At 42.0% G+C, this 119,070-nt stretch overlaps 1 protein-coding gene across 4 annotated transcripts; it reads right to left on the reverse strand.

Annotated features, from left to right (window-relative positions):
* Positions 1-1,645: 1,645 nt before the first annotated feature.
* Positions 1,646-74,766, reverse strand: slc30a2 (solute carrier family 30 member 2). Of its 4 annotated transcripts, none has more exons than XM_078399418.1 (8): positions 74,628-74,766; positions 45,208-45,413; positions 37,348-37,494; positions 23,715-23,868; positions 16,697-16,925; positions 13,423-13,528; positions 10,017-10,151; positions 1,646-7,166 (listed from the first exon to the last, which is right to left on the reverse strand). In XM_078399418.1, exons 2-8 carry the CDS (start codon positions 45,224-45,226, stop codon positions 7,021-7,023), a joined length of 936 nt encoding a protein of 311 aa, XP_078255544.1. In that variant the 5' UTR covers positions 45,227-45,413; positions 74,628-74,766; the 3' UTR covers positions 1,646-7,020. The 4 variants fall into 4 exon arrangements, with proteins under 4 accessions (XP_078255544.1, XP_078255542.1, XP_078255545.1 ...); XM_078399416.1 differs by lacking the exon at positions 74,628-74,766 and adding an exon at positions 73,958-74,263; XM_078399419.1 differs by lacking the exon at positions 74,628-74,766 and adding an exon at positions 73,609-73,726.
* Positions 74,767-119,070: the final 44,304 nt, after the last annotated feature.

A 119,070-nucleotide genomic window follows, 5' to 3' on the forward strand; every position in this document is an offset into this window, starting at 1 on the left:
GGCTTGTATCACTTAGCTGTAATAGTTGATAAGTATTTGATACTGAAACACCAAAATACTTTGATATATCACTGTGATGCGAAGACCCTGGCTTCTGCCAATGCTTTATGACAATATACGTATGTGTGTAGTACAAAACTCCTCTGCATACTGGATTTGGCCATTTGAAATGTACTGATGATTATCCTACCATTACTTGTATGCAGGGAATTAAATCTAAAATTGGTAATTAGCCATGGAATTTATCAACCAATTGTGGGCAGAAATTCAATGATTTTGATTTAACAAGAACTTAATGTGAAAATCTTTACAAGGTAGCTTTGCTTTAATCTAGGGATCATTGAATTTCTACAGCAAAAGTTGCTTTATTTTTTTTTTAAATCACTTGGTAATGTCTCTACAGCAGGAAAGATCTGTTTAAATATTGAAACAGATATCTTCTGATATATTTCTATCATGGATCATCGTGTTTAAGTATATACATGTTGGCTAATGGATTATAATCTGGATTCAGAGCCACAGTTTGCAAAAATTAACATTCTTAGCCACACAGATGTATGGCTTGTGGCTTATAGCAGCAAACCTGTTTCTCACTGCGAAGATAGGGAAAACTGAGTATGCCACTGGTGCGCCCAACAAGTGTTGATAGCAAAGTTGATTTGTTGGGATTAGAATGTGGTCTCAGCTGGAAACAATGAATGTTTCTCAGAAAGGGGAAAATTAGAAAATATTTTTAGAGATTTTATTGTAAATGCACTGCTCCCATTTTAATGTAGTCGACATTACTTTTCCAAAAGTACTTTCTTGCCTGCACATCCTGAGGTTGTGAATGTAGTATATATATCTAAGTGTTTCTTTTCAAACGGTCTCCAATGAATCATTTGAGGCAGGATCCACAAGACATCACTTGTAATTTTTCAACTTTAAGGCCCTCAGCACAGTCATGGCTCTTGTGTGGCTAGAATCCTTCAATTGGAAGTCGTCTGAGCAATGGGGATACACTTTCATCACTTTTTAACTGACACGTGGGGCAGCTGGAAGACATGGCTCAATCACACTCATGCACACATTACAGGCACACTCATCAGAAATAAAGTACTGTGGAAGGGAAAGCTGGTCAAGGAATATAAAGGTGTTTGATAAGCATCTTAAATCACAAACTCTTTTATCGCTTCTTAACCTTTTTTTCATCTTCACAGATTTTTATACATTTAAAAAAATCTATTTTTATAGAATAGTCTACTGAGCACAAATAACTTTTGCAATGGGTTTATCGCCAGGAGGTATATGAAAATCCACAGGTATACAAAGGCACAACAGTACATGCATTATTACAAGGATTCATTTGAAGAGCTGGATTCCAAAAATATATGCAGTACATAGCTAAAGTTTGAGTGACCATCCATTCAAGTAGGAAGTTGCCCAGATCATATTGAAAATTGAGCTGCATAGAGCTTTTTTAGTATAAATATGTTTATATGACTGCTGCAGTTGTTCTGAGACCCATTGATTTCCACTGTGGCTACCCTTAAGGCACTTTTACATTTTGGCACTTCATTTGTTTGGATCATGAAGGAGTTTTGTTCTTGAACCAACCTCTTCTATTCCCCCAAACCCCACCCCCTATCCCCACCCACCGCCCACCCCCATTCTCAATACCAAAGTAATCCATGTGGCTTTATTTCAATAGCAAAGTTGAGACACGTGAGGTTTCATGTGCATTGAGGCTAGGTAATATAAGGTGACATCCCTCAGAGATCTCAAACCATTCATCCTGGATCAGGATTTTATAAATGTTAAACGATCACTTAGGTGTGGCTGCAAACTGGAAAACTCAAAAGTACCAGTATAACTGCTTTCTTCAATTCAACTTCCCTTTAAATAAAACCTAGTGACAAGTTACATCCTTAAATTCTTGTTTTAATAGACAATAGACAATAGGTGCAGGAGTAGGCCATTCAGCCCTTCGAGCCAGCACCGCCATTCAATGCGATCATGGCTGATCACTCTCAATCAGTACCCCGTTCCTGCATTCTCCCCATATCCCCTCACTCCGCTATCCTTAAGAGCTCTATCCAGCTCTCTCTTGAAAGCATCCAACGAACTGGCCTCCACTGCCTTCTGAGGCAGAGAATTCCACAACTTCACCACCCTCTGACTGAAAAAGTTCTTCCTCATCTCCGTTCTAAATGGCCTACCCCTTATTCTTAAACTGTGGCCCCTTGTTCTGGACTCCCCCAACATTGGGAACATGTTTGGTCCACTATTCTCAATTATTATCCACAGAATAATTAGCCTCAGTAAAACAATAGCTGTTGGTAATTTGTCAAAGGTTACTTTACTATATTCAATGTCAGATCATTCTAAACCTAAACTTATCATTTGATCACTAATAAATGTTTAACCATATTCTTTGTGGGCTTGAGATAAAAACAATGTTATCTGTTTATAAATAGACTTCCATACGAGTACAGACTTCTGGCAGTTCATTATTTTAACAAGGAAGTAGTAAAGGGCTTAATACCAACATCAGTGTCAATCACATTTGTGTGATGCAGTGATCCGTTGCCAACAGCTTTGCTGTCAGCACAGGTAAAATTCAGGCTGTTTTGCTCCAATATTTGATGTCAATTTCATGGAGCTTATTTTTAAGTACAGCTTGGATAATTTACTTTCTTGAACCAAGAAATATAATCAACGTAAATTCTATGGTGAATTTGATTTTATAAACCAAGAAAGTCTGTGAATTGTGATATGCAATTTACCCTAGCTATTGCAAATAACTTAGTCGTCCTAGTATGTGCTATACTGTATTTAGGACACAGTTAGTTGAGCTGCTGCCTCGCAGCGCTAGAGACCTAGGTTTGATCCTGATCTTGAGTGCTAGCTGTATGTAATTTGCACATTTTCACTGTGACTGCGTGGGTGTTCCCTAGGTGCACCAGTTTCCTCCCACATCCTAAGGATATGTAAGTTGGTAAGTTAATTGGCTGCTGTAAATTGCCCCTTGTGTGTAGATGTGATAAAATCTGGGGGAAGTTGATGAGCATGTGGGCAGAATAAAAAAAGCAATTAATGTAAATGAATGGTTGATGGTCGTTGAGTCGATGGGTTATATCTATGACTCAATGATCAGACCTCTTTTTTTTTTAAATCCATTTTCCACAGTGACAAATATTGCAGAAGAGGGAAAAAATGCAAAATCACTGTGGAGTGCAAATCAAATCCTTCAGTTTCGGTCAGTTAATGCAAACACAACTGTTTAACTTTTTTCAGGTTATAGATTATTTTCCTGGGTTTGGCTGAAAATAACTTTGAGGTCTGTCATATGTATTGTGCCAAAACTGTGTGCTGGTTATGTGCATTGAAAATCCAAGGTGTACAGGATCATCAAGATATTTCGAGTTTTCATTCCTGTTTGCTGTTTAAATCCACCAGGATGGCACTGGTATGGCAACCAGGTTAAAATCCATAGGCTGGGAAATGGGGCAGGAGACAGAAGTCTAGTATATTTTTCTCCTCAGTGTGTGGATATTAATGGACCAAGGGATCAAACTTAACTGTGATGATTCTTGAGGTACAGAAATATGTTCTGGCATTTATTGCAGGATTATATATTGATAGACACTTGGAAAATATGATAAGATGCCCGTGCTCTTCACACCATGCCCGTGCCATGAAAGAAATGTTTAAAATCCAGAGGAGAATTTGACAAAGAGAAAAAGGAACCATATGGCCAATTTAAGGAAATGTTTCAAACTGCAGCCATCCTGCCAGTCTCAGTTGGCTGTGAAACTTTGAGTGTTGCTCCACTCAGCCTTGTTTATATTTGATCTTTGTTCTACCACTAATCAGGCTTTATGTGGTCCAGCTTCCAAAGGCTGGAAGGTTCAGGTCTCCCATTTAAGTTACTTGAGAGAGCATAAATTAAAAAAACTGTCAGCACTAGTCTGTGTCTTGCAATAACATGTACAGAGCAAATAACACAATGTGCTGCTGTCCAGGTCAGTACCTGCCTGTTCAACATTTGATGCAGTGACAGAGAAACTGAAAAACATTTTCTGCACGGAAAGAGGGACCAGGAACATGCAGATTTTGAGATCATGTCCTTTTCCCTGAAGATGTGTGGAAGTCATGTGATCTGATATTGGGTCACATTATTTCAGCAGTCCTGTTTTGCTGCCTAAAACTGCAGCTCTTGTCTTTTTCAATGGTGGTCAGTAACCTCATTCTTGTTACAGGAATCCTTCCCGATGTTGCAAGAACTAGACTTGCACTCCACAAGGTTTCCTTCCTTGTCTTGATTTCCATCAGTAAAGGATGAACCAACGTCATGTGAAGCCAAGAGATACAGGAATGTTTTTCACTACTCCACCCATTGTTTGCCCAAGAAGACACTATGTAGTCTGGAGACTTCCATATACTTCCTGATCACTCTTATAAGAAATGTCTGTTCTCTGCCCTCATTGTGTACCTACCAGTGAAGCTATATCACAACTTTTTGGGAATCTTGCACAAGAAACATTTAGGATTGCACCAGAAACCTTCACTTCCCCATGATGTAGTCCTTCCAATATATGAAAAAATATTTTTAAAACCTTTGCTTACTAATTTTGCTTACTCTAATTCCTCAGTTGAAAAGAATTAAACGATACTCTTCAAAATAATGTTAAAATATCCTGTATTTAAAATTTCTACAATTACCCATTTTCATTACCCATCATTTCTGTAAGGACTTCTTGTGAACAAAGTAGGGATTCCATATTGGATCCTCTCATGACAAGAGCTTCCTAGAAAGGCATCACAGACAACAATACCTCACCCAATTATTCTCTCAAAACTCAGGAACCAATTCCAATCATTCCCTGCATCCAGTTTGTAGCACCCTAGGGCACAATTAAACTTTCCTATGCCCCCCCCCCCCTCCCATAAAGTGTATTTAAAACTATAACATTTTTTATTTATACCTAACAATACTTGCAAACTACGATGTACACTTTTAAGATGAACAAATCGAATAAGATACTTCAAACCGCATTAAAAAAATAGATTAATCAAGCAAAGATGGAAATCAAATCATAGAAAATAAGTGCAGGAGAAGGCCATTCAGCCCTTCAAGCCAGCACCGCCATTCAATATGATCACGGCTGATCAAACAAAATCAGTACCACATTCCTGTTTTCTCCCCAGATCCCTTGATTCTGATAGCCCTAAGAGCTATATCCAACTCTCTCTTGAATACATCCAGTGAATTGGCCTCCACTGCCTTCTGTGGCAGAGAATTCCACAGATTCACAACTCTCTGGATGAATCATGAATAAAACAAGAAACTTTAAATCCCCTTGTCTTGAATTTGCTGATTTTGTTCAGGTAACCAGTTAAATTTTAACTCCATGATCCCCTAAGTTGTGCACAATAAACTGTGGCCTGGAATTTCTTGGCAGCAGCAGCAAGTTGCTCCATTCCTGTCTTCTGTCTGTGTTTACTGTGAACAGATCTTGAAGCAGCAACTTCCAGATGAAGCTTGCTCCAACCTGCTAAGCAAAGCCCAGTGTAGCACAAGGCAGGATGGTTGCAAACGACATTATGTGGCAAGACGGCACATGTTTTTTTCACAGAAATGCATCAACAGGTGGTTAAGTCATGTCCCCAGGCTTCACTGGCTCTCAAATAAAAAGATGGCTATGTTGCTCATGGGCATTTTACTTTAAAAACTACTTAAAAATTAGTCACATCCCAATTAGTTCAAAAGATATAAAGTGCACGAGATATACTTTTCTCGGTCATAGCTATTCCTCTCCTTTGAAATTGATGGAGTCAGTGAATTGGCATCGGTCTGGGGGCAGCTTACAGAGTCATGCAGCTATTCAGCCCAACTTGTCCTCGCAAACCAAGATGCTCCAAGTTCGACCACATTTGGCCCCTATCCTTTTCAACCTTTTATATTCATCCACCAGTCCAAGTGCCTTTTAAATGATATTATAATATCTACCTCAACTACTTCCTCTAATAACTTGTTCCATGTACCCATCACCCTCTGAGTGAAAAGGTTACACCTCAGGTACATATTAAATCGCACCTTAAACATGTCCTTTTGTTTTTGATTCCCCTATCCTGAGTAAAAGAGTTCAGATTATCTATTCCCCAATAAGATCACCCCTCAGCATCCTGCCCTCCACAGAATAAAGATCAATGTAAAAGAAAATTAAAATGCATCCCTTCTATGTGTTTACATTAAAGTGGATGGGGACATATTTACAATGTCAACTCTCAAGGTCTTGGCATTCTCAATTCCAGAGGCACTTTGGGAGTTAGCCTGCCAAACCTCTCCCTTTAGCTCAGCCCCTCAAGTCCTGGCACCATCCTCATACATCTTCTCTGCACATTTTCCAGCTTAATAACATCCTTCCGAGAGGTGAGTGACAAAAACTGAACACAGAATAACAAGTGTGGCATCACCAATGTCTTCTACAACTGTACAACATAATTGCTGGAAAATTTCAGAAAATTGGCTCTCTGCCACTGGATTCTTTGATCAACCCAACTTCGGAGCTCCTTTGGGAAATTGCTGATGAACATCGTGTGGGGGGTGGGGTGGGAGGAGTTAAGACTGATCTGTGCACACAGGGTTGTAAACAGTGTTTGCAGTTTCCTGACACTGATGGAATAAAACAGAGTAGCACACAGAGCTACCAGTGATTTTCAGGAAAATTCAGGCCAAGTATTGCTTACCAAGAATTACTGAACTCCACTTAATTCTGTATCGCCCAAAATATTAAAACTAAACTACTTTGGTTTCTGGCTGGGAAATTACTACTCAATCAAGAATAATTTGGCCTCTTTTTGATACACTCCCATTGAATTTTTGCTTTGCAGAAAAGCGTTGAGGTCCTTTACCCAAATGATGTAGTTCAATGGCCTTGGAAGCTGTGCTAGATTTTTGGAAATCATGTAAAATACAGAGACAAATGTACAACACAACAACAAATGGCACCTCCTGGGATCTTGATTTTGAAAATCTCAGTCTTTTGGATCTTGACACTGGCTGCAGTCTAACATGTCCTCTGTGAACTTTTCAACTTGAATTGTTGTAGTGTGGAAGGAGAACTTGCTTCGAAGGATTTCAGTGGTTTCCTTAAGCACAGTTTGAGCATCTGCATTCTCCTCTGCAATAGATCATTACCAGAAAAGCATTGCATAGGTGATCCATAGAAAAAGAAATGTATTCAACTATTCATTTATAAAGTAAACTACTTTTGTTCGATGGTGCATTTAGTGATATTGGTGGTACTGTAGATACAAAAGATGGTCTTCTATAGTTTATTTCTAATTCCCCAATCAATTGGGTGTATGTGTGAGTTAGATCACAGCAAACACCCAGAGCCCTGACCTTCCACATTATTCCCAATCTGATTTGGACTTAGAGGCATACAGCGCAGAAACAGACCCATTGCCCCAACTCGTCCATGCCAACCAAGATTCCCTACCTAAGCTAGTCCCATTTGTCCATGTTTGCCCCATATATCCTTCTAAAACTTTCCTATCCATGTACCTTTTAAATGTTGTTATAGTACCTGCCTCAACTCCCTCCTCTGACAATTCGTTCCATATACCCACCACCTTCTGCATGATTTTTTATTTTTATTTTGAGGGACCTCAGGGGCAAGTTTTCCACTTAGAAACTTCCAGCCAACATCCTGCCCCCCGTTGATCTGAATTTGCATCTTCTCACAAGCTCAATTCATTAAAAAAATGTATAACATAATTAACAAAAATAATGAACACTGATAGGATCACAATAGACAATAGACAATAGGTGCAGGAGTAGGCCATTCAGCCCTTCGAGCCAGCACCACCATTCAATGCGATCATGGCTGATCACTCTCAATCAGTACCCCGTTCTTGCCTTCTCCCCATACCCCCTCACTCCGCTATCCTTAAGAGCTCTATCCAGCTCTCTCTTGAAAGCATCCAACGAACTGGCCTCCACTGCCTTCTGAGGCAGAGAATTCCACACCTTCACCACTCTCTGACTGAAAAAGTTCTTCCTCATCTCCATTCTAAATGGCCTACCCCTTATTCTTAAACTGTGGCCCCTTGTTCTGGACTCCCCCAACATTGGGAACATGTTTCCTGCCTCTAATGTGTCCAATCCCCTAATTATCTTGTATGTTTCAATAAGATCCCCCCCTCATCCTTCTAAATTCCAGTGTATACAAGCCTAATTGCTCCAGCCTTTCAACATACGACAGTCCCGCCATTCCGGGAATCAACCTAGTGAACCTACGCTGCACGCCCTCAATAGCAAGAATATCCTTCCTCAAATTTGGAGACCAAAACTGCACACAGTACTCCAGGTGCGGTCTCACCAGGGCCCGGTAAAACTGTAGAAGGACCTCTTTGCTCCTATACTCAACTCCTCTTCTTACGAAAGCCAACATTCCATTGGCTTTCTTCACTGCCTGCTGTACCTGCATGCTTCCTTTCAGTGACTGATGCACTAGGACATCCAGATCTCGTTGAACATCCCCTCTTCCTAACTTGATACCATTCAGATAATAATCTGCCTTTCTATTCTTACTTCCAAAGTGAATAACCTCACACTTATCTACATTAAACTGCATCTGCCATGTATCCGCCCACTCACACAACCTGTCCAAGTCACCCTGCAGCCTTATTGCATCTTCCTCACAATTCACACTACCCCCCAGCTTAGTATCATCTGTAAATTTGCTAATGGTACTTTTAATCCCTTCATCTAAGTCATTAATGTATATCGTAAATAGCTGGGGTCCCAGCACCGAACCTTGCAGTACCCCACTGGTCACTGCCTGCCATTCCGAAAGGGACCCATTTATCCCCACTCTTTGCTTTCTGTCTGTCAACCAATTTTCTATCCATGTCAGTACCCTACCCCCAATACCATGTGCTCTAATTTTGCCCACTAATCTCCTATGTGGGACCTTGTCGAAGGCTTTCTGAAAGTCAAGGTACACCACATCCACTGAGTCTCCCCTGTCAATTTTCCTAGTTACATCCTCAAAAAATTCCAGTAGATTTGTCAAGCATGATTTCCCCTTCGTAAATCCATGCTGACTCGGAATGATCCTGTTACTGCTATCCAAATGCTCAGCAATTTCATCTTTTATAATTGACTCCAGCATCTTCCCCACCACTGATGTCAGACTAACGGGTCTATAATTACCCGTTTTCTCTCTCCCTCCTTTCTTAAAAAGTGGGATAACATTTGCTATCCTCCAATCCACAGGAACTGATCCCGAATCTATAGAACATTGAAAAATGATCTCCAATGCTTCCACTATTTCTAGAGCCACCTCCTTAAGTACCCTGGGATGCAGACCATCAGGCCCTGGGGATTTATCAGCCTTCAGTCCCATCAGTCTACCCAAAACCATTTCCTGCCTAATGTGGATTTCCTTCAGTTCCTCCATCACCCTAGGTTCTCCGGCCCCTAGAACATTTGGGAGATTGTGTGTATCCTCCTCAGTAAACACAGATCCAAAGTAACGGTTTAACTCGTCTGCCATTTCTTTGTTCCCCATAATAAATTCCCCTGCTTCTGTCTTCAAGGGACCCACATTTGCCTTGACTATTTTTTTCCTCTTCACGTACCTAAAAAAACTTTTGCTATCCTCCTTTATATTATTGGCTAGTTTACCCTCGTACCTCATCTTTTCTCCCCGTATTGCCTTTTTAGTTAACTTTTGTTGCTCTTTAAAAGAGTCCCAATCCTCTGTCTTCCCACTCTTCTTTGCTATGTTATACTTCCTCTCCTTAATTTTTATGCTGTCCTTGACTTCCCTCGTCAGCCACAGGTGTCTCTTACTCCCCTTAGAGTCTTTCCGCTTCTTTGGGATAAATTGATTCTGCAACCTCTGCATTATTCCCAGGAATACCTGCCATTGCTGTATCACACACTGAAAAAAATATTTCAGATCTAAATAGAAAGATATAATTAAATGATATCTAGATAATATGATTATAGCATTACTCACCTATGGCAATATGAACAGATAGCAGAGGCTGGTTCAATGTCAAAGCCCAGAGTTGGAGATTGTGAACAGCTTTCACTCCTCTCACAGAAAGAAGTACTTCTTTCACTGAATTAAACGTCAAGCCTTTAGGAGTACCTACGCATAAACAGTAGGTTTTGTTTTATTACATGATTTTAAAGCATAAGAACAAAGTTTATTCAGATTGGAAGCAATGAAAGGAAAATTTGTAGTTATTTTTTTCATGAGGAGAATAAATCACTAAAGTCCCTATTCTTCCGAAACCACTGCAGAGAAAATGCAATTACTGCCTGCAGCTTGTTGCTCACTTTGGCACAATAGCAGTCTCACTGTATGCAAGCATTGGGTTTAAAATTAGAATCCTATTGTTCTTCACAATTTTGACAGCACCTACACTTTGAGGATATAGTGGGAGACATTCCTTTATTTCAGCTGTCAGTATTTTAGATCTCTGAATCTAAATCCTGGATTTCCCTACCCAGCAGCACTGTGGCAGTAACTTCACCGGAAGGATATTAGCAGTCCAAGAAAACAGTTCATTATCACATTGTCAAGGACAATCAGCGATGGACAGTGTGTCTGTAAGTCCAGAGGTTTAGATTTGTTTTGGTACAAGAGTTCAAAAGATACTTTATCTAGTAATTACCTATTTCTAATGTAGATTCTCTTGGCACAATTTAATTAATTTCCCAGAATATGGGCATTGCTACTAAGGCCAGCATTTATTGCCCAAACCCAATTGCCCTTGGCAAGGTGATGGTGAGCTGTCTTCTTTAATCATGATTGTCCTTTAGGTACAGTAACTCCCACAGTGTTATGTCTCCTGCGGTTGGAGGGGAAAGCACCTGGGAGATGAGTGATAAGGGTGGGAAGGGATGAGCGAACCAAGGAGTTGCAGAGCGAGCAGTCTCTGTGGAAGGCAAAATGAAGATGTGACTGGTGGTGGGATCACGTTGAATATGGCAGAACAAGCTGGAGCTTCAATTCAGTCAACCGGATGCCAGACGACTGTTCGGTCCTGAATACCATCACGAGCTACAAGTTGAAATTGGGGGTGATCTTTGGCAACAGTACATCTCTACTTGATGAGCTCAGTGCATTTTATGCCTCTTTTGAATAGACAAGCAAAGCTCCAGTTAGGCATGACACCCATCCCTCAATAGCTCTGTCCCATACATCTTGGTGGCAGAAGTCAAAACTAGTTTCACAAGGGTAAACTCTCAAAAAACTCCAACCTGAATGGCATCCCTGGACAGGTTTTGAAGTGAGGCGCTAATTTATTGGCCACAGTCTTCACCGATGTCTTCTTTCTCTCACCTCAACTGTCCCCATAGGCTCCAAAGAAACCTCATTATTCCGGTGTCATTATTCCACACGCCAACAGTCTGAAGAAGGACACCGACAAGAAATGTCGTCTGTCCATCATTATCTGTAATTCATCCAACAACGGTGGTGCCATCAGCAAATTTAAAGATGGAGTTGGAACTGTGAGCAGTTACAGTCATGGGGGGGGGGGGGGGGGGGGGTATAGAGTTATAGAGCAGGGAGCCGAGTACAGTTTTGAGGTGCGCCTGTGCTGATGGTTATCGAGGAGGAAGTGTTGTTGCCAATTTGTACCGATCATGTTATATTTTCATGAGGATATCCAGACTTGAGAACAGCTATTTTGCCATTGCTATCCAACTGCTGGACCAGTCATCTCATGCACATCCCATTCCCAGAGATACTGCCTTGTAGTCTTATTTTTAACTCTAACTCAATTATTTTACTTTAATATTATTTTGTAATTTTTGGTTTGGCACTAAAATCTTCCACCATTCTGTTGCTTTGCACTCGTCAGTATATTTGTCATATGTATTATTGTTGTAGGTAATTCATTGCCACAGAAGGCTGTGGAGGCCGTCAATGGATGTTTGAGGATAGACTTTTGATTAGGTCAGGGGTTATGGGGAGAAGACATGAGAATGGGGTTAGTAGGGAGAGATAGATCAGCCATGATTGAATGGCGGAGTAGATGATGAGCCGAATGGCCTAATTCTGCTCCTATCACTGTGAACAAGGATTTCATTGCACCATGGTATATATGACAATGGTATATATGACAATAATCTGTAAGCTGTGGTCAAACATACTTAGCTAAGGCCTAAATGGCCTCCTTGTGCTCTGGCACAGCAGACCTCTCTTTGTATGTATCTTCTTCACTAACATTTCTAGATTTCTTTCAGTTAATTGGGAGTCAAGTCGGCAAAGTGAGTTTATTATCTTGATCGAAAGTATGGTGATGTGGAGGTAGCAATGAAAATCTTGTTTGCAGCAGCATCATAAGGTACATACACTCAAACATCACACTAAAGTACATAGAATGTACAAAGCAGTGCTAAGAAAAAGACTGCGAAAAGCAAGACATTCGTGCAGAACACGATTAGAAAATAACTCCATGGTAGTGCAAGAGGCTTTCCGTTGCAAAGGTAGGATTAGGGTTGTGAGGTCAGTTCAAAACCCAATGGTTGTAGGAAAGTAGTTGTTCCTGAACCTGGTGGCATGGCAGGTTCTTCACTGGAATCTTCACTTTTCTGCCCCGTCTTCCATTTTTAGGGATCACCACAAGTTGCTGCAATGATGCTGAATAAGTTGTGTTTTAAGGCCCGAGGCCTCTTCATCATTGCCGTGCATCTAAATGTTCACAGTTGGACATTTTCTTTAAGGTGTGCTACATTCAGGATAAGGTAGTGTTTGGGAAAAGATGCATCTGCACTTTTTTTCTGTGATCATTGTTTACTCGCATTGTGTATTGTGTACAATTGCATTGCTTATAAATTATCAGAATAATAAGCAAAGTGAAGCCTGGAGCAGTGACCTGGAAATACAAGTTCAAATACACAAATGACAACTGGAGAATTTAAATTAAAATAATTACATAAACCTGAATAAAACGTTAATGTCAATTACGATAACCATAAAAATACTAGATTGTCACAAAAAATCATGCAGTTGACGAATCTCTTGGTTAAAGAAAAACCGTGTTCTTCACTCCATTTACCCTGTATGTGGCCTAGATGTACAAAACTGTGGTTATCTTTTATCTGTCAAGTAAGCCATTTAATTCAGGGCATTAAAGGATAGGCGATGAATGCTGGCCAAGCCAGAGATCCTAACAGCACACAAATAATGCTACAATTTGTAAGCAAATGAATCTGTGTGCTAGTACTCAATTAGCATAATACTTTATACTCCTATTATTCAATGAAGTAAACACAAATGACTGTTATATTTCAAATGTAATCAGACAATTGATGGTATATTTAATGCCTCATTTTCATGGAAGATCTGACGTAGCTAATATCAAAATTATCCATTTTTAGGCAAATTGCATTGAAATAAGTCCTACCTTCCATTAACACACGGAAGACATCTCTTAAAATAGTAATAGTGGTGCACAGAACAAAAATGGAGAAGAAAAATGTAGAGATAGGATCCGCAATTTTATACGCAGGCTGCAATTGAAAAACAAAGAATGAACAAAGTGCATATATAAAAAAATGTTAAATCATTTTTAAAATTTAATCTGCTCCATCCTTAAGAGTTTGTTAGATTTGCAAAACATTATTTCCTGCTTTAAGTGCCCAACAGCCCCTTCCTAAGTAATGGGTTCTGGCAGTCTGATTAGTTTGTTTCCCTATTTGTCCAGACTCTTGTTTATTCCAAATTGTTGTTATATTTGTCCATAACCATCCATAAGCACCATTCTAAAATCAGGACAATTTTTGATAAATATCACGTGCATTCACTATCTCTCCAACAGTCTGAGCTATCAGGGAATTTAGAGCCATAGAGTTGTAAAGCACAGAAAAAGGCCTATGGGCCCAACATCAATTTCAACCAATATGCCAACCTGACCTAGTCCCATTTGCCTGCATTTGGCTCAGAACCCTCTAAACCATTCCTTCCCATGTAGTTGTCCAAATGTCTTTTACATATTGTAATTGACCAATCTCTACCATTTCCTCTGGCAACTCGTTCCGCATACTACCACCTACTTGTGGGGGAACCTTGCCCCTCAAATTCCAGTTAAACCTTTCCCTTCTCATCTTAAACTCTGCCTTCTGGTTTAGACTCCTCTACCCAGTAAAAAGACTGTAACCAATCACCTTATCTAAGTCCCTCCTAATTTTATGTACTTCTAAAAGGTCACCCTTCAGCTTCCTTTGGTCCATGGAGTAAAGTGCCAACATATCAAGTCTTTCCTTATAACAGAAGCACTCCAGTACTAATAACATCCTTGTGAATCTTTTTGGCACTGCTTCCAACAATGATTGCTTCTTATAGTTAGGCGACCAGAATAGCACACAGCACTCCAAGTATTGCCTCACCAATATTTTGTACAGCTCTAACATGATGTCCCAACTCTTGTACTGATGAAGACAAGCTTGACAAACTGCTTCTTTATCACCCTGTCTATCCGTGCTATCACTTCCAGCGAATTATGCACTCGTACTATTAGGTTTCTATGTCCTACAACATTCTCTAGAGCTCTGCCATTTACAGTGTAAGTCCTGCACTGATTTAACTTCCCACTTCGCATTTGTCCAAGTTAAATTCAATCTGCCAATCCTTGGCCCACATTCCTAGTTGATCTACACCCTGCTGCAATTTCAGATAATCACTTTTAAAGTCTTGTAGATCACCAATTTTGATTCTGTCTACAAACTTACTAACTGTCCAAACTTCAGATAGTTCCTCTGTCCCTCTTTCCCCTCCCCCTTTCCCAGTTCTCCCACTGTCTTCCTGTCTCCTACTACATCCTATCTTTGTCCCGCCCCCTCCCCTGACATCAGTCTGAAGAAAGGTCCCGACCCGAAACGTCGCCCATTCCTTCTCTCCTGAGATGCTGCCTGACCCGCTGAGTTACTCCAGCATTGTGTATATCTTCAACTGTCCTAACTACATTGTTTATATTAATGATTTAGATGACAATGAACAGCAGTGGTCCCAGCACCAATCCGTGGTCACAGGCCTCCAAAATAAAATAAAAAACTTTCCACTACCAGTCTCTGACTTCTACCACCAAGCAAATTTTGTAACCAATTAGCTAGTTCATCCAAGATCCCATGAGATCCAACCATATGGACCAGCTGACAATATGGCTCCCTGTAAAAAGTCTTGCTAAAGTCTACGTAGACAACATCTATCCTATCAATCCTCTTGGTCACCTCTTCCGAAAGCTCAATCAAATTCGTGAGACATAATATCTTACTCTCAAGTCATGCTGACTATCCAAAATCAGACCTTGCCTTCCAATTTGCCTTAATTCCTTCCCTTCCAGTTTACTTGGTGGAGTAATCAAATCTGAAGTTCAGTTCAGCCTCAGACTAATTCCATTGCATTTCTTCCCCTGTTCCTGTGTATGATGCAATTTTTTTATAGATTGCTAAATCACTTGCATAGCAAGAAACATCATGATTCTATTTTCCAAAAGGGCTAACTCTGATTTTAACTTTCTTCCCTTTTGTTCTAGATGCTCCAACAATGGAAGGAGTTATTCTGTATTTGTCATATGGTATCACATTTACATTCCAACCTCCTTCAGATGAAGTCTGCCATTTCACTGATTCTTTTGATAACTTTGTTTTTAGGACCTGTTCTCTAACTTTGAGTGATATATTTAAAGGTGATCATATCAGGACGCTCATCACTAAACAAATACAAAGATATAAATGCTATTTTCCAGAAGGATTTAGGGCTGAGAGTATTACAAATTCTTTGTTCTCGTTTAACATGATCACTGAAGATTTACAGATAACATCAAATTGTAGAGGTGGGGAGGAGATCAGCACTGAGGAGAATTGCCATAAATTAAGAAAACTTGTACCGTTTATATCCCGAGGTTTAGAACTGAAATAGTTGAGAGATTACACTATAGTTATCTCCGTTAGAGGACACTATTTACACTATTAGTTGTTACATTATAAAAAAGCACAAAGAGAGGAAACAAAATAAAATTACACAGCCATTACTGGAAGATGATATTGCAACTTTTAACAGGAAAAAAACAGGCTACATCAGACATGCTGGCAGGCAAGTATTCAGCTGAGGTTTTTAAAGTTCCCAAATGTTTAGATAAGAATGGAGGGAGTTTATTTCTGCTTGTAGAGAAAAGCACATGGTGAAGCCAAAATTAGTGACCAAGAAATCAAAATTGGAAATGAGAGGTAAATTGTTGACTAAAACAATTGTTAAATCGTGAAATGTACCACTTGAACAGTTGAGGCAAAAAGCATAGACTTACTGAAGAGAAGACTGGATATGCAGATGGGAGAGAAAGCAACAGAGACTACACAGATGGTTAGATGAGCAAGGACCTGATGGAGCAAAAAGGTCTGTGTGACAGGTTACACTGAATATAGCATAATTCTTTGCAAATTCTTCTGAGTGCCAGTTTAAGAAAAGCATTAATGGTTAAAATGAATCAGTTATTGACCACTAAAATAGCACAGACAGCCTTGGAGTGGATCCAATTACCATTACATTATCTCTGACTACTGAACTAAGTTTACCATCAAAAAATTGTGCCATTTATCATAATGCACATTTGATTTATTGCAGTGGAATAAGCTCATAGAAATAATGCACAATATCAAAATAATATTTATAAAAGCAGAAACCTTAAAGAAGATGATAATGGCTGCCACAAACACTCCAATACTCTGGAACAAATCTCCAATGACATGTATGAAGGCAGCCCTCACACTGGTGTTTCCTAGATGGTTTGGGTGAGAAGAGTGTTCATCAACTCTGCTGTTTTCTAACTCCTCGTAGCCAGCTGCATAGTGATGGCTGTGGCTGTGGCTGTGGCTGTGGAAAGGATTTGATTGATGGAGTATAACAGCCATTCTGAAACAGAAGTGATTGGAAGAAACCTATCAGATTCATTTTATTTTCAAGGACTGTGGTGGATTAAAGTTTGAGTTATTTCAGTTCTTGACGCTTTTACAGCCCACAAATAATGCCAATGGTGTGACACATTCAAAGGCTTTTGCGTTGTGTATACACTAGCCTATTGAATGACATTGTTTGTGATTTTGAGCCACTTTAAGCTACTGATCATGTCAGCTCAGCATTTGTACCAAGTCAGAAGGTTAAGGGGTGAGTCATATGCCAGTACATAAAAGTCTAGGTTCACACAACCTTTTATAATGGAGTGCTCACATTTTTCTCATGAAATGTTAAGCCAAGGCCTCATCTGTTCTTTCAGATGGACATAAAAAAATTTGCAGTACCATTTTGAAGAAGAACAAGTAAATTATTGGCCATCATCACCCTAATATTTTGCGCATTCTCAATATCATCAAGACACATCATCTGGTTATGATTGTGTTGATGTTCGTAGGATTCAGCTATGTTCAAGTTAGTGACCATATTTCATACATCAAAGGTCAATGTTGTAATATATCTCATTGCTTATAAGGTGCGTTTGAAAATACCATACATACTATAGATGAAATATGTTCAAAATGTAAGTAGTCTTTTTTCTGTTAGAAACATTGAATATTAAAACAAAGAATAATTTAAATAGATCAATCTATGAAATGAAATAAAGTAATATCTTCTGGCTAACATTTTAAGACACTTATCTGCATTTAATTTGTTATTAATAGATTTCATATAATTAAATATTACAATAATTTATGAAAGCTAAATTCACCAATTTAAATCTAACTTTTGGAATGAAGAATCATTTTGTGAGCACATATCAGCCATGCTTTCCAGATAAGGAAAAAAAGTGTCGTTTTTTTCTTTGAATTGATTGCATGACAGATGCAAATTATAAAACATGAATTATTCTTAGATTCATCTGTCTGAAACTAGACTATTGGTAGCTTCAATGTCACGTTTGACTGAGGGAATATTACTGTTAATCTTTTCTGAACACTCTTAATCGCATCCCTTCTGCAGCGTGATGAATGCATACCCCAAGTGCAGCCTAACCAATCATGATTTCTTCAACGTGTCCAAAATTGATCAATCCATTATCACTATGAATGGCAGTGCTCTCAGGATTATTGAGGAACAGAAGACCTTGGTATACATCATGAATCCTTGAATATTGACTTTCATTTGCAGGCGCAAACCCTATAAGAACGGTGGGGGTTGTGGAACAACTGTACAAAACATTGGTTAGGAATATTGTGTACAGCTCTGGTTGCAACACTGTAGAAGGGCAGTAACTGCGCTGGGGAAGGTGCAGGGAAGGTTCACGAAGATGGTGCCTGGAATGAAGCAAGGCAGGTTTGACTGGGCAAAAAGAAAACTGCTGGAGGAACTCAGTGGGGCAGGCAGCATCTGTGGAAGGAAATGGACAGAAGATGTTTTGGATCGGGACTGGTCCTGTCCAAGTTACCCTGCAACCTCCTAACATCCACTTCGCAGTTCACATTGCCACCCAGCTATGTGTCATCTGCAAACTTGCTAGTGTTACTTCTAATTCCATCATCCAAATCATTAATATATATTGCAAATAGTTGCGGACCCAGCACCGAGCCTTGCGGCCCTCCAATCGCCACTGCCTGCCATTCTGAAAAGAACCAGTTTCTTCCTACTCTTTGCTTCCCGTCTGCCAACCAATTCTCTATCCATGTCAATATCCTACCCCCAATACCATGTGCTCTAATTTTGCTCACCAACCTCCCGTGTGGGACCTTATCAAAGGCTTTCTGAAAGTCTGGATACACTATATCCACTGGCTCTCCATTATCCATTTTACTTGTCACACCCTCAAAAAATTCCAAAAGATTAGTCAAGCAGGATTTCCCCTCATAAATCCATGCTGACTTGGACCAATCCTTTTACTGCTATCCAAATGTGCCGTTATTACCTCTTTAATAATTGACTCCAGCTTTTTCCCCACCACCGATGTCAGGCCAACTGGTCTATAATTCCCCGTTTTCTCTCTCGCTCCTTTCTTGAAAAGCGGGATAACATTAGCTACCCTCCAATCCACAGGAACTGATCCTAAATCTATTGAACATTGGAAAAAGATCACCAATGCATCCACGATTTCTTGAGCCACCTCCTTGAGTACCCTGGAATGCAGATCATCAGGCCCTGGGGATTTATCAGCCTTCAGTCCCATCAGATTACCCAATACTATTTCTCGCCTAATGTAAATTTCTTTCAGTTCCTCTGTCTCCCTTGATCCTCTGTCCTCTAGTACATCTGGGAGATTGTCTGTGTCTTCCTTAGTGAAGACAGATCCGAAATACCTGTTCAACTCTTCTGCCATTTCCTTGTTATCCATAATAATTTCACCCGTTTCTGCCTTCAAGACACCTACATTTGTCTTTACTAATCTTTTTCTGTTAACATACCTAAAGAAGCTGTTACTGTCTTTGTTTAAATTCTTGGCCAGCTTCGCTTCACACCTCACCTTTTCAGCCCGTATTGCCCTTTTAGCTACCTTCTGTTGTCCTTTGAAAGTTGCCCAATCCTCTGGCTTCCCGCTACTCTTTGCTATCTTATACATCTTTTCTTTTAGTTTTATTCTCTCTCTAACTTCCCTTGTCAGCCACGGTTGCCTCTTACTCCCATTAGAATCTTTCTTCCTCTTTGGAATTAAATGATCCTGCATCTTCTGGATTATGCCCAGAGATTCCTGCCATTGCTGTTTCACCGTCATTCCTGCTAGGATCCTTTTCCATTCGACCTTGGCCAGATCCTCTCTCATGCCTTCATAGTCCCCTTTGTTCAACAGCAACATTGACATTCCTGGTTTAACCTTCTCCCTCTCAAATTGCAGATTAAAACTAATCATATTGTGGTCACTACCTCCAAGCAGTTCCTTTACCTTGAGTTCCCTTATTAAATCTGATTCATTGAACAACACTAAATCCAGAATTGCCTCTCTGGTAGGCTCGAGCACAAGCTGCTCTAAGAAGCCATCTCAGAGGCAATCTACAAACTCCCTTTCTTGGGGTCCAGAACCAACCTGATTTTCCCAGTCTACCTGCATATTGAAATCCCCCATAACCACAGTGGCATTACCTTTGTTACATGCCAGTATTAACTCCTGCTGCACCTTACACCCTATATCTGGGCTACTGTTTGCGGTCCTGTAGATAACTCCCATTAGTGTCTTCTTACCTTTACAATTCCTCAACTCTATCCACAGTGACTCTAAATCATCAGTCCCAATGTCAACCCTCTCAAATGACTGAATTTCATCCCTCACCAACAGAGCTACCCCACCTCCTCTGCCCACCTGCCTGTCCTTTCTGAATATTCTGAATATTCAGTTCCCAGTCCTGATCCTTCTGCAGCCACGTCTCTGTAATCCCCACAATGTCATATCTACCAATCTCTAACTGAGCCTCAAGCTCATCCACTTTACTTCTTATACTTCACGCATTCACATATAGTACTTATAATCCTTTGCTCATCTCACCTTGCACATCGATTCCTATTACACTTGGCCATACTCTCCTATTCCTTCGTGCGCTTTCTGTCCCATTAATTCTGGGGTCTTTCTTAACTATTCCTATACTCTCTTTTCCTTTAACTCCATCCTTGTCTATCCCATTTGAACCCCCCCCCCCCCTCACTATTTAGTTTTAAACCACCCATGTAGCAGTGGCAAACCTGCCTGCCAGAATGCTGGTCCCCCACCTGCTGAGGTGCAACCCGTCCCTTTTGTAAAATTCACCCTTACCCCAAAACAGATCCCAGTGGTCTAAGAATCTAAATCCCTGCCCCCTGCACCAGCTCTTCAGCCACACATTCAGATCCCGTATCTCCCTGTTCCTGCCCTCACCAGCACGAGGAACTGGAAGTAAACTGGAGATAACCGCCCTGGAGGTCCTGCTTTTCAGCCTTCTTCCGAGCTGTCTAAAGTCACGCTGCAGAATATCTTTCCTCTTCTTCCCCACATTGTATGTGCCGACATGCACTACCACTTCCAGCTGCTCACCCATGAGGATGCTCTGCTCTCGGCCCGTGACGTCCTGGATCCTGGCACCAGGGAGGCAACACACCATCCTTGAATCCCACCTGTTGCCGCAGAACCCCTGTCCGTACCTCTCACGATGGAGTCCTCTACTACCACGGCTCTGCCTGACATCGGTCTCTTCGGCTTTAGCTCAGCACCGCTTTTTGCCTCACAGACCTGTTAGCCGCTCAGACTGGCAGTGTTTTCTGTCCCGACAGCTTCCAAGCGGGTGAACCTGTTATCAAGAGGTACAACCCCTGGGGTCTCTTGTACTCCAAGCTTCCTTCCCTTCCTCACCGTCACCCACCTTCAGTCTTCAGGTACCTTCAGTGTAACAATCTCACTCAAGGTCTTGTCCAGGAACGTCTCATTTTCTCGGATGATCCTGAGGTCATCCAGTTGGCTCTCCAGTTGCCCAACACAGTCCTTCAGGAGCTGAACCTGGACACACTTACCACATTTGTAGCAGCCAGAGGCACCAACAGTGTCCCTGATCTCCCACATCCTGCAAACATCACACTGAATCAGCTTACCTGTCATTTCCTTCTATCATCTCACCCTCTCCAACTTTTGGCGTGGCCTCCCCCCTCAGCCTCCTCGCCAAAGGCTCACACTTTTCTCGACAAGGCATTTCCCTCAACAAGGTTGCTCCCTGAGCGCAAGCCTTGCTTATTTGAGCTGTTAAATTGGCTAATTGATTAATTAGCTAACTTAGCAATTTCCTAATTTAATTGCTCAGCCAATCCCTGCCTCCTACAGCTGCAGCTCCTCTGACCAACTAGACAGTAATACTAGTGGGAGAACTGGGAAGGGGATGGAGAGAGAGGGAAAGCAAGGGCTATTTGAAGTTAGAGAGGTCAATGTTCATACCACTGGGGTGTAAGCTACCCAAGCGAAATATGAGGTGCTGGTCCTCTAATTTGTACTGGGCCTCACTCTGACAATGGAGGAGGCCCAGGACAGAATGGTCAGATTGGGATTGGGAGGGGGGGTTAAAATGCTGAGCAACAGGGAGATCAGGTAGATTAAGGCGGACTGAGCGGAGGTGTTCAGCGAAATGATCGCCAAGGCTGCACTTGGTCTCGCCGATGTACAGTTGACACCTGGAACTGCAAGTGAACCTCTGCCTCACCTGAAAAGACTATTGGGGTCCTTGGATGGAGTCAAGGGGGGAGGTAAAGGGACAGGTGTTGCATCTCCTGCGGTTGCAGGGGGAAGTACCTGGGGAGGGGGTGGGAAGGGTGGGAAGGGACGAGTTGACCAGGGAGTAGCGGAGGGAATGGTCTCTGTGGAAAGCAAAAAGGGATGGAGATGGGAAGATGTGGCCAGTAGTGGAATCCTGTTAGAGGTGGTGAAAATGTTGGAGGATTATATGCTGTATGCGATGGCTGATGGGGTGGAGGGTGAGGACAAGGGGGACTCCATCCTTGTTACAAATGGGGGGGAAGGGGAGCAAGAGCAGAGCTGCGGGATATCGAGGAGACCCTAGTGAGAGCCTCATCTATAATGGAAGAGGGGAACCCCCATTTCCTAAAGAATGATAAACCTAAAGAATTATAAACCTATTGGTGTAAGATTTGAGTAGAAGGTTTAAATGGGATCAGAAGAATTTCCTTTACTGAGAGTGTGGTCGGTATCTGGAACTCACAACCAGAGGAAGTGCTGAGAGTCTCACAATATTTAAGAATATTTGAATTAGCGAGGTTTAGAAGGCTACAGATTAGGCGCTAGTAAATGAGATTGTATCGTTTGATACTTGATGTAAGGTATGGATGTGGTGGGCCAAAGGGCCTATTTCTGTGCCCTATGGCTCTATGCTTTATAGACTGCTATTCCAATCCTGAACTTTTCTGCTTCTACAAATATCTTTTATAGAATCATAGAAGTTCAGAGTTGGAATTCTAGACCTCAAATTGAAGCCTTTGTCATTCTTTAATATTATCTTTAAACCTACCTCTCTGTCCAAACCTTTGGTCATCTTCCTTAATACCTCCTTTTCGAGCAGGCAAAGGTTCTGGCTGCATTTGGTTTGCTGAACTCCATAAACATTCTAAGATTAGTCATAGCCCTTCAGTCTAGAGAGGAAAAGAAAATAAACTAGTGTTCTATTTTCTGATTGCTACCCTGAGGCTTCTGCAGCAACATGGATGACAGCTCAGAAACGAACAAACTTGACTAAGAAAACACTATTAAAAAATACTATTAGCGCTGTTTTGTTTCATCTGAATATCATGAGATATCAGAAGTCTCAAGTACCTTTGCAACAGTGCCCCAATGTGCAAGTAAACTGTTATATTTGTCACCTGAGACATAAACAGGAAATATTCTGATGAAGGGTCTTAAAACATTAATTCTCTTTCTCTTTTCACAGATGATGCCGGACCTGCTGAATGTTTCCAGCACTTTCTGTTTCTCTTTCTGATTTCCAGCATTTCCAGCTTTTTGTTTGTTAACTGACTCATTTTGTTACAGTTTTCATTAAGAGCTATTTTCTTGATGTGTAAATTTTGAAAAATGGAAAAAGGGACAATTGAATGTAAAGGCAGGCAGAAAAACCATTAAATTTAACCGATTTAGTCAGTTTTATTATTTTATATTATAGTCTACATTTCCAATTATCAACCGTTTTTGCCATGTTTGTTGGAACAGAAATCAAATATTGTGTGATTAAAATGTTCAAATAAAACATTAACATTACTTACATGATATTGACTCCTACAGCACACCCAGATGTAATGAGCATTACATGGCTCTCAATTTCAAAGTCTTTGTTGATCACTCGCTGGATAGCAAGGTAGACCAACACTGCTGTCACTGCCCAGATTGACAGTACAGAGAGAAAAGCTCCCAGAATCTCTGTGACACAAAACAAAAAAAAGCACAAACATTAGAACAAGGCAGTCTGTTTGTATTTTGCTGATCCCTGGTGTTTTTACTTCTGGATTTGCTGTCAAAATGCAGAATAATATTCATCGTGACAATCAAATGACCTGTCTGTTCCCCCAAATATTTATAGTGAAATATCTCGCTACCATTAGGCAAATTATTTGAGCAGAGATATTACCTTTAAAATTTTCAAAATAAGAGCAGAGAATTTCATACAAGCAAGATAACATGTTTACATGGTTACAATGCAACAATTTCACCCACCTGAGATTCCATTTATCAGAATAGCCCAATTTTACTAGAATCCCCAAACAAAGTTTAAGGTCCTAATGGATAGAATTTTGTGTAATTTGGATTTCAGGATATCAATCTAAGGGAGGACAATGGCATTGTTTTCCCCATCCTGCCTGTTCATTTGAAGGATATTTTGGAGAGACATTTGCTGGTAACTGTCCAGGGCTTTCAGGTGCCTGACAATGCGATGCCAGGGCATTTATTTCTTCATGACAACACTGCATATGAAAATAGTGCCTCTCCTGTTTGCACTTACTTTGAGCTGGCCATCTCCTACCAGTTGTGTCTCGCAGTGGCTTTGTCAATGTCAAAGCATCCAGCTTTCTGCTGCAAATGGGAGAGTGACATTAATGTCTGTCACAGTTGGAACAATCCGAAAAGGTCATGGTGTTCCATGCACTAAACCTCAAATGGAAGAGTGCTAGTTGCTTATGTATAACCTGTTTTAAAGGTGGATGATCCTTGCACACAAGCTACCACACAGACTTGACAACGTGATAGTTTGATCCAGTGAAAATGGGTTCCAATTGGACTTTGATGACAGATTATTAATAGTCATGGTGAAATGTGATTGACTTGAAACATCAACTCAATTTCTCACTCCACAACTCCTGAATTACCTTCTGGGTATTTCCAGCATTGTCTGTTCTTAATTTCAGATTTTCAGCACCTAGAGTTTTTTTCTGTTACAAATATTAGAAATATTGTACTTGATTTTCACATCCACCTAATTGACATAGATTGTAAATAGCCAGGCCCCCAGCATCAATTCTTGTGGCACGCCATGCGCCATAGCCTCCCAGCCTGAAACTGACCAATTTATTTCAAGTTTCTGTTGTTTGCTAATTATGGAATCTTTAAACCACACCAGTAAATTACCCCCATGGTTGTGAGCTTGCATTTTGTTTAATTAATCTTTCATGTGGCGTCCTAACAAAGGCTTTTTGATAGTCCAAACACACAGCAGATCATTTGGTTTGTCCTTGGTATCACAAAATGCTGGAGTAACTCAGCAGGTCAAGCAACATCTCTGGAGAGAAGGAATGGGTGACATTTCGGGTCAAGACCCTTCTTCAGACTGATCTGATCTGATTTGGTTTGTCCTTATCTATTTTGCTTCTAACGGTCTTCAAAAGTTCCAATGTCCTTGTTAAACCCGATTTCCCTTCCATGAATCCGTGCCAATGCCCAGACCTTTTGTTATTTGAGTAACTCGTTATTCTTCGATAATAGATTCCAGCATATTCCACGTCACTGACTTCAGGCTAGTCTGCAGATCCCTATTTTCTTTTGCCTTTCTTTCTGAAATAGGACGGCTAACACATTTAGATTTACAGTAATATTGTTGTTACATGTTCACTTGATGAAAATGAGCATGCATGTACCTCCATTGCTCAGCAGGAGATATTTAGCTGCTGGCGAGTGCCTCGTTGATACATTGTTGTAACAATTGCCTCATTAGTTAAATTCCAGCTGTGAATGAACTAAAATGAACAGAGGAATTTGTGAAGAAACTGGCAGATTTCTCTGTCCCTTCTTCAAACTACAGCTTTTCAAAATACAATCTTAGTTTAGTGGGTTGAAGAAAAGAATTAACTTTCTCCCTATGACTTGGTCAGTCCATTGTGCCACTACCTGGATATAAAGGGACCAGGATCTCTCCTGCCTTGCATGTGTGCTGTCTAGAACCCTTTGTTGAATACATCAGGCAGAATGAGAGCGTAAGAGGGGTGATATTGGCAGGCAGTGAGAGCACTCAGATCAAAGCCTCCCTGTACATGGACAGTGGTGCTTCCTTCTGCTCAGATCCATGGTCGGTTTGCAGATTGATCAGCATCTGCGACCAGTTTGACCATCTGTGACCACTGTGACGACAAGGTGATGGGGATTTGGTTCGGGCGGGGGGGGGAGGGGTTGCAACAAAATTGGCTGGAGTGGATAGCAGGGTCAAACAACAGTTAGGGTGGTGGGAGCACCGCTTCCTCTTGATAACCGATAAAAAGTGATCATCAAATCTGAGGCCTTCTCAGGGCTGCTGTACAATGCAGGTGTGGCCCATCCCCCACTCCTCCATTCTGGAAATCACCTGGGCTGTCTTCCAGTTCATCTGGGAATCAAAGATAGAGCAGGTCTGATGGAATGATGCATAAGACAACAGGAGCAAAAGCATTTCCAACGTCATCCTGATGGCCAACTTTGTTGTGTTATTGCACCAGGCTGTGCGTAGAGCCAAAGCCTGTGGGCAGCATGTATCATTACCTGCTGGCGTTCTACCTATCCGTGGTGTGAAAAAGGATGAGCCTGGCACCGCTGCTGTGCATTGTGCTAGTCAACTAGATATTGACGCACCACCTATCCTTCATGGAAAAGTTTTTCCAGACCAACATCTTAGACACAAGACCATTGGACAGTGAGTGGTCAGCACAGAACATCCTGCAGGCATTGAGGGCCAAGGATGGATCCTGTGGGGTGGGTCTCTAAGCAGACTGCCCCATTCGTCTGGCAGAATATCTCATCGCCAATACCTCATCACCAACAGGCACCAAGACCTAATTGGGCTGGCAGTGAGAGGGGCCCTCCCAGACAGATCCTTCCTGCATCACCGGACTCTAACTCCCAATCCAGCTCCAATTGGCTGTTATGGAGAGGAGAAATGCACCTCTTTGCAGAGTGTGCATTTACCAAGCAGGTCTGGAGAAAGATGCAAGGGTTCACGTCACGGTTCACCTCGAGCAGCTGCGTAACAGAGGACTCTCTGATCTATGGTCTCTTCCAGGGAAACACTCAGAGATGGACGTCAAGTGCTGCTGAAAGACCATCAATTCTTTTCTCTGTCTTAAACTAATTGGTCTTCGAATCCCACAAAATGTCCGTAAAGACAGTTTCATTGGAACAAGCCCGTTTCTCCTCTCTTGCCTTGAAATAGGAGAAAATAATTCTGATTGCTGAGATATCCATTGCAATTTCACAAGCAGTACATGGAAAAATCTTGGAGCAGCATTACTAAACACAGGAGGGAGAGGAATGAAAGGCCAACACACTTTACAATGCTTCTCGTGTGGAATGTAATCAAGACAGAAACCATTACTGTCCTAAATTCTATCTCTCACAGTGAGTATCGCACCAATTTTCCATCCTCTGTCCCTCAGAATACTTTACCTCATATTTTAATTGTGTTATGGTTCATTGACAGAACTAGGAGTGATTCTGGGTTACTCAGTGAAAATATTCCCTTTTGACTTGGCAGAGATTCAGTATGACTGGATTCTCTTGGTTCAATTTTGATCACTTTTAATGTTTCTTTAGTTTGCCTTCCAGTTTTCTTGTACCAAAACATAGAAAGGGACCTATATTAATGCAGGTGCTACAACATTGCAAGTTATTAACATTGCAGAATACATATTCAGATCTCAATTTTTTTAAAGTTGTAAACCCAATAGTGTAATATTGTAAATCATGAAGCAGAACAATAATTCAAAAATATTTAGGAGGTGAGGCATTTTTAATAGATAGGTTTTTTTTAAAGAAAGTTAAGCATTTCATATCAATGATTGTTTGAAAGATACAGCATAGAAATAGGTCCTTTAGCCCACAGGATCCACGTTAACCATTGATCAATCGTTGATACAAGTTCCATGTCATCCCACTTTCATATCCCGCGTACACTCTAGAAGCAATTTACTGAGGCCAATTAACCAACAGACCCGCACATCTTTGGGATGTGGAAATAAATCGTAGCACCCAGACAAAACCCACACAGTCACAGAGAGAACGTGCAAGCTCCACACAGACATCACCCAACAACAGGATATAACTAGGGCGCTGTAAAACAGCAGCTCTTTCAGTTGCACCAATATGCCAGTCTATATGTATCAACACCTTTGCTATTGATATTGCAGTGAGGCCAACATTAATGACTGTTGTCAGAAATGAAAACATTGAAGTAGTAAAGTCTGCCTTTCCAAGGCAAGGCTCCAAACAGACTGCCTGAAACCCAGAAACAAATCTTAAATGGGCGTTAAGGCCCAATAAGCATAAGCAAGTAATCTACTCATTGTTTTGGATAGATCTCTCTCAGACAAAAATGTCCAAATCTAGTATGGCAGTGGACACAGAAAAGGTCTTTTTGGCCTCAAAGTGGTGAGAACGTCAGTATTTTCAACAATACAAAAATCATGGTGTGAAAATGGTATAAGCATCTCTGACACAGGAATGTTTCAGTGCTGTGCATTGAGAATATATTTTACTATCATCTGACCTTTTAGTAGAGGCTCTTACAAAAACTATGGTGTAGATTTTCAGGTTCCTAATCTGTAAAAAATCTAGTTCATGACTCCATAAGAAAGGCAATCTTTATTGTTCCTGCATTTTCATTCTGTACCAGTTATCCTGAAGTCTGTCTGAATGACAGAGCCAATTAGTGTACAATATCTAGTCTCTGTGGGTGACAACTTGAAAAGGCAGCCCTTATATAATGATTATGTAAATTGTTCTTCAAAATTTTGTACTTTTTGCCAACTTCAAATAATAATCAAAATACTTACCATTAACCTCCATTTTTTTGATGAGCTGACAGTCATTTCAAATCAAAATGCATTAGAAACTAAATTTAAACCTCCCGTGTTAATTAGTTTTCTGTATAACAAAATAACTGAACAAAAAAAATCCATTAATTCAGTTTTAAAATGTGGTTCAGGTTGAAGACATTGTGATTTTATGTGATCCTTTTTATTTTACCACAGGTTAACAAAAAAACTGGATTGTTTTTCCTTTTGCAATAATTAATTTAAGTGTTCAAATGTTTGCTGAATAAAATACTAATGTGTGTTGTTACACTATTGACAAACACTGCTGTGACTCTGAGTGTGGTGATCTGGATAAATTAAAATCTCTTTAGTTGTCTTTGTTTGGGGTGAATGCAGAGCTTGCTTTCAAGAGATGAGGCACAAATCAAGATTCATACAGCAACTAAAAATTACAATTCAGAAACATACTTCACGTGGTCTGCTCAATCAGTAATTCAGGAATATAATCTAAATGAAAATCAACAAAACTCTAGAAGAAATATTTTATACAAATGAGTGATTGCCTCCAGATGAACGGTGAGCGGTGGCATTAAGTTAATTGAGCCGAAAATCTACTGATTTCAGCTGAAGTAATTTCATAACAACATGGCCTTGGGTAACACCTATTAAATCTTGCACAATCGATGACCATTAGTACTTACTGGAGTCTATTTTTCTCCCAGCCACTCCAGAGACAACTATTATTAAAATTCTGCAAGAATACTTTGTGAACGTGAATTAACTGACTGACATTTATAAAATTTAAATGGTGAACAAAGAAGTGGGATTTAATAGTAATAATATTGTGTAATAATAGGAATTAAACTTCTGATATCTATTGATTGACTGGTTGAAAGGTACTGTATAGAAACAGGCCATTCGGCCAACTGAGTCCATGCTGGCCATTGATCACCTGTTCACGCTAGTTCTATGTTATCATATTTTCACATTCACTCACTACACATTAGGGGCAATTTATAAAGGCTAAGTGACCTACAAACCCGCATGTCTTTGAGATGTGGGAGAAAACTAGCACACCCGGAGGAAACCCATGGTCACAGGGAGAACATGCAAACTCCACACAGAGAGCTCCTGTGGTCAGGATCAAACCCAAGACTTTGGCGTTATGAGGCAGTGGCTCTACCAGCTGCACCATTGTGCCAATCTTGTGTGGAAGGACAAGGACAGTAGGTGCGTGGAAATTACCACCTTCAAAGTCTCCTCATTCTGAATTGGGAATACATCACTGTTACTACATTATCATTGGATCAAAGCCCTGAAATTCCCCTACCTAACAATACCATGTGAGACCCCTAGACCACACAGGATTGTAACATCAAGATGGCACATCGCCACCCTCTAAAAGCATTTATGAGTGAAATAGAAGTTATTTTGGGATCCCAATAAAACCCATGTGTTTTGTACAGTTAAATTCATATTTTAAAATTATCTTAAGGTCATTCTTGAAAATGCCTCCTCAAAGGCATATTGGTACTAATCTGGAAATGATTGATCCAACAGTTAGCTACGATATAAGGCACATTACAATATCAGCATTACTCTCACTGATACTTCCTCCATCAATATCTTGGAGTAACCATTGATCAGATACCCATATACATTGGCTATAAGAGCGGGTTGCTCACCTTCTGATCACCCAAATAGTTTCTGATGTCTACAAGGCACAACTCAGAAGTGTAATGGAATACTCTTTAGGTACCCAGATGGGTGTAGCTCCAGCAACCCTCAAGAAATGTGGCACCATCTAGCTATCTAGCTCTACCACTGCACCACCGTGCGGAGGCACAGTAATGTAAAGGTAGAGCGGCTGCCTTACAGCACTGGAGTACCAGGAACGATTTTGACCATGGGTGCTGACTGTATGGAGTTTGCATGTTCTCCCTGTGATAGCATGGGTTTTCTCGGGGTCCTCCAGTTTCCTCCTACATTCCAGAGGCGTGCAGGTTTGTAGGTTAATTGGCTTTTGTAAATTGTCCCTAGTGTATAGGATAGTACTAATGTACAGGTGATTGATGGTCAGCTTGGACTCGATGGGGCAAAGGGCCTGCTTCTATGCTGTATCTCTAAACTAAACTATAAACTAAACAAAGCAACCTGCGTGACTGCTACCCTGACACACACATTCCTCCCATCACCAGCACACTGTGGCTGCAGTGATTCTCTTCTACAAAACCTACCCCTTTTATTTGCCCAGCTTGACAGAATCTCCCAAACTAGCAACCTTTGTCACTTGGAAGAGGGACATCAGTGAAGGCACAGACACACCATGATCTGCATATTCCCCTCCAAATCACACACCGTACAAACTTGGGGAAATGTTTCACTAGTCCTTCATCATCTCGGCATCTAAATTATTGATCTCTCTGCTCAAGAGTGTGAAAGGAAGTACCTTTGCCAGGATTCTAATGGATGGAGAAGACACCTCACTGCACCTTCTCAAGGCCAGTTGCCAATGGACAATAAAGGCTGACCTTGTTAGTGAAGGCCATATCCCATCAAAAAATTATATGTTGTTTAAAGTGATGTTTTTTAAACAGATGCAACAGTATTGACTGACTTTGATATTGATAAGCAGGTAGAAACTGATGTATGGTCTATAATTTAATGTTCTAGACATAGGAAAAGATTTTGAGGCATGATCAGAATGTTGGAGTTGGAGGAGGGGGGGGGGGGGGAAGGGGGAGGGCATCTAATGGTATGGTCAGACATCAGTTCTTTTAGCTGGAGAAAGGAACTTTAGGCCTTGATCAATGGAAATTGACAAGTCCAGGATTAAGGGATGGAGAGTGGGGGGAGAATTGACTTGTTCAGTCAATTCCCCAATCTTTGTTCTAGATTGGGGAATCCAAATCTGGGCCTATTGTGAATGATAGGGGAGGAGAGGGATGTTGGTTCCAATATCAAGTGAGAGATATCTGAAGGTAAGTGTTGGTAATTATCTGAATATCAATCCCAGCTGAGCGGACCGTTGTTAAAACTAAGTGCACCTTAGTAGAAGTGTATTATTTTCTCCTATTACTCGATCAGGAAATTACATTGTCTGAAATAGAATTAAAATTGCTGAAGACATTCAGCAGATAAGGCAGCATCTGTAGAGAGAGAAACAACATTAACTCCAGGTCAAAGGCCTTTTGTCAGAAGCATGAGTCAGTCTTTACTGGGTGCCCACTTGATTGAGAATGATCAGCCATGATCACATTGAATGGCGGTGCTGGCTCGAAGGGCCGAACGGCCTCCTCCTGCACCTATTGTCTATTGAACCTCTGGTATGGATTGATTAGATGTGGAAATTCTCATTCCACACTGAAAAAGAAGATTTTCAGACATCTGAGGTCATCAGAGTTAAGTGCCTGAATTACTCGATGTACATTCTGCAATTGACTGTGGTCAGGGTCTCTTTGTGGATGCACTATTTTGCACATAACTCAACATTAGTCCTGATTTACCAGCACCTTCCCCCCACACCTTTTGCACAACACCCCCCTCCCCACCCCCATCCCTTTTTTTTCATGATCTGGTAGTTCAGTTATTTGCTTTATCTCTTTACACAATTTGACACTGTACTGTATTGATCTTTAGAATTGTTGGAATGAATTGTGAATTCTGTATAGATACGCAAAATGCAACTTGAGATCGAGATGCATGCTTTACTATATGGAAGTTGAAAACCAATACCATCACTTGGAAACCACCCATGCTATAGCCAGACAGCAATCTTTGACATTGTGCAAACTTTGCTTTATGTTTATGTAGTACATAAAAGCAGATCTGTTTTTTTGTAATTATGCATCATGGAATATGTCACAGTTTAGATTTAGGTTCATTATTGTTACGAGTACCAATGTACAGTGAAAAGCTTTGTTTTGCATGCTATCCAATTAAATCAGATAATACCATACATAAATACAATCAGGAAAACTCAAATACAATAGGCAAAGAGAAGGGAAGGATGCAGAGTGTGCAATATATTTCTCAGCATTATAGTGCAATAGTTCCAGGGACAAAGTCCAATGTCTGCAATATTTTACAGGAGAATTGGCCTGCACCCAATTGGAAGCACCATTGGAGAATTGGAAGCACCATTCAGAAGCCTGATAACAGAAGGGAAGAAGCTGTTTCCGAACTTTCACACTTCTGTATCTTCTGCCCAACAGGAGCGGGGAGAAAAGGGAATTATGAAGTTATCAGACATCTTCACTTGAGTAAATCTCTCACTTTGGGTTGTAACAGTGTCAGAAGGCCACAATTGCACAATCTGTACCGACCGCTACTTGTGGACAGCTCGAAGGTATTTATTCACAAAGTGCTGGAGTAACCTATCCTATCTTTGTCCCGCCCCCTCCCCGACATCAATCTGAAGAAGGGTCTCGACCTGAAACGTCACCCATTCCTTCTCTCCCGAGATGCTGCCTGACCCGCTGAGTTACTCCAGCATTTTGTGCCTACCTCCCAATTCACATTCCTTCAATTTACTACATGAATTTGAATAGGTACCGCCAGCGTGTTTATGTTTTAGCTGGGTTAGACACTTGTTACAGCGCTTGCTATGATGCACTAGAATCCATCGTACCAGTCTTTCTCAGCTGTAGACGCAGCCCAGACCATCACACACACCAACCCCCCTTCTATTGACTCCATTTACACCTCACGCTGCCTTGGAAAGGCCAACAGCATAGTCAAGGACAAGTCGCACCCTGGCCACTCCCTCTTCTCCCCTCTCCCATCAGGCAAAAGTATTGAAGTGTGAAAAAGCATACCACCAGATTCAGGGACAGTTTCTTCCCACCTGTTATCAGGCAATTGAATCATCCTACCACAGCCAGAGAACAGTGCTGAACTACTATTTACCTCTTTGGTGACACTCGGACGATCTTTGATCGGACTTTGCCCGCTTTACCTTGCACTAAACATTATTCCCTTATCATGGATCTATACACTGTAAATGGATCGATTGTAATCATGTATTGTCTTTCTGCTGACTGGTTCGCACGCAACAAAAGCTTTTCACTGTACCTCGGTACATGTGAGAATAAACTAAACTGAAACTAAACTGAACTCAGCTCATCTTGGGAAAAAGCTAGAGACAAAAAAATAAATAAAAAATAAGGAATTACTTAAAATAATTATCAGTTCATAAGACAAGTTGTGCACCACATAGTTATTTAACACTTTAGCCTTATAGGAAATACTGGGAGAGTATGGAGATGTAAATAATAAATGGATGATATCACCCCATCCAACTATCTTTACCAATCTCTGTGATGAATTGTCAGCAAAAGAATTGAGGACCATCTCCTCATACACAGTGAACAGCTTTAAACACAACTGATCTGCTGTCTGGTCAACAGCCTCCCTATGTATTAACATGCAGCTTTGGTCTTTAAGTAGAATACATTATATCAGAATGCTCCCAACCTGCACAAACATGCTCAATCTTCCTCTTATCAAAGCCAGGCATTTGCAAATTAATCAGTGCTGTGTTTTCCTGACAGTAATAATTGTATGTTGAATCTTGAAGTGCTATTTACCCTTTATTATTCAGCTCTGCCACATGTGCCTCCCACCTACGGCTATTGAATGAGCCTTGTTGAGATGTAGCATTGAGCACTCCATCATTGCCAAACTCTCCATGTATGCTTTTGTATGGTTGCACTCCAGCTTTAGAGTCAGAAGTCCCACTTCAGGCTTCCGAATGCAAAGGCATTAAACCATGGCCCAGTCTGATGTCCCAATTTGATGGAAAAGCTGGCTTTATTTTTTAAAAGCGCAGCATTCCGGTTAATTTTTATATATCACCATAGAGCCATGATTGCATTAGTCATAGAGTCGTACAGCACGGAAACAGGTCCTATGCGGCAACTTCTCCATGCCGACCAAATACCCAAGCTACACTAGTCCCACGTGTCCATGTTTGGGCTATATCCCTTTAAACCTTTCCTATTCATATACCTGTCCAAAAGTCTTTTAAATGTTGTTATAGTACCAACCTCAACTACCTCCTCTGGCAACTCATTCCATATACCCACCACCCTGTGTGTGAAAATGTTGCCTCTCGGGTTCCTATTAAATCCTTCCCTTCTCACCATAAACCTATGTTCTCTGGTTCAGATTCCCCAACTCTAGGTAAAAGACCCTGTGCATTCACCCTATCTATTCCCCTCATGATTTTAAACACCTCTATAAGATCACCCCTCAGCTTCCTGTGTTCCAAGGAACAAAGTCCTAGCCTGCTCACCTATCCCCATAGCTCAGGCCCTCGAGTCTTGGCCACATCCTCGTATATCTTCTCTGCCCCCTTTCTAACTTAACAACATCTTTCCTATAGCAGACCAAAACTGAACACAATACTCCAAATGTGGCTTTACCAATGGGTTGCACAACAGTAACATAACATCCCAACTTCTATACTCAATACCCTAACTGATGAAGGCCTTCTTGATCACCCTGACATCACTTTCAAGGAACTATTTACCTGCACTCCTAGATCTCTCTGCTTTACAACAATTACCAAGTCCCTGCCATTCACTGTGAAGGCCCTGCCTTGGTTTGACTTCCAAAATGCAACACCTCACACTTATCGATATTAAACTCCATTAGCCATTCCTCAGCCCACTTGCCAATCTGATCAATATCCTGCTGCAATTTTTGACATCCATCTTTATTATCTACAATACCACCCACTTTAGTATCATCTGCAAATTTACTAATCATGCCTTGTACATTCTCATCCAAATCATTGATATAAACCACAAACAACAATGGACAATAAAAACACTACTCTTCTGTACATATTGAGAAAGAACAATTCTCTGCTATGAAATATCACTTCAAAAATTGACCTCCCGTGAACAGTACTATTATGGTTTCATATACTGATTAAATTTAAATTTACATTTTATGTTACATTATGTAGTCATTTAATTATCTATATGACCCATAAACAATTCAGATGTGACAACTAAAAACAAAAGATGTCATAATGTCTACAAATTGGCTTCATGGAAGGAAGCAGAGGGTACAAGTGGACAGTTATTTTTCAGACTAGAGGACTGCGACAAGGGGTAGGCCTCAAGAATTGGTGCTGGGCCCATTGCTGTTGTGGTTTATGTCAATGATTTGGGTGAGAATGTACAAGGCAGGATTAGTAAGTTTGCAGAGGACACTAAAGTGGGTGGTATGGTAGATAGCGAAGATGGTTATCAAAGTTTGCAGATGAATCTTGATCAGTTGGGCAAGTGAGCGGAGGCATGGTTAATGGAGTTTAATGCAGATAAATGCAAGGTTTACAGGGATATGTGCTAAACACAGGCAGATAGACTAGTACAAATGGGCACCTTGGTTGGCATGGGCAAGCTGGGCCAAAGGGCCTGTCTCCATGCTGTGTGACTGTATGACTCCATCACCCAGTAAAGAGCACTCACAGTCTTTAATAGAAAGCATTCTATCCAAATGGATTACAGCTTGGCATGGCAACTGCTCTGCCCAAGATGCTAGAAATTACAAAGTTGTGAACATAGCCCAGTCCATCACACAAACCAGCCTCCCACCTCATCAACATCTATACTTCACGCTGCCGCAGGATAGCAACCAACATAATTATAGGGCGTTTATTCCCCAATCAATCTCTCATTTCACCTCTCCCACCAGGCAGAAGATACAAAAGCTTTAAACCATGGACTACCAAATTCAAGAATGCTTTCCCTCTCACTGATATCAGTTTTTTAATGGACCACTCATATACTAGAGATGAATACCTGTTCTTCCAATCTACCTTTTTGTTGCACTTGCACTTTTAAAAAATATTGGATATCCGCTGTAGCTGTAACACTATATTCTGCACACACATTTTCTCTTTTGCACTACCTGATCTATACATGTATAATATGATTTGACCAGATAGCACACAAAGATTTTCACTGTATCGTGGTGTACACAATAATAATAAACAAGTGCCAATACTAATACCAATGAAAATTTAAATCAGAAATGCTTGGCAAGGATGATCTTCCATTGGACTGGAAGAGCTGCAATTTCTCCACATAAATAAATATAAAATTCTTGAATATGATGGGTGCCCTTCACTGCACACTGGAATATCTGTCCACAAAACTTAGGCCAGCTTAGACCCTCACATGCACGGAGAGGAGTGATTGTAAGGGAATAAGTTAAGCCTTGGGCAATTTAAATATTATGAAATTAATTGAGTTTACTCAACCAATTTTAATTGTTCGGAAGTATTTTTCCTAGATCTAGCAGCCAGCTATTTCTTCAAGAATTTCTATCTGCTTTCTGACGTACAAGTATCAGTGCAAAATATAATCATAAATATTACATTAATGTTTTTCAGCATAGAATAAATGATTTCAGTAAAATCTGCCAATGTAGATAGCATAGTTTAGGGGAATGCATAAAGAAAATCAACTCAATTATGAAACCAATTATTAAACTAAATAGAAATGAGAATTATCAAACCTTTGTTCTTTGTTCTTCTATTACATTTCTTATCTAGTTAAAGACTTTGTAAATATCTACCAAATTATAAGTGTATAGTGAAGCAAAATTCTCCTACCTGACCGATGCCAACCAAAGTTCATAGCTTTTGTTGCTGGTCGTGTGGAAATCCAAAGAGAGAAAAGGCTAACTAGCATACTGCCAAAATCCGTCAATAAGTGAGCTGCATCCGTCATGATGGCCAAACTGTGAGCAAAGTAGCCACCTGAAAAATAAATAACCAAGGCAAACCCGTTATGCATGATCATTTTGGAAGCCACATATAAGCCGATTGTTGTGTGGCACATTCATTAGATAGGGTTCCAGCACTATTACATGATGGCCTTGGAGAGATAAATTATTCTAAGTAGAAACATCGCAACCTGAAAATAGGTTAAAACAAAATATCAACGGTGCTAATTGCCGCAAGGCAAGAATAATGTGTTTGCTGGGAAAAATATACACAAGTTTCATCCAGAAGCAAAATACTGCAGATGCTGGAAAGCTGAAATAAAATGCACAACACTTGAATTCTGTCTGCCGAGGACAGCTGGAGCTCCCAGTTGCTCGCCTTTTTTTATCTCTTGTTCTTCTTAGTCCCATATCAAACTTTCTGTCCTAGGCATCCTCCACTGCCACACACAAACTGGAAGAACAGGGGATATGGGGAGAAGACAGGAACAGGGTACTGATTGAGATTGATCAGCCATGATCACATTGAATGGCGGTGTTGGCTCGAAGGGCCGAATGGCCTACTCCTGCACCTATTGTCTATTGTCTATTGTCTAACAGCATCTCAAATTCTGCTTGGGTTGCCTACAACCCAATAGCATGAGCATTGGATTTAGGAAACCAACTCCCACTCATCTACCTTGTTTTGGTAACCTACCATGCGCATACATTTCTCCCACTGCCCCTGTCACCCAGTTTTTTCCCCTTCTCCTTCCGCTCATTTCCCATCCCTCCCAATAAATTCTCCATTTTCCTTTTATTTCCCCTCTTCCCCTCCATCCCCTTATACTCTCCCTCTAGTTTTACATTTCATCCTTTCTTCCTTATCTTCATCCTTAGCACCTCAGTCTCCATTTCACCTCTAGCCTTTGTTGCTATCAATTATTTGCCAATCACCCCCCCCCCCCCACCCCCTTACCATCCCTCATTTCTCTTTTCCACCTTTCTCCCCTCTACCCCATCAGTCCCGACCTGAAATCTTGTTTGTGTCCAATTCCCTCCACCGATGCAGCTTTGCCTGCTGAGTTCCTCCAGAACTTTGTTTTTTTGCTCAATAAACAATTCTGAAAATACTCAGCTGGTCAGATAGTATATGTAGGGGGAGAAATTGAGTAAATTTTTCAGATCTCAAATATTAATTCTATTTCTTCCCCCCACAGTCACTGCCTGACCTGAAAGAGATTCATGGCATTTTCTGTACCTGCAGACTAAATGTGCACTTTTGTCATTTAATGTAAACCTCCAGCAATAGGTTTCAAGATTTAAAAGCTCTTCATATCAAATTATTGTACATGATACAGAATAGCTCACAATAGATCATTTTCCAGACGCTGTCTTTTCCAATCTGCTGAGTATTTATCGCAGAATGTCCCAGTTAAGAAAAATCATACATTTAACATATTTACTTTTAGTTGACTGAACAAAGAATGTTCTTTAAGAATATTAAACTAATATGTAGTAATGGCAAGATTCAACATGATTCATAAAAATGAGGACATAAATAAGAAATATGAGCAAAGTAGGCCACTGGCTGCCACAAACCTGCTCTGCCATTCAACAATGTCAGAGCAGATTTTCCACCTCAACATTTTCATGCCCAATTCCCACATATGAACACATGAAATAGAAGGTGTTGGTTATTCAGTCCCTCATGCCTGCTCTGCCATTCAATAAGAGCGTGGTATTTCATATTTTCATATTTTTCATATTTCAGATACAGCGCGGAAACAGGCCTTTTCGGCCCACCAAGTCCGCACCGCCCAGCAATCCCCACACATTAACACTATCCTACACACACTAGGGACAATCTTTTTTTTTTTACATTTACCCAGTCAATTAACCTACATACCTGTACGTCTTTGGAGTGTGGGAGGAAACCGAAGATCTCAGAGAAAACCCACGCAGGTCACGGGGAGAACGTACAAACTCCTTACAGTACAGCACCCGTAGTCAGGATCGAACCTGAGTCTCCGGCGCTGCATTCGCTGTAAGGCAGCAACTCTACCGTTGCGCCACCGTGCCGCCCTACAGCAGACCTGCTTTAATCTCAACTCTGTATTTATGCTTATCCACAATAACCGTTTACCAAGGATTTAACAATCCCTACCATTACATAAAACATTGAACAGTAATCAGCCCTTCATCTCACAATGTCTGTGTCAAACATGAGACCAAATCAAACTAATCTCCTCTGCCTGCTAAGATTTCTTTAAACATCACTATTGTAGCCCTGGCAGTAAGTTCCAGGCACCCACCACTCTGTGTAAAAACGTTCCATATATCTCTTCAAAATTTCCTCCTCTGACCTTAAAGCTATGCCCTCTAGTCTTTGACATTTCCAATTGGGGAAAAGGTTTTGACTGTCTACCCTATTTATGCCTCTCAAAATGTTATACCTCTATCAGGTCACTCTTCAGCGTCTGACACTCCAGGGAAAGCAATCGTAGTTTGTCCAACCTCTTTTTAAAGCTAATGTTCTCTAATCCAGGCAACATCCTTGTAAACCACTTCTGCACCCTCTTCAAACCCTCCACATCCTTCCTGTAAAAAATATTCAAAGAGTCTGCTCCCTTTGAACAAGAGTTCCAAACGAATCATGACCATCTTTGTGTATGATGAGCAAGCTCTATATTTTAAATGGTGACCTCAGGTTCTACATTCTCCCACAAGGGAACACATGATCTCTACACCCATTCTGTCAAGACCCCCCCCCCATGATTTTATATGCGTCAATCAAGATCCATCTCAAGCTTTTAAATTTCAGTGGATATAAACCCAGCTGCCTAACATTCTCTGCCCACTCAAAGAAATAGAGAATCTTTTTCTGAACTGCTTTGAAAAAACTTCCTTCTTTCCTTAAATAGGGAGACCAATACTGTATTCCTGTTCCCGTACATAACTAATGTACAACCACCTTACTGTTGAATTAAATTCCCTGGCAACAAACAATAATATTCCATTAGCTTTCCCAATTACTTAATGCACCTACTTACTACGTTTCAGCGAATAATGCACTAGACTTCACCACAACTTGTGTCTCAATGCTTTGCTATCTCTCGTTTTGATTGGTTACTTTTTTTAATTTTTTCCTGCTAAAATTGACTATTTCACGCTTGCTCACATTATCCTCCATTTAACAGCACACTCACTTAACCCACTCAAATCCTGTTATTTCCTCCCTATTCCTCTTCATGACTTACTTTCCTACCTATATTTACACCACCAGCAAATTGAACAACTATACCTATAGTCCCTTCATCCAATTCATATATATAAATTGTGAAATACTAAGGGCCTAGTATTAATGCCCTTGGCACATCACTTGTTATGAAAAGATCCTGACCTGGAACTTCATCAATCTATGTTGCCCCTACCCCTCTCCTCATCCCCTCCCCCTCTCCTTCCCCCTCTCCTCCCCCTCCCCACCCATCCTCTCTCCCCTCCACCCCCCTCCTTCCACCCCATTCCCCTCCCCCCTTCCCCCCAACTCACCCACTCCATCCCCCTCAACACCCCTTATCCCCCCTCCCTCCCTTCCCCCCTCCTTCCCACCCCTGACGGAGGTTGCATTGCATCCGCCTCCCAGCCCGGACGACCGCCGTTGGGGGGGGGGGGGGGGAACGTTCAGTGCAGTGGGTAGACGGCGGCGGTTCTCCCACTGTTGCTGCGCTGATGCCGCTGGACTCTGGGCGGCATGGGGAAGGTGCTGAGCCGAGGAGGGGGGACGGGGTAGCTGAGGGCTGGCCCAGCACCAGGCCTCGGCCTCCACCTCCACCAACGCCCATTTGGCCCATTTTTATCAATTCTTTTTCAGTTAGCCAACCAATTTTTTATCCATATCAATAGGTTACCTTTCGTACAATGGGCTTTTCTTTCTGCAGTGGCCTTTGACATGGCTCCTTTGTCAAATAGTTCCTGGAAATTTAAATATAGTAAATCTGCTGGTTCCTGTTTTACAGATAGTACATGTTAGCTTCTTCAAACAAGAATAAATTAGTCAGACATGGTTTGCCTTTTGCAAAAACATGGTGAATTTGCTTGACTACCTTGCATTTTCCTGTCCCTTGCTGTATTTAATAATTATTTCTAACAAATTCTTTCTGACAGATATTAACCTTGTGTTTTACATATTACTCCATGCTGACCTATCCATCTGTGGCCTCCAGAACCATTTTAATGTTTAATATCATAAACTTGAGGAACACGTCATCGTCTGTCTGGGCAAGTTGAAGCATCTGGGGCACAATACTTTAGTTTTGTTTAGAGATATAGCACAGAAGCAGGCCCAGATGCTTGCATTTCACAGCTTTGACATATCTTCGTTTGAACTGTCTTCATTAACCTATCAACTGGGTTGCTCTCTGATGCATGGGAATCACTTTGGCAACCATGGCCTCACATATCAAGGACACTCCCTTTGTGACCTCCATTCCGCAACCCCCCCCCCCCCCCCCCCACCCAACTCCATAACGTAAAACTATTCGTACTTTCTCATTTTCCCTATCTTAAAGAAGGGTTTTTAACCTTAAGCATTAATGCTGCTTTTCTTTCCACAGATGCTGCCTTAACCCGTTAAGTGTTATGAACATTTTCTGGGTTTTGTTCAGATTCCCAACATCTGCAGTTCTTCTTTATTCACCTGCGTTAGTTTAACTTAATTTAATTACATTTTTTCCAATCCAATAACATGTTCCTCAAATCTAGATAAATGTTGAAAGTAAAACCAAAGTATCAACTGTCTCATGACCCACTTCATTTAAGACCTCAGGAAGACACCTGTGGACTTGTCAATCCACAGCTCCAACAACTTGTTCAGTACAACTTCCCTTGTGTCATTTCCTCAAGTTGCTCCCATTGCTCAGAAGTAGCTAAAAACCTGGATGTTACATACTTTTCATAGCGAAGGTTGGTGCCAAATATGTATTTAATTCATCTGCAATCTCTCTATTAATTTCCAGGCTCACTTTTTACATAACCCATACTTAATGTTTTTCTTTAAATTATCTACAGAAACTCTTTGCTATCTGCTTTTACATTTCTTGCTATTTTAATTTTTATTTCATGAAGTTTTTAGTCATTAGTTTTATTTTATATCCAGTCCCCCTCTCCTCCCCCTCCCCACCCATCCTCTCTCCCCTCCACCCCCCTCCTTCCACCCCATTCCCCTCCCCCCTTCCCCCCAACTCACCCACTCCATCCCCCTCAACACCCCTTTGCAGAATTGTATGCTTCTCCTTTAAGTTTTATATTGTCTTTACCTTTTTAGTTAGCCACATTGGTGCGTGTACATTCTTTGTATTCTGAAAGATTCTCCAAAGTATCTGCCACTGCAACTCACCTGATCGTAAGTTAATTTACCTCTTCACTTTAGCTGGTGCTGCTCTCATTCCTCATAATTGCCCTTATCTGTTTAAAATACTAGTCATTCTTCTGTCTTTCATAATGCATATAAAATTAAATCATATTATGATTGCTCCTACCTTGGAGAGCCTTTCATATGAGGTCATTAATTAATCCTGTCTCATTGAATCATACAGGTCTGGTATTACCTGCCCTCTAGTTAGCTCCAGAATGTTATGCTCTAAGAAACTACTGCAAGAATACTCTATAAACTCCTCATCTCAGCCACATGTGGCTGTCAGATTTTTCTGGTCTATCTGTAGATTAAATCCCCCCATGATAATCAGTAAAAATTTCTAATGAGTGCCCATTATTTTATACTTTATCCGACCATATGAGTACTGATAGAGGACTCATGCACCACTTCTACAAATGTAACGTTGCCTTTATTTTTTCTGATCTCAATATTCAGGTCCTCTCCACATCCTGAAGTATTGACTTGGAATAGTTATCAGATCAAACTTATTTATTTTTACTTGTGATCACAATTCATCTATTTTGTTTCGAAGGCTTTATGTATTCAGGTGCAGAATCTTTAGTTTTTTCCTTCTATTATCTTTGTAACATCTCACCTTATCTAATGATTTATTCTTGGATTTGTGCTCTCTATCCCTTCCTGTCACAGTCTGTTTACCATTTCTCCTTTTCCATTTACCACACATTCGCAACTTTGATCTTTTGCCCCATTATCCAGTTTATTTTGATTCCTTTAACGTCCAGACCTCTATTGATCTTTGTTTCAAACACCATCAATAACAAAAACCTCCAAAGCTTTTGAGGATAAATAATTCCAAAGATTTGCCAACACATGAGTCAAGAAATGTTGTCTCATTTCAGTCACAAATGACCTCCCTATTAGAGTCATAGAGTCATACAGCACGGAAACAGGCCCTACAGCCCAACTTATCAACGCCAACCAAAAATGCCCCATCTACACTTGTCCTATCTGCCTGTGTTTGCCCCATCCTTTCCTATCCATGTACCAGTCCAAATGTCTTATAAATGTTGTAATAGTAACTACCTCAACTACCTCCTCTGGCAGCTCGTTTCATATTTGTGTGAAAAACTTGCCCTTCAGGTTCTTATTTAAATTTTTCCCTCTCAGCTTAAACCTATATCCTCTGGTTCTTGATTCACCTACTCTGGGTAAAAGTCTCTGTGCATTTACCCTATCTATTCCCCTCTTATGATCTTGCATACCTCTATGAGATAACCCATTATCCTCCTGCGCTCTAAGGAATAAAGTCCTAGGCTGCTCAATCACTCCCTACAGCTCTGGCACTCTTCTCTGCATCCTTTCCATCTTAACAACATCTTTACTATAATAGAGCGACCTAAACTGAACAAAATACTCCAAATGTGGCGTCACCAATGCCTTGTAACAACTGCAACATAACATCCCAAATTCTATACTCAGCTCTCTGACTGATGAAGGCCAATGTGTCAAAAGCCTTTTGACCAACCTATCTACCCATGACATAACTTTCAAAGAACTATGTAACAGCACTCCTCGATCCCTCTGCTCAACAACACTCCCAGGTCCTGCCATCCATAGTGGTGGTCTGCCCTGGTTTGACTTCCCAAAATGCAACATTTCACACTTATCTGTATTGAACTCCATTAAACATTCCTCAGCCCGCCTACCCAAATGATCAAGATCCTCCTGCAATTTTTCATAACCATCTTCGCTATCTACAATGCCACCCACTTTTGTGTCATCTGCAAACTTACTAATCATGCCTTGTACATTCTCATCCAATCATTGATATAAACCACAAACAGCAAAGGGACCAGCACATATCCTCGAGGCATACAAGTCTCAGGCCTCCAGACTGATAAACAAACTTCCGCCATCACCCTCTGCTTACTTTCATGAAGTCAATTCTCTATCCAGTCTGCTAGCTCACCCTTGTTTTGAGGCTATATTACGGAGTTCAAAACTCCTTAACGAGGGGAATCATCCATCCTCTACAGCTCTATAAGAATTTTGTACATTTCATTCTTTCAAGCACTACAGAACATAGGCCTCGCATACTCAATCTCTCCTCGACTGAATTCTGATTTTGTTAATATTAGAAGCATCTAAGATGAAGCTTTTGTCCAAAATTATATAAACTACCCAATCTTTACCATTAGTAGTGACTTGAACAAGCCAATAGAGCCAATGTCAGTTATTTCATAAATGATTGAAAAAGGGTTTAAGTGGGATGATTTTCCTTATAACATTGTGAAGCAAGTTCTTTACCATTGTATATCAACATAATACACAAGAACAATATGTACATTGCAATAATGCCATCACACTTACCTACAACTTCTCCAACCATAAATACAAGACAAATAATGGCAGCAATGTAGAGTTTCCTTCTTGCTTGTAGTTTTTCCTTATTTTCAGTGTCCGATGCAGATCTGTGGCAATGCTGACTTACATATCTTTCCAATTCAATAGAATTGGCATTATTTCCATTGTCAAGTGGGTAATTTGGGGGGGCTTCTTTTGAACTGGAAAAAGGGCTGCAACACAAAGAAAGCAACCTGATTAACTAAGATACAGTCATATTGTGCAAATCATTTATATTTTGTATTATGTCATGCAAATTCTTTAAATTTTACACCCGATAATCAATTTAAATTTTCAAAGTAGTTTCAAAGATATCTAGATTGATATATTATTTCCATAAAATACTTAATCATTCCATACCACCAACACACATGAAATTATATTGTGTCTAATCTACAAACTCACAAAAAAGAACAATTTAAAAGGTGATTGGTATGCTGAAAGATAACCTTCTTATGATGTCTATCTTAAGAGTAGAATTTCTTTACTCCAGGATTTCAATGGAGAAAATTCACCAAGATCTTTGGTCTTGATCACTTTCCAATTAACTCCAGTGGAAGTGCAAGTGCTGACAGGGTAAGGGACAGATTATTATGTTATGCCCTGGGTGTCGTGGTACACCAGTGATTGAAAATAGGTGCAGCAGGCAGTGAAGAAAGCAAATGGTATGTTGGCATTCATAGCGAGGGGATTTGAGTATAGGAGCAGGGAGGTTCTGCTGCAGTTGTACAGGGCGTTGGTGAGATCACACCTGGAGTATTGAGTACAGTTTTGGTCTCCTAATCTGAGGAAAGACGTTCTTGCCATAGAGGGAGTTCAGAGAAGGTTCACCAGATTGATTCCTGGGATGGCAGGACTTTAATATGAAGAAAGACTGGATAGACTCGGCTTGTACTCGCTGGAATTTAGAAGATTGAGGGGGGATCTTATAGAAACTTACAAAATTCTTAAGGGGTTGGACAGGCTAGATGCAGGAAGATTGTTCCCGATGTTGGGGAAGTCCAGAACAAGGGGTCTATGGCGAGTCCGAAAACTTGTTGGTTGTAGAAGAAGTTTATTGCAGCCGCAATATTCGAATACAAAGTTAAACAACAAGGTAAAGGACAACCATCAAAAACTTACTGTCTTCTTCGAAGACTTCGCCGAACTGAACATTTCGGGCGCCAAAAGCGCACATGACAACGCTGGCCAATCAGCGCTGTCGCTCTCTGGACCAATCCCTACGGTCGCGCGCACACGTGACCTTGCTGGCCAATCTGAGGGTTCGACGACCCGGACCATTCTCTATGGTCGCTACATGACCCCCCCCAGAACCCGAGGTACCGAACCTAGCAGGGAGCCGGATTTCGCGACCATAACGAGTAAGGAGAGGGGCAGCCTGAACCACAGGAGCAGGGGATTCCGGACTTGGAGGAACTGCCGGAACGGGGGGTCCTGGAGGAACTGCCGGAACGGGGGGTCCTGGACTGAGCGGAACTGACGGAGGTCGGCCTCTCCTAGGGGTTTGGCCGACCAGGACTGGTTGATCCGGATCCAAGTGTGCAGGTTTGAGCCGGGACACCGAGACGAGCTCACTCCTGCCGCACATGTCTAAGGTGAAGGTAGCCGTTCCCTTACGCAAAACCCGGAACGGCCCTTGATAGACCCTCTGCAACGGGGCACGATGGGAATCTTTTCGCAGAAACACAAACTCACAGTCCTTCAGGGAAGGCGGTTCATGTACCATGGGACACCCATGACGTGAAGTCGGAACTGGAGCCAGGGAACCCACCCGTGCCCGGAGAGATGCTAAGACTGATGGGACTGGAGGCAGCTGGGCTGAGGGTTCCGGAAACAAATCTCCGGGTACTCGAAGTGTCGAGCCATATACTAGCTCCGCGGACGACGCACCGAGATCTTGCTTAGGAGCAGTCCGGATGCCCAGAAGAACCCAGGGGAGTTGGTCTACCCAGTCCGGGCCTTCAAGCCTTGCACTGAGGGACGCCTTAAGTTGACGGTGGAACCTTTCTACAAGTCCATTTGCCTGGGGGTGGTATGCAGTAGTGGGTTGTAACTTGGAACCGTACAGTTCTGCGAGCGCGGCCCAGAGGGACGAAGTGAACTGCGGCCCCCTGTCAGTGGTAATAACTGCCGGGACCCCGAAACGAGCTACCCAATGGAGGGCCAAAGTCCTGGCACAAGAGGCTGCCGAGATATCAGACAATGGGAAAGCCTCTGGCCACCGGGTGAACCGATCCACCACCGTGAGGAGGTGGGTGTAGCCCCGGGAGGAAGGCAAAGGCCCGACCAAATCCACGTGGATGTGGAAAAAACGAACTGCTGGGACCTCGAACCCCTGTACGGGAGGCTGGACATGGCGCTGGACTTTAGCGGTCTGACAGGGAACGCAGGAACGCGCCCAACCCGCTACCTGTTTCCGTAGGCCATGCCAGACAAACCGAGCTGCTACTAAAGCAGAGGTGGAGCGGATGGACGGGTGCGCCAGCCCATGAATGGCATCAAAAACCCGGCGCTGAAGGGAGGGCGGTACTACCGGCCTGGGACGGGGAAGGGAAACATCACACCAGACTTTTGTGCCTTCCGACCCGCAGGCTACCTGAGCCAACTTCAATCCCGAAGTGGTGGACTGGTATGCCGAGGCGGTATCCGCTAGAAGCTGTGCCTCCGCAAGCTCCTGGGGATCCACCTCGCAGTCCACCGCCGAAATAGGGGAAAAAGCAGGTCTAGACAGGGCGTCAGCAACGGCATTAAGCTTACCCGCGACATGACGGACATCGGTGGTAAATTCGGAGATAGCAGTCAGGTGCCGCTGCTGGCGGGCCGACCATGGGTCAGACAATTTGAAAAATGCAAATGTTAATGGTTTGTGGTCCGTAAAGGCTACAAATGGGCGGCCCTCAAGGAAATACCTGAAATGACGAACAGCTAAATAGAGGGCCAGAAGCTCTCGGTCAAATGCGCTATACTTCAGCTCAGCCGAATTTAGTTGCCGGCTGAAAAACGCCAAGGGCTGCCAACGGCCACCGACCTGCTGCTCCAAGACCCCGCCCACCGCCACGTCAGAGGCGTCAACCGTCAGGGCCGTGGGGGCGGAGGGGCTCGGGTGGACCAACATGGTGGCGTCTGCTAATGCTGCCTTAGCTGCTGTAAAAGCCGACTCTGCGGCCGGGGACCATATCAACTCTACCGGTTTTCCTGCAAGGCACTGGAAGAGCGGGCGCATGACCCGCGCAGCTGCCGGAACGAACCTATGGTAGAAGTTAACCATACCTACGAACTCCTGTAGTCCTTTTACTGTGGTGGGCCTGGGAAATGCCCGGATAGCCTCCACCTTCTCGGGCAAAGGGGAGGCGCCGGCAGGGGTAATTCTGTGCCCTAAAAAATCAAGAGAAGGGAGGCCGAATTGACACTTGGAGGGTTGGATAACGAGCCCGTGGTCTTGGAGCCGCTGGAACACAGTCCGCAAGTGGACCTGGTGTTCCTGCACTGAGGGGCTGGCGATCAGGATGTCGTCTAAATAAATAAACAAAAAGGGTAAACCCCGACCCACACGGTCCATCAGTCGTTGGAAAGCCTGTGCCGCGTTCTTTAAACCGAAAGGCATACGCAACCATTCAAACAACCTGAACGGAGTAATCGTGGCAGTTTTCTGTATGTCCTCCGGCCGCACCGGAATCTGGTGGTATCCTCGCACCAAATCGATTTTGGAGAACACCACCGCTCCTTCCAGCCCAGACGAAAAGTCCTGTAGGTGCGGTATGGGGTAGCGATCAGCCGTGGTGACAGCATTGAGACGCCGATAATCGCCACATGGTCTCCACCCCCCAGATGCCTTGGAGACCATATGCAACGGCGAGGCCCACGGGCTGTCGGACTGACGGACAATGCCCATTTCCTCCATCTTCCTAAATTCCGCCCGTGCCACCACCAGTTTGTCTGGCGGTAGTCTCCTGGCCCGAGCGAAAACGGGAGGGCCCTCGGTGCGGATGTGATGGACCACGCCGTGCTTGGCCGAAGGCGTGTCAAAACGTTGGATGAGCAGCTCTGGAAACTCCGCCAGGCTCTCAGCATACGAGTCAGGGGCCGCGACGACGGCCTGGACAGTAGGGCTGGGCGGGGAGGCGATTGTCGGAGCGACGGGCTCCTCGCTGGCGGAGGGTCGGAGGTCGTTACCGCGGACATCAGGGACCAGTGAAAAAGCCCAGAGAAAATCTGCGCCTAGGATCGCTTGTCTGACGTCTGCTATGATGAATGGCCATTCGTACGTGCGGAGGCCTAACACAAGGGACATCTTCTGTATACCGAAAGTGCGAATGGGGCTGCCATTAACCGCGATGAGGGTGGGACCTGTCTTACCCGTTCTGGTTTCGAGGTCGGTCGGCGGCACTATACTGACGATGGCTCCCGTGTCTACCAAAAATTCTGTGTCCGTGAATCGATCGTGGACGTAGAGGCGTCGGTTCTGGCCAATCGCAACTGCCCCTATGTACGATCGGCCGAGGCATTTCCCGCGAAGGTACAAGGTGAGCGGCAGTTGCGGGATTCTCTACCCCATCGTAGGTGATAATAGCACCAGCCGCGCTTGTGCGGATCTTTTTGGCGGGCTTTCGGAGAACTGGCGGGAGACGCGGCGCCATCTTGATGTCGCTGTGGCGTGGTCACTGATGTCGAGACCTTGTTGATCGAACCGCTTGCCTTGTTTTTAGCCGCTATGAGCGCGTCCGCTTTCGCTGCATATGCTTCGGGGTCCTTAAAAGAACAATCCGTGAGCAGCAGTCGGACATCCTCAGGAAACTTCTCTCGGAATGCCTGTTCGAACATGAGGCAATCCGTATGCTCACCGGCTAGCATCATCATCTCGGCCATGAGAACGGACGGCCGTCGATCTCCGAGGTCCGGTAGGTGCAGAAGTCTTTCAGCGCAATCATGCCTATTAAACCTGAAGGTTCGCAGTAACAATTTCTTCATTGCCTCGTACTTGCTTTCCGCAGGCGGATTAACGATGAACCGCATCACGCGTGTGGTTGTCTCCGGTGATAGAGCGCTGACGAGATAGTAATACTTCGTCGAGTCGGCCGATATGTTCTTTATATGAAATCGGGCTTCGGTGTGGACAAACCAAGATTGCGGTGAATGTGTCCAAAACAACGGAAGGTGAACGCTTACCGCGCTTAACTCCGGTGTGCCAGGCGCGGCATTCAACAACGAGGCGTCGTGTTCCTGCATAGTCGGTGATCGTCCAGATCACGTCGGGGTCACCAATATGGCGAGTCCGAAAACTTGTTGGTTGTAGAAGAAGTTTATTGCAGCCGCAATATTCGAATACAAAGTTAAACAACAAGGTAAAGGACAACCATCAAAAACTTACTGTCTTCTTCGAAGACTTCGCCGAACTGAACATTTCGAGCGCCAAAAGCGCACATGACAACGCTGGCCAATCAGCGCTGTCGCTCTCTGGACCAATCCCTACGGTCGCGCTCACATGTGACCTTGCTGGCCAATCTGAGGGTTCGACGACCCGGACCATTCTCTATGGTCGCTACAGGTCACAGTTTAAGGATAAGGGGGAAGTCTTTTAGGACCGAGATGAGAAAGTGTTTTTTGCACACAGAGAGTGGTGAATCTGTGGAATTCTCTGCCACAGAAGGTAGTTGAGGCCAGTTCATTGGCTATATTTAAGAGGGAGTTAGATGTGGCCCTTATGGCTAAAGGGATCAGGGGGTATGGAGAGAAGGCAGGTATGGGATACTGAGTTGGATGATCAGCCATGATCATATTGAATGGCGGTGCAGGCTCGAAGGGCCGAATGGCCTACTCCTGCACCTATTTTCTATGTTTCTATCTCTATGTTTCTATAATCATAAAACTTATCAAAAGTTTGTGTGAACAATGAAAACTGCAATGAAGGGCTGCTAAGCTGAAAGTCTGATTCAATCAAATTTCCTTTCAAGTGGAAAGTGCTAAAATTAACTTGCTAAATGTTAAAATTTTGTGCATTGGACCATAACAAATGGGAATAGGTTGAAAGCATCCTTAACTCATTTAAATAGAAAAACATCATGTGTATGAAGGAACTGCAGATGCTGGTTTAAACCGAAGATTGATACAAAAAGCTGGAGTAACTCAGCGGGACAGGCAGCATCTCTGGAGAGAAGGAATGGGTGACGTTTCAGGTCAAGACCCTTCTTCAGACGGATGTCAGGGGGGAGGGAGATAGATAGATAAGGAAGTGTGAAGGTGTGAGAACAGGGCAAAGAGAATGGAGATCAAGGAAAATGTAGAATAGATCATTGTTAGCTAGGAGAAGGTAACGACGAAGCAAACAGAGATAAAATGGAGTCGGAGGCAGTAAGACTGGTTGGAGAACTGGGAAGGGGGGTAGTTGTCAGAGTGATTGTCAGAGTGAGGCCCAGCACAAATTGGAGGAACAGCACCTAATATTTCGCTTGGGCAGCTTACACCCCAGCAGTATGAACATTGACTTCTCTAATTTCAAGTAACCCTTGATTTCCGTCTCTCTCCATCCCTCCCCCTTCCCAGTTCTCCGACCAATCTTACTCTCCTGGCACAAGATTCTTAAGACAATTATCTTAAACTGTCATCTGGTTTAATTTCCCTTTGTTGTAATGCATCTGAGCTCTCTGACCTTTAGTTGTATATGAATTGTGCAATTACTTGTGGTTGGTTATGCCATCAAAGACTTCAAGGATACTTCCAACTACCTCTATTACTATTAAACAATAAAAAGGTATTTAGTGATGCATATGGAGAGAATAGGTTTAGATTGGCACAAAATGGTCAGCATGGACAGGTTGGGCCGAAGGGCTGATATCTGTACTTGATAACTGACTAATGATTTTATCTCTATTTATTTAATTCTCATGGACTTTGAGTATGAATGAATGAATGAATGAATGAATGAATGAATGAATGAATAAGTTTATTGGCCAAGTATGCATATACAAGGAATGTGCCTTGGTGCTCCGCTCACAAATGACAACACAAACATACAGTTAACAATTAAGGATAAAGCATAACACATCAAAACAATAAAGATATACCATTATGGTCTAAACATGTAGGTGAAAATGTATGGTGTCTTTGTAAAAAAATGACAAATTTTGGACCTTCTTGCGGTGAACTCCATACAACAAATAATGCCTGAAAAGACAGGTCTGAAACTGTTAATTTTCAGGCTTCATGTTCACTGAGTTACCAATGCCTAATGGGTGGTGCCAGATAGTGAACCAGATGTAAAATGCAGGCCAGTCCAAAGCTGCTAGTGGCCCTGAGTAAGTCCACAAAAGGAGACAAGGGGAGTTGATATTGATCGACATGCTCTGAAAGGGTCTTGGAGCCAGGAGTAGCATACCCACATCCTTTGGTCTCACAGAAAGATAAGTGGTTGGTATCAGTATTGGTTTATTATTGCCACATCACTGAGATAGAATGAAGAACTTTGTTTATGTGCTATTCGGGCAAATCATATCATACACGAGTACAATCTAATCATACACAGGTAGTGAAAAGGCAAAGGAAACAGTGTAAAGATTATAATGTTACAGCTGCAGAGAAAAGCCACATCAAAGTAGATTGTGAGATTAGGAATACATCCTTGACTTATGAGATGTCCGTTCAATAGTCTGATAACAGCAGTGAAGAAGTTGTTCTTGATTCAGGTGATATGTGCTTTCAAGCTTGCCAGGATGGGAAAGGGGAGAAGAGGATATGGCTGGCATGTAAGTGGTTCTTGTCCATGTTAATTGCTTTCAAGAGGCAGCATGAAGTGTAAATGGAGTCGATGGGGCATGAGAGGGAAGGCTGCTCTCCCTGGTAGAATGGTCTGCTTCCACAACACTGCGATTTCCTTATGGGCTTGGGCAGAGCAGTTGCCAAACCAAGTTATGATGCATCACGATAGAATGCTTTTTTTTTTTTAAGATGCATCTGCCAAAATTGGTAGGAATTAATGGAAACATGCCAAATTTCCTTGGCCTTCTGCAGAAAATGAGGCTTTCTTGGCACTAACGTAAATGTGGTTGGACTAGGACAAATTTATGTCCTAGTGATATTTATGTCAAGGAATGTAAAACTCCTGACCATCTCCACCTCAGCACCATTGTTGCAGACTGGGAATGTACTTCACCCCACCTCTTGAAGTCAATGGCTAGCTTCTTTGTTTTGCTGGTGGCTGTCTCCAATGCTTCTTTCAAAGAACTTAGTCACTTGTAAAACCAGATGACTACAGAGAGCAGCCTAACTTCCACTTCACTCGCACCAGGAAATTTCCAAGAAGGGTTTTAAGGGTTTCATTATCATAGTAATTGACCCATTGCATCTGCCAAAGATCCATGGAAAGCCTCCATTAATAACTCGCAACTCCTGCAAAACAGACTGAGATGTACACTGAGATTCATTCCTTTGCTTTCAATTTCTGTCAGGAAAACTGAAACAACAGGCCTACTTCCAATTTTTTGAGTCTAACTCTAAATTTGAAACCAAATCAAATGTTTCTTCTTGCTCATGTCAATTTGAAAATGTTTCACTTTTCTGAATAATTATATTAACTGTAATTAAGAAAAAGAGTGAATATATTAAGTATCAATAAATTTCCCAGGAAAGTGCAGGATCAGATCACAGAACAAAAAGTCTCCAGGGATGCTGCCTGACCCGCTGAGTAACTCCAGAATTTTATGTCCTTCTTTGGTATAAACCAGCGTCTGCAGTTCCTTGTATTACAAAAAAAGTCTATTGCATTTTGAATCTTATTGTGAAAAAGACATTGAAAAACATTAGACTCAGTGCTAGGCCTCAAATGATTTTTTTAACAGGAGAATAATGATATAGTCAAATTCTCCTTATTATGCAGTGTTGTTTTGTGTTTTGGGAAGGAAGTAGAGAGAGGAGAAAATGTGATTAGCAGCATATGATTTCATTTCTATTGAAATTATAATGCGTTAAAACTTCACCTGGTTTTGTAGCAGAAGTATTTGAATATATTGTCTAATGTTAATTTTTACTGACTCTTAGGGATGATGCTGACCGACATCAGTTTGTGCTGCCAATTATAGACTCTTCACAAGACTATATGCAAAGTATCACAGAAATGATCAAAAATATTTAAATAGCAACTTATACATTGAATAATGACTTATTTTGGAATATTATGATGAAATAAATATTACCGCCTGCTAAAAATGTGATTGCTGAATTTCAACCTTTCTTTAGTCGCAGCTTTGTTGGCTCTATTAAATACAACCCAATTTGCATGCAGTTTAGATTAAGCTGCAGCCAAGTTCTTTATTATGGCTATTTCAACCATACAAAGCATTAAGTCTGTTTCTCCTTCACTGATGCTTCCTGAGTTGCTTGGTATTTTCAGCGGTTTCTGTATTTATTTGAAGAGTCCCAGCATCCACAGCATTTCACTTTCATTTCTGTGACTTCTGTGAAACTGCTTACTGCTGCATGGATGAAATAACTCTCGTACTTGAACAACTGCAGCTTCACAGACAATGGTATAATAATGAGGAATGAAGAGCAATATGTGTGATCTGTTTGCCCAAGGCACTTCTTTTCACATCTGGACATTGATAGGCTCTGCTTGCTGGCATATGCTTCAATTGGAACTACTGCAGGTAATTAATGCTTTTGGAAAAAGCCATAAACCTCAATGACGTCTTATCACGGCCCCCTCACAAATCTTGTAAAAATCTGGATTAATTTTTTTCCACAGAGAAAATATCCTTTTCCCCTCTTGGCACTCACATAGATATGAATAAATAAGATAATTTAAAAGAAAGCATCTTCAGACCAAGAGAAAGTAAGAACTCGGGGATATGAGACTTGGCTGTCAAGGTTAGCGAGAATAACAGAATGTTAGTGTTTGTGTCAGATATCCAGCTGAGTAAAATATAAATGCCTGATGAACATCTTATCTGTTTTTCCACTGTTACACAGTCATTGGTTTATCAGTGGTTTATCAGTGGTTCATTCATGCTTTTACATCCACAGCAGTTATTCATCAATCAATCTGACAGCTTGTTGAACCATATTTATGGATGCACACTTCCATTCAATTGCTTTTTCATAAATACCAAAGCATAAGTCAAACCTTAATGCTACAGATTATCAAACTTTATTGTAATGCTTACCATAACTTATTCATAAATAGTCTCCTTACAGTGTTGGAATTTTCATAAGGTCATAAAGAAAAGGAGTAGAATTCGGCCCATCAAGTCTACTCCAACATTCAATTATGGCTGATCTATCTCTCCCTCCTAACCCCATTCTCCTGCCTTCCCATAACCTCCGACACCTGTACTAATCAAGAATCTATCTATCTCTGCCTTAAAAATATCCACTGACTTGGCCTCCACAGCCATCCGTGGCAAAGAATTCCACAGATTCGCCACTCTAGCCAAGATTACTAGTTCCAAACATAAACCAAAGAGTTAAATTCCAAAAGGTAGTGAGAGTTGCCACCCTTGACACCAAGGCCCTTTGACATTGTGTGACATCAAATGCCTTGGAAAAACAAACATCATTGAGAATCATAAAAAACTTCACTGGCTGGAATCATACCTTATAAAAGAAGACAGTGTGGTTGCTAGTTGTGGTCATTGCAGCCCTAGGACATCACTGAAGGAGTTCCTCAGGTCAGAGTCTTAGGTCCAAACATCTTCAATCACCACCAAATAAGGGGGGATGTTCACAATGCTAAATTCAATTTCTAATTACACACCATATAATTACGTACCTCCATGCAGCAAGTCCTTAACAACATTCAGGCATTGCCTAGTAAGTGGCAAACAACACTTGTGACACAAAATGCAATGACCATCTTCCACCAAAGAGTCTAGCATCCATCTATGACATTCACCATGACCATGTTCTTCACTATCAAGGGTTTCAAGGTCAGTTTATTGTCACATTGTCACATGTCAATTAAGGTACAGTGAAATTCGAATTAACATATAGCCATACCAAAAAAAAGCAACAAGCCACACAACTACATAAAAATGAAAATAAACATCCACCACAGCGGATTCCCCATGTTCCTCATTGTGATGGAAGGCAATAAAGTCTAATCCTCTTCCTCTTTATTCTCCCGCGGTCAGGGCAGTCGAACCATCTGCAGTCTGGGCGATCGAAGCTCCCGCAGCCACCGATCGAAGCCCCTGCATCGGGGCAGTCGAAGCTCCTGTGGCTTGCAGCTCCACGATGTTAAAGTCCGCAGGCTCCCGCAGATGGGGCTCCGAGGTCAATCCCTGGCAAAGGGATCACAGGCTCCATGATGGTAAGTTCACAGGCTCCTGCGGAGGAGCTCCCAAAGTCAGTCTGCAGCAAAGGCCGCCGACTCCTCGATGTTAGGCTGCAGTGCGGATGGAGATACAATATGGAACAAAATCGCATCTTCGTCGAGGTAAGAGATTAGAAAAAGTTTCCCCCAATCCCCCAATCCCCTTCTCCCACCCCCCACATAAAACAAGTTAAAGAACTAAAACATACATTTAACACATACAAACAAACAACAAAAGAAGGAAAGGACAGACAGACTGTTGGCAAGGTCCTTGAACCGATTCCCTTATAACACATACTTGCCTTTAATTTTATTTTTTTTCCGGGGATATTTTATGTTTGAAATAGGGCTGCCACAAGGCTCGGTGCTGGGACCCCAGTTATTTACCATACATATTAACAATTTGGTTGAGGGAATTAAATGTGGCATCTCCAAGCTTGCGGATGACACAAAGCTGGGTGGCAGTGTGAGCTGCAATGAGGATGCTATGAGGCTACAGGATGACTTAGAAACATAGAAACATAGAAAATAGGTGCAGAAGGAGGCCATTTGGCCCTTCGAGCCAGCACCACTATTCATTGTGATCATGGCTGATCATCTACAATCGGTAACCTGTACCTGCCTTCTCCCCTTCTTCAAGCTCTATCTAATTCTCTTTTCATCTAGTGAATTGGCCTCCACTGCCTTCTCTGGCAGAAAATTCCACAAATTCACAACTCTCTGGGTGAAAAAGTTTCTTCTCACAGTTTTAAATGGCCTCCCCTTTATTCTTAGACTGTATCCCCTGGTTCTGGATTCCCCAACATTGGGAACATTTTTCCTGCATCTAGCTTGTCTAGTCCTTTTATAATGTTATACGTCTCTATAAGATCCCCTCTCATCCTTCTAAACTCCAGTGAATACAAGCCCAGCCTTTCCAATCTTTCCTCATATGACAGTCCCTCCATCCCAAGGATTAACCTCGTGAACCTATGCTGCACTGCCTCAATAGCAAGGACATCCTTCCTCAAATTATGAGACCAAAACCGCACACAATACTCCAGATGTGGTATCACCAGGGTCCTACACAACTGCAGTAAGACTTATTTGCTCCTGCACTCAAATCCTCTCATTATAAACACCAACATGCCATTAGCTTTCTTCACTGACTGCTGTACCTGCATGCTTACTTTCAGTGACTGGTGTACAAAGACATCAAGGTCTCGTTGCACTTCCCCTTTACCTAATCTGACACCATTGAGATAATAATCTGCCTCCTTGTTCTTGCCGCCAAAGTGGATAACCTCACATTTATCTACATTATATTACATCTGCCATGCATCAGCCCACTCACACAACCTGTCCAAGTCACCCTGCAACCTCCTAACATCCTCTTCGCAGTTTACACTGCCACCCAGCTTTGTGTCATCTGCAAACTTGCTAGTGTTACTTCTAATTCCATCATCCAAATCATTAATATATATTGCAAATAGTTGCGGCCCCAGTACCGAGCCTTGCGGCACTCCACTCGCCACTGCCTGCCATTCTGAAAAAGACCCGTTTCTTTCTACTCTTTGCTTCCTGACTGCCAACCAATACTCTATCCATGTCAATGCCCTACCTCCAATACCATGTGTTCTAATTATGCTCACCAACATCCTGTGTGGGACCTTATCAAAAGCTTTCTGAAAGTCTAGATCCACTACATCTAGTGGCTCTCCTTTATCCATTTTACTTGTCACATCCTCATCTTTTCAGCCCGTATTGCCCTTTTAGCTACCTTCTGTTGTCCTTTGAAAGATGCCCAATCCTCTGGCTTCCCGCTACTCTTTGCTATCTTATACATCTTTTCTTTTAGTTTTATTCCCTCCCTAACTTCCCTTGTCAGCCACGGTTGCCTCTTACTCCTATTAGAATCTTTCTTCCTCTTTGAAATTAAATGATCCTGCATCTTCTGGATTATGCCCAGAAATTCCTGCCATTGCTGTTTCACCGTCATTCCTGCTAGGATCCTTTTCCATTCGACCTTGGCCAGATCCTCTCTCATGCCTTCATAGTCCCCTTTGTTCAACAGCAACATTGACATTCCTGGTTTAACCTTCTCCCTCTCAAATTGCAGATTAAATCTAATCATATTATGGTCACTACCTCCAAGCGGTTCCTTTCCCTTGAGTTCCCTTATTAAATCTGGTTCATTGGACAACACGAAATCCAGAATTGCCCTCTCTCTGGTCGGCTCGAGTACAAGCTGCTCTAAGAATCCATCTCGGAGGCACTCTACAAACTCCCTTTCTTGGGTTCCAGAACCAACCTGATTTTCCCAATCTACCTGCATACTGAAATCCCCCATAATCACAGTGGCATTACCTTTGTTACATGTCAATTTTAACTCCTGCTGCAACTTACACCCTATATCCAGGCTACTGTTTGGGGGTCTGTAGATAACTCCCATTAATGTCTTCTTACCTTTACAATTCCACAACTCTATCCACAGTGACTAAATTGTCAGTCCCAATGTCACCCCTCGCAAGGAACTGAATTCCATCCCTCACCAACAGAGCTACCCCACCTCCTCTGCCCACCTGCCTGTCCTTTCTATAGGACATACAACCCTGAATATTCTGCAGCCACCTCTCTGTAATCCCCACAATGTCATACCTACCAATCACTAACTGAGCCTCAAGTTCATCCACTTTACTTCTTATACTTTGCACATTCATATATAGTACTTTTAATCCTTTGCTCATCTCAGCTTCCACATCGATTCCTATTACACTTGGCCATTCTCTCCTATTGCTTCGTGAGCATTCTGTCCCGTTAATTCTGGGGTGTTTCTTAATTTTTCCTATACTCTCTTTCCCTTTAACTCCATCCTTGTCTATTCCATTTGAACCCCCACGCCCCCACTATTTAGTTTTAAACCACCTGTGTGACAGTGGCAAATCTTTGCTCATGTGGATATGTTGGGTGAGTGGGCAGATGCATGACAGATGCAGTATAATGTGGATAAATGTGAGGTTATCTACTTTGGTGGCAAGAACAGGAAGCCAGATTATTAGCTGAATTAAGTCAGATTATGAAAAGGGGAGGTGCAACAAGACCTGGGTGTGCTTGTACATCAGTGACTGAAAGTAAGCATGCAGGTACAGCAGGCAGTGAAGAAAGCTAATGGCATATTGGCCTTCATTGCGAGAGGATTTGATTTTTGAGCAAGGAGGTCCTACTGCAGTTGTACGGGGCCCTGGTGAGACTGCACCTGGAGTAATACGTGCAATTTTGGTCTTCTAATTTGAGAAAGGACATTCTTGCTATTGAGGGAGTGCAGCATAGGTTCACCAGGTTAATTCCCGGGATGGTGGGAATTTAGAAGGTTGAGAGGAGATCTTATCGAAACGTATAAGATTATTAAGGGGTTGGACACGTTAGAGGCAGGAAACATGTTCCCAATGTTGGGGGAGTCCAGAACAAGGGGCCACAGTTTAAGAATAAGGGGTAGGCCATATAGAACTGAGATGAGGAAAAACTTTTTCAGTCAGAGAGTTGTGAATCTGTGGAATTCTCTGCCTCAGAAGGCAGTGGGAGCCAATTCTCAGAATGCATTCAAGAGAGAGGTAGATAGAGCTCTTAAGGATAGCGGAGTCAGGGGGTATGGGAGAAGGGAGGAACGGGGTACTGATTGAGAATGATCAGCCATGATCACATTGAATGGCGGTGCTGGCTCGAAGGGCCGAATGGCCTCCTACTGCACCTATTGTTTATTGTCTATTGACTGACATATGATGAAAGAATGGGTCGACTGGCTTGTATTCACTGGAATTTAGAAGGATGAGAGGGGATCTTACAGAAACATAAAAAATAAGAATTTTTAAAGATTGGACAGGCTAGATGCAGGAAAAATGTTCCCGATGTTGGGGGAGTCCTGACCCAGGGGTCACAGTTTAAGAACAAGAAGTAGGCCATTTAGGACTGAGATGAGGAAAAACTCCTTCACCCAGAAAGTTGTGAATCTGTGGAATTCTCTGCCACTGAAGGCAGTGGAGGCCAATTCACTGGATGTTTTCAAGAGAGTTAGATTTAGCTCTTCGGGCTAAAGGAATCAAGGGATATGGGGAAAAAGCAGGAATGGGTTACTGATTTTAGATGATCAGCCATGATCATATTGAATGGCGGTGCTGGCTCAAAGGGCCAAATGGTCTACTCCTGCACCTAGTTTTCTATTTTTCTGTTTCTATGTATCCAATTTAATTTTGTATAACATCTAAGGCCCCCTCGGTCATGGCTGACCATGGGTGATGTACCCTGGTTGTTGGCTGCTTGCTCCAAACCTCGGCTAGAGCAGCGTCGATGTGTGGTCGGATGCAAGCCTGGGCGACGTCATATGAAGGACAGGCTGTTGCCCATACTGCACGTTCCCCCTCTCCACATCGCTGATTGATCCAAAGGAACAGCAGAGCCGTTACAGTTTGGCACCAGTGCCGTCGCAGGAGCTGCCAGAACAAGGTTGTAGACAACGATGAACTGCCTTCGGGACTCCGACTCCAGATTTTTCTGGAGGATTACTCCTGGAGCCTTTTCCATGACTGGATATGGCCCTAAGGCAGTGGAGGTTTTAGATCAAAGTTTTCCCTCTCCCCAGGCTGACGAGCCTCATTTGCCCGAGACTCGTGGGGGCGAGAGCGTCTACCTTCCCGTTTATAGCACCTGCCCACTGCAGCCCTCATCCGCCTACCCAGCCGTTGTGATGCTCCACTAAAGTCGACCATCACCCTCCGCTTGTTTCACCGTTGAGGTCTTGGTTGGATTGTTCTTTGTCAGGGACCTCCTGCTCGACCTTACCCCCATGAATGACCTTACCAGGAGCATAGCTCCAGACAGCATTGCTCTCAGGATCTCAGGACCACACAAGCTTCTTCACCACGACAAGGTGACAATCCACGGAGAAGATATTATAACAATTGGTTATAATATCCCACAAATCATGATATACGTGATGCACTTCTATGCAGCGGGATGTTAATTTGCTTCAATTAAATGGATCAAATTGTTGGTGGCCAGCTCCATGTTCAATTTGATCTGCTCAGAATTCCTCATCCAACTCAAATACATTGTTCTCCGAATGTGAATTAGAAAGCCCCAGGTTAGAGCTGCAAATAGGAAATATTCAGCTCATCAAATCTCAGCCAACAGATTCAACGATCTACAAAACAGCTGAACTACCAGCAGCGCTTGATGGATGTCATATAAAGTACTCCTCATTTTCTACACAAAGCTCTTTGCCCAATATAAGCAGAGAGTCTATTTGCATTGAATTGTCAAACTGCATTTTCTGAATGGATAATTAAGAAGCCTTTGGAATTATATATAATTGCCATAGTGCAGACGCATTAATGGTTACAAGACTCAGAATATAATAGAATACCTCTTGTGGAGGAATATCGAAAGAGTATAAGAATTCACCTAAAAACAAAAAAGGGTCCATATTACAGACTTTAATTTGTATGTCAAATTTGACTTAAAACTGGCATGAGTGCAAAAATAAAACAGCGGAGATAATTAATTTTACAAAAATCAAATGGAAACACACACAAACAATATTTGACATTATCTTTCAAATAATAAAATAATCATAAGAACTGATTTTCCTCTTAGGTTACATCGAAAAAACCCTACATAACCTAACTTTTGCTACTTTAACATTACACTAGCACAATGATCAGGTTATTTGATGAGTAAGGCAGAGACCTGGACAAATGATGGAGACATGCAAGTTCAAATCCTTTCACAGCAGCTGGGAAATTTAAATTCAGTTAATTAAATAAATCAGTAATGTGGCAAGCTACCAAATTGACATAAAAACCCATCTGTTCCACTAATATCCTTTGGGGAAGAAAATCTGTTGTCTTGCCTAGCCTTTTGTGTGACTTCTGACCCAGGGCATTATTGTTGAGTCTTGATTCTACTCTGAAAGGGTGGTAGTGTGAACTGTGAGGAAGATGCTATGAGGTTGCAGGGTGACTTGGACAGGTTGTGTGAGTGGGCGGATGCATGGCAGATGCAGTTTAATGTGGATAAGTGTGAGGTTATCCACTTTGGTGGTAAGAATAGGAAGGCAGAGTATTATCTGAATGGTGTCAAGTTAGGAAAAGGGGACATACAACGAGATCTGGGTGTCCTAGTGCATCAGTCACTGAAAGGAAGCATGCAGGTACAGCAGGCAGTGAAGAAAGCCAATGGAATGTTGGCCTTCATCACAAGGGGAGTTGAGTATAGGAGCAAAGAGGTCCTTCTGCAGTTGTACAGGGCCCTAGTGAGACCGCACCTGGAGTACTGTGTGCAGTTTCGGTCTCCAAATTTGAGGAAGGATATTCTTGCTATTGAGGGCATGCAGTGTAGGTTTACTAGGTTAATTCCCGGAATGGCGGGACTGTCATATGTTGAAAGACTGGAGTGACTAGGCTTGTATGGATAAGTGTGAGGTTATCCACTTTGGTGGTAAGAATAGGAAGGCAGATTATTATTTGAATGGTGTCAAGTTAGGAAAAGGGGACGTACAACGTGATCTGGGTGTCTTAGTGCATCAGTCACTGAAAGGAAGCATGCAGGTACAGCAGGCAGTGAAGAAAGCCAATGGAATGTTGGCATTCATAACGAGAGGAGTTGAGTATAGGAGCAAAGAGGTCCTTCTGCAGTTGTACAGGGCCCTAGTGAGACCGCACCTGGAGTACTGTCTATACACTGGAATTTAGAAGGATGAGAGGGGATCTTATCGAAACGTATAAAATTATTAAGGGGTTGGACACGTTAGAGGCAGGAAACATGTTCCCAATGTTGGGGGAATCCAGAACAAGGGGCCACAGTTTAAGAATAAGGGGTAGGCCATTTACAACTGAGATGAGGAAAAACTTTTTCAGTCAGAGAGTTGTGAATCTGTGGAATTCTCTGCCTCAGAAGGCAGTGGAGGCTAATTCTCTGAATGCATTCAAGAGAGAGCTAGATAGAGCTCTTAAGGATAGCGGAGTCAGGGGGTATGGGGAGAAGGCAGGAACGGGATACTGATTGAGAATGATCAGCCATGATCACATTGAATGGCGGTGCTGGCTCGAAGGGCCGAATGGCCTCCTCCTGCACCTATTGTCTATTGTCTATTGAAATTACTGTGATAAAATGCAAGAAAATGTAATGGTCATGCCAGTGATACATCATTTCACAAGTGAATAACATTTTAAATAATTAAGTAAAACCTGTCCTTCAATAGGTTATTCAACTTTGAGCTCTGCCAATATGTTAGTTTTATAAGCAGTCCACCAGTATTTTGTTAATCTTCCAAATTATGTTCACAATTCTTATTTGCCACCATTGATTATATTACTTTACTTGCAGTTGGAGCTGGGGAGGAGGAGGGTGGAATTCGATGGTGAGGAGAAATTAATATTTCTCTGATGCTTCTCAACATGCTATCTTATTTATGTTTAAAGAAGCTCATGAAAACCCAAATATAGATAGAGTCATAGACTCATAGAGTGATACAGTGTGGAAACAGGCCCTTCAGCTCAACACACCCACACCGACCAAAATGTCCCAGCTACACTAGTCCCACCTGCCTGCACTTGGTCCATATCCCTCCAAACCTGTCCTGTCCATGTACCTGTCTAACTGCTTCTTAAAGCAGATAGTCCCTGCCTCAACTACCTCATCTGGCAGCTTGTTCCATACATCCACCACCCTTTGTGTGAAAAAGTTTCCCCTCAGATTCCTATTAAATCCTTCCCCTTCACCTTAAACCTATGTCCTCTGGTCCTCGATTCACCTACTCTGGGCAGGAGACTCTGTGCATCTACCCAATCTAGTCTCATGATTTTTTACACTTCTATAAGATCACCCCTCATCCTCCTAAGCTCCAAGGAATAGAGACCCAGCATACTCAACCTTTCCCTATAGCTCACACCCTCGAGTCCTGGCAACATCCTCGTAAATCTTCGCTGAAGTCTTTCAAGCTTGAGAATATATTTGTTATAACACGGGAACCAGAATGGAACACAATATTCTAAATACAGTCTCACCAACGTCTTATACAACTGCAACATGACCTCCCAACTTCTATACTCAATACTCTGAAAGATGAAGGCCAATGTGCCAAAAAATGGAAGAACATGTGTGCGCGCACATCATTATTCAGGTCCCTGCATTAAAAAAACATCTCCAGAATTGTTTGGGCGCAGCTTCACTTCATTGCATTTATGTCACTAAGGCAATTTCCATCTCCAGACGATATCCGGAATAGGTGCAAGGATGCTACTGTAGTGGGCCACGTCGGGGTCACCAGTGTAGTGGGCCAAGTAGGCCAAAAGAACGACAAGTAGGCAAGGTTAACAAAAGCGTGTTTACTGTATCTCTGGAACTCCAAAAGGGAATGAGAGTCATGCGGTCCTTGACCTTTATACTCCCGGCCGAAGTCCGCCTCCTTGGCTCGACCCATTCCCGTGCCGAGGGGTCGTGAGTGGTATGGCCCGACCCTCGGGAGCCGCCACACTACGCCTTTTCCACCAAATTTTCTTTAACCTTATTTTCCGAGACACTTTAGCTAATGCTGCTTCCATACCTTAGTAATTGCTTTTATTTCATGTTAAGACACCAGTTTCAGATCTACATTTCCCATTCTCAAATTGAATGTGAAATGTTATCAAGTTATGAGCACTCTTCTCCAGAGGATCCTTTGTCATGAAAACGTTAATTACTTTTATTTTCATTTAATATGAGCAAATTAAAAATAATCTGTTCTGTTGGTTTCACTATGTTTTGTTTAAGGAACTACACTAAACAGAGCCAATGAACATCATCAATGCTATCTTAATCTATTGGATTTGTCCAAAGATTAGAGTCAACCAAAGATTACTAGAGTACCTTTCCTACAATTCCTCATTATTTCTTAAATTATGCTCTGCCCTAATACATAGATGTTAGGAGGCCCTTTGACCACTCCCAGCATTAAATAATCATTTTTTCTAGTTCTTATCTCTATCCAAACTGATTTTTAAGATTTATGATAATTTTTCTTTTTGCCCATCCACCTGAAATCTCTAGTAACATTCAATTTCCACCCAGGGTCTTTGTGCAACTGTATCTTTGAAATGACTAATAAACAGTTTTATATCTATTTGTGTCATCAATCCAGTAACCCAGAGGTCTCGACTAACAATCTAGAGATCCGAGTTCAAATCCCCACTTGGAAGCTGTCAAATTTAATTTCAGTTAATAACCTAGAAAAATGTCGGTAATGACCATGAAATATCTATATTATCATAAAATATCCTGTGGTTCACTCAGGTCCTGCAAGGCATGAGATCATCCATCCTTTTAATCAAATATACCAACCTTTATAATTATATACTTGCCTAAGTTCAAGGCATTAGTTTCAAACTGCTGTAAGATGAATTCAGACATTCACCAAAATGACTAACTCTTAAATGCCTTCTGAAATAGTCTGGCAAACCATCACATCATAATTGACATAGTAAAGCTAAAAAAGGACATGATCACATGGACCACCCAAAAGACAACTTTAGCAACAGTGATGCTCAACACACATCAAACTGCTTGATCACAAGCCCTGGTGGGTGCTGCCACACAGGCAGGACAAAATCACCTGAGGGGATATATATTAGGACACACAGGTGGGAAGGACTAACCCTGGGAGTCCTCGAAATTGATTCCAGATCTCATGAACTCTCATTGTATCATGTCAGACATAGATCAGGAAATCTCTTCCTGGTTACTGCCGACTGTCCTCCTCAGCTGGTGAATCAATTATAAAGAGCTGAAAGTAGTAAGGTACAAAGTATACTCTGGGTAGTGGACTTCAAAGTATACTTTGGGTAGTGGACAACAAAGTGGATGAACTGCAACTCCTGCACCATACAAACAAGGACTTCTCTCGTGCCGCTGCCCTGTGCTTCACCGAGATCTGGCTGTGTGAGTCGACCCTGGACAACGCACTGCAACTGGCTGGCTTCCAACTACACAGAGTGGACCGTGAGACAGAGGCAGCGGGAAAAACAAGAGGAGGTGGAATATGCCTCTATACTAACAAGGACTGGTGCAGCGACATCACTTTACTGTCTAACTTCTGTTCCCCCAATCTAGAATCTTTCTTTATCAACTGCAAACCCTTTTATTCTCCAAGGGAATTTACCTCTTTTATCATCGCTGGAGTTTACATCCCTTCCCCCCAAGCCTGCATACGTGAGGCGTAAACGCAACTCACTGACCAACTTGAGGGTAGAGAGTGACTTCCCGGACTCCATGGTCATTGTTTTGGGAGACTTTAACAAGGCTAACCTCAGTCGTGAGTTCCCAAAGTACAGACTTCATGTTACCTGCCCCACCAGAGGGGAGAGAACACTTGATCACTGCTACATTTCAATCAAGAACGCATATCGCTCTGTTCCCCGGGCGGCTCTGGATCTCTCTGATCATTGTTTAGTTCACCTTATTCCGACCTACAGGCAGAAACTAAAATCTGCTAAGCCTGTGGTCAGAACAATGAAAAGGTGGACAAGCGAGGGCATTGAAAAATTACAGTCCTGCTTTGACTGCACTGATTGGAATGTGTTCAGGGAAGCAACCACAAGCCTCAATGAGTACACAGACACTGTGAGCTCCTATGTCAGCTTTTGCGAGGACAGTTGCATTCCCACGAAGACCCGGATATGGTTCAACAACGACAAGCCCTGGTTCACAGCAGAACTCAGACAGCTCTGCCAGTCAAAAGATGAGGCCGACAGGAGCGGGGATGCAGACCTCTACAGGCAGGCCAAGTACAAGCAGGGAAGAGGAATCAAAGTTGCCAAGGAAAGGTACTCTGAGGAGCTGAGGATCAAGTTCCCAGCTAATGATTCTTTTTCAGTTTGGAAGGGCTTGCAAGAAATCACCAGCAACAAGAGGAAAATGGACAATCGCCAGCCGACCAACGACCTGAACGAGTTCTACTGCAGGTCCAAGAAACAGAAACATAACCCTGGAACTCCCCCCCCTTCCCTCCCTTCCCTCCCTTCCCCCCCCTTCCCCCCCCTTCCCCCCCCCTTCCCCCCCCTTCCCCCCCCTTCCCCCCCTCTTTCCCCCTTTCCCCCCCCTTCCCTCCCCCCCTTCCCTTTCTCCCCCCCTTTCCCTTCCCCCCTTCCCCTTCCCCCCCTTCCCCTCCCCTTCCCCTTCTCCTCCCTTCTCCCCCCCTCCCCCCCTCCCCCCCTTCCCCCTTTCCCTCCCCCCCCCTCCTTCCCCCTTTCCCCCCCCCTTCTTCAATCAGCTGAGAAGGATGTTGGCTGCAACCTTCCCCCCATTGACGAACTGCACACTGTAAGGGCCAGGAAGTGAGCGGGCAAGATCATCTCTGACCCCTCTCACCCTGGCCACAAACTCTGAAGTACTTCCCTCTGGAAGGCGACTCCAGAGTGTCAAAGCTGCCACAGCCAGACATAAAAACAGCTTTTTTCCCGCGAGTAGTAGCTCTACTCAATAAGCAAAAGTCTATAGTCTCTTTTTGCTCTGTTTATTTCACTCACATGTTTAAACTGTAATGTTGTATTCTTAATGTTTTCATGTTTTATGCTTTATTCTTAATTATTTACTGTGTTGCTTGCTTGCGGAGCACCAAGGCACGTTCCTTGTATGTGTACATACTTAGCCAATAAACTTATTCATTCATTCGTCCATTCATGAGTGGCCTGGTGACACCACCACTGTCTGAGCTAACCAAGACCTGAAGAACATAGCTGCCAAAACTGAATCTGCAATAGGTAACTAGCAACCCACATGAGGGATAAACCTACTTGACCATGTCGATATAATCTAGGTGTGGCATCATTAAATGAATGGCTTGATTGTAATGTGTAGGAAGAAACTGCAGATGCTGGTTTAAACCAAAGATAGACACAAAAATCTGGAGTAACTCAGCGAGTCAGACAGCATTTCTGGAGAAAAGGATTAGGTGACGTTTTGGGTCGGGACCCATTTGCTGAAACAGCAAAATTGACATGCAGTGGACAGGGATACGTAATCCCACAGTCAATGAATCTGATTAAAGTTTGATGATTGATGAGGCACAATCCAACAGCTAACAGGAGCTGGGGGGTTCCAAGAATATCCCATCTTCAATCAGGCACATGCTGAAGGCAAGGCTGAAGATTTGTGACCATCATCAGTTTATGATCCATTTTGGCTTCCTTTGTCACAGAAGTCAGTCTTCAACAATGGTATGGTAGCTAGAGGTCAATCATCTCAACAACATTTCTGCAGGGCTGTACTCTGGGCCAACCATTTCCAATTGTTTGATCAATGACATTCCATTCATCTCTAGGTCAGAATAGGGATTTTCACAGAGACTCTGCATTGCTCTGCTCCAGTTGTTACTCCTCGACAACTCAAGCAGCCAGTTTCTGCAAGCAGCATGACCAAGACATAATACATACTACAGAAAAATAGAAAATGCTGAAAACACTCAGCAAATCAAGCAGCATTGAACCGAAATGCTAATTCTGTTTCTCTTTCCCCTGATGCTGCCTGATCTGTTGAGTTTTTTCTGACATTTTCTATTTATATTTTGGATTGGACAGGTTCAAAGATTGGGCCTCCTCCTGGACTAACTTCTGAATCCACTTGGCTGCCCAACTTGTAGGCATGTTCCAGTCCACTGTTCAAATCCACAATGTTTAAACTCAAGGGCATGGTTATTGAAGATAACTTCCTCCTTAATGCGTCATTCTATGAGGCAAGAATCATCTCGTCAACTCTGAATTTTCCTTAGTAGCAGACATTTGCTGTAGACATGGCTGCTCTGAATCACATCTGTATCCTCCAGATCCCATAAGCTACAGTCACAATAATATTACTTGCCCTGTCATGTCTGTCATAATTTAAATTATTTAATTAGTAATTAAGTTTGTCAACCAGTATTTAAAAGATTCAATAACATTTGAGTCTAGTTAAAAACAACAGACGCTCATACCAGTTTTGGTTTCACTGTTCTACTATTTTCCTACTGCATTATAGTTTAGACGAAGCCCCTTTAAAATAGATGAAAAATAAACTGTAATACTCATTAACCAATTATCTTCCTGTGATATCACACCGATTATTTCTCCAATTTTTTGTGTTCTTGACACTGCCACAGATGATGCTTAATAGTTCAATTCTTGTGTTCTTTAAATATAGACATGACACCGTTTTGCCTTGTTTCAACTAATTTCCCCAACTCATCAAATTCCACATTTAATCATCTGTGGGAGCATTAATCTGCAGAACTAGATGTCGTGCCACTCACCAAACTTGATCATTTATTGCCAATATAGAGGAAAGGTTAACGATATTATCTATCATGTTCAAATAATTTGAATCCTAAGTATGGTGAAATGCACAGGTTTATCCTATGTATATTGTGAAGATAGAACTCTAGTTTGAGAAGAAACATATTGTATTCCACAAGATTCATTAAATACTTGAGATGCTTGCTTTTGGCCCTTATTCTTTTTTATTCCATAATATCAATAATTCAAAAGGTATGGAACATCTGGAACAAAATGTTACAGATTTGTATTTTGATTAATGGTGGACAAATTTTACTTGAATTGTTAATTTTATCATTTAAATTATTCTCTGTTCTGTACACATCTTGAAATGTTCAATATTTTTTAAATGGATAACCAGACGAGTGTGTTGATTTCTGAGTAGAGTGGACACCAACTTTACTTGTTTGCCAAAATGAAAAGTTATTAATTGTCTCTAAATGTAAAGATCAAAGCCTCTAGATAATTTAGTATTAAAAATATTTAAGACTCAACCCACAGCCTTACACAGGTCTTTAATATCATATTATTTGTATGGCTGTTACAAATGAAATAGAGTAATAATAAAAGTGACCAAAACATGGTCTCCTTGGTTTTGTGGCCTACCTTCACAACTGCATATCAGTCAGTCAATATTGCCACAACTTAACTGTTGCAGTTCACACTGATCATAAACCCATTGCAAATTCAGGGAGGTCAGCATTTTGGTCGGATTGTGTTCTCAATGTGATTTTCATAATTTCATATTTTTTTTAATAGTTTGTTTTAGAAATAAACCTGCAAAACTAAAGCATTATATATATAAATCTGTTACAGAGAATTTAAAATCATGTTCCTGTAATCAATACATTTTCTTCAAAACTATTGTATTCTAACAAAAATTGCCCCATTGAACATTCAACATTCTTTGAAAGACACTTTCTGGGAAAAGATTGTTTATAAACAATAAAATGGGCTATATACAATTTTTTCTATTGCAGTTATATTGTATCTCCTCGTGTCCGGACATGCTTTCCAACCTCTTATGTATTGAGTAAGAAGGCCACAGATGCTGGTTTAAACCGAAGATAGACACTAAAGGAATAGGTCTGAAGAAGGGTCTCGACCCCGAAAGGTTACCTATTCCTTTTCTCCAGAGATGCTGTCTGACCCGCTGAGTTACTCCAGCTTTTTGTGACTATCTTCTCTTATGTATTGATGTGTTATCTCTTCCTTAAGGCAAAGATCTTTTGGAAAATTGTATTTTTTGCCATTGTGTTCCTGTTCTTTATCAAGAAATATCATCTGGAAAATGATGATCTTTTTAAAAGAATTTTAGATGAAGTAAACATGAGAAATTGTAATCCTGAAATCCTATTAATCAGCCAACTTTCTAAGGTTTAGAAAATAGGTTATTTTATGCAGAATCATTTATAGAAGGGGATAAAACGTTATACTCTGCAATTGACAGGCAAATGAAAGATGGCATTTGATTTTGTTCCTTTAGTGGCAAATTGATCTATCTTTAAAATGTACCATAGATCTACAACTTTGCCCCTCGGCAATAAAGTTGGTCATTTGGCAACTTTCGTTAGAGCCAACACCGACTGAAATCTGAAATAGGATGTCATTTCTATGCGTGTTTTTGTGTGATAAAGAGTGATTGTAGGGAGGAGAAGAGAAACGAGACAATCAAATTATAATAGAACAGAAAGTAATTCCCGCACAATTAGGCCGCATTCAAATAATTTAACTGAGGGGAGGGGGAGGGGGAGGGGGTGGGGGGAGGAGTTGAGGTGTTGGGGGTGGGTGTTTGAGAGACACAACAAAATTGGTGTACGTACACATTTTGATCCTTTTCTTGATAGTAGTTAAAACGACGTGCAGTGGTTCCATTTTCGGTGTTTTTAATTGAACTCAAACCAATAAAGGTCGTTTCTTAATTTCTTGCATTGTGTTTGTTTACAGCATAAAGATGGTCTCAGGACCACAATGCCAGTCGTAAATAAATTGGCTATTGATTTGTCCCAACCCTGAAGCGGCTGGCTTCATTCTACTGCTTCGCTCTATTTCGCAGTTGTGGCACAACCCCCTCCTCTGAGTTCGTTACAAGTCTATAAGAGGTATATATTTTCATTAGAGAATCACCCTTAATAGCCCAATCTGAATTAAGCCAATGTCGCTGTCTGATGAGATGATCAAAGAAAACTATAGATTTGAAATGCCCAGACTACCAACATCCTTAAATTTTATCAGTGAACTGAAATCCAGGTGAAAGCCAACGTGTTTGTGATGCAATTTGTTTTTATGATCTTTGGTTGATATTTAGGGCCCAGAAAGTATTTCTGTAGTTTTTACACACACAGAATGTTAATTGCGAATTATGCGGGATGGCAGGGCAATTTAGTAAGTCCAAAAATAAATCATTGACCGCTGCCCCTGGAATCTCATCAACCAGTGTAGTTGATCTCATCGGGTGTTGCAATATGACTTCGACCACCTTTTCAATGAAGTAAATAAAATATTTTTCTTCAATTTAAATGATATTTTAGTCTCAAACCATGGCGTAAGATTTCCTGATTTCATTGCCCCTCTGTCGCTAAATTATAAACCACTCTAAGTTTGGCAAATTGCAAGGCAAATTTTACAATTTTAAACCATGAGGCCAATTCAACAGAGTAAATGGTTCCCGTGTAAACTGCCATGTTCATGATTTTTTTGGAACTCATCACAATGACATCTGGTGTAGTGAATACGTGTCAAAATCATTGATCAAAACTGAGTCTCTCAGATAATGCTATAGTAAAACACCGGTCCTTTCATCTGCACTCGGAGAGAAATAAAGACCAGCAAGTGAGTACACGGCAGAGCCGGTGTCCTGTTCTTTAATTTGTATGACTTCTGCCTGTACCATGTTCGGCGTGTCTCGCTTTTCCTCAGTCACACGCAACTGAAATTGTGATCAACGTTTTCAACCCTTCTTTTCAGTAAAGGTGATTCATTTATTTTGAATAGATTTTAAAACGTGAACGTCTCGAAACTGACGACTTATCTGTACATTTGGAAGATTCTAATTCAATATTTTTCCATCAAAAGTTATCAATTAAGCCACATCGTCAGGCAGGCTTAATGAATGCAAACAATTGGCGATTAAACTACACGACATCGTGGACGTGAACGTGAAACGATTTTTAAAAATGTCCTTATAAAATAGCATCAATCATTAATATTGCCTTTTATATTATCTACTAAATGATCAGTTCGCGAAGCTATTAATCACAGATTGTCTGAAATGAAACCAGGCGTGAAAATGAATTTCTTCACACAAACTGCTCTCGCGGCTGTGTTCTGACGCTGGGTTTTAGCCATAAATTACAAACCCGCTGGGGGAAAAAAAAGCCAAATTTCACATTTGCGTTCATCCCTTTGATCAAAGTGTGCACACAAGTTAGCTAGGCATTATTTGGCAGACTAATTAGATCAAACGATAATGACTGATATACACGGATTACAATGCCTATTCTACCGTAAATAATTGCCCTTTAAAACCCCAACAGTCGAACTGGCCATGTCCTCCCGCTAGCGCACTATTCTAGACTGCAGAGTGTGAAAGCGCTGCTCGGGAGATGCATCAACTGGTTCTAAAATCTTCCCAACATGTTTCCTTTCAAACTACATTTAATCCAACAATGTCAAAAGTAGGCGAAGCAAGGGGATGGAAATTGAGAACGGCATCGATTTAAGCGACCGTCGTCTTTGAAACGTGATGATTACCTGTGTAGTAGCTTTGTGTGTCGGTTTATATTTACCCAATTTTACTGAATAACGGGTAGTCACATTCACACAACCTTCTGTAGTAGCACCATCTCAACGTAATGCTCGTCCATTTAGAGTACATAGATTTTAAAATGAAAAACAAAATCGCGGAATGACTGGTAACATATAAAAAACACATTCCACATTCTTATACTTGGTTACAGTACTTAGATAGCCCGCAGGGTGCAATTTTATTTGCATTAATTAATTTACTATTAACTATTTAAAAATGCATAGATTGAAGGCAACCTTCAATGCCAGCGCATTACTATAACGTAGCAATTGACGACCTGTTTTATTATTTTACCTTTTCAGGCGCAGCGAGTACATCCTTGCCTTGTTTTCAGTTATCAGATTAGCTCGTTCTGAATCAACAAACAGATCCATATTTCCAAATGATACTCTCGAACTTGGAAAGCACTAAACAGATATCCTTCCTATTAACTCAAATCACTTTAGCGAATGTGCTACTTGTTTAAAGATCATCTCAAACCTAACGTTTTTCACGGAGACGATCTGCATGGGTCGCTTCCGACCACCCAAAGTTTCTGCTGCTGGGCTGAAGCTGCTTTGACTGGGGGATTCGTTCGCGCTGTGCTATTTGTTAATAGGAGAGAGTCGTGTGCAAAGGGCAATCGGAGCTGCTTTGACTGAAAGAAGCTCTGCTTCCAGCTCACTGTGCGACGTGTGTCGACACCGCTGTCACATCTTTCAAACCTAGTTTGTTTCGCCGTAGGAACTGTGGCTTGAGCTCTGCCGCCTTCTGAACACCAAGTCGATTCTTGGAATACATGCACATTTTAAAAATAACAATGTGAGCTCGGGTGTCTTTGTAACACGAGTAACGCTTTGTAACGGTTCAGTTCTGGGCATTTCTGCAGCCCAGGTGCAAACTTGTTCAGTGCGTTAAGGGATAACAAATGGCACACGAAGTCTTTTCGGCAAAGGTGTGTGTTTATCACTTCAATGATTTTTACCAGAGCGTGCGAGGATTTCAACAGGTTTCAGAGGATCCATTTACAGATGGAAAATCGATTTCAAATGCACGGTTCAGTCCAACTTATATTCAGTTTTTGTACCGACACTTCTTCGGATCGTGTCTTAACTCATTCAGACGGTCTCTGCAATAACCGTTCTCTTGTTGATCTTCAATTCAGGTTTCCCAGTGATGCATCTCATCACCCCAGATTTCGGGTCGTCCCATGACCTCTTCCAGTTCATTCACTCCTCATCCCATTATTCGTTTAACATAAACTTGTTACTAAAGATTCTACATTGGGTTTTTTTGCATGACCCAAACTGGTTGGTGACTGTCCTCACTCAGACCTGCAGTTTTCCCAATATGCCATATTGCTCTCCAAGTCTTTATACCTGTCAGTGTCACGAAAAAGTGTCCGTTGTCACTAGTGTCATGCGCCATCTTCTTCACCGAGTGGTTTCTCTATACTGACAATAATTCTTCCAGTTAAAGCAATTTAACTCTTTAAAGGCCATGACCAGTGATGAATCTCTCTCCTATTAGGCAAGAAGTACAGAAGTTTAAAAAGGCATACTCCTGATTCAGGAACAGTTTCTTCCCAGCTATTATCAGGCAACTGAACTGTCTTCTCACCAACTAAAGAGCGGTCCTGACCTCCTATCTACCTTATTGGGGACCTTCAAACAATCTTTAATTGGACATTAACTTCCACAAAACGTTACACCTTTTATCCTGTATCTTTTACACACTGTGGATGGATTGGTGGTAATCATATATAGTCTTTTGCTGACTGGGTACCATGCAACTAAAAAAGCTTTTCGCTGTACCTTGGTACACGTGACTATTATAAACTAAACATAGGAGCAGAATGAGGCCATTCGGCCCATTAAATCCACTCTACCATTCGATCGTGGCTGATCTATTTTTCCCTTTCCACCACATTCTCCTGCCTTCTCCCCATAACCTTTGGCACCCTTACTAATAACGAACCAATCAATCCCCACTTTAAAATACCCAATATCATGACCCACCTTTTATACAGTGCAAAACCTGGCAATTCGCAAAATATCTTCCTCCTTATATTCCAGTTATGTTTGCACATTAGCACACATGATGCTAATGTGCAAACAGATAATAACAGATAAGAGAATTGAACAAACTTGTCTTGAAGGATACAATCATCAATCTGCAAGTATGGAGTTCTTATTTATGGAGAGGGATAGTTTTGCACAAGGCAGAAGCAAAAATAATAATGTGACCATGAGTGAAACCTATTCAAAACTGTTAAACTAATTTTCAGTTTTTCCAAATTTCAAGTTGGTCTTCAGCAACAAAAGCAGGGCTACCGCAAACATTCCTGCATAAGTTTCTTTCCTTGGTTGTGCTCACGTCACTTAAATTTATTATCTCTTCTCTTTTTTCCAAAACCTCCCTTCCTTTAGTCAGATAAAATTATATTTTTATTTTCCTTCACTTCCACAGTGGCTTTGTAATTCAACATCAAAACAACCCCAAAATATCTGCATGGAATCAAGGCATCTGGTGCACCAAAACATGACAAGTAAAGTCCTTGATCAATTGTATGATTCATCTTTATGCATAAGCACCTTTACTGATGAAGCAGAAAGCTATTACTGGGTTAGGTAGCAAGAAGTGAAAATTAAATATATTTAAAGTTTTCAGTCTTGGAGGAAGGCAATAACATAGAATAACACAAGGTCTTAACAGATAATATTCAGGATGTGGATGTTGCTAGGAGGGTCAGCATTTACTAATCGCTAATTACTCTCAAGTGTCAGTGGGGCTTTTGAACCGGGGCATAAGGATAATCCACTATTTAGACTCAATTATAGTTGGTTTGACTCAACTGCTTTCTCGATCACTTCAGCATCGATCAGCATTGTTGTGGAGGAGCACCACACACATGAAGCAGGTTTTCTGTTGAGAATCATTTTTTAAGGACCTTTTTCTACCACATTTCTTCCCACAGAGAGTGGTGAGTCTGTGGAATTCTCTGCCACAGAAGGTAGTTGAGGTAGTTCAGTCTGAAGAAGGGTCTCGACCCGAAACGTCACCCATTCCTTCTCTCCTGAGATGCTGCCTGACCTGCTGAGTTACTCCAGCATTTTGTGAATAAATACCTTTATTCACCAGCATCTGTAGTTATTTAGTACCAGCATCTGCAGTTATTTTCTTATAATAGTAGTTGAAGCCAGTTCATTGGCTATATTTAAGAGGGAGTTAGATGTGGCTCTTGTGGCTAAAGGGATCAGGAGGTATGGAGAGAAGGCAGGTACAGGTTCCTGAGCTGGATGATCAGCCATGATCATATTGAATGGCGGTGCAGGCTCGAAGGGCCGAATGGCCTACTCCTGCACCTATTTTCTATGTTTCTATGTTTAAAAAAATCAAGTATTGGCTTTTTAATTCCCAGATTTTCTTTAACTTCCAAAGTGGGATTTAATTTCTTGTTCTTTGGAGTACTAAAAGAGACCTCTGTATACCAGCTTAGTAACATTATCACTGTTGGTATCATTAACATAATGGAATTATTCATTTATACCCCCAAGATATTTTATATGCCACGCTTCATTGTAGCCATGTTACAGAAGTTCTGAAAAGAACCGAAGAGGGGGCTAGATTTGAAGGTCCTGAACACTGGCAGGTATATTGAGGTATGTGATAAATCTACATTTCTACCTTTTTCCATAAAAGAGGCATCCAGTCAGCACTAACCATGCTAATTATTACCTGTATGCACCAGGAGGGGAACAACATTGTGAGTCATAAGTTCCAGTTAAAGCTTACACCACTTAAAAGGGAGATGTATGATGGCTGGTGCAGTACCTGGTAGTTGCACTTCCTTTGAATTTTACTTGGGAAACCTAAAATAAGTGGACAACATTAGGGAGAGTATTCTATGAGTTGCTGGAGGAGATGGAGTGATTTCCTATAGACGCTGAGAATTTAGTGACTTTTTGCAATGAAGAAGTTGCGGCAACAGATAGCAATGGAGATCAATCGCAAGAGTGTAGCTTTAAGAATCTGGATGCATTGACAAATTTCAATAACTTCACAAGAGAAGGCAAGATCAGGGGATGCATATTCCTATTCCACATTCCACTAACTACTCTACTGATTTCAAACAGTATTAACTGGTTCTATTACTTGTATATCAATAGTTTCTACCAAATCAGGAGTCGTACCTAATGATCATATGCTCCACTTATCAACATAACACTTTTGCAAGCCTCAGATCTACCTCCCAGTGTTTGCACACGCCACCTACTATTTGCCCAAGATTGCCATATCACTCAAATATGTTATATTACACTGGCACACTCAGTTTCTCTTGTTGGACAAGAAGATGCATAACAGGAGACAGTGGGAATTAACCCGAAAGCCCTGCATGTACTAAATGAATGGTTCTCGTCGAATGAATGGTTCTAGTCACTATTATAGGGAATGGAGTTATTGAAGCCATGATCAACGATGAGGCGGAAGTCATTTAAAAAAAATGGTATTCCCTCATCTAAATCCTCTTTCTCACATTTTATCTGATAAGATCCACTCGTAGCACTCGTGATAAAAGTCTGCAACAAATGACCTGCAGCCAGGTTGAGATCACATGTGTTTTAATGAGGAGGAATTGGTTGAGGAATTCATAGAACTAAATACAGAAGAATACTGGAAGGACAAAAAAAAAATCATCACCATGGAAGCTTTGAAAGTCGCTAGCAATGTAATCATCCGCCTACTCTACAGTTGCAGTTGTACCTGCAGCAGGTGATAGCATCGACAGCGGTGAGACCTTGGCAGCGGTGAAGCGGGCAGCAGTGAAGCCTCGTGACGATGGGGCTTCGGCGGTGACGATTTATCTTTATGCATAAGCACCTGTGGTCAACGATCGATGAGAGGTTGGAGGACCGCCGTGAGGAGGGAGGGGAAGAACAACGGGGACCCGGCTTGGGGGGACCACTGTGGGGGGGCCGGGGACAAAAATGGGGAGCCGGCGTGCTTTGTAACTTTGTCAGCGCCGTAGGTGGCTGCTATTTGTATAGATTGTGTACACAAGCAAAGAATTTCACTGTGCCTAGTCACATGTGATAATAAAGTATTCCTATTCCTTCTGAAATTTCAGTGAGACGGTACTTAGAGAAGCATCCATGTCCCAAACATTGTTCATCACCAAGGTTAAAGTGGGTTGAATTGTTTCAAGAACACTCACAAGATATGCCAAAGGAGTGCCATAAGGGACCATGAAATGCATCTGGCAAGTTGAATTAAAAGGAATCCCAAGGCATACATTAAAAACAAGAGAGTAATTAGGGAGACCAGTAGAACCACTCAAGATTAAAGGAGGGAATTTATGCTTGGAGTCAGAGTTTCTAAACGAATATTTTGCACATGTATTCATCAAGGAAAAGGACATGAAGGACAGTAAATCAGATAGACAGAAAATGCTGCATTAACGCATTTTGAGATTAAGTCGAAGGTTGTGGTGAGTCTCTTGAAGAGCATTTGGTTGATAAGTCCCTAGGGTCTTATGGAATTTATCCCATTATTGAGAGAAGCAAGAGAGAAGTTGCTGGGGTCTTGAGGAAGATCTGCACATCTTCTCTAGCCACATGCAAGGTTCTGAAGGACGAGGGAGTAGCCAGTGTTGTTCCTTTGTTTAAGAACAGAAATAGGGAGATTCCAGAATAATATACGCCAGTCATCACATCAGTGATAGGGGAGCTATTGAAGGGGATTCTAAGAGATAGGACGTAGTCGCATTTGGAAGAGAATTGGCTAATTAGGGACAGACAGCATGGCTTTGTGCAGGACAGGTCATGTTTTAAAATCCTGATTGACTTTTTGTGGAGGTGACAAAGATGATTGATGAGGTTAGGTCAGTGGATGTTGGCTACAAGGATTGTTGGCTATAAGGCATTTGACAAGTTACCTCATGGTAGACGAATTCACAGTGAACTTGGGTGTTTGGGTTCACAACTGCCTTACCAATTGAAGACAGAAGGATGGTTGTTATTTTGGCTGGAGGTCTGTGACCAGTAGTGTTTCACAGGAATCTGTGGAGTTTGCAATATATATAAAGGACTTGGACAAAAATAAATTAGACAAAAAATGGAAAAATATATAGATACAGTGGTTAGTAAATTTGCATATGATACAAAAATTGTTGGAGTTGCGTACAGTATAGAAGGCTGTCAAATAATACAGCAGGATATAGATCAGTTACATATATGGGTGGAGAAATGGCAGATGGAGTTTAATCCAAGAAAGTTGGGTGTCGCACGTTCGGACTCAAATGCAAGGGGAAATTATACAGTTCATAGCAGGAGCCTTATCAGCATTGATATACAGAGGGATCTTATGGTCCTGGACATACAGTATCTCCCTGAAAGTAGCAAAGCAAGTAGAAAGGGTGGGACAGAAGCAGATGGTATGCTTGTCTTCACTTGTCAAGATATTTGAGTATAAGTCAAGAAGTCATGCTGCAACTTTGTAAAATTTTGGTCAGACCACATTTGGTGCATTGTGTGCATTCTGATCATCCCACTACATAAATGCTGTTGAAGCATTGGAGAGCGTGCAGGAGAGGATTACCAGGATGCTGCCTGGATTTGAATGTATTAGCTCTAGTGAAAGACTGGACAAACCTGGATTGTTTTCTCTGGAAGGTTGACTGAGGGCCGACCTGATAAAAGTTTCTAAATTTATGGGAGATATAGATAGGGTAAACAAAATCTTTTTTCAAGGGTGGAAATGTCAAATGCAGATATGCATAGCTTTTAGGTTAGAGAACAAACATTTAAAGTAGATGTGTGGGCGTTTTTTTTATATAAAGTGTGGTAGTTGCCTAGATCTTGCTGCCAGAGGTGTGAGTAGTAGCATAACAATGGTGTTTTAAGAGTCTTTAGATATAGGAATATGTAGGGTCAGGAGAGATATGGATCATTTGCAGGCAGAAGGAATTGGATAATTTGGCATCATGGGTCCAAAGGCATGTTCCTATTTGTTCCATGTGCAATATGCAAAATGATTTTAAATGCAATTAGACTTGGAAATCTCAGCATTTTAATTTTAAAATATGACCAATTTATGTAACTTACAGGTTAAAAATAGATACAGATGCATGTGTTTCTTTGGGGTCATTAATGATGCTTTTGTTAGTTGTAATTATTATGTGTACGCTTTCTCTGTTGCTGATTACTTTGATCACAAAATGTCATAGTTGCTTCTGAGGACTCAGTGTCTTACTCATTAACTGACTTTCTTAACTAAATGATAATAACAATTTATAGAAAATGATTGATCAGTAGTAGATGACTGATAATAAAATACATATATCTTATGCAAAGATCCATAAGAATGACTCTCGACCCCCGATCTAACATTTCCACTGTTTAAGCTTCAGTGCATGTGGGGTTGGTTGACCGAATAGCTCAAGCATGGTACATTTTGCATGATTTGATGATAAAATCTTGCAAAAGGGGAGATAAGAAGAGGGTGACGGAAAATGTTAAATCTCCTGCAGCATACTAGCTAATGGCACAGTTATAAAAGATGCCACCAATTATTTCCTTCGTTTTGAGACAAAGATAAAATTCATATCTATGAATACAAATTAAATACTTTTAATTATTATGTACAGAATTATACATTATTATTTCACAAAAAGTAATGATTGCCATGTTTATTACTGTGTTTATGAGTGTAAAATGAAGTCTCATGACAGTATTTGGTTAAAATTGTATTAGCTGTTGACCATAACATCTCGCAGACCAATATAAAATTTTGCAAGTTCGTCAGAAATAGGCTATTCTCTTCCAGCTGCGGTAGAGTCAACCATGAGGTTTTGTCAATTTAAAATTGTCATTAAGTGAGTGAATAAAGATATTTGGCGAAATTTCATTAAATACATTTATTGGATTATGTTATGATTTGATGCAGAATAATGCACTTTAAAAAAGTGGATAAATACTAGTTACATAGTTGTGCTGCACAGAAAAATACTTATGTTCAATAAGTCTATATCAGTATTTATATTCAACAGAAGCCTCTTCCTATCCTACTTCATAATTCACCTCTTACTCACACACCTGTTCTCTCCAGTAAATGTAGTTTTCTTCCTGCTGTTAGAGATGGATCCCTCACCCACATCTCTGACAGACTTTGGAGATACAGCCCTTCAATCCACCGAGTCCATGGTGACCAGCGATCTCCCCGTATACTAACATTGTCGTACACACTAGGAACAATTTACAATATTTTACCAAAGCCAAACATACAAACCTGTACGTCTTTGGAGTATGGGAGGAAATTGGAGGACCCGGAGAAAACACACGTGGCCACAGAGAAAACATACAAACTTCACACAGACAAACACCCATAATCAGGATCGAATCTTGGTCTCTGGTGGTGCAAGGCAGCAACTGAACCACTGTGCTACTGTGCTGCCCCAAAAGTTTAAAATGTAAAAGTCTCCTCCATGTCCTCAGTTCTGTTCTTGCTCCCTTCCCCAGACGGAACAAGGATAGAGTTCCCTTGTTCTTACCTTTCACCCCATCAGCCTCCGCATCCAACACATCATGCTCCGCCATTTCCGCCACCTTCAACGTGATCCCACCACTAGTCAAATCTTCCATCCTCTACAAATCCTTGGTTCACTCATCCCTTCCTACCCAAACCACCCAAACACTAGGTACTTTCCCCTGAAACTGCAGGCGATGTAACACCTATCTCTATACCTCCTCTCTCACATCCAATCAGGGACCCCAGCAGCCCTACCCAGTGAGATGGAGGTTCTGTACACCTTCTCTAACCTCATCTACTGCATTCAGTGTTCCCGATGTGGCCTCCTTTACATTGGTGGAACTAGGTGATTGTTTCACCAAACACTTGCGTTCAGTCCTCCAAGGACTGCTGGATCTTCCGGTAACCATTTTAACTCCCCTTCACATTCCCATCCTGACCTTTTGTCCTGCACCTCTTTTATTGTCAGAGTGAGGCCACATGCAAACTAGAGGAACAGCACCTCATATTCCGCTCAGGTAGCTCACAACCTAATGGTATGAACATTGAATTCTCCAATTTTAGGTAACTACCCTACAAACAGCCCTCCCTTCATCTTCTCCCCTATCTTTTTTGCCCCCTCTCTTCCGTGTGCCCACCTGGATTTGCACACATTCCTCCTCTGGCTTCACAATTCACACCTCTTCTATCCTTATCTCACACTTTTTGTCTTTTTATCACTGGCCTTTGTCCAACCATCGACCAGACAAAAACCCATCTAACCTGTATCGACCTGTCACCTGCCAGGCTCTGTTCTGCCCTACTTCTCTTCCCACTTCCTTACCTCACACGACAATCAGTCTGAAGGAGGGTCCAAACTTCAAACGTCACCTATTCATCATCCACAAAGATTATGCCTGATTTAAGGGCCTGTCCCACTTAGGCGTTTTTTAGGCGACTACAGGTGACTAGGCTGTCGCCACACAGTCGCCAGGGTGTCGCCTGTATGGTCGTGAGTAGTCTCCAAAGAGTCATAGCGTTTTTCTGGTCGCCACTGGATTTTGAGATGTTAAAAATTTTTTGGCGACTGTTAGTTTGACGCCAATGAGCGTAGCTTGATGTCTCCTGATGTAGGTGCTGTTGTAGGTTGTCGCCAGGTTGTCGCCGGTGTTGACTTCGGTGAATTCCATTGGCGACTACTTACATCAACCTACATCAACCAGCGCCAGGTACTGGCGTCAAAGCCGGAGGCCAAAATGACGTGAATTGTCTTCAGTTGTCGCCGACAGGGTCGTAGCTTGTCGTAGCTTGTCGCGGGTAGACGTAGGTTGTCGCCTGTGTGGTCGTAGGTTGTCGTAGGTGCGGTCGTAGGTGGATGTCCTAAGTCGTGACAATTGGGTTGCTGGTTATCTGTAGCTTGCCATAGCTTGACGTCGACTAGGTGGTAGGTTGTTGTAGTTTGTCGTAGACATTGTCGTAGAGGGGGTCCAGTCGTCCGTTTTTCGGTGACCTGCCACGACTATGACAGTCGCCTAAAAAATTACCCAAGTGGGACATGTCCTTTACTCCAGCACTTTGTGTCTTTTTTGGTAAGATAGCATCTGCAGTTCCTTATGGCCCCACATACCTACTTTGTTCACCTTAAGTACATCTGAACCCTATTTACCTCAATTACTTTAGCAGCAATTTGTATTTTTATAACTACGCCATTCACAACAGTCTCTCCATCAGGAAGTTACTCCTGAATTTGTTACTGGACTTGTTCATTAAATGTTCGCATTATAGCATTCCATCAGAGATGCCTATCGCTCCATCCCTCGCCCTCACTTCGGGAAATCTGACCATTCAGCGGTGCTGCTTCTTCCTGCCTTCAGGCAACAACTGAAAAGCGCACCCCCAGCAGTGAGGACTGCACAACTGGTCAGGGGAGGCAGAGGAGCAACTACAGGACTGCTTGGAGTCAGTTGACTGGGCAATGTTCAAGAACTCGGCATGACAGTCGTTATAGACTTCATAAGGAAATGTGTAGAGGACTGTGTTCCTACAAAAACCATCGGAGTGTTTCCTAACCTGAAGCCTTGGATGAACCAAGAGATCCACATTCTTCTGAGGACCAGATCCCAGGTATCCAGGTCTGGTGATGCAGAGGTCTATAAGTCCAGATATGACCTTGACAAGGCCATCAAAAAACCTAAAAGCGACTTCCGCTCAAAGCTGGAGGATGAGGCGGATGTTTGGCAACTTGAACACCATCACTTCCTACAAGGCAGGGCTTGAATGCCATCACTTCCTACAAGGCAGGGCTTGAATGCCATCACTTCCTACAAGGCAGGGCTTGAATGCCATCACTTCCTACAAGGCAAAATCAGGAGGCAGCTTAATCGACAGCGAAGCATCACTCCCTGTCAAGTTCAATGCGTTCTACGCACGCTTTGATAGGGAGAACACTGACGTGCCTTCCCGAGCCCCCATACGCCCTGATGGTATTACAGTCACGATTACAGAGGCCGACGTTAGAAGATCCTTCAGGGGGGTGAACCATCAGAAAACACCTGGACCTGATGGTTTACCCAGTCGAGTTATCAAAACCTATGCAGACCAACTGGCTGGAGTTTTTGCGGATATTTAAAAACTCTGATTACTGAGGTCTGTGGTTCCACCTGTTTTAAGAGGGCATCATTAATACCAGTGCATAAGAAGAGTAAGGTCACGTGCTATGTGATAAGAAGAGTAAGGTCAATGACTATCGACCAGTGGTACTAACGCCCATGGTGATGAAGTGCTTTGAGAGGTTAGTTATGGTGTATATCAACTCCTACCTCAACATGAACTTTGACCCACTACAATTCATCTACCATCACAAGTCAACGGAGAATGCAATCTCACTGGCTCTCCACTCCGCACTGGACCACTTGGACAATAAAAATACTTACGTCAGGCTGTTGTTTATAGACTACAGCTCAACATTCAACACCATTATCCCCTCCAAGTGGTTACCAAGCTCACAGAACTGGATCTCTGCGCATCCCTTTGCAATTGGATCCACGACTTCCTCACCCACAGACCACAGTCTGTTCGAATTGGCAGAAACACTTCTTCCTCAATAACAATCAGTACGGGAACACCTCAAGGCAGCGTGCTCAGCCCCCTGCTCTACTCACTCTATACTCATGACTGTGCAGCCAGACACAGTGCGAACTCCATCTTCAAGTTCGCTGATGACACCACCGTTGTTGGACAAAGTACAGATGGTGATGAGTCAGTATAGAAGTGACCGATTGACCAAATGGTGCCAGCACAACAACCTGGCTCTCTATATCAGTAAAACCAATGAACAGATTGTGGGCTTTGGAAGAGGGAGGACGAGGACCCACAATCCTGTTTATATGGTGGAGAGAGTCAAAAACTTTAAATTCCTGGGTGTGCATATTTCCGAAGATCTTTCCTGGACCTAGCACACCGATGCAATTATAAAGAAAGCGCATCAACACCTCTACTTCCTGAGAAGATTATGGGAATTTGGTATGTCAAAGAGGATTCTCTTGAACTTCTACAGGTGTACAGTAGAGAGCATATTGACTGGTTGCATTACGGCCTGGTTCGGCAACTTGAACGTCCAGGAGCGGAAAAGACTGCAAAAAGTTGTGAACACTGCCCAGTCCATCACCGGCTCTGACCTCCCCACTATCAAAGGGATTTACCGGAGTCGCTGCCTCTTATAGGATTTATTACTTTAATTTCTTACATTTTTTGTTGCCTCAAAATGTTTTATTTTATAGTTCTCTACATTAAGTCACACCTTCAGGTGTTTGTAAATTGGTCCACTACTTCCTTTGTTTTGATCGCCTTACTCTCTAATTTGGTATTATCAATTAAATTATTTATCTGTCATATTCAAACCACTGTAATTTAGTTTAGTTTAAAGATACAGTGCGAAAACAGGCCCTTCGGCCCACCGAGTCCGCACCGACTAGCAATCCCCGCACATTAACACTATCCTGCACACACTAGGGACAATTTACACTTATACCAAGCCAATTAATCTGCAAACCTGTGCGTCTTTGGAGTGTGGGAGGAAACCGAAGATCTCAGAGAAAACCCACGAGAACCCACGTGCAGGTCATGAGAACGTACAAACTCCATACAGACAGCACCCGTAGTCGGGATCGAATCTGGGTCTCTGGCACTGCAAGCTCCGTAAGGCAGCAACTCCACCGCTGCGCAACTGTGCCGCCCGTTAATCTATATATATATTACTAAAACTCTCATCTTGTTGGTTTGTTGGTTTGTCAGTTTGTTTGATCCCGAAATACATCCAAAACGGTACACGATAGCGTTACAATTTTAGGCCCACCTTACTCACCATTGTCCTGGAGTGGGCTGGAGGAAGTTTCATTCAAATTGGTGTTATATTTTTAAAGTTATTGACATTTAAAGTTTAAAAATCACCTTTTCCTTTTATCCTGGCAATCAGCCGCATTCGACGTCACAATGGGAACCCAACAGTCGCTCGGCCAATGAGGGTCGAGGGCGAGATGTGATCTGACCAGTGGGAGTTCAGAGGGAGGGGGGACCCGCCCGAGTTATCCTCCAGCGCCTGCTTCAACCCATGGCGTCGTCGAGTCCCCGCTCCCGCCCGGCCCCAGCACCCGTGATGACCATCACCAGACTACAACCCCCAGCGGACAGGTTCTTCTCCTCCTCCTCCTGCATTTCCTCCAGTGCCCACTTTAAACAACAATGGCAGCCGCTCTCCTTCTTCTCCTCCGCCTCCCGCTCCACAATCTTGTGCATGCCTCCCGCCGCCGTGCTGCCCGACGGGAGGTGTAGTCCACGCTCCCGCCCGGCCTCAGCGCCACAGACTATCACCGGACTACAAAAAAACCCCCAAAAAACCCACACACACACACACACACACACACACACACACACCTCCAGGGTAAGGATAAAAATAATAATGATATCATATAATAATAATAATAATAATAATAATAATATTATTAATAATTAAAATATAATTATGTAAGAATATGAAATGTTATAACTATTAATATATATTAATCTCTTGCAGGGGAGGGGGATGTGGGGGGTCTGACTAATGCCCGGGTTGGCGCACAAGATGGCGGAGCGGGAGGAGGAGGAGGAGAAGAAGAAGAGGGGATGGAGTGGGTGAGGGGGGTGGGGAGGAGGGGGGGATAAGGGGCGTTGAAGGGGAATGGAGTGGGTGAGTGGAGGGCGGGAGGGGAAAGGAGGGGTGGGGGATGGGGGGAGTGGGGGTGAGGAGCGTGCTAGACCAATGCAGGAGAGCTTTGGGCCCAATGGGTCCACCCTGTTTTAGTAATATTTTTAAAAGGAAAAGCACGACTTGCAATTATCAACCTATCTCTTTACATTTACTCTAATGTTTCTCCCCAGTCATCTATTTGTGGAACTGAGTTATATTTTATAATATTGTTCAAATCTTTACAAAAACCTTTTTATGTAGCATTTTATCAAATGTCAAAATACATAAGATAAATATTTTACAGTTAAGATCCACATACTGAAGAACTATATTTGAAGAGGTTTTTAAAAAAGCACCAAAATCTGCCATTGATGTATCTTCGCATATTTTTATTCATCAATATGATAATCGGAATGTGCAAAAGGAGTTATGATATTTATCCAAAAATTGACTGCAATAAAAACATGTTATGTATGAGCAGTATTATCTGTAATTGGAGCAATTATTGCTAAAGTCAACAGTTTTCAAAAAAGAATTTCTTCTGGAAAAAAATAGACAAATAATTGATTAGGTGGAATTTACATGGACAGGGTTTGGGAATAGGTGATTATTTTTTATTACTCTGGTGCAAAAACAATATATATATATATATGATGGGTTAAAAGGACTCCTGCACTATAAATGTCCATGGTTCGACTGTTCCATTACTCTGTGTAGGAAAGAACTGCAGATGCTGGTTTAAATCGAAGGTAGACACAAAATTAGCGGGTCAGGCAGCAACTTTGGAGAGAAGGAATGAGTGACATTTCTGGGCCAAGAGACCCTTCTTAAGGAGGGTCTCAAACCGAAACATCACCCATTCCTTCTATTCCTTCTCTCCAAAGATGCGTCCGGTCCCGCTGAGTTACTCCAGCATTTTGTGTCTGTTCCATTATTCTGTTCTATTTGTGTGTAATGATAGGAAACAATCCTTATCAGATAGTAAGCCTGACTCATTTTACCCCATGCAATAATTCGGAAATATGCTTATTACTTCTGTTTGAGATTCTGTTTTAAGATCTTGACTAAATTCCGCATTACTGTACTCTTGCTAGGCTATTCCCTATTCTTATGGCTGAGATACGAAAATCCTGTGATAGAGATTTCAATCAGTATTAGAAACATGTCCCCTAAAAGGAGTGTAAAATAATTAACATTGAGTCTTACTGCTTACCTTGCCACTTTTCTACAAATCAGGCATCTTCTATATGCCATTTTAAATGGTGCAGGTTTTTAAGGTTGACATGCTTTGGTATGTAATTAACTTCCACAAATCTTTTTTGTCGCATGCTATACACAATAATCTTCATTAAAACAGGTTTGTATTCCTTCGACAATGCCTAATAAAGGGGTCAACAAGTAATTTTCCAATTGATTGCTCAGTTCTGCATCATTAAAATGCAAAGCTAAAAAAATGCAGTGTATCTGTGAAATTATGTGATGTAGCGACCATAGGGATTGGTCCTGAGAGTCAAACCCTCGGATTGGCCAGCAAGGTCACGTGGTGGTTTTGGCGCCCAAAACCAGTCAGTGGGAAGAGGACTTCGATGTGAATAGTTTGAGTTAATGGTCGTCTGCGATCTCGGTTGTTATCCTTTGTAATTGAATATTGCTACCGCAATAAACTTCTTTAACAAAGTACAAGCCTTCAGACTCGCCATATTGGTGACCCCGACGTGATCGAGCCGATCACCTACCATGCAGGGACAAGACGCCCCTGCTCCAGTTCCAACGCCCGGCGTACCGCAGCTAAACATGGTCAGCGTTCATCTTCTTCCGTTTTGGGCGCATCAACCACACCTTTAGTTTGCGCATGCTGAAGCGCAGTTCCATCTGAGAGGCATCTCGGTGGATGAGACGAAATATTATTACCTGGTCAGTGCCCTACCGCCTGAGACGTCCGCGCGGGTGATGCAGTTCATCACCTCCCCTCCTGCAGATGGCAAGTACGAGGCGCTGAAGGTACTCATGCTTCGAACCTTCGGATTTAGCAAGCATGATCGAGCCGAGAGGCTTATGCATCTACCAGATCTCGGAGATCGGCTGCCGTCCGTCCTCATGGCCGAAATGTTGGCGCTGGCAGGCGGGCATAAGGATTGCCTCATGTTCGAGCAGGCATTCCGGGAGCAACTTCCAGAAAACGTTAGGCTTATGCTCACGGATTGTTCTTTCGAGGACCCCGTGGCATACGCGGAGAAAGCCGATGCGCTCATGGCGTCTAAATCACGAAAGTACAGTTCCATCAACAGGGTCTCGGCACCATTAGGCAGCCCGCCGCGACACCAAGATGGCGCCGCGACTCCCGCCATTTCTCCGAAACCCCGCCAAAAGGATCCGCACAAGCGCGGCTGGTGTTATTATCATCTGAGATGGGGTGGAGAAGCCCGCAACTGCCGCTCACCTTGCGCTTTCTCGGGAAATGCCTCGGCCGATCGTACATAGAGGCAATTGCGATTGGTCAGAACCGACGCCTCTACGTCGTGGATCGATTCACAGACACAGAGTTCTTAGTCGATACAGGAGCCATAGTAAGCATCGAAGCCCGATCGGGTAAGAGAGGGCCTACCCTCATCGCGGTCAACGGTAGCACCATCCGCACGTATGGTACACGGGCAATGTCTCTGTCTTTCGGTACCTGCACGTACGAATGGTCGTTTATCATCGCGGAAGTCGGTCAGGCGATCCTGGGCGCAGATTTTCTCTGGGCCTTTTTCTCTGGCCCTAGTAGCCGATGTCCGAGGTAAAGGCCTTCGATCCTCCGCTAGCAGCGATGAGCCCGCTGCTCCACCGCCTGCCACCCCGCCCAGCCCGACTGTCCAGGCCGTAGTCGCGGCCTCCGACCCGTATGCTGCGGTCCTGAACGAGTTTCCGGAGCTGCTCATTCAGCGTTTTGATGCTCCATCTGCAAAGCACGGCGTTGTCCATTATATTTCCACCGAGGGGCCCCCCGTTTTCGCTCGGGCCCGGAGATTGCCGCCGGCAAACTAATGGTGGCGCGTGAAGAATTTCAGAAGATGGAACAAATGGGCATTGTCCGTCGTTCCGACAGCCCGTGGGCCTCTCCATTGCATATGGTCTCCAAAGCATCTGGGGGGTGGAGACCATGTGCAGATTACCGGCGTCTTAACGCCGTCACCACTGCAGACCGCTACCCCATACCGCACATCTAGGACTTCTCGTCTAGTCTGGAAGGTGCTACGGTGTTCTCCAAAATTGATTTGGTGCGGTGGTTCCACCAGATTCCTGTGCATCTGGAAGACGTACCAAAGACTGCCACGATCACTCCTTTCGGGTTGTTCGAATGGTTGCGTATGCCTTTCGGGTTGAAAAACGCGGCGCAGGCTTTCCAGAGGCTTATGGACCATGTCGGTCGGGAATTGTCATTTGTTTTTATTTATTTGGATGATATCCTGGTCGCCAGTCGCTCGGAGCAAGAACATCTGGTCCATTTACGGACCGTGTTCCAGCGGCTTCAAGACCACGGGCTAATCATTCACCCCTCAAGGTGTCAATTTGGTTTCGCCTCTATTGATTTCCTAGGTCACCGGATCACCTCGGCCGGTGCCACCCCTTTGCCGGACAAAGTGGAAGCAGTCGTGCCTTTCCGCGGCCCACCACGGTGAAGGGGTTGCAGGAGTTTGTAGGGATGGTGAATTTCTACCACAGGTTCGTGCCGGCAGCAGCACGGATCATGCGTCCGCTCTTCCAGTGTCTCGCGGGCAAGCCTGTCGATTTAGAGTGGTCCGCTGCGGCCGAGACGGCCTTTGAGGCAGCTAAAGTGGCTCTGGCAGATGCCACCATGCTCGTCCACCCGAGCTCCTCCGCCCCCACGGCCCTGACGGTCGATGCGTCGGACGTGGCGGTGGGAGGGGTCTTGGAACAGCATGTTGGTGGCAGTTGGCAGCCCTTGGCATTTTTCAGCCAACAGCTTAATCAGGCTGAGCTGAAATATAGCGCCTTTGACCGGGAGCTTCTGGCTCTCTATTTAGCTGTCCGCCACTTTAGGTATTTTTTAGAAGGCCGCCCGTTCGTGGCCTTTACTGATCACAAAACGCTGACTTTCGCTTTTTCAAAAGTGTCAGACCCATGGTCGGCCCGCCAGCAGCGGCTCCTGACTTCCATCTCAGAGTTTACCACGGATGTCCGCCACGTCGCGGGTAAGCTTAATGCCGTTGCTGATGCCCTGTCCAGGCCAGCCGTTTCCCCAATTTCAGCGATGGAATGTGAAGTAGATTTCCAGGAGCTTGCGGAGGCACAGCGCCTGGCAGACACTGCCTCAGCATATCAATCCACCACTTCGGGGTTGAAGTTGGCCCAAGTGGCTTGTGGGCCTGCGGGTACAAAAGTCTGGTGTGATGTTTCCCTCCCCCGCCCCAGGCCGGTGGTGCCGGCCACCCTTCAGCGCCGGGTGTTTGATGCCATTCATGGGGTGGCGCAACCGTCCATTCGCTCCACCTCTGCCTTAGTAGCCGCCAGATTTGTGTGGAATGACCTGCGGAAGCAAGTAGCCGCTTGGGCCCGATCCTGTGTTCCCTGCCAGACCTCTAAAGTTCACGGGCATGTCCAACCTCCTGTACAGGAGTTTGTGGTTCCTGAGGTCCGTTTTTTCCACATTCATGTTGATTTAGTTGGGCCTTTACCTTCCTCTAGGGGCTACACTCACCTACTCACGGTGGTTGACAGATTTACCCGTTGGCCGGAGGCCTTCCCGTTGTTCGACACCTCCGCCGCCTCTTGTGCCCGGGCCCTGGCCCTGCATTGGGTGGCCCGTTTCGGTGTTCCGTCCGTCATTACCACCGACCGGGGGTCCCAGTTCACCTCTACCCTTTGGGCTACGCTAGCGGAGCTGTACGGTTCTAGGTTGTAGCAGACCACGGCGTATCACCCACAGGCTAATGGGCTCGTGGAGAGGTTTCACCGACAACTTAAGTCTGCCCTCAGTGCGCGGCTGGACGGCCCTGATTGGATGGATCAGCTGCCCTGGGTCCTTTTGGGCATTCGCACTGCTCCTAAGCAGGATCTCGGAACTTCGTCTGCGGAGCTGGTATATGGCTCGCCACTCAGAGTGCCCGGGGATTTCCTTCCGGAGTCCTCTGGTCAGCAGCCCTCGGTTCCGTCGGTTTTAGCATCACTCCGGGCGCGAGTGGGTTCCCTAGCTCCGGTTCTCATCATGGGTGTTCCATGGTGCATGAACCGCCTGCCTTGAAGGACTGTGAATTTGTGTTTCTGCGTAGGGATGCCCATCGTTCCCCGTTGCAGAGGGTCTATGAAGGACCGTTCCGCGTGTTGCGTAAAGGAACGGTCACTTTCACCTTAGATGTAGGGGGCAGGAGTGAGCTCGTCTCTGTGTCCAGACTTAAACCTGCCCACTTGGATCAGGACCACCTTATCCTGGTCAGTCAACCGCCTCGACGGGGCCGTCCTCCTGCAATTCCCCCCGACCCGGGACCTCCTGCTCCGGTGGTTCCTGCAGCCCCTCTCCTTACTCGTTCTGGTAGCGAAATCCGGCTCCCTGCTAGATTCCGTACCTCGGGTTTTGGGGGGGGTCATGTAGCGACCATAGGGATTGGTCCTGAGAGTCGAACCCTCGGATTGGCCAGCAAGGTCACATGGTGGTTTTGGCGCCCAAAACCAGTCAGTGGGAAGAGGAATTCGATGTGAATAGTTTGAGTTAATGGTCGTCTGCGATCTCGGTTGTTATCCTTTGTAATTGAATATTGCTACCGCAATAAACTTCTTTAACAAAGTACAAGCCTTCAGACTCGCCATAGTGAACACATTAAAATAAAAGGTAAGAAAAAACCAATTCATTTAACACAATCTTCATTACAGCAGTCCATGAAGCAGCATGACGCAGAGTACAGGAATAGCTGGGCATTTGAAATTACAACAGAGGTTTCTGGAGAGATCAGGTAGGTCGGGCAATGCCTTGGAAATAATATAATGAGGGTGTTTCAAGTCATTGGCCTTTCATCAGAATTAGAAGATGTTATAATTGAAGAGCTTAATGAGAGAAAATGAGAGAAATTAGAGAAAATGAATGGAAAGTAAAAGTGATTGTATTCACTTCTATTGTTTCTTCTAGCAACTCATTCCCGATATGAACTACCCTCTTCTACGCGATCTAACCTTCCAGATAAGCCTACCATGCGGGACCTTATCAAAGGCCTTGCTAAAGTCCATATTGATAGCACTCATTACCCTGCCTTCATCAGTCTTTTTAGTGACCCCTCCAAAAATGCTATCACATTTGTGAGACACAATTTCCCATGTACAAAACCATGATGATTATCCCTAATCAGTCCGTTCCTCTCCAAATGTTGGTAGATCCTGTCCCTAAGAGTCCTCTCCAGCAACATAGCCACTACTGACGTCATGCTCACAAACTAGTAGTTTTCTGGCTTGTCCTTGCTGCCCTTCTTAAATAATAATACAACATTATCCCTCGTAAAGTCTTCCGGAATTTCCCTGGTGGCTAATTATGATGAAAATACCTCTGCACTGGCCTCCGCCATTTCCTCCCTAGCTTCCCACAAGGTCTGAGGATGTATCGGATCAGGCCCTGGGGTTTTATCCACATTAACTTGCTCCAACAATTCCTCTTTGGTAATTCGTGCATGATCTAAGCCATTACAATTCCTACGCCTCATTTCCTTAGCTTCTATGATTTTCTCGTTAGTAAAACAGATGAGAAGTATTCATTAAATATATCCTGTATCTCTTGTGGTTCTACTCAAAGACAGCCATGCTAATCTTTCAGACCTATTCTTTCCTAAGCCACCCTTGTACTCCTAATATACCTGTAGAATCTCTTGAGATTTTTCTTTACCTTGCCTGCCAGAACCATTTCATGTCCTCTTTTTGCACTCTTGGTTGCTTCTTAGGTGTACTCCTACACATCTTATACTCGTATAGAGATTTATTTGATCCCGACTGCCTAACTCTGACATATGACTCCTGCTTTATCCTGACCAGTGCCTCAATATTTCTCATCAACCAGGGTTCCCTAAACTCGTCCTTCACCATAACAGGAACATGCTGCCGCTATACTCTTGGTATCTTACTTTTGAAAGCCTCCCACTTGCCAGCCATCCTCTTACCTGCAATCAGACTCTTCCAACCATCTTCCATAAGTTCCTACCTAATGCCTCCAAAATCAGCTTTGCCCTAATTTAGGACTTTAACTTTTTGGCTAGTCCTATCTTTCTCATAACTACTTTGAATTGAAATGAAATGCTCGGAGAAGGAGAAAGAGGTGCAGTGCACAGGCCTTGAACCTGGTGAGACGCAGGAGGAGCCCAGTCAGGACTCCCCCACAGAGCCCAGTCCCTCCACGCACCAGAGTCTCCCAACCCCTGCAGAGTAGTTATTAAGAGGGCTGATCCGTGGGCGGTTGCTGCTGGGACGCAAGTCGGGGCCTGATCAACCCCGGCTGGGTCGCTGGGCGAGGGTGTCTGATGTTGTGAGACCCGAAACATCCCTTGACTGAGGATGCATCCCAGCACATCCAGAAGATGTATCTTTCACATAAACAAATAGAATTATGGTCACCGGTCCCAAAGTGCTCCTCCACGACACTTCAGTCACATCCTACTTTGTTTCCTAAGAGGAGGTCTAATATTACACCTTCTCTCATAGGGCCCTCTATACATTGATTAAGTAAGCTTTCTTGAACACATTTAACAAATTCCATCCATCCAAAACCTTTAAGTATGGGAGACCCAATCAATATAAGGGAAGTTAAGATCTCCCACTAACACTATCCTATTATTTTTACAATTATCTGCAATCTCCCTACACAACTGCTTCTCTAATGCAGGCTGACAATTGGTGGGTCTTATCATAGAGTCCCATCAAAGTGAATATTCCCTTCCTATTTCAAAGTTCTATGCACGTAGCTCGCCTCATTGGATAGTCCCCAAAGAATGTTGTCTCAGTTATGTCCTCCCTGATCAAAAAGGCAAACCCCCCTCCTCTCTTACCTGCATCTCTATCACACCCATGACATCTATTCCCTAGAATATTTAGTTGTCAGTCCTGTCCTCCTCACTGCCAAGTTTCTGTTTTGGCTATAATATCCACATCCTTGAGCCAACTCGCACCCTGAGTTTGTCCACCTTACCTATTAACTTGCAGGCATTGGAATAAACACAGTTCAATCACAGGTCTCTCTTTACAATGCACCTGCCTGTCCCGTCTGCTAATCATACTCTCTTTGACTATAGTATTTGTTTCCAACCTCTACCTCCTTTCTGCTCTGGGGCCCTGCTCCCTGACAATCTAATGTACATGCTCACGAATAACACAAGCAAATCTCTCTTCCAGGATATTTGTTCTCCTTCAGTTCAGGTGCAATCCATCCTTCTTGTGCAGGTTCCACCTGCCCCACTAAATATTCCAATGATCCTGTAACCCAGATCCCTGTCCCCTGGACCAGTTCCATATTCATCTAGCCTATCCTACTCCTGCCCTCATAAGCATGTGGCACCGAGAGTAAACCAGAGAATACCATCTTCGAGGTCCTGCTCTTTACCTTTTGCCTAACTCCCTGTATTCACTTTGCAAGATCTCATCCTTTTTCCAACCTATGTCGTTTGTGCCAAGGAAGAGATAAGACTTTTTTACCTTCCATCACAGTGAGGAAGTGCCTGGAGGAGAGTCACTGTGATGGGTGTTTATGTTAAATTTATGTAATTGTGTGTTTTGTTTGCTTTTTATGACTGTATGGTAATGATATTTCATTCAAATTTTTTTTGAATGACAAATAAATTCAATTCAATTCAATGTGCTCAACTTCTAGCTGCTCACCTTCCCCCTTGAGAATGTTTTTCAGTCACTCTGAGACATCCTGGATCCTGGCACCAGGGAGGCAACACACCATCCTGGAGACCCGTTTGCTGCCACAAAATTACTTGTTTGTCCCGCTGATTATTGTGTTTCCTATCACCATAACCCTCCAATGGTATCCCTCCAATATTAGAGCTGCCCATCGCATAAAAAGTAAAATTCACTCCTATTACAATAACCATTAATTTTATAGATACATTATGCTATCTTTTAATTTGCAGGTTATATGTGGAATTTGAAAGCCTACCTTAGACATTTATGCAAACGTCTTCCTATTTGCCTGAATGTCAATTGTTGCAGAAGAGTCTAGGAGATTCAGCAGAATTGCAGAATTGAGGCAGGTAAGCAAGGTCCCTTGGCAACGGCACATCCAACTTTTATTTAATCTGGGCACACACAATTGTTTCAGGGTGAAATTAAATGAACTCATCTGATGTCTTCACATGTTCCCTGATTCTCATGTGAATGACCCATACCCTTAAGGTCATGAATACTGCAGTCCGAAGGCATAACAGGAATAACATAGGTACAATCTATATATTTTGAAAGAAACACAATTGATGAAGTAACTGTATTTTTTCTTTTAATGTCATTGCTATTTTGAAAGAGATTGGATTGTGTTAAAAAAATCCAGTATCTGTCACATCCTTGATTGCATTACAAATTAAAGTAGATATATCCCCGAGGGACACTGGAATGGCTTTGCTGCGTAGAAATTCAGTATTGTTATTCTAACTGCCAGTAGAACAGGAATACCAATTATTGAATGCATCTGCAGGTATTATTTTAGTTGGAAGCATATGTCACTGACAGCCTTCGTTCTGAGCCTGAGCTTTCTCTGGCACTGATTCTTTGTATGTCCAGTTTAATCAACCATGGACCATACAATGTACATTCTGTCTGTCCTTCAAATTCCTCCTCTTTCAAACACTTAACTGGGGTTTGCTGTCCTCTCTATGTTGATATCCCCAAGAAAGAAGCTAACCCAAAACAGAACGGCTGAAGGCTCCATTTAAACTTAATTTGTGAAATACAAAGATGCAAAATCAACTCCTATTTGGAAAAAACACAGCATTAACACGTCCAGGGTAGAACTGCTAAACTAAACTAGATTTCAACAATTTGTACCAGATGGGTGCAGTAAATACATTAAAAAGGCATGCAAATTAAAATGATTTTCTATCTGTATCCTTACTGGATAAATATCCCCAGGTGCAGGAACACAAAGTATAACCCATGATATCAAAGCTTTGGTGATCAACTCAAATATAAACCATGAAAAAAATGTGTGCAGTTTTTAAATGCAGGAAATGTATACATTTGTATCCATATATTATTATTACACAAATGTATCCTTATGTTATTATTTTACAAATTCCAGCATAACAGTAAAGTGTGAAATAATAAAATGGGGATAAGAAATAGAATGAAAAGGTCCTCTGGGTCACTATGCCTGTTCTCTCATTCAGTAAGGCTATTGGTGATTTTTTCTGCTTTGGCAGTATCTTCCTGCAAACAACCTCAATACCCTTAATTTCCATAAATCTATTGCTCTGGCTTGAACAAACACATTGACTGACTTCATGGTTCTCTTGGGTAAAAAATTCCAAAGATTCACTACCCTTTGGGGAAAGAAATTCCTTCTCACCTCAATAGGCTGAATGGCCAACCCATTGTTTTAAGGCTGTGGTCCTGGATTTTAGATAGCCCAACCAGGATAAACAACGTCTATGCATCTCCTCTGCCAAGTCTCGGAAGAATTTTTGATGTTTCAATGAGACCATATGTCATTCTTTTAAGGAATAAAGGTCGAGCCTACATAATGCTTTCTCAAAATGTCACTTCTCCCAACCCAAGAATCAATCTGGTAAACTTTCATTGCACCCCATTGCAAGTATTTGCAACAAACTGATCGCCTTCGTAATTGCTTGCTGTTCTTGCACATCAGCTTTCAATGATTTGTGTACATGGACACATCTGAACATCAATATTTTTCATTGTATAAAACCAATGATACCATTATTTTTCTATCGACCTTGGACCATGTTTGCTGAATTCTGAAATTCTTCCTTTTCAAAATTTATTGCTCTTCCGGATGCCATTTTATGCCTATTTTTGTAATATTATCTTGAACTTCTGTCAGTGATAGGAGGAACACTTTGCTTGCTGGATTTTTGTTCTTAATGGAGATATATATTTATTGTAAGCTATATAATAATTCTGCAAATTGCCTTCAGTGTGTAGGTGAGTGGTAGAATTTGGGGAAGTTGAAAAAATTGTAGAAAGAATGAAACAGGATTTGTGATGGATTCATGTAATTGAACACACGCTTGTTGGGTTGAAGGGCTTATTTTACTGCTATCATACCCTGTTTCGATTGTTTTAGGCTTCTTACACTGTTACAACTAAGGTCAATGTAATCGGAATTAACTGCATACTCTAAAAGGCATATCAATGCTTTTAGGGTGATTTCAAACAATCAGCAATGTGACCATTTATTTCAGACATGCACTCCACTTTTCATGGGTAATTTCAGTTAATTGTACTGCTTTTTTCTTTCATACCTCCTCCAATCAAGCCTTATTTATCACATTATCATTCACTGTTACCTTGCACTGTGAAACATTTTCTCTTTTAATCTCTTTTGCTGCGAAGCTGATGTTAGGAGGTTGCAGGATTACTTGAACAGGTTGAGTGAGTGGGCAGATGCATGGCTGATGCAGTATAATGTAGATAAATGTGAGGTTATCCACTTTGGCAGCAAAAATAAGGAGGCAGATTATTATCTCAATGGTGTCCGATTAGGTAAAGGGGAAGTGCAACAAGACCTTGGTGTCCTTGTATACCAGTCACAAAGTAAGTGTGCAGGCACAGCAGGTAGTGAAGAAAGCTAATGGCATGTTGGCCTTCATAACGAGAGGATTTGAGTACAGGAGCAAAGAAGTCCTTCTGCAGTTGTATAAGGCCCTGGTGAGAGTTGGTCTCCTAATTTGAGGAAGGACATCCTTGCTATTGAGGCAATGCAGCGTAGGTTCACAAGGTTAATCCCTGGGATGGAGGTACTGTCATATGAGGAAAGATTGGAAAGACTGGGCTTGTATTCACTGGAATTTAGAAGGATGAGAGGGAATTTTATAGAGACATATAAAATCATAAACGGACTAGACAAGCTAGATGCAGGAAAAATGTTCCCAATGTTGGGGGAGTCCAGAACCAGGGGACACAGTCTAAGAATAAAGTGGAGGCCATTTAAAACTGAGATGAGAAGAAACCTTTTCACCCAGAGAGTTGTGAATTTGTGAAATTCTCTGCCACAGAAGGCAGTGGAAGCCAATTCACTGGATGAATTTAAAAGAGAGTTTGATAAGAGCTCTAGGAGCTAGTAGAATCAATGGGTATGGGGAGAAGGCAGGCACAAGTTACTGATTGTAGATGATCAGCCATGATCACAATGAATGTCGGTACCGGCTCGAAGGGCCAAATGGCCTCCTCCTGCACCTATTTTCTATGTTCCTATCTTTCTATGTTTCTATGCTTTCCATTCTTTCAGAAACTTCCCTTTATGATCTCCAATCCCATTTACATTTTCTCTGTAATTTATGTTATAGGTTGGCATGCGATTGTTTACCAGGGATCTTAGGAGTGGATTCATTTTATGTGCTTACTCTATTATCATCATGTCCTTTGACTTGCGTGTCCAAGATTATTTATCACTGTTGCATTGCCATTCCAAAGATCTGGCCTGCATATTAAATCGAATTAGTGCAAATCACATGCAGTGCATTGCTGATTCAATTTCTCCCTTTGCTTAAATATTTATTTCCCTCTGAGGCTTTTCTCACGTTACATTTGGCAGCAGTTTCAAAATAACTGCAAATAAAAATCGAGAAAATAAGGAACTGCAGATACTAGTTTACAAAAAAAAGACACAAAGTGCTGGAGTAACACAGCGGGCCAGGCAGCTTCTCTGGAGAACATGTGTATTGCAAAGAGCAAGATTTTCAGCACCAATCCTTGTCAGACACAAGTCATAGGCATCCAATCACAAAAATAAACTCTACCATCACCCTCCAAATTCTCTTGCCAAATTTGGATCTTGCCAATTTGGATCCCATTGGCTCTAATCTTTTGAACTAGTCTCCCATATGAGACCTTTCCAAAGACTTTACTAAAGTCCATGTAAAACCACATCTATTACCCTGCCCTCATCAATACATTTCAATCAAATTGATCAGACAGTTTGCCTTGCATCAGACATGATTTGCCCTGTCCTTCCAAGTGATCATTAAACCTCTCTTGCAGATTTTTTCCCCAGTATCTTTCCATCCACTGATGTTAGGCTCACATTGGAGTCATTGGAGATGTGAGGGATTGACACCACTACCCTGTTCCACTTCTTCCTTCACAGCCTCAAACCAACTCACCATGAAAACTTTCTTGAATTATATAGGTTTGGATCTCCCAATGCACTGCATGCTGGCTTTTTTCCTGCAAGGCAAACTGTTGAACACAAACTCGCTAATATTATTGTACTCGTAACGTCAATAGAAAGTCAATCACATCGCAGAATTGAGTGTCAAGTAGACATTGACAACACAGTACAAAGGCCATGTCGATACTCTTCTCACCCTTATCTGCATTTCTCCACTTCACAGTGACTGTCATGGAAATGTTTGGTGAATTTTCTTGGCTTTGGTTTTCTTGGGCATTGGGGGTTGGATACGACCCAGGTTCTATAGCCCCTTCAGTACAACACCCCACCCCAGTAGAGCAAGAAGACACAAGGTGCAGTCGAAAGGTCACTGCACTTGATTGGGAGGAAGGGGAAATATAAAGGATGAACAAAAATTAGACAAAGGAGAGGCTGAAAGTAATATCTGCTCACAAACAAAGCAGGTCTTTTAAATGATTAGAAAGGAACTGCAGAGAACTTTGGCAAAGTCTGAATCGCTTATCCCACTTCACACCTCCTGCAATCGCAGATTGAGCCAGAGACCTCAATCCTTCTAGAGGACGCAGTTGCCAAGAGGCCTTAAACCATCTCATGAATGTCAGTGAAAGATCTCGACTGCCTCTATCTCTGCTAGTGAAAGTTATCTCTGTGCAAAAGCTGAGAGATTTCCAGCCCGGCTGAAGCCTAGCGGCACACCAAGGAACCAGCTGAAAGAGATTGGAAGGTCAGGGGTTCAACAATCCATGCTCACATCTGCCGAATCATCTTGGTCCCAAGAGGTAATTTGCAACAGTAACTCCAGGCACTGCTCGTTAGATAATGTGATCTGCTGCTTTTCTCCTCCTAATTATGGTGTTTTTTGCTTTGTTTTCCCCACTTTACATCTTAGGGAATAAAGACGATAACACATCATTTCTTCATGAATTAAACCCCTGAATTGTGCTGCGGTGAGGTCTCTTGTTTCTCTCAATAGACGTTTCCTTAATATCTTATGTTTTGTCCATGAGTTCAAATTCAATATTTGGAGCCTCTATTTTGCATTAAGTGCAATTGCAAGTTGATTTTTCATTCTTAATAATTTATTGGGGATAATCTTCCCGAATTAACAGTAATCTTGGAATGGGAGGAAGGAATTTGTAGTTCCCAACATGCACACCAGCATACCTTGTTCCTTGTATGAAGCATGATTCTGTTAACTCGTATTTTTTGTGACTGACAGTATGGTTAACAAATGATTTAACCACATTATTCGAGGTTTTTCTAATTTTCTGCTTGTTAATTAAGAGCCTTTCTGATTAAATTGGTTTCCTGTCAAAATGCTCTAAAAATAGGAGGAAATTTAACTCTGCTTTATCACTTAATTGGAGCATTAAGTAAAATAACTCCCCAAGGTATTTTTAAAAATCTCCTGCAACGTAGGAGGAATTTCATTATAAAACTTATTAACACTACCTTCTGGAGATTTGCTATTCTATATCTCAAACTTGGCAAAAACATTTCTTTGCAAATACCACTTTTGAATTAATTCAATATGCATTTTGCAGATTGCATGAGCAAATCTATCCTTTTAGCCCAGAATTTTCATTGGAAGGCTTTGCACAGTAAAATTTCAGGGTAGCAGAGTGGTGCACCTGGTACAGATGCTTCATATCTCCAGTGATCGGTGTTAATTCCTGACATCTGGTGCTGTCTGTGTGGAAGTTGCACAATCTCCCTCTAACTGTGTGGGATTCCCCTGGGAGCTTCAGTTTCCTCCCTCATCCTGTAAACATAGAGGTGATAGGTTAATTGGTCACTGTAAATTGTCCCCTGTGTGTGAATGATTGGTAGAATATGAAAGGGAGGAGGGAGAGTTAATGGAATTTGGGGAGAACTAAATAGCTTTAGTGCATAAGGGTGATGTGGATTCAGTGGGTCAAAGGGTCTGTTTCCATGCTGCATATCTCTCTATGCTGGCATTTTGGTAGGAGTCAGAGGGTGGTAGTGGAGGATTGTTTTCCATATAGGAGGCATCTGTCAAAGATTTCGGTGATGGGTCCACTGTTGTTTGCCATGTATATTAATGATTTGATTGAGAATGTAGTTGGCATGTGAGTAGGTTTGTAGGTAACATCAAAGTTGTAGATATAATGGACAATGAATAAGGTTATTTAAGATTGCAAGGTCTAGAACAGCTGGGAAAGTCAGTCAAGAAATGACAGATGGAATTTAACTCAAATTGATGCGAGGTGCTATATTTTGGTAATTTAAACCAGGGCAGGAGTAACACAGGTAACAGGGAAATGAAGGAGGCATTCGTCACACATGCCTTCATTTGTAAAGGCATTAAATATAAGATTTGGGGCGTCATGTTGCAACTATACAAGACATTAGCGAGGCTGCACAGATTATTGTGTGCAGTTTTGGTCAGCAAATTTTAGGAAAGATGTTATTCAACTGGAAAAGGCACAGAAAAGTTTCACAAGGAGGTTACTGGGACTGGAGAACTTAGAGTCATAGTCATATAGCACAAAAACAGGCCCTTTAGCCTAACACAGCCATGACCAAGGTGCCCCATCTAAGCTAGTCCCATTTGCCTGCATTTGACCCTCTAAATCGTACCTGTCCAAGTGATTTTTAAATGTTGTTATACCTTCATTCCATATACCCACCACCCTCTGAGTGAAAACGTTGACCCTCAGATTCCTATTAAATCTTTCCCCTCTCACCTACGTCCTCTGGTACTTGGTTTCCCTATCCTGGGTAAAAGACTGTGCATTCACCCTATCAATTCTTCTCATGATTCTGTACACCTCTACAAGTTCACCCCTTAGCTTCCTGCTCTCCAAGGAATAAAATATAGCTTGCTCAGTGTCTCCTCGTGTCCTGGCAACATCTTCACAAATTTTCTCTGCACTCTTTCCAGATTAACAACATCTCCTATAGCAGGGTGTTCAAAACTGAACACAATAATCCAAATGTGGCCTCACCAACATCTTGTTCAACTGTAACATAACATTCCAACTTCTATACTCAATGTCCCAACTGACGAAGCCCAATGTACCAAAAGCCTTCATTACCATTCCATCTATCTGTGACGTCACTCACAGGGAACTGTGTATCTGTGTTCCTAGATCCCTCTGCTCTATAACACTTCCCATGGTCCTACCATTCCCCTGAGTTATAAAGTGAGACTAGACAGGCAAGGGCTTTTTTACCTAGAGCATAGTAGACGTAGACGTAGACCTTGTAGTGGTATAAAAGGTCATTAGGGGCAGTCCTAAGGTGAGACCTTGTAGAGGTATAAAAGGTCATTAGGGGCAGTCCTAAGGTGAATGGTCACCATTTATTCCCAGGTAAAGAAGCCAAAAACTAAAGGGCACAGATTTAAGGTGAGAGGAGAAAAATTTAGAGGGAATCTGAGGGGTATGTTTTTCACACAGACGAACAAGTTGCCAGAGGTTAGTGGAGGTTGGTACAATTACAATGTTTAAAAGCATTTAGACAGGTACATGACTAGAAAGGGTTCAGGTGGATATGGGCAAATGGAACTAGCTCAGGTTGATGACTTAGTTGGCAAGGATATGTTGGGCTGAAGGGACTGTTTAACACTGTGACTTTTGGTGCTGCATAACACAATCACTTTATGACTCTAATATAAGCAGATGGTCTATATAAGAAGTATTCTTGAAAGAATGAGAAGGATTGTTTCATTCCCCTCATGAACTCCAAGCCTATGTAACTAAATCCACCATAAAATAGTTTTTATCTCATATAATTAACCTCCTTTCTCAATGCAAAGCATCATGTTAGGTTGATATTCTCTAGAGCTATCATTCAGGAACGGTTGGAATTGATGCAGGGGCAGGGATTCAGATTTTTAGACTATTGGGATCTCTTCTGGGGCAGTGGTGACCTGTACAAGAGAGACAGATTGTACCAGAACTGGAGCGGAACCAATATCCTGGCAGGCAGTTTTGCTAGTGTTACTCGGGTGGGTTTAAACTAGATTGGCAGGTTTAAGGTCAGAGAGGAACGATTTAATATGAACCTGAGGGGCAACATTTTCACTCAGAAAGAGCTGCAAGAGGAGGTAGTTGAGGCAGGTACTGTAACAACATTTAAAAGACATTTGGACAGGTACATGGACAAGAAAGCTTTAGAGGGATATGGGTCAAACATGGGCAGGTAGGACTAGGATAGACAAGGTCGGCATGGACAAATTGGGCAGAAGGGCCTGTTTCTGTGCTGTATGACTTTATGACCATCTGGACGGGTATTTGAATGAGCAAGGCATACAGGAATATGAAATACAATCAAGCAAGTGGGATTAATATGTATATACATGATGGTTGGCATAGACGTGATGAACTGAGTCTTGTTTCCATGAGTACAACTCTATGACTCTATCCCTGTTGGCTATTTTAAATAGAGGAAAAAGAAATAACATTAGCTATCGTGGAACAGGGATTCTCAGGAGTCAGTAGGGATGTTGCTTTTTTTAATTCTCCAAGGGGGTTTTGAGAACATCCTTGAAATTTTTTTCCACCCTCATTCAAACCATAGATTTATTCTGAAGACCAGTGAAGAATTTTGCCAAGAATTATAGATGTCACCTTGAATTTACAAATATCGTTTGATAAAATGTTACCAGTTTGGCTGACATCAAAGGTTAAGGTATATGGAATGAAGCAGAATGGATCGCTATTTACCTTAAAATGAAAGTAGAGAGTAGAGATAAAAGGGAGACACAAGGAACTGCAGATGCTAATTTTCAAAAAAAAAGCACAGAATGCTGGAATAACTCAGCAGGCCAGGTAGCAGCTCTGGAGGACATGGATAGGAGACTTTTCGGTTCGAGAACCTTCTTCAGACTAACTGTAACATGGGGCAGAAAGCTGGAAAAGCTGTGGGGTGGGACATAGCCTGGCCAATGATAGATGGATACAGGTGAGAGGGGTTTGATGGGCTGTGGGGTGAACAAAGGCTAGAGATGAAAACAAGACAGAAAGGTGTAAGATAAGGAGAGAAAATGAATGAAATGTGAAGCCAGAAAGGAGGGGGTAGGGGAAAGTGGGGTGTGGGGGCAGGGCCGTTTTTACAGCATTATGGGCCCCCGGGCAAAGCAGTGTACTGGGGCCCCTACCGTTACTCTCCCCCACCCCCCTTTCCCTACCAGCCCCCCCCTGTCGTGCCGGCGAAAAGCACTTACCGAAAAGCACTTAGCGATGGACTTAGGGTGCTACATTGTTGCGAAAAGCACTTACAGATCGCTGTGAGAAGCACTTAGTGACCGAAAATGTTGCGGTGGTTATACAAATGGAAGAAAAGTAAAGAACAATGTTCCACAAGGATCTGATCTTGTTATTGAAAATTTAAATTTATGATTTTAAATAAGAAACATTTATTCACAAAATGCTGGAGTAACTCAGCAGGTCAGGCAGCATCTCAGGAGAGAAGGAATGGGTGACGTTTCGGGTCGAGACCCTTCTTCAGACTGATGTCAGGGGGGCGGGACAAAGGAAGGATATAAACATAGCACAAAAAGTAAGGAAATTTGTGTTTGGTAGATTATTTCTTTGTTGTAACAATGCTTCATGGCAATAAATCTTATACCGTTGGAAAGCCTGTTTATTTCCCTTTTAAATGGTGCCATATTTGTAAGGAACATGCATTTGTGGGATGAGCAGCAGAGCTGAGTATGTGGGTTGCTCCCATGAAAAATCTGCCAAATCTTCTCTGCCAATGCCAAACAGCTTATTCTGCCATTGACTCTTGTTCGGTGTTGTTTGGTGGATTGGATGATTGAAGTCTGAAGAAACAAGACATATTGGCAATTTAACAATTTATTCATTTAATAAACAGGAGCCTCAGTAGCGTGTGGAAGAACCATACACAGCCACAACAGCCTGGCACCTCCTCCTCATGCTATGTAGGTGGAGACTGGAAGATAGAGGGAGATCTGGGAAGGAGGAGGGGAAGAGAGGGACAGAGGAACTATCAAAAGTTGGAGAAGTCGATGTTCATACCACTGACCTGAAACGTCACCTGAATCTCTCCTGAGATGCTGCCTGACCTGCTGAGTTACTCCAGCATTTTGTGAATAAATACCTTCGATTTGTACCAGCATCTGCAGTTATTTTCTTAAATAAGAAACAAGTAGCTCAATGTGGAGATGATTCCAAACAGGAGAAGATTGTACAGAAATACTTGCTAGTGTCTACCAGAGGTGGAGGCCTCTTAGTAGGAAAAATAGAAATATGATTTACATCTTAAAACAAGATATAAAAAGAATATTGAATGTTGGCATGGTAATTGAAACTGTGGGCCATACAGGGATACTTATAACCGGCCATATTAAACATTGACGGAACAGTTGTGGTGTGGTGCATGTTACAGGGCAAGAATAAAAATAATGAATGCAGAGAATCACCAGAGAGCTGGCTTTGCAAAAAACAGCAATGGCATATCAGACAATGAACATTTGCAAGGGGATTTTGCAATAAGTATTCACAATTATTTTAGGAAGTCATAAATATTTATTCATCATATCACCGTTTTTTCTGTTATCTCATTTTGTTTATGCACCATTCATTATTCCCCTTGTTAAGAATGAATACCTGACAGGTTGTATGACTTATTTAGTTGATTAGCCTGGTGTCTTATAAAGAACTCTTTCAAGGCCTCCAGTAAGTTTGATGTTATATAAATTATGTTTCAGTTTCATAAATGCTGAAAATAACATTTTAAAGTTCCTTTATCCAAATTCTGCTATTTTTAACGGGTAATTGGATTTTTGGTTCACTGGTAAATTATTTTACAAGATTATTGTCTGATTAATTATTTACTGGTGCATTAATTGTAATGAATCCAATCCGGAAGATAGTGTCACTTCCAAACGCCATCTGTTAGTTCACTTTGGATAGAATTCTGGCTTGTTGACCAGTTAACGAACAGGGACTGATAATGTGATTTTTGGTGTCAGAAACATTTCTGTGCACTGGGTTCTGTTATGGATAGTTGCCTATTATCCACATTCTGTGCAGACTGTCAGTTTATTTTTTGAATTGCTGCCTGGAAGCCAGAGCTGGCTGCCATTAATTAACTTATTTCATAACCCTAACATCATAGAATAAATTCCGAAACCTGCATTTCAATGTCAGTGAATTTTAAGTGTGAATAAAAATATTTTAGCAAACTTTGGAAATTCAAAATTATTTATGATGCTTTTCTATTGTAGGACCTTCAGATTTAGCACACAAGCATTTGGAACTCTAAACTTTATTTTTAAATTGAATTCTGGTGATACCTAACCAATGTAGTTGAAATTGTGGACACACAAGAACAAAAGTGTTTTAACTTGTGTTGCTTCATAGTGATGGAGTGAATCAATCAAGTAATTCTTGTCTTTTGTGTAACACATTATTGAATTGGAGAGTAAAAAATATCTTGGTAAATGTTTGAAGAGCATGATCTCTTCTATCCCTTTGCCTGTTATGTCTGAAAATTTCTATTCGTGCCCTTTTAGAGTAATCAGTAGTTCAGCACTGGTGCTGAATAATGTGTTTCCAATCATCCTGCGTTTTCAATAAAAACGAATTGAGGCCTTTTTTCTTAATGATCTGGTCTCTCATTATATCTCAAGGTTGCTTTAGTGTGTGCAGCCATATATAGAGTTCATAGTGAAGGCCTCATTACTTTCGAAAGTATCACTTAAGCACAGTAAAGAGATGAAGGGGTATACAAAATTTGTAAACACTTAGCAGAATAGTTCAACAGCCCCGACCACGGGAGAATAAAGTGGGAAAATATTGGACTTTATTACCTTCCATCACAGTGAGGAATGTGGGGGTCCGCTGTGGTGGATCTTTAAGTTAACTTTTATTATATGTGGCTGTGTGTCTTGTTGCGTTTCACTTAGTATAGCTGTATGGTAACTCAAATTTCATTGTACCTTAATTGGTACATGTGACAATAAACTGACCTTGAAACCTTGAAGGTAGACACAAAATGCTGGAGTGACTCAGCGGGGCAGGTAACATCTCGGGAGAGAAGGAATGGGTGGCGTTTCGGGTCGAGACCCTTCTTCAGACTGAAACCTTGAATGGTAGTTTCAAGAAATAGATAGGTATGTTTATTTCTCACAAATAGACCAATGGTGATAAGTGCTGATTTTTCATTTATGGTGGAAAATGCAACTGTAATCTTGGTACATACTGGGTTTTTCAAGCAGATAAAATTGAATGCCAACTCATTGAGCTTAACAAAATTTGTTAATTTATTATTACTTAATATACTCCATGTATATTTTCTGTATATGCATTGAAAAAAGTAGAATTGCATCATTTATATAACACCTTTCATGGCAAAATAGCCAACTGAGTACTTTCAAAATATGTTATGTTTTGTTCAGTCTTGAAGTTTTTGTTCAAGATAAAGAACGGAGGCAATACTTTGTGTCATAGTTAACTTTTAATCGTTCCAACTATAAAATGGCCTCCACAGGCTTCTCATTCTGCATCTGTTCCCGCTCTCTAAATTACATGACTTCACTACGTCATGCACTAAATTTGCATGTCACAACACGGTTTCAATTGTAAAAAAAATGTCAACATGGGGACATGTGCAAACCAATTTGTGCACAGCAAATTCTCATAAGAGATAAAAAAAAATGCCAATTGTCTGTGTCAGCATATTGAAACTCCAGAAGTATTCCCATTTAAATCACAAGATTTTTTTTCTTTCACTTGAACTAGAAGCTCATCTAAAACATTGTCTTTATTATAGTGCAGCACTCTTTTTCTACTAAACCAAGGTATCAGCCTTGATAATGCACTTAAACCTCTGCATTGGAGCTCGAGCCCATGACCTTCTGATGCTGAGCTAAATATGCAGCTAACACAGAGGCAAAGCTGTTGTGTCTATCAGTTTTTCTCTAAATTGTTGTTCAGTAAGACAATTAAACAGATTAGAGATTTTAGCCAAAGATCCTTTAGCCAACCCTGACCTCAACCATCATCAGTGGTTGCTGGAATGATATACAAAGTCATTTATATACTAAAACTCTTGTTTGTTTGTTCCTGAACTACAGCCAAAATGGCACACGATAGCGCGACAATTTTAGGCCCACCTTACTCACCGTCGTCCCTTTGGTGCTAATGGAAGAAGTTTCATTGAAATCGGTGTTATATTTTTATAGTTATTCACATTTTAAAGTTTAAATCTATCTCCTAGGGAGGGAGGGAGGATAAGGGGGGGTTGAGGGGGTTGGAGTGGGGGGGAGGGGAGGGGGAGGGGGGTGGAGGGGGAGGGGGAGGGGGGTGGAGGGGGAGGGGGAGGGGGGTGGAGGGAGGGGGTGGAGGGAGGAGGGAGAGGGGAGGGGGGAGGGGAGGGTGCTGCACCAATGCAGGAGAGGTTTGGGCCCAACGGGTCCACTTGGTCAAGTTTCATATATAATAGTTTTTAAAGACAAGCAGACGCTTGATGTTAATTACATTGTTCTCCACAATAAAACAACGATACTACACACATACAGTAAAACTCCAGTAGTTCACTTTCCGAATGTGCACAATGCTTCAGCATCTGACTCTCTGGGTGCTGGTTCCAGCACCCTGATTAATATAAGGGGCATGGTTCCTGCACCCTCTTTAGCATACAAAGGCCCCTATTCCTGTACTTTTTTTGCACTCCTGGGCGATAGTTCCTGCAATCACAATCATTATCACTTTAACCTTACCAAAGCCTTGATTCTGCGGTCCCTTGAAACTCATTGAATGCCAGTTCCCTTACCCCTGTTAAACTCTCCAGTGGTCCAGTTCAGTGCTCCTTTTAAACTCACCAAGACCTCTATTCCAACATGACCTTGAAACTCACAAGTGCCCAAGTTCCCTTGTAGCTTACATGGTTCAGTTTCCTGTGAAATGGTCCCATTTTCCAAGTTTTCTTTAATTTTAAAGTTTTCTTGAAACTATGATACCATTGTATAACATACAGTATTAAAGAAACCAAATGAAAGGTGTATTAAATAAAATAACATCCAGTAATCAGGTAAATATGCCAGTTTTGCACCACCAAAGCCCCAAGCAATCTGGAAAAACAGAGTTTAACTGTGTTTCAAACATTTTGTCATCAATTTACATGCACTAAATCTGTAACTAATTATTTACCTAAACACAATGTTACAAAGTCAGCATCTCAATATTTAGCTGAAGAACATTAGAACACATGAAAATAGGAAAAGATCACCTGGCCCCTCAAACTTGTCCCATTAATTCATATGGTCATAGTTGATCAATGATGGCCTTGACTCCTTTTGTGTTACAATTCCCCATCGTCCAAAATCTACTTTTCTAGTCCACTTTACCTACAACAGGACCATATGAACTAGATAGATTCACTTATTTGACACCATGTGTCCCTGATGTCAGTAAAGCTAATAAATAGTTTCTCCATTGAGCTTTACATTGAATAAATTTTACATTTTTGCTAAAATGTTACTTTATTCACATTTGGCCATGAACAAAGTATTTCAATGTTATCTGTAATTCAAAAAAACTTAACAAAGGCACTGCAGCTCCACCATGAAATTGATCTTTCCTTTCTCACTTTCAAAATTGGAAGTCATGACCTGTTACACTCAGTTTCTAAGTTTCCAGTGCATGCAGCACAGCCATCATCATTCTCAGCTTCTCTTGCTGCATCAAGACTCTTTAAATCACCTATGAACAACACAACCACCAGTCAAACCCAATCCTGCTTAAACCCAATATTAACAATTTCTATCTTAATTTTATCTTAATTCTTCTCACCTTCTATCCGGATGCAGACATTACAACTTTCACTGCACCTCCCCCATGAACAGTGGATCTTTCCATTTCATACCTAACATTTCAAGTGTACAGTTCTTTTGCCCCATAATATTTAGTTTCCACTTCTGAGTGGTTTCTGTGGACACTTCAATATGTTATCCTCAAGAATCTTCTTATCAGGATCTTGCAGTTTTTGGTTTATCTGGTGCTTGCAGTGAAGTAAACCTGTGTGCAGTTCTTGTTGGTAGACAATCAAATAATCAATACTGCATAATACTAAATTTCTAAAAACGCTCTTACAACTATTTTCACAGAAAACATATTCTTCATCGGTGTTTGACCTAATATCATAACTTCATGTCCTGCAAAGCCATTTTTCCATGTATTGTTGTGTCATTCCATTGTAGTCCTCAGCTCCATAATTCACAACCTTTAATGCAATGTCCTCAGTTTAGAGTATTCTCCTCTCTAAAGAATCTTGTGTTTCTATGGCTTAGTCCAATCTGCTTACTCCCTTCAGATGATCTCTTAGACTTGAGAATCACCAGCACCAGTCCATTGCTGCCTGGACCACAATCACGACCCTTATTTACATGGAGAGAAATACTTGTCTTTACCTCATTTTCCTCCTCAAACATGTTTTTACATTTCTTCCCAAATAATTACATTTCAACTTTTAATTCTCCATGCTCACCTTTTAAGGGCACTCTTCTATAATCACCTCTGTGGAATTATTCCTCGCCTTCGCATCAGTATTATGTTCTTATGGACCATTCCAGCAGATGAGCTAGTAATTTCTACGTTTTCCACATTTTGCAACACTGGACACTCAATCTCTGGTTGTACTTCTCAACTTTGGTTCTACTCTTCCACCTACTACCCTATGTCTTTTCTCAGCAGCCAAACTTTTCACTTGGATGCTTTTCAAGCATCCACTGTGTTTGTGGTGCTGTCCCTGATCATTGTTTTTGCTTCACCCATTAAACACACAACCCTTATTCACAGCACTATCACGAGCTAGACCATTTGGATGGGAAATTTAATTTCTCCCCATCAGTTGTGGCTGAAGTTCATCAATCCAATACCCCTTTTCTCCTGTGCATTTCACCAGTTCTAAGATCTGGTATTTACCTCGGAACCCAATAATCTTTTCTATTCATACATTCTAAATGCCATAACAAAAAGTAAGATGCAAAATTTATGTAAGTCAGTAAAGGTGCATAGTAAGAATAATGGAGAGATTGTGAGACAATAAGAAGCCATGTGAGACAGAAGCAGAGTGGAAGGGAACAAGAAAAAGTTATGCATGTGAATGCTGAAGGTGTGGAAAGAGGAAGCCATACAAAAAAAAGAGAAAGAAAAAATGATATGAGGGGATGAGAGAAAACATTACAACACTATTAAAACAAGTAAATAATTATTCAATCCATTAAAAATCTAAAACAAAACACATATAAAACATTTAAATGAACTTAAACATTAAAACAAATATTAATTACACTGACACTTTACTTCCTAGCAAGTACTCCCTATAGACAATAGACAATAGGTGCAGGAGGAGGCCATTCGGCCCTTCGAGCCAGCACCGCCATTCAATGTGATCATGGCTGATCATTCTCAATCAGTACCCCGTTCCTGCCTTCTCCCCATACCCCCTGACTCCGCTATCCTTAAGAGCTCTATCTAGCTCTCTCTTGAATGCATTCAGAGAATTGGCCTCCACTGCCTTCTGAGGCAGAGAATTCCACAAATTCACAACTCTCTGACTGAAAAAGTTTTTCCTCATCTCAGTTCTAAATGGCTTACCCCTTATTCTTAAACTGTGGCCCCTTGTTCTGGACTCCCCCAACATTGGGAAAATGTTTCCTGCCTCTAACGTGTCCAACCCCTTAATAATCTTATACATTTCTATATGATCTCCTCTCATCCTTCTAAATTCCAGTGTATACAAGCCTAGTCGCTCCAGTCTTTCAACATAGGACAGTCCCGTCATTCTGGGAATTAACCTAGTAAACCTGCGCTGCACGCCCTCAATAGCAAGAATATCCTTCCTCAAATTTGGAGACCAAAACTGCACACAGTACTCCAGGTGCGGTCTCACTAGGGCCCTATACAACTGCAGAAGGACCTCTTTGCTCCTACGGGCGCCACGGGAGAAGAACGAGGAGGAGATAAGACTTTGCCTTCCATCACAGTGAGGGTATGCCTAGAGCAATCACTGTGATGGCTGTTTTGTGTAAAAAATTGTATCTGTGTGTCTTGTGTTCTTTAATGTCTACTGCCGGACCCTGACGTGAGAGGACGCTGGCGTTGATTATTCGCCGCTTTTCCGTCAGGATAGTTTGTCTGTTTGTTTCTATGTTAATTGTATTTGTAAAGCGCTTTGTGCATGTGTTAAGGCGCTATATAAAATAAATATATTATTATTATTATTATTATACACAACTCCCCTTGTTATGAAGGCCAACATTCCATTGGCTTTCTTCATTGCCTGCTATACCTGCATGCTTCTTTTCATTGACTGATGCACTAGGACACCCAGATCTCGTTTTACGTCCCCTGTTCCTAACTTGACACCATTCAGATAATACTCTGCCTTCCTATTCTTACCACCAAAGTGGATAACCTCACACTTATCCACATTAAACTGCATCTGCCATGCATCCGCCCACTCACACAACCTGTCCAGGTCACCCTGCAACCTCATAGCATCTTCCTCACAGTTCACACTACCACCCAGCTTTGTATCATCTGCAAATTTACTAATGGTACTTTTAATCCCTTCATCCAAGTCATTAATGTATATTGTAAATAGCTGCGGTGCCAGCACCGAGCCTTGCGGTACCCCACTAGTTACTGCCTGCCATTCTGAAAGGGACCCATTTATCCCCACTCTTTGCTTTCTGTCTGTCAACCAATTTTCTATCCATGTCATTACCCTACCTCCAATACCATGTGCTCTAATTTTGCCCACTATTCTTCTATGTGGAACCTTGTCAAAGGCTTTCTGAAAGTCAAGGTACACCACATCCACCGGCTCTCCCCTGTCAATTTTCCTAGTTACATCCTCAAAGAATTCCAGAAGATTAGTCAAGCATGATTTCCCCTTCGTAAATCCATGCTGACTCGGAACAATCCTGTTACTATTATCCAAATGCTCCGCAATTTCGTCTTTTATAATTGACTCCAGCATCTTCCCCACCACTGATGTCAGACTAACTGGTCTATAATTTCCCGTTTTCTCTCTCCCTCCTTGCTTAAAAAGGGGGACAACATTAGCTACCCTCCAATCCACAGGAACTGATCCTGAATCTATAGAACATTGGAAAATTATCACCAATGCGTCCACAATTTCTAGCGCCACCTCCTTAAGTACTCTGGGTTGCAGACCGTCCCTACTCCGACTTAAATTTGGTGCAGGTTCTTTAACTGGATTTCTGTGTACTGGGGAATACTGGGGAATTACTGTAATTCAGCTGGCGGACTCCAAAAGGGGCTCCAACATCATAGTATAGACAGGAAATTGCTGATAAACAACTGCCAGCCATTTTGGAACTTTTACATCTTCGCATCTGTTCATGGAAATCCAGGCACTTACCAAAGGAAATGTCAGCTATGTCTGAAACTACAGGCAGATCTGCTGTAACATGTGGTTTTATAACACGACTTAGCTAAAAGCAATAGATGAATTAGGGAACACTTTTTGTATTCTGTGGTTTGAATGAATTATAATGCAATTTCTATCAAGAACTGGAGAAACACTTAAAAATTACTTTGGAAATTGACAAGCAGAAAAAATCTGTCTAGGAAATAAAAAGTAGAAGGAAAAATAACTGTTTCCATGTAACTTCCCAACAGTAATCACTGTTATCTCTCAAGAATAGAGTTCATTGAAATTGACAAGAATCGCTTCTATTGACATTTGAGCAATGATGCTCTATTAAACCATTGTCACATATAGCCACAACCTATTATTAACTTTCAGCTACAAAAATAAACTTGTAGCTAATAAAAATACCTTTATTTTTGGTAATCATGTTGGAGAAATTACTTTGTATTGTGAGTTTGAAACTCTCCAGCCCCTAAACCCCCTTTCCCCATTGACAAATAATTTTCTGTGTTTTTTAAATCATATTACAGCTGTGCCAACATTTCCTTACAAAATCCAAAATGGAGAAATAGCCCAATCATTGCCTTAAATGGTGTTTTTGGTTCTTAAGTCATCATTAACTGCAATTAAGTGCTGGCTCATCCTGCAAAGCCCACATCGCTTGAATGAATAATGAGAAAAAAGCTTGATCAGAAAATGTGAAAGGTATCACTATCTTCCTTTTTTTGTATGGCACATAGCCAAAATTAACAGCCACACAAACAACCATCTGCCTTAAAGTATATTTTATGATATGCTCTTTTGTTCCAACTGAAAGCTTTATCCATGATTTTAACACGTGTAGTTTTTTAAAAAGTTTTGCTTCCAATTTATTGTTACTGTCACAATGATGATTCATTGTACAAAAATCACTGAAGTCTTACAAATTGAATGTTCTATAAGTAAAAACTTGTCTGCAGCGTCTGTATTGTAAGAGCAAAAAAAAACCCACTGAATTTCTTTCATTGTCACTTCCCACACTTTGCCATTTGTCACTGTCACTTCCTACATATTGCCATTTACTTCTCAGTCAATTCCCACACGTTGCTATTTCTTTGCCTCTTCCCACTTACCACCAAAAGTATAGAAAAGAGAAAATGTCCTCTCCTATAAGCCTTGAAATGTGTACAAGCTGTGATTTAACCCAAACTGAATTAATTTATCAAGGGAAGTGAATAAACAGAACTAATCTCATCAAGAAATTTGTATCGACAGACATCCACTTTTAAAATGATTTATTTCCTCCGCTCTTCCAATCACACTGTCTGTCAAGTACCAATGATAGCTGTTATGCATATACTACCCCACCACCCTTTGATTGGAGCTAACTAGAGTTCCTCAGGGTCTCCACTTAAAAAACAATCATTGCATTACTACACTAACTTAAAGAACAGAAGAGGTGTCACATCAGGTAAAGGCTTTAATCTTTGAGGAGAGCTTTCATTTCAGCTTTATTGAAATTGGATTTAAATGGCTAGAGATTAATTGAAAGGCTTGCCAAAAATACTGATTCTGAAACTTGGAAGTGTAGCCATTCAAAATAAATATTCACAGTTTAAGGAAGATGAGAGCCCATGGTATGAAAGGGCAGATACTAGCAAGGATAGCAGGTTGGCTGGATGGCAGGAGACAAAGAGTGGCAATAAAGGTTTTTTTTTTGGTTGGCTACCAGTGACTAGTGGATTTCCGCAGGGCTCTGTGCTGGGGCCGCTATTCTTCATGTTATATATTAATGATTTGCACGAGGGGATTGGCGGCTTTGTGGCCAAGTTTGTGGATGATACGAAAATAGGTAGGACAGGTAGTGTAGAGAAAACAGAGACTCTGCAGAAGGACTTGCACTCTGCAGAAGGTTGGGAGACTTGGCAGAGAAGTAGCAGATGGAATATAGTGTAGCAAAGTGTGGAGTCATACATTTTGGTAGGAAGAATAAAGGCGTAGACTATTTTTTAAATGGGGAGAGAATTCAGAAATCAGAGGCGCAAAGGGACTGGTGCAGGATTCCCAAAAATCTGCAAGTCGAATCAGTAGTAAAGAAAGCAAACTTCATGCTAGCATTTATTTCAAGAGGGCTTGTGTACAAAAACAGGGATGTAAGGCTGAGGCTCTATAAGGCCGCATTTGGAATATTGTGAACAATTTTGGGCACCATATCTGAGGAAGGATGTGCTGGCTCTGGGGAGGGTCCAGAGGAGATTTACAAGAATGATCCCAGGAATGAGTAAGTTAACCTATGATGAGCGTTTGTCGGCACTGGGCCTGTACTCGCTGGAGTTTAGAAGAATGAGGGGGGCCTCATTGAAACATACAGAATAGTGAAAGGCTTGGATAGAGTGGATGTGGAGAGGATGTTTCCACTAGTGGGAGAATCTAGGACAAGAGGTCATATCGCCTCAGAATTAAATTATGTTCTTTTAGGCAGAAGATGAGGAGACATTTATTTAGTCAGAGGGTGGTGAATCTGTGGAATTCTTTGCCACAGAAGGCTTTTGAGACTAAGCCACTGGATATTTTTAAGGCAGACATCGATAGATTCTTGATTATTGCAGGTGTCAGAGGTTATGGGGAGAAGGCAGGAGAATGAGGTTCTGAGGGAGAGATAGATCAGCCATGATTGAATGGCGTTGATGGGCCGAATGACCTAATTCTACCTCCTATCGCTTATGACCTTACCTATGACCTTTATATCACATTGATGAGTTACTTGTTAAAACTTTCAAAGGAGCAAGAAATGCTGAAATTGTGGTACAAATACATGAAAAAATCATAGGATATTCAGTGTATCAGTGCAGGATAAATGACTACTGTGTTGTTCGTTTAAAAATGGACATGAACACAATGGGAAGAATCGTCTCAGAGATCAGATTCAATACAAAAGAAATTAGATTCTAAACCAACCAATTTTTTTTAATGTTGCACGATGATGTATCAAAAAAATTGAAGGACTTACCTTTATGGGGTGCCATTTTACAAAAGGTCATTTCAAAGTGTTTTACGTGAATTAAGTGGTCATTGTTGTCATGTTTTACATTTGATAGCCTATTTCCGTTCAGTTTGTTGTGCAAACGTTCAGTTTGTTTGCACAAACAACAATGAAAGATACTCTGCAGCACAGATTTTTAGTTCAGCGATAAATATTGGTTAGGACATAGAAGAAAATCCTCCTCCACATGTTGGATATTGCAATAAAGGAACTTTTAAATTTAGATGAGAGGCCAGCTTGGATTATCATCTCATCCCAGGAATATTTTTCTAATAATCCTCCTTCTATCCTGCATTAAACTGTCATTCTAGAAGTCTCTGAATTGGGGCTTGAAACATCTTTCTTCTTGGGTCTGAAGGAACTATGCTATTCTTAATTCAAGGTTGGCATCTTGAAAATCATTACTTCAAAATTTCTCTAATATTATACTGCTTAAATTGATGACCACGTAATGTTCAATTCCAATCACAACTGTTTTTTTGGTTTTTTTATATCAAAAAATACTTTATTCAAGTAATAAATATTTACAAAACATCTTCTTTTCAACAACCCGATCCGACATTTCCGGAGGTTACACGTTCAATACAGGTATTCATTTCCAAATTTACACCGAATCCCTTATTTGGAGGGGTGTCTCCACCACACCCTGCCCCCCATGTCCAGCAGCGGAAGGACCCTAGACTGTGGTCCTCCCCCACAGGGCCTTGGCGTTGGCTGCACCGAGCTTCAGTGCGTCCCTCAGCATGTACTCCTGCAGTCTGCAGCGGGCCAGTCGGCAACATTGCTTGACGGACAGCTCGCTCCACTGGGAGGTCAACAAAGCTCGGGCAGACCAAAGAGCATCTTTCACCGAGTTGATGACCTTCCAGCAGCACTCGATGTCAGTCTCCGAATGCGTCCCTGGGAACAGTCCGTAGATCACAGAGTCCTCTGTGACGGAG

Source organism: Rhinoraja longicauda, chromosome 5 (assembly GCF_053455715.1).
Source record: "Rhinoraja longicauda isolate Sanriku21f chromosome 5, sRhiLon1.1, whole genome shotgun sequence".
Taxonomy (NCBI): domain Eukaryota; kingdom Metazoa; phylum Chordata; class Chondrichthyes; order Rajiformes; family Arhynchobatidae; genus Rhinoraja; species Rhinoraja longicauda.

What these genes read in the sequence shown, in the direction of transcription:
- slc30a2 (XM_078399416.1), bottom strand. Translation starts at nt 74,037, where the DNA reads ATGGATCTGTTTGTTGATTCAGAACGAGCTAATCTGATAACTGAAAAC. An exon ending in CTTTGGTTGGCATCGGTCAG is followed by an intron (nt 23,869 to 37,347) that starts GTAGGAGAATTT and finishes TTTGTGTCACAG; the next exon opens with AGATTCTGGGAGCTTTTCTC. An exon ending in CCATTATCATCTTCTTTAAG is followed by an intron (nt 13,529 to 16,696) that starts GTTTCTGCTTTT and finishes TTTCAATTGCAG; the next exon opens with CCTGCGTATAAAATTGCGGA.